General features: G+C 43.8%; 1 protein-coding gene across 2 annotated transcripts; it reads right to left on the bottom strand.

Annotated features, from left to right (window-relative positions):
- Positions 1-72,749: 72,749 nt before the first annotated feature.
- Positions 72,750-143,759, bottom strand: MMRN1 (multimerin 1). Of its 2 annotated transcripts, none has more exons than XM_019488097.2 (8): positions 143,115-143,759; positions 116,106-116,225; positions 111,092-111,198; positions 103,856-103,954; positions 99,647-99,820; positions 92,019-93,998; positions 81,643-81,789; positions 72,750-79,458 (listed from the first exon to the last, which is right to left on the bottom strand). In XM_019488097.2, exons 1-8 carry the CDS (start codon positions 143,654-143,656, stop codon positions 79,037-79,039), a joined length of 3,591 nt encoding a protein of 1,196 aa, XP_019343642.1. In that variant the 5' UTR covers positions 143,657-143,759; the 3' UTR covers positions 72,750-79,036. The 2 variants fall into 2 exon arrangements, with proteins under 2 accessions (XP_019343642.1, XP_014455465.1); XM_014599979.3 differs by having other exon boundaries at positions 99,647-99,817.
- Between the last annotated feature and the right edge of the window lie 420 nt (positions 143,760-144,179).

Genomic DNA, 144,179 nt, shown 5'->3' with positions numbered 1-144,179 from the left:
ACAAAATACTAAGTAGTGAGGACAAGGTAAATAGAGATCATCATTTACTATCTCTCAGAATACAAAACCAGGGGTCAAAAATTAAACTAGTAGATAGTAAGTTTAAAACTGACACAATGCAGTTCTTTTACACACAGCCTGTAATTAAAGTGTGAAACTCATTGCCATCAGATGTGGAAGCTGACAGTTTAGCCAGATTCAGAATGGGACAGGACAGATTCTTGGAGGAAAGGGGCATCAGTAGCTATTGAGCACAGGAGTCAGGGGCACAGCCTCTGAATTAGCATTTCTTAGACTTCAAATGCTGGAGGCTGCAAGTGGGAGAGGAACAGTAGGAAAAACCCTGATCATATATATTTCACTCTCCCTTTGAGCAGCCACTCTCTGCCACTGTGTGACACAGCAAGGCCATATGTCCAGGTTTTCCCGGACACATCCTCTTTTTTGGACCCTTGTACTCCATCCAGGTGGGTTTTTAAAATATGACCAAATGTCTGTATTTTCGCTTTAGCCTCTGCTTTTGCTCAGGGCTGAGGGCAGTGGGGAAACTGATTGGCTGTCAGGAGATTATGTGCTCTCTGCAGGGGCCTGGCAGCTGGTGGAAGGTGGGTGTGTGAGCAAGCTGCTTGGGCAGCAGGGCTGGGACAGGACAGGGGCTGTGGGTCAGAAGTGCAGAGCACTGGCAGCACTGGGCGGCAGGGGGCTGTGGGTTGGGAGCGAGGGCCGCATGGGGGAACAAGGGCCTAAAGGTTGGGAATGAGGAGCGCCAGCCAGGAGGGCTGGGAGGTGGGAAAGGGGCTGCAGGTTGGGAGTGAGGGGCACCACTAGGGCTGGGAGGGGGGCAGGGGGCTGCAGGTCAGGAGTGAGGGGCACTAGCAAGGCAGAGGGGGTAGTAACTGCAGGTCGGGAGTGAGGGGCACCAGCAGCACTAGGCAGGGCTGGCAGGAGGGCAGGGGGCTGTGGGTTGGGAATGAAGGACATGGGGGACGGGATGGGACAGGTGACTGGGGGTTGGGTGTGCAGGGCACTGACAGCACTAGGGGGCTGTGGGTCGGGAGTGAGGGGCACCAGCAAGGGGTGAGGGGCAGGGAGCTGCTGTTTTGGGATTGAGGGGCACCAGCAGGGCTGAGGGGCAGGGCAGGGCAGGGGGCTGTTGATCAGGAATGACGGGCACTGGCAGGACTGGAGGGAGGGTTTGGGAGTGAGGGCCACTGGCAGGGCTGAGGTCAGTGGGTCCGGAGTGAGGGGCAGCAGCAGGGCTGGGGGTGGAGGGACTTGTCAGCGATGGGCAACAGAATGGGCAGGGGCAGGGCACTGGCATATCACTGTGCCCCCACCATCATATTCCCCTGCAGCCCCCCTCCCCCTCCTCCCCCCCCCATGTCAGGTGTCCTCTTTTTTGGACCTGGAAATATGGTAACCCTACATGACAGCATACTTGGCAAGATGGTCCTGTGGCCTGACCCAGTACCTGACACTTCTTAAGTTCTTATGTGTATCACCTCATATTTGCCTGCACTGGACTTCATTCTGCTGTTCCTAGCACAACTTGCCAGTTTATCAAGATCTTTTTGAAACCCACTCTGCTCCTCCAAAGTATTTACAATCCTCCCCAGTTTTCTGACATCTGCAGAATTGACTAGAAAGCTCTCTATTCTAACATCCCAATCATTAGCAAACACTTAAACAGCTTTTGACAGCACAGGAGAGATTCCTATGGGACCCCACTTAAAACCGGCCACCATTTTTACATGGATTTGTCTATAATCACCCTTTGCCTGTGGTTACTGAGCCAATTATATATCCACCTTAAAGCTGTTTTATCTAGCACACATTTCTCTGGCTTACTTATGAGACTGTCATCTAGAAGCATATGAACAACTTTCCTAAAGTCCAAGTATACTAAACCTACACATTCCCTTCACCTACCCAACTAGTTACTTTATCAGAGAAGGAGGCCATGTTGGCTTGGCAAGATTTGTCTTAAACACATCCAGGCTGAGTGCTTCTGATGATACCTTTCCTTGTCCACATGTTTACAAACCAACCACTTCATAGTTTGCTTCAGTAACTTCTCAGATATTGAAATCAAATCATCAGTCTATAATTCCCCAGATCCTTCATGCCCCTTTTTGAAATATGGGCACTATGTTAGCCCTTTTCTTGCCCATCTCCTGTGACACTGTACATATTATTGCCAATGGCTTCAAAATCCCCTGAGCTAGTTTTTTCAGCATCCTGAAATGAATTTTGTCAGGCCCTGTGGATTTAAAATCATTTGAATTAATGAAAAGCTCTCTGACACTCTCTATGGTTATCATAACCCTCAATCTTTCCCTTTCTTTATATTATTTTTGTTAGTGATCTGGTTGCAGTATTTTTTGTTCATTTGTTTGTCTTGTGAAGACTGAAGCAAAGCAGTTATCAAAAAACTCTGCCTTTGTGTCTTCTGTTATTATCATAGCCTGGCTGTTAAGCAGTTGGATGCAGTATTTCCTTGGTTTTTCTTTTGTATTCATCTAGGTATAGGGCCTCTTCCTGTTGTATTCAACTTTCCTCACTAAGTACAATTCCTTTCTTCATTGTCTTTCTTGACTTTTTTTCCCTTCAAGTTCCTGCTATTACTAGGTATGTTCCCTTAGTGACTTGCCCCTAATTTTGAGGCACCAAAGGGGCTCCCTGTGTAGCTAGACAGATCTAACTAACTTCCAAACTGTGTTGGATAATTTATGTATCACAGTGTCTCATTCTCTGAATAAAAACAGGTTGAGGTACAACTCTTCATTCCATGAGGGGTGGGGTAGGTGGAATGGAAAGGTTGTTCTCCAACCAAAAAGCCCCACAAACCAGACCTCCCACAGTTTCTTGGAAATATGTTTGTATTGCAACACAAGTACCTGGAACTCTCTTTGACAACAGTACATCCCAGGAGGAAGGAAGATAGAGTCTGGGACTATGTTAACTATTTTTACAGTATCACCCATGAGCAGAAAAGCAACTGCAATGCCCCAGCCCAAGAACCCTCAAACACATATTAGAACTCCTACTGGCAACATGCAGCTGGCAAGAGTGGAAACTTTTCTCCAGAAATGTCATGGAATATATAAAACCTTAAGAAAGTTGATGGAATAAATGCCCTATCCAGTGTCACTTATAGCCAGTTCTCTCATGTCAGAATACAGAGATAAATGTCCTGGGCACGTCAGCACAAAGACACTCCTGTAATGATATCAGCCCAGCCAGTTACTTTACAGTCTGTACTGTGACATCAATCCAGCTAACTCAAGGTGCTAAATCTCATAGAAACATATGTCTTTATATCTTAAAGTTTACTTATGAACTTCACAGACCTGTTTTATCTTCATTTTATCCCTACTTAGCCTGCAACCTCACACAGACCTCTGCAGCGATGCACTGATTTCTACTTTGCTTGGCCAAATTCCATATTATGTTTAGGGATCAGACTCTGTCTTTGGAATCACAGAATGTGGTATCATCTAAGTAAATATGGTGACAAGAAGAAGGCAGTACTGTGAATTTGCTAATGAGTAGTGTGATTCCTTTTGGTATGAAAATGGAAGTGCTTTGCTTCCTGTAAGGTCCAACCAGTTAAGTGCTAAGGTAAGGGAGAAAGAAGAAGCCCATTAACATTCAGACAATGAATCAAAATGCAGATGAAGAAGAAAGGGGCAGGAACAATGAGAAATTAAACTTCCACTGTTTATTGACAGGTGGTATTGTTCAAATGGTGGCAGGCTCTTTGCATTTTAGGCAGTCATCACTGGGGGGGGGCAGGTGTCACAGAAGGCTTGTTCTGTCATGTCTTTGGAGAAGTGGCAGAAAGGAGAGGTCATGACAGTGCAGGAGAAGACCACTCAGGAGAACCAAAGTCATCATCTCCTCCTTCTCGTCCTCCTCAGGAGATTAATGTCTGCTCCTCCTTCTCTTCCTCCTTCTCCGAGAGTGCCCTCTGTGGTGTCTTCTGTGGCCATAATGGCCTCTTCTTCTTCTTCTTCGATATCTACCCCCTCGATGGCCTCTTCGTCGCCTTCTGTGACGGCTTCTGCTGCGGCTCCTGTTGTGTCTGTATCTTGCCATTTCCTCACGAGGTCTTGATGTCTGTCAGCCTCTCAGCAGCTGGAGCACCTTGGTTGGTTTGGAGCAGCCACCCTGTCTGGTGGGAGATCTGAGACCTGTTGGCAGGTTGGGCCTTTTTATGGACTAGCTGCTGATTGTGACAGACTGGCTTTACCCATATATGGAGGCCAAATAGGTCCCCTATGCAAGAAAACCATTGCCATAGATTGCCATATAAGGAAACTAGCAGATGCTTTGACCAAGTATGGTCCTGGAAGTCCACACTAAGGGACAACAGGCCCATATAAGGGCAAAGTCATACATTTGGACTATATGCATTGTGAGATGGATCCTTCACTTGCAGCTAAGAAATTTTGGCTGCAAGTAAGCTCAGAGTCAGAACCCCCAAATAATGGATGATGCTTTTTAATAAAAGACAATGCCCACAGCACTGGTAAAACTGTTATGAGGGGTTTATTATTGTCATGCACCTGTAGCACTTGGATGATTAGCTCAGTGCTGTCCAGTTAGAAAATTGGCTTATTTCTCAAATCTGAAAGGGAGGAAAATCTTCTCTTTCCTTGAAAGTGTGCGTTCTGATCACAATTGCATAAGCAAGGTAGTAGCATCATTTTCTGAAATAGGGAGTGATATTGCTGGAACTGTATGTTATGAACCACATTTTTTCCCTTTTAAAGGCAAGATCAAAACCAACAACAGAACAAATTAATGCTGGTCTGAAATAGCCCATATTTTAACTCTCCAGCATTAATGAATGTACAAAATGAAGGCAACCTAATATAGGACTTGGGATATCTCTACGTGCATTTTTCTGCAAAGTAGACTAATTAGTCTATAGTAAAGTGATATTTTCTGCAGTAAAGTGTCACTGTCTACACGTACACTGGTACTAGGGCATAGAAAATTAATTAACTCCACTGAAAGGTAGTACTGTCAAGAGCAGTACTGTCTATCAGCAGAGTAAGTAACTGCACTGAAATGCATGTGTAGATGGTGACATGGGTTGGCTGTGGCTCAAAGATACAATAGTACGGGGACTGCCTGCTGCCTAGCCACATGTCTCCACAGATTCTGTACCCTCATACCCCTCCCAACCCCTCTGCCACCCCATGACACCATCTGGAGCCCATGACTGAACCCTTGTGCCCTCTGCCAGACTGGGACTACTCCACCCAAGCTCAAATAGCTGCTGTCCTGGGTGCGTGTACAGATGTTGGATGTGGAAGCATTTTTCTCCAGTGCAAATTGTTCTCGAGTTTATTGCATCACATTAACTGCATGTGTAAATGAACCCACAGAGAAGGAGGAAGTGAGCTGAAGTCAGAATCCCAGTCTTGTGTTTCTCTCTTTTTGGCCCATTTGATTGAGGTACTCTTCCCCTACATGTTGTACCTCTAGGACCTGCTTACATTAGAAATCAATGAAGCAATTTATTAAAGTATTTAGTCATTAACCTTCATATGAACCTCAGACAGGTGGACATAAATCTCCAGGTGTCTTGAAACATTCCTTGCTGATCTGGCAAGTAGATAAGACTTTGGGCAACAGGTATGTATGTCTGCAAGGCCAACATAAAAATCAAACTCCAGGTCACTAGTACATCTAATTCACTTCTAAACTGCTTTGGAGAATTTATGTTTTACATTGTACTCTTCAGTGGACAAAAACTGATGAAGTGAAAATTTCTCAGCCTAGAGGAGAAGGGGTGGGAGGAATGTAGAGTTTGATCTCCAATCAAAAAACCCCCCAAATCCAGCAGATCCCCTGGGATCTTCAGGAAGCAACAATGATGTGCCTGGAGGACCTGAACCCCTGATGTGTCTCTAGATCTCTCTCAGTTCCCTGGGTGCATGATTCCATTGGAACAATAGTACCTGGGACTTCCTTTGATGTAAGTACCTCCATGGGCAGATGCAGGATTTTGAAAAGAGGGGTTTGGTGGTGTGGTCTATCTTCACCTATAACACAACACAGATTTTTCTCCAGTTAAAGAGAAACTAAAAGATTTATTATCATGTTTAGGGCTAAGTGCTATATTATTCAGTTTAAGGTCAATGGAAAAACAAATATAACTTTATTGGAAGGTGTACTAATTTGCGAGCTTATATATTAAGTTTAAAAAACACAACAAATTAGGCAACAATAATCCAAAATATTGATTTATCAGTCTTGTAGTCATTCTGGCTGTCAGTACGCATGCTCAGGGGTGGGGTGTTTTAATTAGAGCAGTTCCCCCAGGCATTTTAAAATGGGATGCTTTATCTAAAGCTCATTCAGTGAGGTTTAGCTAAAGCACCCCCACAACTATTTTAAAATGTGTGGGGGCTTAATGCATGAGACGGTGAGGTGATACTGAAGCATTTTAATTACAAAGCTAACGAGAGAGCACACACATAAGCAGCCTATAGTTAAATGTACATCTCTTACTCAGATTCAAAAAACAAATCTAGATTTCTTAAGCATCTTGACAGTGCATCCAACACTGTCAGTCATATCCACACCTGATGTTCACTTGAGTTAATGTTACCACACCTGAGTTAACATTTTAAACTAGAACTGAAAGGAGTCTGCAAGACTGTGAAATCAAAGAGAGTTATTACCAGGAATAGTTTACAGACAGCAAAATTGCAGAAGAAAGGATGACTTAAATAACGGACCATCAAATCGATTAAAAAAGGGGAGAGGTTCATTAACACCGGTGGAGTAAAGAGGGATTAGAATGAATCAGGTACATTATAATGAGTAATTAACTCAAGTGACTCCCTCAGCACTACCTGAAGAAAAGCTGCTCCCTTTCCAGGGCAGTTGGTTTTAAAGTTTGGGTGGAGCAGGAATCAAAGGGAGATGGAGTCTAGGGCTATGGTAAATGACTTAAGAGTAGTGCTGTAAAATTCATTAGTCCAGCATTAGTGCTGGATGAGTAGTGTGGGGTGAGTGCCAGGCTGGATGAGTCATGCTAGCCCATCTACGGACTGGATCTGAAGCAAGGACCTGCCCAGTGGGCCTGAAGTTTGTTGGCAAGGCTAGTATTGGCAGCATTAATTGCCACAACTCCCAGATGTATGGCAGTCACTGCTCATCCTGCCATCACATTTCTGTCATGCGGGCAGCCCTGCAGAAATGTGGCAGTGAGACTAGCAACAGCTGCTGCAGTTTCAGGAGCTGCAGCAATTAAGGTTGTTGCTCCTTCACCAAATTTTCAACAATGTGGGCCAGAAGACACAGCTCTGTGGGCCAGATCAAGCCCACAGACCATATTTTTGACACCCCTATTTTAGAGTATCCCCCATGAACAGAGAAACGACCGTGTGTGCTTCCACTAATGCACTGCCACACCAACCTTCACATGTATTAGAACACCTAAATACAAACATGCTTTTCAATAGAGGAACTTTTTGTTCTCTCCAGAAAGTTCACAGAATTGATAAAAGGTCAAGAAAAAGTTCATGGAATAAACTTTCTGTCTGTCAAGAACTATTTTCCTCCTCCTGCTTTTGTATAGCATGCAGTGAGATGTTTCCAAAATCTACAGAGAGCATCAAACCAGAAAAACATTCCAGTACTGTACTGTAAACTTTAATGAGAGCCTCTTGCTGTAGCATGTGGCTTGTCAGCTTTTGGATACATTGAATCTAAATTTCTTCTATGCTTCAGTCCAAACAACAGAGATGTCAATTCCAGCTGACATAAACGCCCTTTTGATATGTTGAAAATCAGTGAAACAAGAACTTTCAGAAAAGGTAGAAGAATCAAGATCCTATACATTTCTCTCTATTCAGAATCCCTTTACTGAACCAGAAATCTCTTAGAAACCAGCCTGCCATGGTAGTAGTGCTCAACCCAGGGAACTAAAGTGGGCCATGAACTGCACAAGCCCTGGGCTGGGTTTCAACACACAGGCTGCACATGTGACAACTCTTACGGAAATTTAAGTCTTAAGATCCTATCTGCCTATTGAACTACTGACTTCACAGAGATCTAAAAACCGTTATCAGTGCAGTAGGTTTGAGTGCTTAGGTAAGTATGCCCAGAAGCTTCTGCCTTGAAATCAACCAAGCAAGCTAGATTGGCCCTCCTGAGCCCCTGGCATTAATGCAATTGTTTCTTTTGCATTAGAACCAGCTGAGTCAGTCAGTCACCCACCTCACAGACCTCTCTGTTATGATATCAGCCCTGGTAATTATTTCACAAAGGCCCATACTTAGACATCTCACTGGCTAACTATGGGGGCTGACCTCATAGACACTTTTGTGTGTAGCAGACTTACCTCTTGAGCTCCGGATGAGTCCTGGGCTCGAGATTCTGCAATTCCGATTGGCGGAGCCCGTCCACCAATCAGAAGCAAGCCAGGGAAAGCAAGGCCACGCCCTTTCCCAGAAAGGAGGAGCAAGGAGCAGTTTGGACCTGGTTTGAGACTGTGCCCCGCCAGGTCTGGAGAACTTTGTGGGTGGAGCCCCTGAAGCATATAAAAGGGAAATGTGCTCGGTACACTGGGAAAGAGACACAATGAGGGACAGCGAGGATAGAAGAGCTCTGGAGACAATTTTGGGACTCCACCTGAGCCTGTGAATTCGGGAAGTGACTGGGTAGTCGGTGTGTGGCTCAGCGCACAGAGAGCCAGCCCTGGGAGCAGCTTGAGGCTGCTCGGGCCCCCACAGTGAGTGGGTCATGCACAGAGAGTTGGCCCTGGGAGCAGCTCGAGGCTGCTCAAATTAGCTCTGGCTTTAGGTCGAGTAACCAGAGCCCCTCAGTGTGGCTCTGCATTAAACTAAAAGAGCCCCGGTGCCACGAGCAGGGAAAGGGAAGAACCCCTGGTGGGAGGCCGGGGAAACAGAGCCAGCAAGGGCTTGGCTCCCATGAGAGTACCCTGGGTGTCCAGTGCGGGGCACTGGACCATCAAGAGGAGCCGGAGGCGCTACTGGAGAGAGGCCCTTGCAGGACCAGCCACCAAGGGACGAGCCTTGGCTGCTTCAGAGCAGGAGCATGACTCGCTGGGGAAGTGGGTCTCGCAGGAGAGGTAGGCTTGGGAGAGGAGGGTCTGCAGCCTCTACCCTCCTCCAATGCAGGAGGGGCATGTCCACACCCTGGGGCCCTAAAGGGGAGGGGCTCCAGGGAACACCCCAGGAAGTGTTGAGTGCACTCCTTATTTTGTGATTGATGTTGTTTTGTATTGAAGAGATTAATATAGTTATGGGTACTCATTATGGGAGTTTATATGGGTTTATCTGTCTTTAGCGTCTATATGTATTTATTGCCTATTATCGGAATATACCTGTATTGTTGCCTGTATGTATTTATGGTATTGCTACCTCAACTTACCTGGGTTATTTAAGTTGATCTCTATATGTGTTTATTGTGTTGATGCCTTGACTTACCTGTTCCAATGTGTTCTGCCTGTTTTGTGCAGGGGGGGTTAATTATTGTATACGTTGAGAGTCACCCGGTTTATGCTTTTGTAGTTCCTAGAAGTGGTATTATATGTCGATTGCAGGTTATGATATGCGGTGTCGCATGTTAATTTTACTGTAAATACTATATTTAATGTTCCTTATTTAGATGTATTTATTGTAGCAATAAATTTATATATAGTTAAGCACTTAGTCTCGGTCTGGCTGTGTAGAGAGGAGAGGGAACTGCTGCCAGGTGTCAGGCTCCTCTGTCAGTACCCTGTCTGACCACCATCCCTTCCATTGTAGAACAGGGCACACCCCCTGGGTGTACCCAGGCTACATGTGTTTTCACATGAGCTGAGCAAGACAGAAGTGTTTAGTTACTATCTTCACAAAGCTCTTTCCCCAAATATCATCACAGCTAAGTAAAGCTATGTACCTAGTCACCTCATACAGGCCCTTGTGGTGATCTCACTCAATTGCTTTTACTTCAAAGTGATTTTAATCTTTTTTCCATTCCAAAGGACACTGGCCAATTTCTAAACTAATGCACATTTAGGGATCAGGCTCTGCCCCAGGCATGATACAGTGTGGCATCATCTAAGGACACAGGCACAAGGCAGTGTTGTAATTTGATAAAAGGGAGCTGCTGTCTGCATCTTGCTGTGCTTGTAATTGGGTCCAACCTCTATGTGCTGGGGTAAGGGGTTACACTTGGGTCTCTCTTTATGCGAGGGTTGCATTCCAAAACAACCTTGCATAAAGTGAATTCACATAAAGTGAATCAATTATGACATGTAATTAATAGGGATATGTACCAGCCTCATTCTACTGCCCCGCCTCAAACCATGAAAATGCAAACAGTAATCAAGCAATACAATAACTGCTGCATGGAGAGGCTGCGAGTGCCACACTGCAAGCGGCAGCATGCGCAGGGGGTGCGTTGCTAGGGCAGTGAGGAGAGGGCTTCAGAGGCACCCAGAGGAGGGAAGCAGGGTGGTAGGGAATGCTGGCTGCTCCCCAATCCTGGCTCCACCCTGCTTCCCTTCCCCAGGTGCCTCTCCAGCCCGGCAGGCGTGACCCAGCACGGCTGGGAACAGCAGATCTATGCAGAGAAGGTGCTTGCCCTGTGCTGCAAGCAGTGGCACACACAGCAGGTGCATCACCAAGACAGAGTGGGGTGAGCACCTTCTCTGCACGGCCCCACTGTTCCCTGCTTCCCTGCCCCTGAGTCGGTGCCCATGACCGGGTGCAGCAGGGAGCTTGTAGCCTCTCTGTGCAGCCTTGCTGTTACTAGTTGTGCCCACCGGGCTGGATAGGCACCAGAGGCAGGGAAGCAGGGTGGCAGAGAATGGCAGCTGCTTGTCCTATGCTACCCTGGGGACGCACCTCCTGTGTCTGCTGCTCTTTAAGGGACGCAGCCCCACGCCACAGGAAACAAGTGGCCAGGGCAGTGGGGTGAAGGGCACTGGGACCTGGCAGGGACAGGAGCCGAGCCAGGCTCAGGATCAGGGCCAGAGCCCCCTGCACCCATGCGTCCACCTTTCCCCTTTTAAGTGTGCATGGCAGCGGGGAGCCGGCTGTCCCCTGATGAGCCACTGGAGGCTCCATCCTGCTCCCCACTGCGGCCCTGCAGCTGCATGCTGCAGCCCCAGGCCCCAGGCATCCCCAGATGGATAGCAGCCCCAGCTCTGCCCAGCTCCCTCCCTACAGGGGCCTCAATCCCCACCTTCCTCCCCCACTTACCTGCTGGAGCTGCCCTCAAGACTACTTCGGGACACGTGCATGTAGTGTACATGCACATGGTGCCCCCAGTCTCACTACCGTCCTTCTGCTTCCTCCCAGCTCCCTGCAGGCTGGAACTCTGCCAGCCTGCAGGGAGCTCATTGCTGGCCAACTTCACATTAGAGCAGATTTTTCTTACACAAAGTGAATTTCTGGTATAAATAAGGTCATTGCATATAAGCGAATTCACACAAAATGAATTCACATAAAGAAAGACCCAAGTGTAGTACCAACCTGTCAAAATAACCAGATTACAAATCAAAATGGAGGTAAAATCAAAGAGACAGTAATGACTGCTAGTGACATTTCAAATCTTTAGTGATACTAAAACACTTAAAGAATAAAGCATTGTTCCAATGGTAGCAGGTTTCTTGCATCATGGGGGGTCATCGCTGAGGGTTGTCACAGAAGGCATTAGGTGAGCAACTCAGGGAAAAAATGGAGCTACCTTGTGACAGACCCAACCAGAAATTAGATATACATGATGGCCTGCTTAGGTTTTTTTCTTGCGGGGGGGGGGATGGGTGCTGGTAAAAGCACTTAACAGAACCAACCACATTTCCTGTGTGATCATAAGTGATTCATTTATAGTTTGATTTTCAAAGTGATCTCCATGTCTCAGTTCCCCTTCAATGAAATGGGGATAACGGTATTTTTTTCACTCCACAGGGTTTTTGCAGACACAGATACCGTGGTCATGGCTATAACACAAACACTGATGGACATAGAAAGGTTTAGAAATGTTGATAAATATGAACTAGAAGTGTTGTTGTATTGATGACTTACATCCAGCAGAACTTAAATTATGATACTTAAGGTATAAGCTATTTGGAAGTGTACTTTCTAGTTTCTCTCCTGGTAACCTTCATCTTTCACCAGAAAGCAGGTGAAAAGTTGTTATATGATATAAATGCTTTTTTTTCACAAAGTATTGGGCTAGGATTTGTATTATCTTGATTTGTGAGGTTAACTCAGAGGTGATTTTCCTGTCTTTAATGACTGCAATTAAATGCTCTGACCCTCTGCTCTCTGACAGCTGTTTTCTACTACTCTAGTAGTTCAGATCAGTCATGTGGGGACTGCCCTACTGTGGGGTGATATAAATATTTTCAGATTTTAAAAAAGAGATTAAAACTACATCATCAGAGTTGCTCAGATGCATTAAACAACAAGATATTATCTGACAGAAGAAAGAGGCAATAAATCATAAGTTATATCACAGGAAAGAATATTAGCTTTATAGTGGGGAAATTTTAGTTTGAGGTATGATTTTCTTTGCCAATAAAGCATTTGTAGCCATTGCAACTTAAATTTAAAACATAACTGGTCAAGAAACTCATCCAGTTGTACCGAGGACTACCCTTTCCATTAGATCTTAGACAATAACATATTGCTAATCTAGAGTTAAATTCAAGATCATGTATTAGTCATTTGGGAGATAAAAAAAATCCTTACAAATGTATTGTAGGTGTCAAAAGACAATCCAGTTCAGAGTTAAGACTAAAATTTTGTTATGTTAATACAGTGATAGTATTAATTTAGTGAGAGTCACCATGGATCATGATAGAAGAACTTCCTTCCTAAACCCAGACAATTAGTTGGCTGATGTCCTGTACTATGAAGGCTGACAACCATTATACTTTTTATCCTAATGAGAGTAACTGCTGTTATTATTTATGTAGGCTCCCGTTCAAGACGTCACTTAAACTAATCTGAGAATATTACTGAAGCAAATAGTTGTGTTAGATTTAAAAAGTGATTAGCTCTTTATGGATGTTATACAGGGAAGTATTCAAGTTCAGAAGAGCATTTAAACATAGATAATCCAGAGAACACAGCCTTTCAGATATGAGTCTGTACTACTCTTCCAGGAACATGCCTGATGGCCAGCGAACTTTGGAAATCTGATGAGACCAGTTGGCATAACAGACTTTGGTGGCCAGTTACAGTGAAGATAGACAACACTAGGATCCTAGTCAAACTTGCAGGAGACCAGATATAACCCTGTTTTTTGCCTCCCCTTGTTTCCTTTGTGAAGTACAGCTTGGTCACATCCTCAGACACCTTGACATTTACAGAAATGGTAACTCAGATAATAAGGAATCTGCTATAGCATCATCCCATCACCCTTTCAAAAATGCAAAGAGGTCACCATGAAGATAATATTCAGTGTGTTAATTTTGACATGTAATAAATCTACTGATCTGCCTTGAAAGCCTGATTAAAAGCAAAGGAAAAAAATGCAAATGAAATAATCCGGGAGATAAAAGTTCAAGGCATTTTTGGAGAAAAAGGCTATTTGGTCATCAAAGTCAAGTTTTACCTTCCATGTCTCAGCATTTCCTGGAATCTAGCACCTAGATATATTTGTTTTACAAATTATCTCGGCTTTAATAACTTTGCCCTGTAAGTTTTTCTACAGTTTTCTTATTTTATCCCTGACAAAGTAATTTCTCGTATCTACTCTGATGTTTGTGCCTTCCTTTTTATAATGGCATTATAGTCTCTTTCTGCAACCATCTGTGTGCCAGGCTAAAATAGCATCTAATTGAACAAATTTGTACCAGTATATGTTTGTTTATGCTTTTTCCTATTAATCTCTTGCTTTTTCCTTCTTTTGTGATTTTTTATATATATTTGAAAATATTTTATTTTTTTTCACTCTAGTTTCAAAGTTCATCATTTCAGTTTGAAGCAAATACAGTCCTTACTACAGTGGCTTTTATGTTTTAAGGTAATACAATTTTAACCCCTTCAAGAAAGAATAAAAATTTGAAGGAAATCTTTATCAGCTTATATAATTACTTTAGTCTTTTGCCTGACTGTACAGTTCTATAGTGTTATTTCTTTGTTGGCCTTTCAGCTGCTTTTCTACAGTCTGAATACTCACAGAAAGGCAACCCAATCCACTTTTATAAACTCATCAGCTTTTCCTTTAAAGACAGGCACAAGAAGTCTTATTCTTTTCTGATTTTTGCTCGTTTTATCTTCAAGGGACATTTATTATATGTTCTTTAGAGTCAGAGTTAAAATACAGTGTGTGAATAGACTTCCATTTTTGTAAGTCTCCCTCAGATGACTTTTTATCCAAATCTGAAAAACTGTAAATGGTCAATTAACTGAGGTCGAGGTCAAAGACGTCTCTTCTAATATAATTAAAAACTATACATGGGGCTTCATTGAGCAATACTCTGAGGCAGGGTGAGTGTTATTTAGAGTTGCTTGCTGATTATCTTTTCTTAATCAACGAACACTAACAGATTGGGCTTTTTACTTCCTCTTTATCCACGAAAGTCACAAGAACATGTTTCTAGTTGTGTCATAATTCATGTTAATTTTGCATTTTAGATTATGTGCTAACCTAGAACTGGAAGAATTCAGTGTAATAATAAAGGGAGCATCTACATGTGCAATTAATGCACCTGCATTTTCTGTGCAGAAAATGCAGGCTCATTAATGTGCTCCCAGGTGCACATCTACATGTGTGTCCCCATCATGAGCACATTGTGCCTGACAGGAGAAACCCAGTCCCGGGCTACTTCTGCCCTGCTCTGCCCCCCTGCTGCCCCCTGGGAACTGTCAGGGGCATGGGGGCCAGTCCTGGTCTGTCAGGCAGAGAGACCTGTGCTGGCTGCAGGGACAGCTGTCTCCCCAGCATGTGGGGATCAGGACGGGGCCATATGGGGATCCTAACCCCCCTATGGCTGGGACAAGCCGCCCCTGCAGCTGGCACAGCTCTGCTGGCCAGGTGGGAATCAGGACCCATCCCAATCCCCATGTGCTAGGGAGACATCTTCCCCTACAGCCGGCACAGCTCCCCCCACACTGAGACTTAGCTAGGCAGCAGCAGGAGCATATTGCTCCCAGTCAGTATCTACAAGTGAGCTACAGTGCATTAATGAATGCACCATTTATCTAGTACCTGTATGTGTTGGTACTAGCAAATGGTGCATTTCACTAATTTAATGTGTAGTAAGTCCTGTGTGTGTGTTTTGCCTCTCAGCATATTTCTGCAGTGCCTATCACCATGGCCCTGATCTGAATTGAGGCCTTTAGCACTACTGTAATATAAATAATAATTTGCATTTATATTGATCTGAAGCACTTGGTACCATTACTTAATTAAGTCTATAAGGCAGGTCAAATATTAAAATAGACTTGCTGAAATATTTAAGTACTTTTACTGGCAGATACAGTATCAGTTACTTCCTCATGCCTGGTAGCAATGGGTACTCTGAAAATTAGGGGGCCCCTAATAATATGCATTGATAGGAAATACTGTATTTACTTAAATAAATAACCCTGATTATAAGATGCCCCTCCCAATAATTAGATTATATATATGAAAAAATAAAATACTTTTTTAGGAGTAGACCCTCTGAGGAGGGCAGTGGGTGGGGGTACAGAGATGGGTGTGCGGGCATGTGGGTGTGTGGTACGAACTGTGTAATTGGTTTTTTAGTGTGCTTTGAGCTGCTAAGTGAACCACAGGGGCCACTTGGCAGAGTGTTGGAGGTGGATATATATATATATTGCAAAAAAAAAAATCTTACCTGGAGACTCCTCCCTAGCTTGCTCCTGCAGCCATAAGACTATGGCTGAGGGCAAGCAAAACTCGGGGGCATCTGAACCCCAAGCCTCCAGGCTTGGGCCTGTATATAGGATGCCTGCCAAAGGATATGAAAGCATTTGAAGTCCCGGGAGGGGATGGAGGATATTTGCCGGCAGTAGGGGCCACATATCGTTCTTGAATGGCTCACGGATTTGGAATTGATTTGGCTGATTTGACTTGGAACAAAAAAAATTTCCTTAAAAAAAAAAAATCCCATATTTACCTGGCTACAGGAGCAAGCTAGGGAGGAGTCTCCAATTTCCATGAACAAAGATCTTTCCACTGGAAGCTGGCCAGTGGGAAGCCGACTGTGAGGCTCTTGTAGGGAGTCCTGTCTGCAACTAGACAAAGGTGCAACCCAAGTGAAACACGGGGACATCTGAACCCCAACCCTCTGGGCTTGCGCTTGCATACAGGATGCCTGCCAAAGGATTTGGAAGTATCTGAAGTCCCAGACTGGGGTGGAGGGTAGTTGTCAATAGCAGGGCCACATATGGTTTTTGAATGATTCAAGTGGATCTGATCTGGCTAATTTGACCTGGGACACAAAAAAAATTCTTTAAAAAAATTAAAATGTCATACTTACCTGGCAGGGGAAATACCATGACCAAAATGGTGGCAGAGGAAATACCCTGACCAAGGTAATGCAAGTAAAATAGCACTGTGGAAGGTGCACCCTTGTCTGGTTGTGGATAGGACTTTCTATGAGAGCCTCATAGTTAGTTTCCCACTGACCAGTTTCCAGTGGGAGGATCTTGTCTACACGCTGACTTTATGGAAATGGGAGATTCCTCCCTAGCTTGCCCCTGTGGCCTTAAGGCTAAGGACAAATGAAACTTGGGGGCATCTGAACCCCAAGACTCTGGGCTTGGGCCTGCACATAGTATGCCTGCCAAAAGATTTAGAAATATCTGAAGCCCCAGGCTGAAAAGTTTGGGGTGGAGGATACTTGCTGGTAGTAGGGCCACATATGGTTCTTGAATGATTCATAGGATTTAGAACTGATCTGGATGATTTGGCTAATTTGACCTGGGTCATGAAAAATTTTCCTTAAAAAAACCCCAAACCTCAGCCTTTTGGCTAAGATCAAAAACACCTGCCTGTTTTTTTTAAGGGCCATAAAAAAAGTTCCTATCCTCGTGTAATATAGCAATTTTGGCACCAAGGGGAGGGTTATCGGGCTTGCTTTAGCCTTTCTGGTGCCAGGCTGGTATTGCAGTATAGGAGTACCTCCAGGCCTGGTGCCTGGTCTGTGCTGGGGGAACACCTGCCCTTTTTTTTTTTTTTTTTTTAAAGGGTCAAGAAAAAAGGGTTCTCAGCAGCATGTTTGCTCAATGTCGGCCATATGTTTTATAATCATTCTCAGTGCTGGCTACATTTAATCCACTTCATAGTTGGTTTTCATTGCTGAGCACATGCTGCTTTTTGCAACAGTTTAATGATAGACAATGTTTTTAGTGAGATTCCCTTGTATGCGATTATAAGACAATGGGCTTTCCCCCCCACCTCCCCATGCTAATTGGAGGGAAAACTCTGTCTTGTATTCGAATAAATATGCTATGTGAGCTCATCAGGCATGAAAATAAAGTATTGCATAAAAGATTTATATGCTAAATGATCATTATTATTCATTGGCGTGATGCATAATGTGAAGACTTTGAACACAATGCAGTGCTTCAGCTCCTTGCACAAGACTTAAGCAGAGCATGGTGCCCTGTGCTCAGCAGATGAGTGAATTTCCACCTTTAAATGTGTGGTATGATTTCCCTTATTTTCTCATCACCTTGAGAATGCTTTGAGGTGCACCAAAGCCTTGGCACACCTAGCTGTCTCCTTGATGCATTTGGACAACAAGTGCGCTTGACACAAAAGGAACCAGTCACATGCTAGAATTGCATCAAGGATATGGCAAGGTGTGCCAAAGATATAGTGTCCCTCAGGACAAACTATCCCAGTACAGAGACCCATCCAGTGCTCCTTGTATCTCATAAGACCCATATGAAGGTGTTTCTTTTGGGACAAATAAAGTAAAAGACCTCAAGCAAAGCACCTGCACTGTGGTTTAAGAATTTAAGAGAAGCTATGGATCTCTACTCTCATGCAACTGTGAAATTTGGCAGAGTCAGAAATAAGAAAGTATCTATTCTGAGCCTTATCCACATGCCTCAGTGACAAATATACCTTTTCCCTACAGTTAGCACTATAGAACCAATGTGGTATACATTCTGTTCTCCCTCAAGCACCACTGGCAAAATTATTAGCTCCACTCAGGCCTTAGAATAATTATTCTTGGGTGATGACATAAGAAGCCTTATGGGATCAGTTTGAACTCTTTATCTCAATCATTCTGTAACCCAGGAAGACCCCAGGGTGTACCCGTCATCAATTGGAAGGGATAGATGAGGCTGGCGACAGTGCTGTGAGAGGGACACTGGTGATTTGAGCGCAGGTCCCTCACTTCTCTATAGAGTTAACTCCATGCCAATGTCAACTTTCTGAAAATATTCTTAGCAATATCTTTTAACAACACCAAAGGTATACAGATAAATATTTACAAGACAATAAATCAAAAACCCATTATACCAAACTAACCCAATTCCATAAAATTTTGTACAACATATTCATAATTATAATAACAATTATACAAAATATGAGGCACAGTTTTACATGATATAAGGCACATTTACCCCTGGATCCCAGCTAGCAAGGAGCCCTTCTATGGGTCTAGCTGGGAGGGAAACTTCTACCCAGGGCTTCCCTCTGAGGGGAGGGGGTTGCCTTGTTTCAGGAATGCCTCCCTTGTGGGACCCGGCTCCACCAGCAACTTACAGTTTACCTTGATAGCCGTCGACTGGACCTCAGAGCCCTTCACTCAATCAGAGGCCCTACCAGCGTTGTCTGTGTCACTCCAAGACCTCCCCTCCTGGCCCTGTGCCCCACTTTGGGCATTGAGGGTTCTTCCAGCTCTCATGGGGGGAATCTAGCCACTGCTGGCTGGGTTTACCTAGCCTAGGCCTCCCCTTTTTTGGACCTTGCTCTAGGCTCCGGGGCTCTTTTAGGTCTTTGGCCGGGCCACACTGCAGGGCTCCAGTTATCCGGTTTACACTGGGGCTAACCTGAGCAGCCTCAAGCTGCTCCCTGGGCAGGTTCTCTGTGTGCTGGTCTGCACACTGCTCTGTCCAGCCCTCTGCTGAGGGTGCAGGCTCGAGCTGCCTTGGCACGACTCCCAGAGCCTGAGCCCCGTACACTGGCCTGTACACTGCTGGGGCGAAGAAGGGATCCCATGGAGGCTCTTCCCTCTCTAATGTCCCTTGCCATCTCTGCCCAGTGTGCTGAGCATGCTGTGCTTTTATCTACACTGGAGCCACCCCAGCTGAAGTCTGCCAGACCTGTAAAGCACAGTCTTCAACTAGGTCCAGGGGCTCCTCACCCCTCTTCCTCCAAGCAGTTGCTCCCAGGGTAAAATCTACAGAGGAAATTCAGGCAGGAAATCATCATTGTGAGGTTCCACATGTAAAATACACACCACACAAGAAAAGACAACAAAGCCTGCCTCCAAACCTGGTGGTTCCGGAAGCTGTCTGAATAAAGATCCTGCATCTCTGTACCTGCTCTGTCCTCTCATAATACACTTCCTGGCCTCTCTGTCCAGTCACCCCCATTACAGAAGTTATATAGCTGTGTACCCCTACGATTTGGGGTTATGGGTAATAAAAAAGGAACCTATACATAGTATACCTATACTAGGCTTTATCACTACAACCATAGTGTAACCTTGATAACAACCTAAGTGATGCAATCATTTTTTTTTCTTTTCCTACATTTATGTTTCCCCCTTTCTGACTCTACTTTCTCATTCCTTTTTCTCTAGAAATGTGTTGCATACATCTATGGTTAGGCACCCCAGTTTGAGAAACAGTGAGCTAGAGCTAAAATCATGAGCTGTTAAAAGTTGAGCTGTAACTCTCTAGCTGAAGCTGAAACAGACTCCACCGTCCACTGCAGATCACTCAGAGCACCACCTGTAAGACACGCTCATCAGTTGGTGATGTATGGATCTAGTAACAACCTTTGTTTACTTTTTCTCACTGGGACCGATATTTCAGTAATAAAATACTTTTGATACATAAAACATTTCAACAACAGTTTTGGAAAACAGCTATTCAATTTAAAAATTGCTCAAAAATGTTGATGGGGTAAAAAAAGAAAGCCAGAATAGGGTTCTAAGTCAAAATGAAACCAACCTTAACATTTGAAAATCTTTCATGATTTTTTTTGCTGTCCCATAAACATACAGACAGACATGTCTTCATTCTGATAGGAGGTAAAAAAGCTGATTCTACTTAGCTGAGACTATCAATGAGGGTACTAAAAAAGACATTGGTTTTTGTAATGTGAACAGATCCCGCCACAAGAAGCTGAACTAGTCTGACAACGTCACTTTTATATGGGCCACCACGCATCTATCAGACATAACTTCTTGGAATCAATAGTGACCTGGCCAGGTTTGGAATAGACAACCTAGAGGCAAAAAACCTTTGTGTCCTATTACTAATCTCCAGAGCCCTCCAGCTCCCTCTGAGATGCTGCTTTCTAATGAATACATTCTACATCCTAAATGATAAATGGTTTCAATTAAAAAAAAATCTTTGGGAAAACATTCCTGTTGTTTAGCAAATAAATATATGGTATTACTCATTTATTCTCTCAGGCCATTGGAGTTAACATGTCAGTTCTGTAAATTAAATGTTTCTGTGTGAATTGTGAAAAAAACTGCCTAGGGCCACATAGCCTGGGGAAGCAGGCAGTTCCTTTTCCACTAACAATTAGATGAGAAGTATGGGCTGGTTGGGGCTAGGCGGGGGAGGAGAAATGTAGTCGCATAATATGTGCCTCAGAGAAAATTGCATTGATATTTATAGAATAAAAGCCCTACCTGCTCTTAAGGCTTTATAATTGTTAAAAATGTCATTTATAAAAGACAGTACAGACTGTAAACACCATGCTGTCAAAGGGAATGGGGGTGAGCTTGTAACTGCAAGAGGAAAGCCCCACTGTTTCTCTTACTACTGTGAAGCTGTAAAGGGAAAGGAGGGCAGCTATTGCAAAACTGAGCTTTTAATTGGAAATTTCTCTCCTTTCTTCCTCATCCCAGATTATTTTTCCTACTGTTACCTGCTGCTGCGGATGCAAGTGCATTCTTTCAATCCTGGTTGCTGGCAACAGAAGGAGAGCTAATGTGGAGGTCAGAGTACACATGCTGAGACAATAGTTTTCTTTGTGAGCCTCATGGCCTCCCTGACCATTTTTGTGGCGTGCTTTTCCAAGTTAAGCTTTTTAATCCATCTATTCAGGGCCCAATCCCCAAGTTCTCACTAGGCATGTCTACATGAGACCTTTACTGTGCAGTAGACGAATAGGCTGCACAGTAAATATCTCAATGTGTGCCCCTATTAGGCTGGAGCAAACTCAGCAACAGTGCATGTGTAGATGCTGTCCCAGCTGGCTGCAGTACGAAGGTGCTCCAGTGTGGGAGCTGCCTGCTGGCTAGCCCTGCACTGAAGCTCCCTGGCATCCTAGCCAGCCCCTTCACAGTACATTGAGCCAAGGGGAGCAGCCCTAGGCTGGCAGGTTGACCCTCCCTGGACACTCTGCCAGCTGGGGCTACTCTGACTTGGCTCAACATGCTGCAGTCCTGGGTGCATGTTCAAATGACAATCAACTCTGGATTTTATTGCTCTGGAGTTTATTGCTCCAGGCACACATTCAAATGATGCATCTGGGAGTAATAAACTCCAGAGCAATAAACCCCAGAGTTTATCGCTTTATGTTAATTGCATGTGTACACGTGCCTACTGGGTCCAGACTTCCCACTGATATCAAGCACAAGCTATAGGGACCATAACATCACTAGCCAAGTTTCCCTGCTGTGTTCTGGTCAGCCATGTACTTAGAGATACTTCATGGATGGGCAACACAAATAGTGCTGCGTCCACCTGAGTCCAGAAGTGGGAACACAGGAGAGTAAGGGTAGAGTTTCAGGGTGAAGAAAAGGTAAACAACAACACTTACCAAATACAACAAATACCAAATATTGCCATTGCCTTACTTATACAATGATATAGGATGAAAAAATATCAAATTATAGAAAGGTTTATTATCTAGGAGGGATCTGATTCACAGGTTAACAGCTCAGTGCTTAAAGATACTTGAGTGAGACAAATTGCTGTAAAGAGTTGACAGACCATTAGTGGTCAGCACTCAGCACCAAAGCTGAGGGTTGGAAAGAGGCAATAGTATTCTGCATTTGTGTTGTCTCCCATTTCTCTCCATCCCCCCAGTTCCACAGGCTAAATTTTCAACCCGCTCAGAATGATTAAGAACAGTCTCAGGATTCCTCTAAATTATAGCCTGATGCAGGTGCCCCACTACTATCCCAGAAAGCCCCTAGAAGGCAGCATCAGGTGCAGATGTGCACAGAGGGGATGCAGCAGTGGACATGTGAACTCTCAGCACAGGATTTGCCTGGAGCCCTTGTTTTCCCACAGCTCCACATTTGGCAGGGGAGTGGTACTGTCTCTGCAGTCCCCTCCTTTCCCTTGCTACTGAATTCAATGGGGAGGGGAAGAAGGGGGAAGGTCCAAACAGCAGCACCATTGAAATCCTGGGTTCTAGAGCTGCATGAAAACAAGGACTCTGGGTAGATCCTGCCCTGATCAGAGTGTGAGCTCAAAGCTTATTACTTAAGCAGAGCTCCAGCCGAAACCTGCTCTTTCCAGGTAGTCAGCTCATTGTGCATGCCCAGCACAACCCCTTGTCCTGTTCATGGATCCAGTACTGGGCAGCATTAAACCTTCCCCTGACAGTGCTCACAGTACCCACTCCCTGTTGGAGCCAGTTTTACTGTCCCCATGCTGCTCAGGATTTCTTTGTGCAAGAATTTCTGCACAGCTATCTGGCTTCTTCCCTTTGCACTACTACAAAGCCTCAAGTAGCTAACTGGAGGTCACAGCCTGACTCTGGAGTTTCATTCGTGTTCCATTTTCTCTTTTCCTATTCCTTGTGTAATGATTTACAGCCAAGAAATGTCTTGGCAAAGTGTTTGTAAAATGATATATTTTCAGTGGGTAACAATTCACACCCACTTCGCACAAGTGTAAATGATGACAAGCTGCAAGGCACTGGAGAATTAAGCCAGAAGATGTAGTGGTGGCAACAGGTTGATGGCAGTTGCCAATAGGATGATTCACATAAAAAACCCAGGAGTTTTTAAAACGGTTGTGTTTCATGGAAGTCACATCAGAGCCTTGAAACGTGTTCTATTAATAAGGTTAGTGTGAAATATGAGCTGTTGGTTTTTTGCAAATTGCTGGGAGAGATTTATAGGGCTTGACTTTGCTTGGAAGGTCACCAAGGTCATAAAGACAGCAATTTCCATCTGTCTCTCTTTTCTCAAATTCAAGGATTACTAATTCTAGATTCCTCGTGGCCCTTTAAAAAGCCTTCCAGGATTGCAACGGAAAGATTTTTCTTGCAGGATTTACCTGCCCAGCATCCACCTCCATGGATTGGATGGGCTCTGTATGTGATGGATCTGCTTCAGTTTTTCTGCAAGAATATATGGATATGGAGCATGATTTGATGACTTGGGGAGTGGGGAGGAAGGGAACTGAGAACAGACAGGTGGGATTTAAAGAAGGAGGTAAAATATATGTTTCTAATAGGATCCCTGAGTCCTTACCCAGTTCTATACTTGTGAGTTCATGAAAGCTAAGTTTAAAAGGTCTCTCTCAGTAGCAAGTGATGCCTCAAATAATAATAAAAGAACCCTAAAATTGTTTCCTTGGGCTTTCCACAAGATGAAGTTACATGCAAAATAAAGCACACCAAAGTGCTGATACAATTGTTGTGAAGTTCACAAACAACTGGATAAACCAGCAACAAACTGGCATTGGTATTTCTCTCTGCACTAAGACAAACAAGAAACACATCATAGTCTTTGTTACTGTGAAACAACTCAACTCAGCATTCACATACCTAATTTCAGCCACTAGAGGTGTGCGAAGCTTCGGTTGCCGATTTGTTTAGGAGAAGATTTGGCTGAATTCGGAGACTGAATCACCAAATCTGAATCAAATTGGGAGACAATCCCCCCCCCCCCCCCCCCGAAGCAATTTGGAGCCTCTGAATTGATTCGGAAAAGATTCGGAAAAAGATTCAGAGATTCAGCGATTTGGAAGGCAGTCTTTCAGGGAAACAGAAACTGAAAAGAGGGAGGGGTAGCAGGGTCGGGAAAGACTGACATTTAGAGTTGGCCAGTGACTGTGATCTTTCCTTGAGTCCCCTCCCAATCACAGTGTTCTGGGGGAGGGATGTAGAAACAGCATATAAGCCTGTGTCTGCAGCCTTTCTGTCCCTTTTGTGAGCTGTTTCTGCCTGAGCAACAGCATCTGAAAGGTACTACTGGACTGGCTTGGCTTCCTAGTCAGTCTCCTGCTAGTCTCTCTTCTTGGAAAGGATTGGATACAACTTACTAATTACCCTCGCCTAGAATCCCTCTATTTATCCCTATCCAATCCATTTCTTTCAACTTATTCTTCCTTCCAAACCTCTTGTTTGTTCTTGTTATTTTCCCCCTACACTTTTTAAAAAGAAATCTGTGGTTTGATTAACAGTGTGTGATCCATCCCTGTGTAGGACATACATTATACACACTCACACACATATAGTAAACAAAGAGAAGAAGAGATATTACAGTTGCGCTCACACACACATTTTCCAGCACAGCAAACATTATGAAGTATGCTGGAAAGGCAGGTGCCAGGTCTTCTGGCAGGGAAGGGAGAGGGGCTAGAGGGGTAGGGGGACAGCTATAAGTTCCCTCCCCTGCCAAACATAGACACATCCTCTTTCCTGGCAGTGAGGAGCCTTCTGCTGCCAGTGGGAGCAAGGGGGTGGGAGCAGTACCTTATTCTGCACCACCTCCACTAACACCAGAAATAGCCACCAGCACCCCAATTTCATCTCCCAGCATGAGCGTCCCAGTGTCAGGATCTGAAAGCAGGGAACCAGAGTGCCCAGCAAAAGAAATTCTGGGGAACAAGGGGAATATGAATTTGTGCTCCACACCCCTCAGAGTTCCCCTTGACCCAGGTCGCCTCCAGAAGGCACCTCAGAGGAGGTTGTGGGGGCAGGTGGCTCAGCTTCTGTTGTGCCTCTGCCTGCTGAGGAGGGGGATAAGGCAGAATCCCCACCCTTAACCAAGAAGCAGGGGTGTAGTAGTGTAGTCTGAGATCATTTTGAGGTGGAAGATGATCCCAAGTATGCTATCTGCCAGCACTGCCATAGGCAGATCAGCTGGGGCAAAACACTTCACCACCCACGGAGATGCTGCTGCATCTCAGGAGGTGGTGCCCCTTGCCCTTTTTCTTCCTCAGCCTGGCACCAGTGAGAATGTGCCCAAAGGGAAGTCCCCCTCTCACCCCAAAGTCCTAGTCTCCATTAAGTAGAGGCAGGCCCCCCTGGAGTGGTGGGGGAAAGCTGCAGGCAAAGGGGGGCATGTTGTAAGGGTGAGCAAGGTCACCCAGAGCACTGGGGAGATGCTTGCTCTGGATGGCCAGCCCTTGTCTTTAATTGAGTGGCCACAGTTTAGGCGGCTCATGGTGCTCATAGCCCTATTCTAACAAGTGCCCGCATGCACCACCTTTAGTAGGATGGTGGTGCCCTCCCTGTATGAGGCATACAGGAAGTACTTGAGGGAGGGGATGCACAAGGCAGGTTTGCAGGTAGCTGCAGGACATCTGGAGCAGCTGGGGTGGAGATCATGCCTACCTCTTCCTCACACGGCACTGGTGCTATCAGTCAGGCCATTGGTGGGCTCTCCTTCAAGCAGAGGTGTTGGATGAGTCCCACACGGCAAGGGAAATCATGGTGGCCATGAACTGCATGATGCAGGGGTGGCTAGTTGGGCAGGATGAGCTCACCCGCGGGCTCATGGTCACTGACAATGGGGCCAATATGGTCAAGTCAGTGCATGATGTCAACTTTGTTGGCATCTGCTGTGTGGCACACAAGTTCCAACTTATAGTCAGGGACGCTTTGGAGGGGGACAAGGCTGCTAGTGAGGGTGCTGTCACAACCATCCATCTCATTTCAAAATGCAGGAAGGTGGCAGGCTACTTCCACTGGAGCATCTAAGGGGGCAAGATGCTGTGGGACAAACAGCCAGAGCTGAACATCCCACAACACAAAATCATGCAGAATGTGGAGACTCAGTGGAACTCCACATACCTGATGCTCAAAAGGCTGGTCGAGCAACAGAAGACCATCCATGAGATGGCTTTGTTCAGGGAGATTGGGATCAGTGGCCCCCTTAACAAAGCAGAGTGGGATACCATCTTTGAGATCTTGGTGGTCCTCAAGTCATTCCTCAAGGCCACCAAGACCCTCATCACTGGCGATGCCCTCCTTAGCCAGGTGAACCCTGTAGTCAAGGAGCTTGAGAACAAAATGGAGAAGTTCCAGGGGATCAGTTTTCCTGGCTGGGGCAAGCCACTGTCACCAGAGGTGCAGGCACTGATGAAGTGGTTGAAGGAGGGCATCAAAAAATGGCTGGATCAATTGCGGTCCAGTATGGTCCATGTGCTGGTGGACATGTGCAATCTGAAGGTGAAGGGGAGCATATGCAGCACCAAAACCCTCAATCACTGGACAGAGGTGCTGGTGAACGGAGTCAGGGAGGCAGAAGGGCAGAGGCAAGGGGACATGGAAGAAGGGGATCCATTTTCCTGTGCCATTACTCCCAGAACCAGCACCATCCAGCTTCCTCCAGGCCAGCCACTGCCAACGTGGGCCAAGGGCATGGCTTCAGTGTTGGAGTCCAGACACAGCAGCCCCTAGCCTCAGGCAGGTAGTGCCAAGGCTTCAGTGGCTGCCTATCCTGCCGAGGATGTGAAGCTGCTGGACTGTGATCCCTTGGCTTATTGGGCAACTCACAGCCAGATGTGGCAAGATCTCACCATGGTTGCCCAGGAACACCTGTTCTGTCCATTGACCAGTGTTCCAAGTGAGAAGGTGTTCAGCATTGCTGGGGTTGTTGTGACATCTCAGCATACCTCCTTGGATACTGGTTTGGTGGAGCAGCTGGTGTTCCTGAAGGTGAACCTCCCACTGTTGGGGTTCCCCAAGCTCCACCTGCAGATGGACTGAGTACCACCCTCCTCACTCTGTCTGCACCCATTTCCATTTTTTCTTTTTTTAAAATCATTTAATGCTCTCCTCTCAGAGCTGGAGGTGGCACTCACTGCATCACCAGCCAGCAGGGGAAGAATATCTCCCTGCTGAACTCCCTCCCATGCCAGGATGAACTTGAAGGTATGGTCTGGGGCTATGGAGAAGGAGGAGGCCCCAGGTTCTGAGCATGACCTAAAACTGCACCCTGTCATGGTTGGGAGGCCTGGTGGGACTGCTGGTGGTGCGGCAGCCTCCAAGAAATGCCAGGACCGCAAACCTCCTTGTTGAAAGGCAGGTTGGAAGCACCTTATAACTTCCAGGCACCACACACATGCACAGTCCTGGCTAAGGAAAGCCCAGAACTGTAAGATTCATAGATTCATAGACTCTAGGATTGGAAGGGACCCAGTGGGCCATCTAGTCCGACCCCCTGTCCTTGGCAGGCAAGAAAAGGCTCACAAAACCTGGGATCATGTGGTCCCAGCCAGTTTCCTGTCCAGTCTCCTCTTGAAGACCCCCAAGGATGGGGTGAGCACCACCTCCCTTGGAAGCCCATTCCAGATCCTGGCAGCCCTGACCATGAAGAACATTTTTCTAATGTCCAGTCTAAACCTACTCTCCAGTAGCTCATGGCCATTGTTCCTTGTTGTTCCAGGGGGTGGCCTGGTAAACAGATCATCACCTACTTCATGTTGCTCTCCCCTTATGAATTTGTACACTGCCACAAGGTCCCCTCAGCCTTCTCTTGGAGTGGCTGAAGAGGTTAAGGTCCCTTAGCCTTTCCTTGTAGGGCCTTCCCTGGAGGCCTCCAATCAGATGAGTGGCTTTTCTTTGAACTCTCTCCAAGTTGTCCGCATCCCACTTGAACTGCAGCATCCAGAACTGGACATAGTACTCCAGCTGTGGCCTGACCAGTGCTGTGTAGAGAGGGTGAATCATCTCCCTGGACCTGTTTGTGAAGCACCTATGGATGCATGACAAGGTGCGATTGATTCTGCTGACTAGTTCATCACATTGACAACTCATGTTCATCGTGGAATCAACAGTGACTCCAAGATCTCTTTCTGCCTCAGTGATGCTGAGAAGGTTGCCCCCAGCCTATAGGTATGATGGCAGTTCTTACTCCCTAGATGCAGCACCTTGCACTTGTCCTATTGAATTGCATCCTGTGGCTCTCTGCCCACTTCCCCAGCCTGTCTAGGTCAGTCTGAATCTGGTTCCTCCTTTCCAGGGTGTTAGCTGTACCCCATAATTTTTTGTTGTCCACGAATTTGGACAGGGTGCTTCCCACGCCCTCATTCAGATCGCTGATGAAGATGTTGAAAAGCGCTGGCCCTAGGACTGAGCCCTGAGGGACTCTACTGCACACGTCTTTTTCAGGTTGACACTGACCCATCCACCATCACTCTCTGAGTGCAACCCTTGAGCCAGTTTGCTACCCATTCTACTGTATAATCATCTAAGGCAAATCTCCTCAGTTTATTAATAAGGATGGTATGGGATACCATGTCAAAGGCCTTCTTGAAGTCCAGATAGATAACATCCACCTTGACTCCTGCATCAAAACATTTGGTGGCCTTGTCATAAAAAGAAACTAGGTTAGTCAGGCAGGACCTACCTGCTATAAACCCATGTTGGTTACCCCTCAGCATCACATTAGCCAGCAGGCTCCCACAGATGTGCTCCTTGATAATTTTTCAAGGATTTTCCCAGGGATAGAGGTAAGGCTGACTGGTCTATAGTTCCCCGGATCCTCCTTCCTCCCCTTCTTAAAGATTGGGATGACATTGGCCGTCTTCCAATCCTCCAGGACCTAACCCGAGCACCATGTGCTCATATATCCTTGCTAGTGGTTCAGCTATGACACTCACTAATTCCTTCATTACCTGTGAGTGGAGTCCCTCCAGTTCTGGTGATTTGAACACGTCCAGTCCCTCCAAGTGTCCTTTTACCATGCCAACATTGATCGTTGGTCAGCTGATGTTCCTCTTGTTGATGTCTGTGATGCATATTGAAGGTTCGTCTAGATTCCTATTTAAAAAGACAGAGGCAAAAAATTAATTGAAGAGCTCTGCCTTGTCCCTGCTATCCATCACTAAGTCCCTCTGCCTGTCCTGTAGGGGTCCTATGCTACCCTGAACCCTCTTTTTGCTCCCAACATACCTAAAGAAGGACTTTTTATTGTCCTTAATCCCTGTCGCTAGCCTGAGTTCTAGAGTTGCCTTGGCCTTCCTGACTGACTCCCTGCAGGTGTTGGTTAAGGAAGTGTACTTCTCCTTGCTAGCTACCCCCTGCTTCTACTTCCTGTAAGCTTCTTTTTTTGCCCTTAAGGTATCCTGGATGACCCTGGTTAGCCAAAGGGGCTTCCTGGCCCCTTTGCCCCCTTTCCTCTGCCATGGGATTGTCTTACTCTGAGCTAAAAGACTGGTATCCATGAGGAATGACCACCCATCCTGGACCCCCAAAGCATCTAGGCTCTTGGTTCCTAGTACCCTGCTAAACAATCCCCTGAGCCTATTAAAGTCAGCTTTTTTAAAGTTATCACCTGTGTCCTGCTAGGTATACTGCCCTTCTCTGGATACTGAATTTTATCATTTGGTGATCGCTGTCCCCTAAGTTTCCTTGAATCTGCAGGTCCCCCACCAGGTCCTCCCCTGTGGCCAACACCAAGTCAAGCAAGGCATTACCCCTGGTGGGACTCCTTACCTCCTGTGTTAGGTGGAGGTCCTAAATACAGGTTAAGAACCTGTGTGAGCAGTTAGATCTAAGTGACTGTTCCTCCCAGCATATGTCTAGGAGGTCTAAGTGACTGTTCCTCCCAGCATATGTCTATGTTAAGGTCCCCCATGACTACCACATCTCTAGACTGCACAGCCTCTGACAGCTGCCTGGAAAATTCCCTGTCTACCTCATCCTCCTGGTGTGGAGGCCTGTAGTAGTTCCCCACCACCAGGTCCCTTTCTCCTCAACCACCTTGGATCCTAACCCATAGAGTCTCCGCTTGTCCATGCTCTGATCCCAAATTGATTAGGGAAGATGTGTACTGTTCTTTGACACAGAGCGCAACACCCCCTCCTTTTTTCACTCCTCTATCTCTCCTGTACAATTTATAGCCCTCTATTCCTACCACCCTGTCATGAGTAGAATCCCACCAGGTTTCAGTTAGTCCCACTGGGTCAAAGTTATTGCTCGCAAGCAAGAGTTCTAGATCCTCCTGCTTGTTTCCCATGCTCCTGGCATTTGTATATATACACTTAATTCCCCTAGTGGCTGCCTCTGGAATGCCCTTATACTGTTGTCTAATAGGTTCTTTGATTCTTACCTGGCCTGATCTTGTGGGTATCTCATGGTTCAGTGTTCCGTGGATCCCTCTGTCCTTGTCCTCCCTTTCTTTGGGAGGCCTGAGGCTTACTGGTTGCAGTGGAGTTGTGAGGCTGCAGGTGAGCTTAGCTGCCTGGGATGCCATCTGTGAGGCATGGGCCACAGTGTAGGGGAGGTATGGAGCTATGGAATGGATTTCACCCCCAGACATCAGGGGCCTAGATGGGCAGCCTCCCACCTGGGTAACATCTGAATTGGTTTTCCATCAAGGCGTGGTGGGTGGTTGGCCCAGAAACAGGTGGGTGGGCCGAGATCTCACCTGCCATCCGCTGTTAAAGGTCCCCTGTTAAAGGCTGCCACCCCTGCTGGTTTCATCCTGCTCTGCCTTTGCACACACAAGTTAGAGAAGGGTCTTTGGGTCAATCGGATATCTTGTATTAGACCAACTGAATAGTTGGAGAAATATATCTTAGCAAGCTTTTGGATTTAAAACCCTTTGTCAGGCTGAGGAAGCATCTGCAGTTCATGTGTGTGCTCTTCCTGGGTTGAAGGAATAGTAAACAAGCCAGAGGCTGGCATGCAATGTAGGAAAGAAACATTTTCACTGATTGGCTTTCTTGCCTGCATTGCATGCCAGTCTCTGGTTTGTTTACTATTCCTTCCATCCAGGAAGACCACACACATACTAACTGCAGATGTTTCCTCAGCCTGATGAGGGGTTTTAAAACCCAAAAGCTTGCTAAGATACATTTCTCCAACTATTTAGTTGGTCTAATAAAAGACAACAGAGGTACTTTTGACTGGTCTGTGCTGGGGCCAGGACCCAAAGTGGGGGGTCAAAGGGCCAGGGGCCCACTGCAAAGAGTGCCCAGAGCAAGAGGCTTGGGATTCCAACTGGCCTGAAGGCGGGGCCAGGGCCTAAGGGGGAGCCAAAGGTACCAGAGAGGGGACCACAGGTGGAGGGGGTGAAGGATGCAATCTGTGAGGCGTGGGCTACAGTGTAGGGATGGTACAGATCTATGGAATGGATGTCACCCCTGGACATCACGGGCCTAAATGGGCAGCCTCTTGCCTGGGTAACATCTAAATCAGTTTTCCCTCAAGGCGTTGCGTGAAAAGAGGGGTGGGCGGTTGGCCCACAAACAGGTGGGTGGACCAAGATCTAACTGGCACCGGGAAGGCCCCTTGCTACAGGCTACCATCCTTGCTGTTTTCATCCCACTGTGCCTTAATACACACATACAAAGTCACATATGTCATGAGTTTTGCTTTCAGAAGCTTGAGGTGCAGCTTCCCAGAAACCTCTGCACCAGTCTCCTTGAAACCCGGCAGGCTTCATAGCCTCAGAAGGGGCTACCATGCCTGGGTTTTTTTGTCCCGCTGTGCCTTAACACACACACAAAGTCAAACATGTCATGAGTTTTGCTTTGAGCAGTTTGAGGTGTGGTTTCCCCAAAATCCCTGTACCTGTCTCCTTGAAACTTGGCAGGCCTCATGCCCTCAGAAGGGGCTACCATCCCTGCTGTCTTCATTCAAATCTGCTTTAACACACACAACATGACTTTTGGTTTCAGCAATTTGAGGTACAGTTGCCCAGAAATCCCTGGATCTATCTCCTTGAAACTTAGCAGGCTTCATGACCATCTCTGCTGCTTTCATCCAAATCTGCCAAAAAAAGACAAAATGATAGGTATTTCAGTGATTCCCCATTATAATCTATGGCCGAATCACTGACTCTCTCAAAATCAGCACTTAATCTTCCAAAGCTGATTCGGCCAAATCGATTTGGGACAGTGGTCTGAATCTCTGAATCGAGCCACTGTCCTCCCAGTTGGCCAAATCCAAATCTGAATTGAATACTTCTCTAGTCACACAGGCCTATCATCCATCCTATTCTGTATAGGATGGCAGAAATAACAGGAATGAATTTAATTTACTTTTTTCTGGCCATTAATGAATTTGAAGGTAGATACCAGTGATAAGATAATCCTAAATTCTCTTGAGTACATGAGGCCTGTAAGCAGGCTACCTAGCCTGCTGGCTTCTACATGCAGATTTTGCTCCCTGATGAGCTCCTTTAGTAAGTCCTTCCAGGTAAGAAACAGTCTTTAAACAAGAAACAAGCAAACAAAGCCAGCAACAAGCAAATCCTTCTTTCCTCTCTGAAGGGGTGTGTCTACACGTACATTACATTTGGGAACAGTTTACTTGCAAGTAAACTACTTGTGAGTAAAAGCTCCCAGGCAGGTGTCCACACATGCAGGGAAGCAGGAGTAGATTTGCTGCTAATGGCAGCAAACTGCCCCTGCTTCCTGGGGCTCTGCAATGTGCCTCTGCTGTCACCAGGGAGAGCTCTAGGGAGCACCAGGCCAGGAAACAGCTGTCCCCTGGTTGGGGCTAGAACAGTGCTCCCTGCCCCCAGTGGGCTGCCTGATGCTGGGGTGGGGACAATGTGCCCCTACCCCAGCAGAAGGGAGCTCCTGGCCCCAGCTCCTTGATCTGGGGCTGGGGACTAGGAAAGAGCTGGAGTGGGGGGACAGGTCACAGCCCCCTGCCCCAATCCACTGGTGGGGCAGCTAGCAGCAAGACCTCGGCTGGGCAGTTAATCACCTCCCAGCCAGGGCATGATCTCCTCCCAGATCATGGCAGGGGGCTGGGACCTGCCTCATCCCTGTGGCCCTTTTCAAGCCCCATGCCTTGATTGCCTGATTGGAGCACAGAGCTGGGACCTGCCTCTGACCAGGACAGTTCCCAGTTGGAGAGCCTGTTTCCTCCTCAGGTCCATGATCACAAAGCTGGGTGGGAAACAGGTTGGGGAACATTTGGATGAGCAGGAACAGGATCCCAAGCCCCTGCCATCAGGGAGCTCCTACCACCAGCCATATGGTCATGGACCTGGTGCTGGGAGATCTTTACCGCCCAGCCCAAGTTCCACAGTCATGGGGGTTGGGCTGGGAGATAATGATCTCCCAGCCCCCCACTCATGATGGCCGAGTGGGGGCTGGGAGCTGGCACTGGGAGATAAGATCCCCCAGTCCCCTACTTGTGATGGCAGAGTGGGGGCTGGGAGATAGGTATCTCCCAGCTCCCACTCTCCAATTGCATTCTTGGAGTGGGGGGCTTGGAGCTTCATGCTGTTGGGGTAGGGGGATATAGTCCCCACCAGGGCAGAAGATTGCTCCTTTCCCCTTGGAACTGCCTGCTGCCAGGGTGGAGTCTGCCACCAGACCCTGGCTGGGGACTATGTCCCTCTGCCCTGATAGCAGGGAGCTCTACAGCCCCTTCTCTGAGATTACTCCACATCTGAACATGACTGTAGAGCTCAGTTCATGAGTGCTGGCCCCGCAGTCACAGACCTGGTGTTGGGAGCTCCCTGGGCTAGGGAGTCTGTTTGCTGCCCAGCTTCATGATCAGATCTGGGTGGGAAACAGGCTCCCCAACTTGCTCCCCACCCAGATCTTCACTCAGCTGAGCAGAGAACAAGCTCCCCAGCCTGTTCCCCACCCAACTCTGTGCTTGTGGAGCTGAGTGGGGAACAGGTTCCACAGCCTCTGCCCCACATGCACGGTGTGGGTTGGGAACTGTCCTGGTCAGGGATAGGTCCCAGCCCTGTGCCCCAATCGGGTGATCAAGGTATGGGGCTTGGAAAGAGCTGCAGGGGTGGGGTAGATCCCAGCCTCCTACCCCAAACTGCTGGTGGGGCAGTTAGAAGGCAAAGTAGGTAGTAGCTGCCCTACCAGAGAATTGGGGCAAGAGGCCTTTCTTCTGCAGCTCTATCCAAGTCTCCTGTTCCTGATTGGGGAGCCAGGGCCAGGAGCTCCTGCTGCCGGGGCAGGGGGCATTGTCCCTGCCCCAGCAGCAGGCAGCCCTTGGGGGCAGGGTGTAATGTTCCAGCCCCAGCCAGGAGACAGCAGTCTCCTTGCTCAATGCTCCCTGCCAGCCCCTGGGCTAGTACCAAGGGGGAGCCCAGAGCTCTCCCAGGTGGTGTCAAGGTCCCATTGCAGCTGCCATTAGCAACAAATCTTTTCCTGCTTCCCTGCATATGTAGATAGCTGCCTGGGAGCTTTTACTCATGAGTAGCTTACTCATGAATAAACTGATCCTGGATCAAATGCATGTGTAGACATACCCTCTGTGTGTAAAGCTATTCTACATAGAAATTGTTTCCTTTTCTCTTGCTTACTCTTCTGGGAGCAGTTTAAAACTCCTAGTGGAACACTTCCTGCCTATCTAAATGCCTGGTAGCTGGGGTCTTTCAACCAGGGCTGACTGCTTCCTTTTGAAGGGACAGATTGACCTGTTCCAGGACAAAAGAGGGTTGACTTTCTTTACCAAGTGAAAAGGACTGAAGCTAAGGTTAGCAGTGTACTGGTGTTTACACTGTTTTTCTTGTTGTGAGGGTTTTGATTTAACATACTTTTCTTTCGTATTGCATCAGACACTGCAACCTTTGTTCAGATTTATATCAAGTCCTGTTCCCTTGGATTGCAGTTCACTGAACTATGCTAAAAGCAACTATCATTGGGCACTTGTACACATGATGGAGGTTTAGTCCTCATGGTTTTATTCTATGCCCCCTAAATTGAATTGGTGGGTTTTTATTTGAAACCCACCATTTCAATTTTCTGTAATGTTACACTGAGGGGCCTGATCCTCACTTTTTTTTTTTTTTTTGGATTTGTAGCCTGTGTGCCGCCAGGGGGCAAGGTCCCAATGGGCTGAGCAGTCCCTGAGCTGCAGGGGGCCTTGGTCCTTCCTTACACGGCAGTAGCACCCTCCATGTCTGCTGAGTGGACTGCTAGCAGGCTGGGTGCTACCCCAGCTCAGAGGCAGCACTTGGCCCAATTCAACTGTTCCCTGAGCCTACCCAGGAAGCAGCACCCAGTGGGCTTCCAGCAGGCATGCTTGGGGAATAGTTAGATTGGGCTAGGTGCTGGGGCAGTGCCCGGCTCTCTAACAGCCCACCTGGGCAGCCCCAGGGGGAACTGCCACTGCAGAAGGAAGGATTGGGGGCCCCCATGGCTCAGGGGTTGCTTAGCCCACTTTCAATTCACACCCCCAGCCATGGGAGAGGTGGGCAGGCTCCGTGGCAGAATGCCACCTCTGTCTCTCCCCAAAAACTCTGCTATGTGACAATTTGGTTAACATGGTCCCTGCAGAGGGCAGACATCCCATCTCTTTAGGTAACCTGAGTTGGATACATTCCTGAGGGAGGGGGGAAACCTGCTCCCTCTGCCTATGTGACTGGCATCACATACGTGGGTGGGGGGCTTAGGCTCCCTATTGTTCTAAGCAATGCCAGTCTACCCAGCAACCAGTGATGCATTTCAAATTGGTTGGCTAGCAGCCAACAGGTGCTGGCCTCCATTGGACCAGGTAAATGGTATCATAAGGTCTATATAAGTTAAGGACTGCCCAGGAGGAGGGGCTTTAGCCATGATGAAAACTTAGAGAGAAGCTGGACCATCTGAAACTTGTTCTGCCTTGAAACTCATGATCAATGAACTGCCTGTCTTCAGAGGGAATCTCCACCTGCCTCTGGATGATACTCGTGAGTAAGCTACCTGAGATCTAACTAGATATATAGCTTGCAGTAACTCAGATGAGTGATCAAAGGCTACCCAGCCATGCCAGTTTGCTCTATGGGATTTCTCTGATATTGTTGTACCTGGTAACCTATTCCAAACCTATTCCTTGTAACCAATAAAGTTCTCCTTATTGGGACTTATTGGGAGTGGGTCTAGTTTATGCCTTGGGGTCCCCTTGGTTTGGCTGACTAAGGGAGACCACTATTTGTGTTTCAGAGTGAGGGAAGCACCCCAAGTTCTTGGAGTGGGTCAAGTACCCTCAAGGGCTACTAGGCCTGTGTTTCCCAGGGGGCAGAGAGCCAGGATCAGCCCAGGCCCTGGGTGGTGGTAGCATTACCCCCAGGCTAACGGGTGTGTTCCAGGAAGGGGATTGGCCAGACATGAGGCACCCTCAGGAAGGCACTCAGAGACTGGAAGGTGGTCGGGCACAGTGAGGTGGGTGACTCAGCACAGGAGCATCCCCTACTGGCCTGTCACATGCTCCACTGAGAAAAAAGGTATCAGGCTCCTCATTGCTTCTGTCTTCAGCAGGCAACTGCTGAAAGCAGAAGTGGCAAGGGGCCCCATCCTTTTTTTTTTTGTTGTAGAACCTGCCCACTGCCTCTTTCATGGCTGGGGGCAAACTGCCAGCTGGAACACACCAGCTGGAGAGCTGGCTGTACTATAAAGAAATCTTATTGAGCGTACAGGAACAAACCATCCCAATGTGCAGAAAGACTAGCAAGTACAGCAGAAGACTGGCTTGGCTTAGCAGGGAACTCTTCAGTAAACTAAATCACAAAAAAGAAGCTTGTAAGAAGTGGAATCTTGGACAAATAACTAGGGAAGAATATAAGAGCATTGCTCGTGTATGCAAGGATGAAGTCAGGAAGGCCAAAGTGCAATTGAAGTTGCAGCTAGTAAGGGATGTGAAGGGTAGCAAGAAGGGTTCAAGAGGAGGATCAGGGAAAGTGGTGCTTGTCATGCTTGGGGAATAGTTAGATTGGGCTAGGTGGTGGGGCAGTGCCTGGCTCTCTAGCAGCCCACCTGGGCAGCCCCAGGGGGACTGCCACTGCAGAGGTCACTAGGTTGCCTCCCCCATTCACTAGGTTGCCTCCTTTACTGAATGCGGGAGGCAACCTAGTGACAGAGGATGCAGAAAAGGCTGGAGTGCTCAATGCCTTCTTTGCCTCAGTCTTCACAGGCAAGGTCAGCTTCCAGACTACTGCATCGGGAAACTGGGGGAAGTGGGCTTCTTTAGTCTAGAGAAGAGAAGTCTGAGGGGGGATTTAATAGCAGCCTTCAATTACCTGAAGGATAGTTTGAAATAGGATGGAGTTAGACTGTTCTCAGTGGTGGCAGATGACAGAACAAGAAGCAACAATCTGAAGTTGCAGCAAGGGAAGTTTAAGTTAGATAGTAGGGAGAATTTTCTTACTAGGAATGTAGTAAAACACTGAAATAGGTTAACCAGAGATGGGGTAGAAGCTCTATCCTTGGATGTTTTCAAAACCTGGCTAGACAAAGCTTTGGCTGGTATGACCTAGTTGGGGCTGGTCCTGCTCTGAGCTGGGGTTGGACTAGTTTATCCCCGAGGTCCCTTCCACCCCTAACTTTCTATGATTCTATGATCATTGCAAACCAAACTACATCTGGATGTAGTTTAGTTTGCAGTGATGCAAACTCATCTAAAACCCTCCAAACTGGCACATGTGTAATGGTGATTCCACACAAATGACATTTTTGTCACATGAATATCATTACAACCATCACAGGCAGAAGTGTTCATCATGATCAGCAGAGAAATAAGTTTAAATGAAATTACTTAGGGCCTTTCCTAAAAGCTAGGGGCACCTACTTAGGCCATTTAGAAGTTCAGTTGTCTAAACTTGCTATATTCTCAAGAGTATTTTGCCCACAAGCTCTGGTACCTAGGTGCATCTGCAACCCACACAGTGTTATACTTACTTGTTTTTATCAATATATTAGTGCCATGCTCAAGCATCTGACAGAAACAAGACATCTTTAGAGTTTTTCAGATGAAAAAAAAATGAATGCCAGCAATAAAATGGGAACTCAGAGGTAAACACATTCGTTTTCATTTGGAAGTGACTTTAGTTAGTGATCTGAACATTAATTCAGAGGCCTTTAGGTGGAAGAAACACCTATGCATCACAGCAACAGAAATATAGTACAACTAGCACCAGACATTGCAGTACCATTTCACCTAACAGTATTGACAGATGTGAAAATCTGAAGGTAAACTAAGGATTTTCTTGATATGTGAACTGTTCAATTTATACCTGGGTACATTTCTTACAAGAACACTAGCTTCATCTACAGACACTTGTGGGTTCTTTCATACTGTTGGCTACAAAACCCAGCATGAATTAACCATGTTAACCTCTTAGGCCAATTTTTGACTGGTGTTAAATTTGTTATAGTTTATAACCTAAGTATTTATAAAGAGAATAGTCATAACTCTAAATATTGAATTTAAGTGTGGACAAATACTTCACACTGTAGACTGGCCATTGGAGACATCTGTGCTAATGAGCTACAGTCATCTATGCTCAAGATTTGTTTGATTTAAAGTTAATTAGCATGTTCAAGGTGTAGCAGTGCAAAACCATCATCTTTGTGCTCAACCCTTCTGTTCTCGGCCATATTCTGGGACTTGCATATGAACTTTCAGGATTTAAATAAGTTTATTGTGCATTTTTCTCCTGTTAGCATCCAAGAGCCAATTCAGCTGGAGAGCAAAGAAGGATTCTTCTCATCATCAGAAGCAATGCTAATTAAGTTCTTGCTGAGAACCTTTATCTAGTACATCTCTACACATCAATTGCACCTTAACGACACCTATAATAAGCCTCCCTTGGGTCAGGATTATTGGCAATGACTGATGATTTATTTGGTTTGTAAAGTCCTTGAGGATGGCATAGTGTATTTTCCTGTGTCTCTGTCAGTGCTTAATAAATAATAATGATTAACAGTAATTAGCAAGAATCATTATATCTGAACCAGAAAGAACACAGCTAGGCTTCATATTCCAGGCTGAGTTTGGTATGTTAGCAGTGAGTTAAATATATTTTTGCAAGTAAATTGAATGGACTTTGGTACTCCCTCTTCCAAGTGCAGGCACACTTTTGTACTGATTTGGGGGTGTAGGATCATTCAAAGACCCACTGAGCAAGCTGTAGGAGGATTCCCACTGTCTCTGGAAATTCTTGAATGGTGAACAACTTCTGCAGTGGCTTTTACACTTCCCCTGTCTTCACAATGGGTCCACACATAGTAGACATAGGTGGAGAAAGTTTAGGTGACCAGAACTTTTTTGGTAGTGTAGATACTAGGGCGGTGAGAAGCTTCAGTAGCCGATTCAATTCGGAGGAGATATGCCCTGATTCAGGGGCCGAATCTCCGAATGCAAATTGAATTGGGAGACCCATTAAAAGGTCTGAATCAAATCAGAAGCCTCCAAATAGATTCAGAAGCCTCTGAATCAATTCAGAGATTCGGGTGGCCCCCCTCGATGCTGCAGGTGGCTGGACCTGGGCTCCGTGCCAGTAAGTAGGGGACTGGAGGAGGGGGAAGGGACCATGGGGGGGGCCTCTGCCCAACCCCATCCCCCACTGGCTTCCCCAGCCCCTTGAGCATCCCCCTCAGCCCTTCTCCCTGCTCCCCCAGCCCCCACCACCCATGGCTGCCCCACCTGGCCCCAGCATCCCAGCACTTTAAAAAAAAAAAAAGCCCTGCACTCACCAGCTGCAGCAGCAGTGATCAGGGCCTCTGGGGGCTCGTGGCAGAGTTCCCCCACACAGCACAGGGCAGTGGGGATCAGGTCCCCTGCCTGGCACCTGTGTGGCAGCTGTTGCATTGTGTGGGTGCAGAATCGCTTTGCAGGGCACTGAGGGGTTCTGCACGCTGTCCAGGAACAGGGGCCACTCAGGCTCAGTGCTGCCATGTTCCAGGTGACTGCTGGAGTGGCCTCAGCTCCAGGACAGTGCGCAGTGCTCTGCTGAGCTGGGCTGCACCTGTGTGATGTGACAGCTGCATGGGTGGGCTCTGCCACAAGCCCCCAGAGGCCCCAATTGCTGCTGTTACAGCTGGTGAGTTCAGGGTTTTGTTTTTGTTTTTTAAAGCTCTGCACTCACCAGCTGCAGCAGTGGTGATCGGTGCCTCTGGGGGCTCGCGGCAGAGCCCCCCCATGCAGTGCAGGGCAGTAGGGGGAGTGGGGATCGCCCCCTCCACCTGGCACTTGCGCGGCAGCTGTCACATCCATATATATATTATTCTAATATTATAAAAGCCTTAGTCTGCCCACGTGTCTGTTTGTAACACTTTATTCGCACTCAGAATGGCTGACTGAATCAGCCAATCAGAGTGTTCCGCAAGTGTTCAACAGGAGACAGAGTGTTCGACTGAGTGCTGCCATGATGGCAAAGCGGCAATGAGGGCTGTTTGGAGCGTGGCCTCGGCTCCCCCACCCCACTCCCTACAACTGATGCTGAGGACCAGACAGAGTTTGGGGGAGGCAAGGCCAGCAACGCCAACCTCCCCTGCCTTACTCCCTTCAACCAACAATGAGGATGAGAAGTGGCAGGGGTGAGAATGGGAGGAGTGAACCCATTTGCCCGCTGTAACAGGGGACCCTAGCCCTGTTACCAGAAGGCACGTCCACCCTTTTAAGGCCAGAACTTTCTGGGCACAGAATGCTGGGAAAAAAGGGGTTAAATGCTGAGCCTGGCCAGCTAGTCAGCTGACCGGAAGGGGCAGGACTATAAAAACCCAGGGCAGAGCGGCAGTTGGGAGGGAGCTGCTGAAGGGGAAGGAGTGCCTCAGAGAGCGCCATGGAGGAATGGTCCAAAGGTGGGAAGAGGGGAGCCATGGAGGCCCTGGAGAGATGGCAGCCCCATCACAGGAAGGACGTGAGCCAATGGTGGGGAGCCGAAGCACAGACCCTGTGAATATAAGCTGACATGCTGCTTTTCTTTATCACATTAGTTGGTAGCAGTTATTACCCATGGATGGGACTGTTTATTTTTTTTTCTTTTTGATTAATGAATACCAGCGGTATGGGTGAGGCTATTAGGGGAAGGAGGAGGCCTCATTTTGCAGACCCACTATGGAGTGAGGACCCCAGCGCCAGCAAGGGCGTGGCTTTTGGGGGGGGGCACAGACCCTGGCACCTGAAGGCATGATCTTAAAAAGGTCAGGGAGGTCTGGTGCACCTGTGGTACAGTTTTATTTTTGATATTTTTTTGGATTGGGAGGCTGCAAGCTCAGGGTTATCCCTTGGGTTTGAGCTTGCAACCCCTTAGCTGTGAGGCTGGCATCCAGGCCTCTGGGCCAGGCTCCAGACTGAAGCAGAAAAGGGGCCAGGAGCCTCAAGACACTGGAAAAAGCTAAAGCCTTGGAGTCAAGCCCTGTTTAGTGAGTTTAGATGGAGAGGCCTATCTAGAGAAAAACAGGGGTCAGGTCCGCGTAGATGAAAGGCCCCAACATACCCAAAACAATAGGCAGTCTCCCACTCGCAAGAACATCATCATGATAATTTCCATCAAGACGTGGCAGATAGTATAGGGTGGGACATAAGAACCCTAAGAAGGCTCCAAGGGCACCCCACATAAGGTGCGGATTACCAGGAAGATGGCTCTGGGGAGGGCCACCTGTTACACCCTCTTCCCCTGAATGGATGAGAAGTGGGGGCAAGGCCGAATGCAGGACTCTGTCCCTGCCCACCCTGATGACATGATGACAGTGCCCCCCACTGTTGCTAGGCCCTGTCAACAGCTGGGAGGGGAGACAGGTGGACATGGGCCAGGCAGACCCAGAGCACAGGGGTGGGGTGGGGTGGGGGGGAGTGGTGCTGGACTCAGAGCACAGGGATCAGGGGGAATGGGCTCAGACCGGAAGGGGAGGTAGGGTGGGAACGGGCCTAGACTTGGTGGGGGTGGAGACAGGGGAGCAGGGCCAGCCCTGAAATGCAGCGGGGAGGTGGGGTCCAGACATGGGCCTCTTCCCACACACCCATCATTCTTGGTGGGCAATTGGCTAGTATCTATATAAGGATTGTATATGTATGCGTATATATAAAAATACTTGTGGATTATCATGTTCTATATCCCCACACCTTTAATACTTTTTGCTTCAGGGGTCATTTCAAATTAGACAACTGCATTGGAAAAAACAAAAAATTATGCACAGTTCTATTTGGAAATACCTGGGTGACATTCAGAACAAGAATAGATATAATCCAACTTCTACACTGTTGAATTTTAGGCACACTAGAAGTAGTGGTATAGTCTAAATATCTAACTGCTAGCTAACAGAACAAGAAGCATTGTAGAAGTTACTGGGTGCTGATTTTTTTCTAGATTTATTTATTGTTTACAACTGAATATGTGAAAAAAAGAACCTACAATAAGCTGATATTTCAGAAATTTTGACTTTCTTTTTTTTTTAAGTCAGAGTAAGAATGAGCCTTCTAGTTATGCTGCTACTTCTGGTCAAACATATAGTACTTCTCCATCTGGAACGCCACTAAGTACTGCCACTGGAGCTACCTCTGACCCCCTGAAGACATACAAACACTTTGTGAAAATTACCTTATGTCTGCTCAAACATCTATTGCTGATTGCCCACCATGGCGCCACTCCCCTTCTCTTTAGCCTTACTGACAGGGTAAAAAGAGAGAACTCCTATCTCCAGACTTCTCATTATGATCCACAGTGTGGTGCCCTTAAATAGCACCCTCTTTGTATAAGTCTAATTGGCCAGTATATAGTAGTTTCTATTGGTTCCATTTAGTGAATGCACAGCACACTGTATGTGCATGCATATAATTTATCATGTCAACGTCATTTTCTCTTATACAGTATTGTTCTTGCTTTTCTTCTTCTCCCAACAAATTATTATTCTATGTGAATTTCCTTTGTAATTAAGTGGTTTGGTTGCTGTTCCAAGCTCTCTAAAATGACAAAAGGAAAACTAAAATAGCTGCCTCCTGAAATTGGTTTACATTCAGCAGGGTTGCCTACCATTTGCTTAGACCAGCAGATGTCAGCCTAAATTGAAAAATGGAAAAGAAAATACTGTATCATAATGCTAGTGTCTCATATGCCAGATGGGAGTTTTATATAACGTGGCAGGAGCAGTTAGCCAGCAGCGGTTAAAATTCAGTGTTGGAACTAGCATGGTGACACTGCATGCACTGATAGCATTTTTTGATTATAGAACTTAATTGTATTATAGATCAATGATAGTTTAATTTATGAGGATTGATTTTGTTAATTCAAGCAGTTCAAAAGGCACTGTTAAAGCTTCAGTCCATTTAACTATGTCTGACTTGAATCTTGCTCACACTATCAGAAGATAAATGACTACATATCATTAATACCTTTCTATTTTTCTTGTGTTTGTCTATTTATTTCAACATCTGTCACTTAGTGTGAATTTAATTTAAATGAGAAGTGTTAGCTGCACAGGACACAATTTTGGGATCCAGATACCTAACCTCCAGTACAAAACATGATGTGTATGCATATGTGTGCATATGTGTATGCATATGTGTGCGCACATGCACACGTGCGTGCATGTGTGCACACAGCTCCCCCACCCCCTGCCATCCTAACGTTACTGTACAATAACAGTTTGACAACTAAAGCTTCATAATAAATGCTTTATTGCGGTCATGTTGGAATGTTCAGAAGAGAGAGTTTGCTCTGAAAGCATGTATGTGCGTTCGTGTGTGAAGGATGGGAGGCAAGGAAGGACAAGAGTGGGAGTCTGACAGTTCTGAAGCAATGATAGGGAACCCCACCTTATCATTGTAATGGCTAAATATCTTGTGTGTTTATCTTAGTCCAGTAAAGGTAACCACAATGTCAATGTTGCCTCATGATTTTATCAAAAGTCTCAATATTGGGCATTTTTCTTAAAGCTCCAGTTTCTATAGTCATATTTTATGTGAATATATTAACTATAAATATATATATATTTAATTTCCTGGGGGGGGTTTCTATATACATTTTTATATAAATAATTTTCTGGGTTGTTTTTTTTTTTTTTTTTGAATCTCATGATTTATAAGCCAGTTGTAGGAACGTTTGAGACCCAACAGGTGATTTTTAAAGTTTATGACAAACAAAATGGTAGTGCTAAACATAAAACCAAATTCCATGACAAAGTAACACACTGCGTAGAAGCCCTTACCTGGTTTTAAACGGGTTTTGGGGTTTTTTCCAAAGGAAATCCTTTGTAGGTTCTCCTTAATATAGAATCAGTTCTAGGATCTTCTTGCCCAGTTTAATAGATGGGCCCTGTAGCAATTTGTGTGCGAGTCACCCCAGCACTCTCTTTGATATACAGGGTCCAACCCTGCAGTGGCCTGTGACCTTTATAATGAGCATCAGTAAGCCTGTACCACTACGGTGAGGCAAGTCAGTGGCTGGGAGGATTTCCTCTCTCCTTTAATCTTTAAAACTCTATTTACTGTGAAGGTGGAGGAAGGGGGCTTATGTAGAGCCATCTCAAGTATACACCCTTAGAGGGTAGATATGTATTCCACAGGAGCCTAATGGAATTGGAAAAACATTACTGCATGAATGTAACTACTGTGTGAACTGTGCAGGCTGTTTGAAAAGCAAATAAATCATGGTCATCATCATCATCCAGTAAACAAGTGTCATATCACTGGAGATTAGAAAATATAAAGCTTTCCTCATATGTACTTTGTTCCAACAGCACAGGCAGTGAGAACAAAATTAAATGCGCTGCAATTAACTTTGGTCTTGTGATTTGGAGGAGGGGAAGAAGTGGGGAGCCAGATCTTTGGCTGGTTTCAGAGCAGTTTACATAAAGTCAGTTGAGCTATGCTGATTTAGACCAGCTGAGGAGTGGCCTCATTGTTTCTTTTATTAAGAGGTGACTGCAAAGAAGGTGTCTTTGTAGTTATGCCATTATGTAGCAACCAGACTGTCGCCGCCGAGAACCGCGGCGCAGGGTTCGGGGCTTTAGGAGCCCTAGTCCGTGGGCAGGTACTTGTGACGCCTGGAGCGGAATCAGGCACTCAAGCGTATTGATTTAACAAATAGATTGCTTTACTTACACTGCTCGTACAGTGCAGGTCAGAAGCTTGCTTCAGTTACAGTTGCAGTCGGGCAGAAATTACAGCTTTGGTCGATCTGCAAATGTGTCGGGGTGTTCGGGGTGTTCGGGCCGGCAGTCGTCTTACGTCTCGGGTGGGGGTGTGCGAGGCCCCCTTGGGTCGGTGACGGGGAGTCCTTAGTGGTTGATCAGGCCGCTAAGTTCGCTCTGAAACACACGTGGAGTTTGCTAGGCTCCACAGTGTACTCAGAGTTCTCCACGAGGTGTGTGTGGAGTTCTCCAGCTTGGGCGGAAACTGCTCAAGCCTCTTATACGGCTAGCAAGCCAATCGCTAGTCGCCACATGTGAATAATTTAGAACTGGCCAATTGCGGGACTCAGATTATAATACAAATGGCGGGAACTCTTTGCAACGAGCACTTCTCCTCTGCAGCAGAGAAATGCACCCTGCAAGGAAAGCTACAAATTTGGCGGGAATTCTCCTTTGCACCGGGGTTCTCCTCTGCAGCAGAAAACTCCACTGTGCAAAGAAGCTGCAATTTGGCGGGAACTTTTTCTAGGTACAGACTATGCCTTCTGTATCAAAGTATAGAATACTCCACTGTACTATAGGCATATGAACAATGGGTTCTGACAGAGACCTAAAATGGTAAAACATTCTGTATCAATTAGTAAAACAACACCCCCCCCCCAAAAAAAGCAACAACCCTGAAACCCCCAGAACAAAACAAGACACAGCAGCATAAAACTTCAGCCCATGAGCTTCATTCAAAAAGTAATCCTGCGGTTTTTGTCTTTCACTTTCTGACCTCCGTATGCCTATAGCCATCGTGTGTGTGTGTGTGTGCGTGCGTGCGTGCGTGCGTGCGTGCATGCATGCGTGTATTCAGGCAAGCACATACATACACATGCATGCATGTATATAGCTGTTAAAATTTACATCTCCCCCAGATTGCTAGAGGAAGGTGATTTTGGTCCCAGAGATCTCACTGGCTACCAGATAGTGTAGACCTTCTAGTTTCATCCCAAACCTCCAAATTCTTCTGATTAAGTTGTGTTCTCACTCTTGGCCCCCTCATTATACCTTTACTTCTCTTGCAGCTCCAGGTGCTCCTCCTCCCTCTGTAGCAGAAAGCCCCTTTTCCTTTTGCCTGCAGTTGCAAGCAAACTTCTCCCCTCCTTGGATATGTTTTTCCTCTTCTACCTTTTCTTCCTTCCTTTTTCTTTCACTTTAAGATAAGGAATTGTCTTTTGAAATTTGTATGTGTGCATTTTGTATCTCCCCTTGTATTTTGGTATTTTTATCTATTTGTGTGCCATGGCATTACTTTTGTAGCTTATATTTTATACTCCTCACCTTTCAACTTTCAACTAAATGTGTTTAGTTTCATAAGTAGGTTATACATTGTAACAATGTTAACAAGGGCAGGAATCAAACTGCCCTTCCCTGTATCAGGCTGGCCCCTGAAAGAGCGAGTGAATTAGTGATTGAATGTGTAACACAGTAGCAGGCAGCAATTAACACCTAAGGAAACTGCAGATCAACCAACGGAAGAACTCAACAGAAGACAATGTAACCCGGGAAATCTCTAAACGTCACTGATCAAGGGCTAGAAGCCCTGGCCTGAGTTAATCAACGCCGCGGACCAACTTTGGGGCTGAATATCTCCAGATCGACCGCTCCCAGAGCCCTATTCAAAATTCATCAACAGACTCCCAAACCTGCATGTACATGCGGACGACCCCTGGGGCTGACAGATGCCATCCAGTAGCCACTAAGGGGGGAAGTCCCACGAGGGTCAACGACCCCTGGATTGGGCAACCCTGAAAACTGGGGAGTCACCAAAGTCTGCCAGGGACAGATAAAAAGCAGTGAAAAGTGACCCTCAGTGGCACCCTCTTGATCTCCAACTTGACCAGCACCCGACCTGTCCAGCCAGAAGAACCAGCCGGCGACCCCCTTCTGGAAGATAACACCACGCTGAAAGAACCCACAAAGACAGACTCCAGCGCCTGTGGGATAGGTATACCTGACTCTTGTAGCTTGCTAGTGTGTGTGTGTGTGTGTGTGGAAGGACCAGCCCCAAGGTTTATGATTTAACTCAGTACAGTGTTTCAATCCACCTAATAAACCAAAATTTTAAGGATCCCGAGTTGGACATTTGTAGCCAGCACCCCTACCCAGACCTGAGGGGCAGCCACAAGAGAATCATCACTTTCCATTCCCAGTTCTAGAGGTGCTTTAGTTTCTCTCCATTCCTGGGGCTGCAGGGAAAAGAGACAAGCAAAGGAAAGGCTGACTTGTGCCAAAGAAGAGAACAAAGGTACCCTGAACTGTCAAACTCTCAGCACTGCCAACTCTCACGATTTTTGGCTTTGTTCTTAAAGTCTACACTTCAGGAATATGAAAAACTTAGCTCTTTCTTTTACATATATATATGTTTGTTAATGACTTGTGTGTGTATATATATATATATATATATATATATATATGAGAAATTTTCATGTTCCTGAAGTGTAAACTTTAAGAGCAATACCAAAAATCATGAGAGTTGGCAATATTGAACTCTTGTTGCTTCCTCCTCTCTTCTTAAGAGCACTATACCAGCTGTTCTATCCTCCCATACCCATACACAAAAAGTCCTCTCATCTCCTTAGTGAAGAGTGCTAGTGCTCTACAACAACCTGATTGGCTTTTTTTTCTTTTTCTCAGGAATGGGGAAAAGCAGCCAGTTAGAGGAGGCTTTCCCCAAGCCAGGTTGAAATTTCCATTCCAAGTGGATATTCCTATGTTATCCTAAAACTGACTCCAGCAAGGGACAAAAGCATATAACTTATTATGGAATCAAGAGAACTGGCAACACATGGATTATGCTCCAGAATAGAGCAGACTGGTTTGATCACTTAATTCTGGTAATTTTTCATTCCCTCTAAGGAATTGCACCATCTTTGGTTTACAGACTTCTCTGAAGCTCTTGGTTTTTTAGAACAGCATTTCTGGACCTCTGATTTTCAGGGGTGGATCCAAAGGGAACACAGTGGTTTGGACACAACCCCCTTTTCAATGGATGCTACCACAGGAGCAGCAGCTGGGGACTTTTTAAAGCTCCTGAATTGGGTAAGAATTGTTCCCCACTCTCCCTCCCTCTCCATGAACAGCACCTCCCCTTCCCTTCCCTCCCTCTGCCTTTCCTTATCATGCTGCTCCTTCTGGCTGGCCCAGAGACAGGGGTAGGGGTCAGGGAAGGTTGAGATCTGCCCATATCTCCAGCTGGGCAATATGGTGAGCTGGGATCAGCCAGGGACAGCCACAGTGGTTGGTGGGTTCTGCCCACTGTGAACCTGCCCACTGCTGCACTGTTGCTGTCCAGCCAAGCCTGGCTTCTCTCACAACTGATCTGGAGTGGGACAGGAGCGATTCTCAAGCTTCTCTCCCCTTCCTGGTCAGCTGGGGACAGCAGGGACAGTGGCAGCAACAGGCTGTGGAAGCAGGAATGGGAGTGGAGATGACATGACACTCTGCATGGAGGGGAGGGAGCAGGAAGATCCTTACCCTACTGGGCTAGGAACAAACATTACACATAAACCAGTTAAAGTGATCAGAAACTGGTTGAAACCTGTAACAGAACAGATGTTCAGTGCACATAAACCAGTTTGAAAATGATTGAAACCAGTTTGAGATAAACCTGGTTGAATGTAGTATCAGAGTTAATTGATTTGGATCAAACTGGCTTATGCAACATCTGTCCCAGACCCCTTGCTCTGGTTTAAGGTAAACTAGTGTCCCCCAGCATGCTCTCTGGGCTGGACGGGGCTCTCTGCTCCACAGCAGAGCTCGCCCTTCCCCTCTGCTCCCGAGCTGGAGCTCTGGCAGAGACTGCAGGTACAGCAGGGTCTGCTGGCTTCCCCCTGCCCTACTCCCCCTCGCTGCTGTCTGCTCAAGCAGGAATCCCCACTTCCTCCTTCCCATCTTCCATGGCACAGACCCCAGTCTCATGGACCCTAGGCATGTGGTATGCTAGCTAATGCTGAGACGTGTCTGTGTGTCCAGAACCAGAACAGTGGCCGCTTAGGGATTTTTGGAGCTAATCAACAGGTCAGCTGGTAAGCTGTTTAAGAAAAGTTAGAACTAATGAAGAGAGGCTATTGTTTTGCTGATGGGGTGATAAACACTGTTATCAACCCCCTGCTGGCTTGCTTGCCTGTCAGTTTGCTCTAAACAGTATAAAGAAGCAGGGAGGGAGATTGAAAAGCTCAATATCATTAACAGATGCATGCACTGCACACCTGAGAGTGCTAATAGGAGTCTGGGGTCTAGCAACACTCCCACCCCTTGAGCAGCCAGTGGGGAAAAATCTAGGATGGTGCAGGCAGACCTCCCTAATCAGAGATCCTGCCAGGGCCTGACCACACCCCCCCTCAGCTCAGGTCCCTGTGGAAGGGAAGGGAGGGCTGCTCTAGCCCCTCCCCCCTGGCTTCTAGCCTGAGCCAGTGCAGGTATGTACCTGAATTTCTTCAGTCCAGAGAGAATGTCTTTCTGGTCACAAACCAGTTCAGCCTAGCCGAGTTAAACTAATCAATTCAGGCTCAGGCTGTTTGAATGTCTGTCCCTAGCCTTGAGGTTCATCAAAAGAAGTCCCCAGCTGCTGCTCCTGCGGCATGGTCTGCCTGCCCCAGTGCGGGGTGGGGAAGCTTGGAGTTGGGGCTGCAGTCACACCTTCAGTGTTTGTCACTGCTTCTGCACCCTCTTTTACAAAATCCCGGATCTGTCCCAGACTATTCTCTCTCTTTGCTTTAAACCTGAGTTGAAGCAAGATATTTTCTCCTCCCCACCTTGACTAAGCCTGAAATTCTCTCTCCCATTGATCTTCTGTATTATTTAAGGCATGGTGGGATAGGATCTGTAGAAAAGTCACCGTTTAATAGAAATTTATACGCATTTTTGTAGAAAAGGGAATTGTGGCTTTTAAATAAACAATATGGTAAGAAATTATGCTCCCATTCTCCTCCAAAATCCTCCACTTACACATAGTAAAACCTCTCTACAAATTTACTCACCTTATGTTCATGTACCTTGCTTATTCATATAAAATGTCCCGCTGAATTTAGTGGAATACCTCTATGAAAAAAGTTACCTTTGCACATCAGTATTTCCAGGATGAGGTCCTTAGCATGTCAGTAGCATTATTAAAATCATGGCAATAATATGCACTCATTATTTCAGTATTTTGCACTACTTTAGTTGATGTTCCTTCATTTAATCAGGAAGCCTCTGAACAAACATCATAGTTTAACTGGTTGGGTTACAGCACCTCACCTTTGGACACCGCAGAGGGACTGGGCTGGATACAAGTCAGAATAACCAAGAATAGGGAATACCTACCATGTTTTCACAGAGAAGAGAAATGAAGTGGTGACACGTATAGTATTTTGATAAAAATAAGAGCCAAGGGAGTTATTTTTCAGGTTTTGGTTGGTCCAGTTATTAGACATCAGCCTACAATTTGACGGACAAAAATCCAACTTCCTGCTCTGCCACATACTTCCCTTGTGACCTTGGGGAAATCCTGTACCCTTTTTGTGGCCTATACCATGTCCAGGCAGAAATGTACAGTGCTCCATCCTCAGGAATGCTGTATTGCTCTGGTAGCACCATAGCTGAGTCCATGCAGAACTGCAGACCAGCTAAGTATCACTGTCACTCAGCAGTTGCAATTAGTCCATACAGACATGGCCATACTGCTTCTAGTTTAGCAAGAAGCCTGCCTGGACCAGTGCAGCATGCTGAAGATGCTGGTCTGGAACATATAGACATGACCTCAGTTTCTCATCGCTAAAATGGGGCTAATGGAACTGGATTGTTGTCACCTCACTGGGGTGTTGTCAGAATGCATCTGTTCAAGGTGTGAGGCAATCAGATGCAAATGTAATAGGAGCTAAGGGAGTACTTGAAAGAGATTAACTTGCCTGTGGGCAGGTCTATGTGAGATGCTACGTCACCATAGCAAGGAGTTACCACACCGTAGCTCATTGCTATGGTGACATAATGTCAGCGGGCACTAACCGTGACACTGCTGCTATCGTGAAGTAGGGTTGGAAACAAATATTTTCTAAATACAGTAGTTTGTTTCTTCCATTATTTTTCCTTGTTCTAATTAGCTAACTGATGGTTTCCTTCCCCATTGTTTCCAGAGACATGAATGCATTGTGAACTAGACCCCTAAGTAAGCCACAGTCTTCTGGAAGGTAGCTGACCTTTGTAAATGCAAGCTAATGAATCTTAATTTGTACTTGTTTTTCTTTGTGTCTCCTGTTTTTTTCCTTAACCCTGCTACATTCTGCATTGTCCTTCCTTGTCTTGTCTGGCTCAGCACTGTCTGCTAAATATTGCTTTTCCTATTTTGCTTCCTGTTCTCCAGTTTTACATGTTTAATTCTGTTGGCTTTGCCATGCTTAGCTCACAATACACAGTCACTTTCCTTTTTGTTGCTGTTTTCCCCCTCACACTTCTGTCCTCCTCTCTGTCTCCTGTTAGATTGGTCTTTCCATTGCTATTTTCATGAGCATCTCTCACCCAGAGCTTTTAATTTTTTGCTTTCTAAAGCTTTGTGTCTAGAATCTAGTCTTTCTCCTCCTCACATTTTCAGGTTTACATTCCTAGGCTCTCATCGTGCTGTGCAGCCGCCTGTTACAAAACAAAGCACAGGCATCTCTAGGGAATGGCCTGTCATATTCGTCTGTTTGGCGATCAGTTACGATGGCTGGCAGGTGGTGTGTAACTGATCACTGCATGAACAGAAATGTATTAGACTGATAGCAATGTTACAACAATCTATGAGGCAGAGATTCTGCAAGAGATAGAAGCTGAAAGTCTGAGATGGAAAACTGCATGGCCACTGGAGAAACACACAAGCAAACTCTGTGGTAATGTAATTTTACTCACCAGAATATCAGCCTGTTTATCTTCGGAGTATTATATTTAAGTCAAGTTGCTTGTTTTAATTATAGTCACACAATCCACCTTTAAATAGCATTAGTACGAGGGGGAAAAAAAATCTCATAATGCCAAACAAAACAAACAAAAACATTTTCCAATGAAAATGTCACCATTTTCAAAAAGAAAATGGTAACTTAAAAATGACAAGAGTTCAGATTCTTTTAAGTCAAGCATTTGGCTTAATAATGTTCACATTAAATCATCTACATCATGTGACAGCCTGGCGGAGTTAGGGAACACGAGGCATGTAAATAGCCCTGAGTTAGTTGCGCTAAAACTGTGATCTGATAGCAAAATGACACCTCCATTGAAATCAATGAGTTTACTTGACTAAAAGAAACAGCAAAATATGGTGCACAGTCTTCTTTTGTCACTCTCACAAAGACAAATGGTTCAAAATAAGGTCCTACTTTGGAAAAAAAGAAATGCCAAAGAGAAAAGAAATGTATCCAGATTGTAGCTGGTCTAGAGGCAAAAGGAATCAGGACTTGTGTAGAGATGATATCTTTTATTAGACCAACTAGATTTTTGTGTTTAAAAAAAAAATGCATTAATTCAAATATTTTTCATCTGTCTATTTTTTATTTAAAAAAAAAATGGGGGGAAAAACCCCACTCTTATGAAGTCTCAGATTAAGCTACAAAATATCTTTGCCAAAGGGTACTATAGAGCCAGATTCTCCATTGTTGTAGATTAGCATGCTTCTACTGAAGTTAGTTTTCACCAATGAAAAATGTAGACTGAGATATTTCTCTGTGATCCCATGCACTTGCCATGCAGGTCTGTCTGTGGTCTGATCCTGTGGAATACCACTTGCCTTGGAATTGAGTACCCTAAGCTTCCTTTGAAATCAGTTGGTTAGATTCAGCTTTCAAGTATGTGGTGCAAGCCTGGGTGTGTTTAGATGAATGTAAGGAAAAGCATAGTTTGGCCTGATGAAAACTGAGTACAGACACTGCCTCATGGAAGGAGCACAGCATTAATGGCAGAAGAGGAAGAGGTGGGAATCCCAGATATAGCCTTGGGCAGAAAAATCCATGCTTTATAAACATATCACTTAACTTCTTGAGCCATCAAAAGGCATAAACCTGTTAGATTCTGCCTGTGGCAATATATTCATGGGCTGGACCCACTGCTGGCATGCATCAGCTCAGTGATGCTTTTGATATGTAACTAAAGCTTATAACCAAGAATGGCTTTAGGACTAGACAGGAAACATTACTGTATAAAGGAAATGCTGAGCCCCATTCAAGCTAGAGGGAGAGAGAGATGCTCCTTAAATTAACTTCAGAAGTTTTTCAGACAACCCAGACTAAAATGTCACTTAATCAAATTTGAAACCGTTTCCCTGGGAGGTTGATAAATAATCCTGTGTATCGTCAACATTACGATGACGGTTAAATTATGCATTGGACAGCTTATTCCTGAGACAGAGCTGTAGATTCTGAAGAGCATTGCTTTAAACAGCTGAGCATCATGGGATTTCACAGTATACTTGAAGTGATTTGGAAGAAAAAAAGGAACTTACCAAGAAGAAACTGCGTGTTATGTACCAAAAAAGAAATAGAATCACTTGCAGGCAATATTGAGGCTGGTAGAGAGGTGAAATCCTGTGATCAAGTCTGTCCTGTTCAATAGACAGGTCCAGCAATGTCAGGGCTGGCAGCATGCTGTTATCAGCATACAAGAGCAGATGATTGGTGCTGCAGCTCTGTAAAGGGCAGCCATCACGCTGTGGGAAGATCAAAACCCAGAAAGAAATTTCTCATTAAGACTGTTAGTTGGGAGGTAGCTTCATAACAGTTATTGTCAGCACTTTTTAAAAACAATCTTGGTTTGAAAAGTAGCAAATTGGATGGTAGTAGAAAATTGCTCCAAGTCATCAGCCTTCCCCATCCCGGACTTCTCACTCTTTTTTTCTCTCAATGCTTAAGAAATAAGTTATCCAGTTCATAAATGGAAGCAAGCAAAGGGCTACAAACAATGTTGTTGTGCTATGGTAATGCGCCAACTAATCCACTGCTTTACACTTCACAAGGGCTGTGTGGGCATTCACCGATACTGACAACATGGCTAAAATATTGTTATTCATACTTTATAGGTGGGGAAATTGAGGCTTTGGGTCAGGGGTCCATTGTTGTTCATGATTCCATGACTTTCTTTACATGGGTCTTGTTACACCTTACATTGTAAACCAAACACATGTTAATCAGCTTAGTGTTGTTTGGCTTAGTGGAGCAGTCAGACCTCAAGGTGAAAAACCATCTCTGACTGTTCTTCACCTGCACAGCTGTGACTTGCCATTAGAGGCTTGGTGAGATGGACCACCAAGGACTAGGAGTAGGGTTACCATATTTCCAGTTCCAAAAAAGAGGACACTGGCTTGGAGGACACCTCACTCCCAACCCACAGCCCCCTCTCCCTGCCAGTGCCCTTCACTCCCAACCTGCAGCCCTCCATCCCTGCTACTGCCTCTCACTCCTAACCCTCAGGCTCCTGGCCCTGCTAGCGGCCCTTACTCCTGACCCATGGTCCCTTGCTCCCCCCCCCCCCCCCCCCGGCAATGCTCGTGCCCCTCAGTCCCAACCTGCAGTCCCCTGTCTCTGCTGCTGCCCCTCACTCCTAAATTGCAGACCCCTGGAGCTTCCAGTGCCCCTCACTTCCTACACACAGTTCTCTGCTCCCCACCCCGAGGAAGCTGGTGCCTCTCGGTACCAACCCACAGTCCCCTGGTGCTGACAGTGCCCCATGTTCCCAGCCTACAGGCCCCTCCAACTCTGCCGGTGCCCCTCACTCATGACCCACACCCCCCTGTTCTCCACAGCCCTGCTGGAATGGGTCTCCAACTGCCCCTGTCCTATTGGGCCAAAACTCAGTGGCTCTGGCTCATGTGGGTGGCAGTGGAGTGAGTCTGGCCCTGGTGCGGGCTAGAGGGAGGAGGAGGGGATGCCTGTAGCACCCCCAGGCCCAGGGTAGGGCTTTTGTGCCATACCAGGTGGCCTAGCTATGATCCTCCAAGCAGCACCTTCTGGGTGCCCCATCCCTGCGAGCGCAGGCACCAGCCCCTGGTGCCACTAGCTCACCTGCACAGCTCCCTGCTGTCCCTGAAGGCCCCTCCTCCCCCACTGGAGGGGCAGGCACCTCACCTCTGCCCCTGTGCCCTGCTGCAGCCCTCATGCCTAGATATGACCCCCAGGGCTGTTAGACAGCCACTCCCCATCATACACCCATTCCCTCCAGCCCCCACCCTGACAGTCCCCATGCCCTGGCCCTCCAACCTTTGCTCCCACTAACTTACCTGCATCTAGATGCCGATGCTGCTCCCACCTCCCTGCTCAGTTGCATGCTGACCACAGATGCATGTGTTGACTGTGCCTCCAATCACCCTCCACTCACTCCCACCAGTGGAGCAGAGCAAAATCCTGGACATTGGATCATATTAGAAAAACCCCACCTGGATGGAGATCAGAGGACCCAAAAAGAGAACATGTCTGGGAAAACCTGGACATATGGTAACCCTAACTAGGAGCTGGGGGCAGGACTGTCTTACTGCTCCTGCTGGGAAGAGAAAGTGCCAAATCTCTGCAGTGCCCAGTGGCCATGGTGTCTCCTACTGCTGCCTGGACTCACTCACTGCTTGAGTTCCGAGGAGCCCAAACTTTTTTTTATTTCACAGCTCCCCCCCCCCCCCCCTCCCTGCACTGCCCCTGCCTGGGCTGCTGGCTGGCTGAGTACTGCATGAGCTCTGAAAAGGATGGCACTCCTCAGAGCTCAGGCAGTACCCAGCCAGTAGCAGTAGGGGAAGGGTGGGGGAGTGACCTGCTGGCCAGGCACAGCCTGAACTCCAAGGAGCCTGATCATTTTTTTAACCAAAGCTCGCCCCAACCCTGTGCTCCTGCTGGTGGGAGCAATGAGCCAGGCTGGGCAGCGGCAGGAGTCACCATGGCTGGGGCTGTGGCCCTCATTCTGCTCAATGTCCTTGGGGAGCAAGGTGCTGTGCCCAGTCCTGCTGCACCCTGGCATCCCTGCTCAGCCTGGGTCAGGAGAGGTCACTGCATCCTGGGATGCTAGAGGACTTAAACTTAGGCAGAATAGCTGTAGGGAGTGGCCACACCTAAATGGATCAATAGCAGGGGAGGGCAAAATATGGCCCACGGGCCAGATCCGGCCCACCAGGCACTTTCCTCCGGCCCACGGAGCCCCTTCAAAAGTCAAAACCCAGGTAATGGTGGCTGCCTACCTAAAAGTCTCCAGTGGCAGCTGGAATCATGAACCATTGGCTGTAGGCACCTCAGGCTGTTTACTTGGGTTCTGGTTGCAAGGCAACCAACCCTGACCTCAGCCTGACCCGGCTGGCCTCACCCTGACCCTGGCTTAGGCCATGTTTTCAGCTTGACAGGGACAGAGGGGGCTGGGCCAGATCCTGTGGTGCCAGTGAAGAGAAGGAGTGCCTGGGTCAACTTCTGCTTTACTACACAGGACTGGAAAGGATCCTGCCCTGCAGGTAAACCCAGGAAAGCAGCTGCTGGGCAGGCTTTTCCCATGTCATGCCACTGGGGCTGGGCCAGGCTGGGCTGGCACTAGGGAGGGGAAGCAGCAACAGCTGGGCCAGTGTTGGCCCCATGCTGCTTGGGATGGAACAGGACAGGCTCAGTTGGGCTGGCACCGGGGAGGGAAAAGCCGTACCTGAGCTGCCTGCAGCTTGGGATGTGATGGCTCTTTCAGCACTGGAGGGGGCTGACAGACTAGGCTGGCTTCTGCTGTGGGGCACCAGCCCCTGTCTTGCAGGTAGCAACCCTTGCTAGGAGGGGATGGGCCTGGCCCTGAGGCCCTGACCTTGTATCTGGGATCCAGGTGCTGCCAGGCTGGCCCTGGCTGGCTCCTTGCCCCACTTGCAGGTCCAGGCTTGCATCTGGTAACTGCTTGCTGAAGCCAGAACAGGACAGGTGGGGCTTGCTCCTTGCTGTACTGTGCAGGACTAGGCCTTGTAGTCAGGAACTGCTTGCCATTGGAGCCATGGGCACCCTGGGGGCTGGGCCCTGGTAGGTACATAGGCCCAGTGTTCCTATTGCAGTTACGGGCATACCTATCAAGGTCCCCCAATCACCTGGATGGCTATTATAACAAGGACATCTATGTGACTGGTAAGGGCAGAGGCCAGTCGCAATGGCAGTGCCCCAAGACATGTTATGGTTAAGTGACAAACTTAGAAAAATATAAATGGATTTTTAAAATGATATTTACATCCCTAATCTTACCACTCCTGTAACAGGGAACCCTAACCCTGTTATTAGGAGGCAGGACGGCCTGGTGCTGTTATGGGATGGAGTATTCCCTGGTAGGGCTTGAATGATGTTTTAGACGGGCTTGGATTTAGCTTGGATTTATGTAATAGCCCAGGGGCTTGTGTTTTGTGTTTGCTGTTTAAAACTGGTGGCTTGGGTGAGGCTATAAGGGGATGGACAAGGCCTCATAGGGGATCCACAGTAGTGTGGGGACCCCAGCGCCAGAGAGGGTGCAGCATTTGGGGGTACACTGACCCCGAGCGCCAGGGAGGGGGCAGTGTGAGACAAGGCAGTCGAAAGCCTGAGCACCAGTGAGGCGCAGAGTGAGACAGGGCTGCGGAAAGCCCGAGCGCCAGTAAAAGTGCAGTTGAGACAGGGCCATGGAGGGCCTAGGGAGGACAAGGGGGCCAGATTATAACAAGGCCCAGACCAAACAACGTCAGTATCATCTACAAGGCTTGGGTTGCAGTGTAGGGGAGGAAAGGAGCCGCAGATAGTGTCCCCTGGCATCGGGGCAGTAAATGGGCAACCTCCCGCTTAATTAACATTAATTAATTAAGATCAAGGTGTGGCAGGAGAGAAGGTGGGTGGTTGGCCCATAACATGTGGGCAGGGTCACCAGTAGATGGACCCCAAAGAGGCATTCCTGTTACAATTCCACAGAAGAATTATTTGGATATGAGCACATCAAAGAAGAGGAAGGTAGATGCTGAATGCTGAATATTCAACAAGGAATGGACTTCTAAATATTTTTTTACCAAAGTAGGTGGAAAAGCTGTGTGCTTAATTTGCAAAGTAAGTGTGGCTGTATTCAAAGAATACAATTTGAATCAGCATGTGTCTAAATATGAAAAATTGTTAAACCAAGCAAAAGCAAAGAAGCAGAGGAGATGCTTGCTGCAATGCAGAAAGAGCAAAGTTTTTTTTCACAAAAGCATTGACAGTGCAGGATGGAAATATGAGACCAAGTTATGAGGTTACACACCTAATCACCAAGAGGAGCAAACCATTCTCTGATGAAGAGTGTGTAAAGGAATGTGTACTCAAGTTTGCTGCAAATTTGTGCCCAGACAAGAAAAAGCAGTTTGAGAATATTAGCTTGTCAAGGCACACTATTGTGAGATGTATTGAACATATCTCTGAGAACCTGCACCAGCAGTTGAAAAGCAAGATAAATGATTTCTCATACTATGCATTGGCACTTGATGACAGTTGTGATGTCAAAGACAGCCTAATTGTTGATTTTCATTCGAGAAATCACTGAAAACTTTGAGCTCTCAGAAGAGTTGGCATCTATGCAGTCAATGAAATACACAACAACTGGAAAAGATTTATTGGACGCAGTAAATCAATGCATGTCAAAATTAGGAATGGACTGTAAAAAATTGGTGTGTGTGACCACTGATGGAAGCCCAAACTTGACAGGCAAACATGTTGGATTGCTCAAAAGAATTCAAGATCAAGTCAAAGAAACAAATCCAGAACAGAAAATTATTTTTTTACACTGTATTATAAATCAAGAGGCCCTCTGTAAAAATGTTCTAAAACTAAGCAGTATTGCGGACACAATGACAAAAGTGGTCAACTACATTCGAGTAAGAGGATTAAATCACAGGTGATTTGTAACTCTGCTTGAGGAGTCTGAATCCGAGCACACAGATGTTCCGTATCATACCAATGTAAGATGGCTTAGTTTGGGTAATGTTTTGAAAAGAGTGTGGGAACCGAGAGCTGAGATTAAAAAATGAACCAATATGAAAAGAAAAGATTTAGATTTCCCACAGCTGAATGATGCAGATTGGCTCTCTGATTTTGCATTTGCCATTAATATCACGGGCTACATGAATGATCTGAATTCATGACTGCAAGGGAAGGGTCTTTTTGCTCCAGAATTGCATTCCGGTGTCAAGTCATTTATGATGCAGTTAATGCTTTTCTCCCATCAGACAGAAAACAAAGATTTCAGCCATTTTCCTACACTGCAGCAGGTTACTGTTTCTGATCAAAACCTAAAAAAATACATGTCATTAATAGTGGAGTTGCATGCTGAATTTTCTCGCCAATTCGAAGATTTTCAAATGATAGAAAAAGACTTGTCTTTGGTCTCCTCACCTTTCACGTTTACTGTTGACAGCCCTCCATGTGACCTGCAACTTGAGTTTATTGACTTGCAGTGTGATGCACTGCTTGCAGAGCAATTCGAATCAGTGCAACTTCCTAGCATTTATGCCTCTCTCTCAATAAACAGAAGTTTCCAGAGATCAAGGCTCATGCCCAGAAGATGTTTGTGCTGTTTGGATCAGTGTATGTATGTGAGAAGACATTTTTTGTAATGCAAATCAACAAATCAAACCTTAGATCTTTAATTAGCAATGATCACCTTGCAGAGGTGGTCTGTATTACAGCCACAGAGATGACGCCTGATTTTGATTTTCTGGTTAACGCACATCAGAGGCTTCATTCTTCACACTGAGTTCCTTTGTTTGTCTTTAAGTTAATCATTTAAGTTATTTATATTATGATTGTATATTTGTCATGTTGTTTCAGGAGCATTAAGTTAAGTTAATCACTACTCAAATTATTTTTTAAAATAAAACTAAAATCTGCTATAGTAGATGTTTGATTTTTAGTATATGATACTTTATCTATACTTTGTTAAAATGATTTGTTCTGAAAGATTTTATGTGTGCAGTCCTTGACTCAACTGGTTTGGCTTCATTCTGGGGGAGGTCTGATGCCCCTGAAACCCCACTGATGGGGCAGGATGTTAGAGGGTTCACAACCCCTTGCTGCCTGGCAAGCTGTGTCTGTGCCTCGTGGCCTAGAGGGCAGAACTCTTGGGGCCCCAGGAGCAGGCCATGCACTGTGAGAGTGGGCCCAGTTGTTGGGCAGTGTTTCCTAGTCAGGGCGTAGACCTTCTGATGTCAGGGATCATGTGATGAAGGTAGGGGATTCTGGGACAGATGTGGCAAGTGGTGCAAAGTTTGGTGTTGGGTTTGTGGGTCTTATGAAACAGGCCATGTAACAGGGTGTAACTTCCAGTTCCAAGGACACCTCCACAAAAGGAGTACTTCCAGGGGCAAGGGGAAGGATTTATGATGGCAAAGGTCAGGGGGTAGGAGGCAGGACTTCTGGTCCCAAGATAGTGACCAGGAGGCAAGGAAACTGTCAAGGGGCGGGGCTACCCATGTGGCCCTCAACAGCTCACCAAAACTCATCAAGCGGGCCTCCGCCCAAAATAATCGCCTGCCCTGATCTAGAGTAAAATTAGGTAGATTAGAGATAATCCTGCCCTGGAGTGGCATAACTTTAAAACAAATAATGAGTGCTTTAATACACTTAAAGGTATTAAGAGCTCTAGAGGCTGCCTAAATTTGCCATGTAACAAGGCCCATAGGACTTCCAAATGAAATGGTGTAATCAGTAGAGAAGCCCAAAGATGAAGGGATAGCAAAACTATTATTGATTTCACTGAGCCCAGGATTTGACCAGTAATTCTGAATCTGTTGAAAACATGATGATTCCCTGAATATTTTAATGTAAAGACATCCCGACCACCATCTATGTAGAGAGTCCCTTTGTAATCTTAGTTCTTTCTTCTGACATGCCTTTGCCAAACATTTGCTTTAAATATATTTACATGAAGTAATGCTTTCAAAATCACTAAGGAAAAATATCTTTGATATAAAATATTATACTCATTCTGTCTCATTCTCTTGTGTATGGAAGATGTGAATAAATATAAAAATGAATATGAACAGCTATAAGTACCAGCTGGTATGTACTGCTATAAAACCCCAATTCTGATTTTTTTAAAGTAGACTACATATATTGTCATCATAATGAATGAACAGAATAAAACATTCTACTTTCTGTTGAATCTTTTTTGAACATTGTTGTTGATGAAAAAGTGGCATTTTAACCTTTTCCCTGATATTTCAAGTGAAAAAAAATCACCAACATAGAAGACCTCCTCTTCATATTAAATGATCTTTTAAAAAAAATTGCTTATTTTCATAAAAGTTATCCTCAGAATTCTTAATTTGCAAAACCAGTTTATTGTAACTGAATATCTTTGAAATTGTTACTGAAATATGCGAGACCCTTTTATTGAGCCTATAAAATGCTGACACCCATTTGGATGAAAGTCGGTAACATTTTTTAATTAAATTAAGTGTTACACTCTGTGAAATAAAACATGATTAACATTTTACATTCTTTTTCATATTTCTAATAAATACATTTTTACTCCTGGGTACCAGAAACCACAATCAGGGAAATTCTAATACAGCCCCAATCCCGCAGACAGATATGCAAATAATAGAGCTTTTAACTAGAGTAAATTTAAACATGTGCAGGATTGTGGTAGTAGCTTTCACGCTGTCCCCTGGAGACTTCTAAAAGAGAGTTCATATGTCTTGGATTCTGAACCAGGGTCAATAGGCTCTGACTTGTTTTTGACAGTGAGTGCTTGCAGTTGTAAACCTGCCCCCCACCCCTGCCCAAAATGGTGCTTTACTTCAAACTTGACGTGTTCCTGCACCAAGATCCTCTCATGTCCAGAAGCAGGAGTACATAACTTCAATCCGGTTCTTCATCATCTGTATAGATCAGGTGCTTTTGTGGGGCTTTTTTGGCACTTTTATCTAATAGCTGATTGAATCAGCTTTAGCTCAAAGTGCCAAAAAGCCCTGCTGAATGAAGCTCCCCATCTTTACAGATGCTGCAGAGGTGGGTTGAAGTAATGCTCTGCTACTGCTTCTGTTAAAGTGTAATTTGGGTGGCTTGTGGGTGCTGAGCACCTCGTAATTTTTTTTGGTGGGTGCTTGAGTTCTTGACACCCACGGAGTTGGTGCCTATGCCGGGGACCCTTGCACTGAGCATGCTTGGTGAGCAGTGGATATTTTCAGAAATAGAGGCAATCAGCAATGGTGTAACTAGGGCGGGTGTCTGGGCAGTTGCCCCAGGCATTGACTTGGGAGGGGGTGGAAAAAACTGGCTGCCATGGCCACTGCACAATCACATTGGTAGAGGTGGCAACTGGAAGTCTCCACTGCCCCTGTGTTTAGCGGCTACCTCCGGGCACCTAGCCATGCTGTTACCTCTAGAAGCCAGACAATACTCGGCATCATTTTTCTTGTGTTCCCTTCAATATTTTCTCTCACAAGTTTCATAAATCTTAATAGACTTCATTTTTTGACTATTTTTTCTTAGACTGATTACAAGACATTGTTGCCCTTTCATATAGTTAATTAAAGCTCTAAGCCCAGCTTTTATATATCAATTTACTTTTCATTCATCTTGTCTTAATTAAATAGGTCTTTTTCTGATCACCCCACAAAGAGATTTATTACTTAACTCTCAGTAGCACTAATAAAAATTACCTCTGTAAATCTATTGCATAGCAGTAAGCAACTGCATTGCTGCTTTCAAAAATGTCTGATTTGGGTTTGTTTAATTTAAAAATCTCTGCATTGTTTTCTTGTCAATGATAATCCAGACAGTAGATAATACAGACATCTCCTCAGTGTTGTGAGTCTAGATTTGGAGTGATTGACAAATGATACACGTGTGATTTTCACTGTCCATGCTGGATTGTTACTTATCCTGCATATTTAATGTTTATGTGTAATGTATTTAAACTAATTTCTACTTTCAACTTTATCTATTTTAGGATCCTTCTGGCATTTGTTACCTCATGGTGTCACCATGTAGCTTCCTGTCACTTCCATTCTGATCATTCCTGCACAGTCCTGTCATATTTGTAAGAGGTCACCAAAATATTTTTTACACCTAATATTTTCCTACCCAAAGAAAAAAATCACAGTCTTTGCTCTATCACCTCTCTCAGGAACAATAAATAGAAGAGTCATTTAAGAAAAAGCCACCACTGACAAAGTGGCCGGGAGGGGGGAGGAGAAACAAACACAAAAAACACAAAATAAAAAACAAAGCAAAAAAAACAAACAAACAACCCCCCACAAAAAATATAGATTTGCTATAAACTCATTTTACATAAGTGGAAGTGCAGAACTGTGTTAAATCAGTCCCATTATGAACTGCTTTTATTTGAAGTAGAATATACATTGTATATGAAATGACAGTTCACCTTTCTCCACCCACTTGTATTTGTCTTCAGTTCTAGGGGTACCACAGGCTATTAGTAGTTTTAAAGTCAGACTGTTGGACTAGGAAGGCTGATCTACTGAATAAATCCTGGAATGCCACATGCTGCAGTTGTATCAGCCTATGCTTACTAGGAAAAGCAGGTTGGATCTTAGAGAAACACTATGGCTAGGGGCAGAAGTTACACATAAATTAGTTTAAGTGATCAGGAACTGGTTTAAACCTGTAACAGAACAGAAGCTCAGTGCATGTAAACCCATTTCAAAATGATTGAAACTGGTTTATGATAAACCTGGTAGAATGTAGTATCAGATTGAACTGATTTGGGTCAAACTGGGTTATGAAATTTATGTCCCAGACCTCTTCCTGGTTCAAGTTACATCACAGTCCCCCAGCATCCTAGCATGCTTTCCAGCCCTGGGATGAGCTGTGCTGTCTGTTCCAGAGAGCAGGGCTGGCCTTGGCCCTCTGTTTCCTAGCTGGAGCAGTGATGGCTGGCTGACAAAGGGGTGGGAAGGACGGTGCAAACCTGGCTGGGAATGCAGTCCAGTCTAGGGGGAGGGGGGAAAAAACACTGCACTCCCCAGGCAAACCCCAGCTGGTGTCTGGGGTTGGGGAGGGGGGTTAAATGCCCCTTCTGCCTCTCAAACTTAGTGCTGGCTGCAGCTGTGGACTACAAATCCCAGAGGCACCTGGAAGCAGGAAGAGGAAGTGATGAGCTACCCTGCAGCATCCTGCAGTTGTAATCCTGGACTTCAAATCCTAGCACCCTCAGGGGCAGCAGAAAGAGGAAGTGAGCACACAAGCAGGGAGCTGTGTTCTAGCATCCCCCAGGTTCTGGCCTGAGCCACTGCAGGCATGTGCCTGCATTTCCTTAATCAAAAGTATATGTCTGTCACTTCCATTTTGATTTAATCTGTGCAGTTTAGACTAACCTGCAAAGCCTGAATCAATTCAGCCTTGGGCTTTTTTAACTGTACTTAGCCTATGAGGGCATTTATACATATGTTCCAGGAGGCAGGGTGGGGGAGGGGGGATGAGATTTAGAGAGTGACTCCGAAAGCTGCTCTAATTAAAGTACCCAGAGCATAACATGCATCAGCATCCCCATGCTAAAAAATGGTGGTCAGGGCACTTTAACTAAAGCTTGCCAAACAAGCTTTAGTTAAAGTGCCCCCACTGCCATTTTTCAGCACGGGGATGCTGATACATGTGACTGGAGTCTGCTGCAAAGTAGCAATTATTGCACTCCAGCAGACTTGATTAATTGAGTCTGCTGGAGTGCAAATCCTAGCAGTCCAGATTAATTTGCAGTTCAGATTAATCAAGTCTGATCTGACACACTGTGACAGGGGGTAGATCTTGAAGCCGGGTCTCATGCCGGCCTGCTCACCTGTAAATGGAGCAGCCCACCCAGTCTCACCTGTGATGACTTTGCTGTTCTCAAAATGGGTGGTAAGATGCAGGAGACTGCCTATTACATGCCCCAATGCCAGGGCGCTATCTGCAGCTCCAAGCCTTCCCTATACTGCAGCCCATGCCTCACAGATAGCATCCATGGTGTTGTTATGCTCCCAGACTAGAGCTAGGCCAAGCATAGCCTTCACTGTCAGGCCTCTTTCATACTGCCTTCCTCTCACTAGGGCCTCTTGTAATCCACCCTGTCTCACAGGGTCCCTCTCGCATTGAGAACTTTTTCTGCCCTGCTCCCTCTTGGAGCTGCTCCCATACACCATAGGCTTTATCCAGATCATGCCTTGGGTGACAGATGTATGGTCTCTTGGCCCTCTCCCATGACCCTCACCTGGGTAGTATCCAGTAAAGTTCCTGACCTGGGCCTAGCTTGCCTTGGCTCCTCCTGGGGCAGTTTTACATAAATGTGGTGGTGAGGCTTCCCTACAGGCTCCCGAAGGGGAGAGGGTAATCCCCATAGGCCCCAAACTCCAGAAAGAGCCTCCTGTGGGGAAAACTTACCTCCCGCCGGGCAGCCAGAGCAGGATATGGGACTGCAGCCACGGCCATGGCTGCAGGTGCGCGAGCCGACATTACATTGGCTGTTTAATCAACTATTTCCCGGGCAGGGAACAGCTGGACCAATCGCAGCGGCTATGCCGGCCACCATGGGAAAGTTTAAAAGCCCCACCAGAACCCGGGCAGAGGAGGAGCCAGAGAAAGAGCGCACTGGTGTGCAGCACGCCAGATGTGCAGAGGCTCCTGCACGGGGGAGGAGCAGCACAGCCGGTGCAGCACCAGCAGGCATTTGAGCTCCCTGTAGGAGGCTGGGGGAAACGAGGCAGCGCCACATCTCTCTCCTCCCCAGGAGTCTATTTCTTTTGAAAAAAAAAAAAAAAAGGAAAACTAAGAGAGAGAGAGAAGAGGTGTAAGAACAAAGTGCCCTACTCAGAGGCACTGCAGTAGTGTGACATTATGCCTAGATAGCATGACAGCCTCGAGGGAGGGAAGGCTATGCATTGAGGCAGGAGGGACAAATACCACCTGAGGCCTCTTGGATGCGCCATTCCTCTCAAAGCAAGCTGTGGTCAAGACCTCAAGGCCGAACCACCATTGTGCTGACGCCCATCCGGTTGGCGAGTGGATGTGGTGTAGGGGAGGTGGAGCCCCATGGAACATCACGCCAAAATCGTGAGTACTGCTATTTCCTGGGGAAGCCCTCCCAGGAAGATCATCTCCATTGAACCCTCTCTCTTTATAGAATAACATCAAGTCATGGCAGGTGAGTTGAGGGGAGGGGCTACACACCCGGCAGGCAGCGCAACACACAAGGCTTCTTTTATCACAATAAAACACTGGGCCCCCGGCCCCACGTGCTGGGCTCCCAGCCCTCTGTTCCCCCAGTCCACACTTCTCTCGACTTGCTCTCCAGAGGGTTGGCTCATGTGCTGCCCTTCAGGCTGTCCCACAGCCCTACTCAATCCTCTTCTAGGTGCTTACTACCACCCCCTCTCTGGGGCTACACATCTGCACTCTCCTTCAGGGCTCTGGGGTTTCCCTCCCCTGTGGAGGCTCAGGTGGCCACAGCCATGCCTGGCCCTACTTGAATCTTACACCCTCTTTGGGCTCAGGTGGCTGTAGCCATGCCTGGCCCTTTGTACCCACAGTGTTGTGGGGCTAGGGGTTAAGGCACCCTGACCGAATTGGCTAGAGGGTCGCACCCAAAGAGTCGTGGTAGATGGGTCGGTCTCAACCTGGAAGGGTGTGGGCAGTGGGGTCCCACAGGGCTCGGTCCTTGGACCGATACTCTTTAATGTCTTCATCAGCGACTTGGATGAGGGAGTGAAATGTACTCTGTCCAAGTTTGCAGATGACCCAAAGCTATGGGGAGAAGTGGACACGCCAGAGGGCAGCTGCAGGCAGACCTGGATAGGTTGGACAAGTGGGCAGAAAACAACAGGATGCAGTTCAGCAAGGAGAAATGCAAAGTGCTGCACCTAGGGAGGAAAAATGTCCAGCACACCTACAGCCTAGGGAATGACCTGCTGGGTGGCACAGAGGTGGAAAGGGACCTTGGAGTCCTAGTGGACTCCAAGATGAACATGAGCCGGCAGTGTGACGAAGCCATCAGAAAAGCCAAAGGCACTTTATCGTGCATCAGCAGATGCATGACGAATAGGTCCAAGGAGGTGATACTTCCCCTCTATAGGGCGCTGGTCAGACCGCAGTTGGAGTACTGCGTGCAATTCTGGGCGCCACACTTCAAAAAGGATGCGGATAACCTGGAGAGGGTCCAGAGAAGGGCAACTCGTATGGTCAAGGGCCTGCAGACCAAGCCCTACGAGGAGACACTAGAGAACCTGGACCTTTTCAGCCTCCGCAAGAGAAGGTTGAGAGGTGACCTTATGGCTGCCTATAAGTTCATCACGGGGGCACAGAAAGGAATTGGTGAGTATTTATTCACCAAGGCGCCCCCGGGGGTTACAAGAAACAATGGCCACAAGCTAGCAGAGAGCAGATTTAGATTGGACATTAGGAAGAACTTCTTCACAGTGCGAGTGGCCAAGGTCTGGAATGGGCTCCCAAGGGAGGTGGTGCTCTCCCCTACCCTGGGGGTCTTCAAGAGGAGGTTAGATGAGTATCTAGCTGGGGTCATCTAGACCCAGCACTCTTTCCTGCTTATGCAGGGGGTCGGACTCGATGATCTATTGAGGTCCCTTCCGACCCTAACATCTATGAATCTATGAATCTATGACCCACCTTTCACCAAGGTGGTAACTGGCCTGGCATTTCCTGGGGACTCCTATGCCGCTAGGAGCCCCACCAGGCTTCCCAGCTCTGGCAGGGTGCAGTTTTAGGACATGCCCAGGACCAAGAGCTTTTTAGCCATCTCCACAAGCTCTTGTCCTTACCTCCTGGTTGTTTCTGTTGCAGCTCAGCTAGACAAAGTCTCTGCCTTCCCTACCAGCAGCAAACTGCTGTATTTATATAGGCAGCCAGTGTTCTAAAATGCCTGCTGCAATCAAGCACCTGCTGGCTGCTTGACTCAGCCCTTAAAGTGGCAGGCAGTACAAGTGCTCTGCCGCACATGATGTAATTACAGTGCCTTGGAGCAGTCTTGATGCACATATCTAGGTATGATTTTCTATATAAAAGTGGGAACTCCCCCTTGTTTCTTGTGCCAGTTTCTGGGGCTGCAAGGTTGGCACACAAGCTTTCATTTAGCCATTTCCCTCTTCAAATGAGGCAGCATTGGCAGCAGGGAAGACCTAATGAAAATTGACCAGCACCCACCCCTCCCATCTAGCTTGCCACCCCTCCTGCCCCCCTGGAGAGGTTGCAGAAAGTGACATGCCCTTAATTCACCGAAGCCTGTTTCAAGTTTCTCCAGCATTTTGTATATACAGCAGTGTGTAAGTGTTAACAAATGGCAATATTGTTCAGTTTTTTGGGTTATATAGTGATACTAGGACTGTTTACCATACACATTTTGGCACAGATCATGTAAGGTACTGAGCACAAGTTCAGGCTAAAGTGAATGGTGTCTTCACAAGACTGAGTCCACCAAGACCATACTGCTGCCTTCTATGAATGTGAGTCATTCATGGTACTTTCTTTGGCAGACAGGAGTCATAAGCAACTTCCCCACATGTATGTTTTTTTCCCTTCATGATAAAAAGCAATAAGTAGTACAGTGATGGGTTGCTAAAGTCATTTTTTTTCCCTTGCAAGACAATTTGCAGAAGGGTCAGATTGTTCAGATAGAGCCAAGGATAATTCTGTCTCTAAACACATCTATCATTTTAGTCAGGATTTTTTTTTAATTGCTATCTCTCCTGGCTTTGAAGCCAGATAACAAGACAGGATGCTCTAACAGATGTTTAGTGTTAGATATATGTGATTTCATCTGAGCCAGTTGAGTTCTCACCATCCTCACCATTTGTTTCTATGTTGTGCTTTCTAATATAAGAATACTCAAGAACAATATAACCTTCCTCTACAAAGAAGTTTTTCCTAATCATTTCACTTAGCTATATTAAATCTGTGAACATAGATTCCTATACTTTTTTTCTAAGCAGCCACCACAACACTCTCAGGACTGGGAACTGAAGTTAGAATCAACATAGATCACAGTAGAATTATAGAAGCTTCATTTACCAGGCAAACGTTTGTATTTTCTTCCTGAAATATTTAAAAGTTGACAAACTATTGAAAAGCAGAAGGCAGAGATAGGGTGCTTCCTTAGAGACTAACTCAGGGATGAGCAATTATTTTGGCTGGAGGGTCACTTAATGAGTTTTGGTAAGTTGCTGAGGGCTGCAAAGGTAGCCCCACCCCTTGACAGGTACCCCTCCCCCTAGGTGCCATTTTGGGATCAGAATTCCTACCCCTAGCCCCTGACCTTTGCCACCAGACGTGCCTCCCCTTGCCCCCAGAAGTACTCCCTTTGGGGGTGGGGGGTTGCCATCTTGGAACTGGAAAAAAAAAATCATATATTAGAAGTCAAACATCTACTATAACGAATGTTAATTTTATTTAAAAAATATTGTTGTCCTGATTTACATGTGTTGTGTAGTGTATATAGAGGTGACTGCTAAAAATAAAGTATTACTCTTGTATATTGTGGGGGGAAGGGGTGTGGTGGGGAGTGTATGGCATGTGGTTTTGGGTGTGAAGGGTATGTCTATGGTGGGTATGGTGTATTTGTATACCGTATGTGTATGGCAGTACTCCAGGCAGAGGTGAGCAGGTTGAGGGGGATCAGGGAAATTGAGGAGGAGATTGATGGGTACTTCCTTTCTCTGCAGAGCCAGGCACCAGGCAGAGGAGCGGACTGCAGAGCCCCGAAGCTGATATGGAAGGATGGACAACAGTCACCTCCAGGGCCAGGCCGCTCGCTGCAGAAATGGATCCAGTGGTGCAGTTGGGGAAGAGATATGAAGCCCTGGCTGCACTGGAGGAGAGTGCGGTGGAGGAGACAGCATCAGAAGAGCCCCAGTTGATCCCCAAGCAAGCTGAGGGCCAGACAAGCTACCAGAGGAAGAGGAGATGGGTCATCGTAGTGGGTGACTCCCTACTGAGAGGAGCAGAGGGAAACATCTGCTGCCCAGATCCCATGGCGCATGAGGTGTGTTGCCTGCCAGGGGCCAAGATCCAGGATGTCATGGCAAGGATTCCTGACCTGATCCAGCCCTTTGACCACTATCCCATGGTCCTCATCCATGTGGGAACCAATGACACGGCCAGGAGTAGTCCTGACTGTGTCATGGGTGACTACAGGGCTCTGGGGGCCAGGCTTAGGGAGACGGGGGCACAGGTGGTCTTCTCGTCCATCCTCCCAGTCAGAGGTCACAGTAGGCATCACAGCGCCTGCATCAGAGAGGTCAACCTACGGCTCAGGAGTTGGTGCCATAGTGCAGGATTTGGCTTCCTGGACCACGACACACACTTCCTGGCAAGGGACTTCCTGGGGCGCGATGGACTTCACCTCTCAGTGAAAGGTAAAAGTCTTTTCTCCAACAGGTTGGCTGATCTCCTACATGAGGCTTTAAACTAGCTCAGGCGGGGGATGGGGAGGCAGAAGAAGGAGAACATCAGGAACCTGCAATCCATGGGACGTCCAGCAGTACAGCACAGGTAAGCAATAAGCAGACAAGCAATAAGGGGCCCATTGGGCATCAGAGCCAAGGGGCAACAAAGGCGCCAGTTGCAGGGCTCAAGTGCCTATACACTAATGCTAGGAGCACAGGGAACAAGCAGGATGAACTAGCACTCCTGCTTACAGAAAGCACTTATGACTTAGTGGGGTTAACAGAAACCTGGTGGGACTCTACCCACGCCTGGGCAGTACACATTGAGGGCTATAAGCTGTACAGAAAGGATAGAGTGGGGAGGAGAAGGGGAGGGGTAGTGCTCTATGTCAAGGAGCATTATACATCGACCCTTATCAAAATGGAATTGGAGGAGGAGAAAGTAGAAGGATTATGGATTAGGATACATGGAAGTCAAGGGGAAAGGGATTTGGTGGTAGGGGTCTGCTACAGACCCCCACACCAAGGGGAAGAACTAGATTTGGAACTCCTGAGGCAGCTCTAGCTTTTGGCCCCTTTCCCCCCGCATCGGGATTGTCTCTCTCTGTGCAAAAGGATCGCTTCCTTAAGGCACAGCCACCCTTCCTGGGCTCCCATCTCGTCAAATCTCTTACTCTGCAGTGCATCATTGACTAAATGCCTGAGCTTGCTGAAGTCAGCCTTCCTAAAGTCTAGCACTTCCACCCTACTAGCTACCTTTCCCACTCTACACCTTATGGTGAATTCTATTATTTGGTGGTCACTGTCCCCCAGGTGACCACTGATCTGTAGGTCTCCTACCATGTCACCCCCCTTTACCAATACCAGGTCCAGTAAGGCATTCCCCCTAGTGGGACCATGTACTTCCTGTGTCAGGTGGAGGTCCTGTACACAGGATAGGAACCTGTGTGAACGATGGGAATTTGCTGTCTGTGTCTCCCAGCAGATGTCAGGGTAGTTTAGATCCCCCATGACTACCGCTTCCCTAGGCTTTATAGTCTCTGAGAGCTCATGTGCAGCTCTTGGGACTCATGTGCCATCGGAGGGAAGCCCCATGTGATGGAATCAATGGCCTGGCCCCACTCCCTGCCACCATATGCAGCTCCTGGGACTCCACTGGGAAGCAGGGAGCGGGGAGGCCAGCCAGCTCCATCATGTGGTGCTTCCCACTGGTGCTGTGTAAGTCCCAGGAGTTGCATGTGAGCTGTGGGGAGCCCCATGCTATGGAATTTGGCCAACCAAAGCTCCATGCTTCCACCACCCCACTGGCTGCTGCACTCCTGCCTAGCTTCAGCTTACCCCCTGCCCACTGCCACATCCCTACCAGGTGTCTGGAGCAAGTGGTGCAGCAGGGACATGAAGAAGAGCCGCTGGTGGCTGGGGAACCTGAGCAGGTCCCCCTGTGGCTGCAGCAGTGGCAGCACCAGCCCCACCTGGAAGATGTGAGTATTGGCTGGGGCTGGGGCTGGGGCTGGGGCTGGGGCTGGGGCTGGGGCCATCCCACGCATGAGGGTGGAAGTGAAGCACATGGGCTGGGTGGGGTGTAATTAATTGGTGGGTGCCCACTGGCTGGAAGAAATCACTTGGTGGACTGGATCCAGCCCTCAGGTCTTATTTTGCCTGCCCCTGGATTAACTGGTTCAGAGAGGCATGAGCTTTTGGATGAAGTAGGCTGTTGCCTATGAAAACTCATGCCTCTCTGAGCCAATTACTTTCTAGTACCTGTACACAAGCTGGGAGGCTGCTCTGACATGCTGTAATTACAGCATGTTGGAGTAAACTCAATCATGGTAATTACCACACTCAACTCAATTAAGTGTGGTAATTACTGCACTCTGGCCAGCTTCCACGTCATGTGTATCAATGTCTCCATGCTTCAAAATGGCGGCAGGGGTGCTTTAACTAAAGCTCATTTGACTAGCTTTAGATAAAGTGCCCCTGCCATTATTTTGATGGGTGGGGATGCTGATACACAAGATGCCTCAGGCACTTTAATTAGAGCACTCTAATTACAGTGCTCCCCCTACCCCTGGAGCACATGTAAAAACTGCCACTCTGCCCTGCCTTTTGCCTGACTTCAGACTAACATGACTAAGTACCTTTCTAAACCATTGGAGGGCAAATTTTCATGATTCACAAAGGCAAAATGGTGTTTAGATCATACATTATTGCTAATGTTCAAGAATGAGAACAAGTCTGCATACTGAAAAGAAAAACAAGACTTTATTGCATACATGACACATACAATGGTGTTGAAGTCACAGCAGTCATTGTTGAATTTTACTGATACAGTAGATTAATGTGATTCAGGAAATATAATGGCCTATTTCAAGACAAATCAAGACAACTCTCTTTTGCTACCTCTTTTTCAGATATCTGGGATGATAACGACTCACCTGGCTCAATGCTATGGCCTGTACTTTGTAATAATAGGCTGAAAGAATGAATAAATGTGAGGCTGATCGGTTAAAAATTAGATTGAATAATCTGGAATTTAGTATCCCCATGGAGGCATATCTGATTCCCATAAAGGATTATTCACATCCTGGATGTTACTAGATTGACTGTATTGATGCCGTTATGATATGCTCAGTAAGGTCAGTAAATGACTCATGAGTAAAACCCATCAATGAGAGTTTGATTTTATATTATAATTTATCTGGGTGATGTCTTTGTCTTTATCTGTCTTCTACAATGCCAGCATCACTATCAGGTCTTAATAACAGCATACTGCTTGCAAATGCATATTCTTGCTAGACCTATGTTGTATCTACAATTTATTGGGAACTAGTGTAAAATGATCTTTGAGTAGCATATAGTTCTTCTCATGTAATTGAATTTTTAGTTCTTAATAAGAATTACCTTCAAAAATAACTCAAAGCACATAGGTCCAGAGCATCAAAGGAATTTAGGCACAGGACTTCCATTGATTTCCAAGAGAGTTAGAGGCACAGAATCCTTTGAAAATCCCACTCAATGCCTCACTGTACCTGTATGTGCCTAAGCCCTTTTTAAAATTCTGCCCTTATTTACTGTTACTTCAAATGTAATAATTCTTTTCCATGGGAGGGGAAAAAAGAGCAATAGGAAAAGAGATAAGTAGAAGGAAGCTAATAACTCTTCTATCTATATCTCAGCATCAGCACACCATGTACTTACTACTGCTAGAGGCTTGTACAATGGGGTGCGGTGGAAAGACTAGGGCGGTAATAGTTATTCAACTAGAAAAGGGGCTGTATGCTTTGCTAAAAAAAAAAAAATAACCCTTGGCATGCTGATCTCAGCATGAATGTTAAGTATAGGAAGGGCTGGGGAATGTATTCAGTGATAACTAGATTGGTATAGGTGAGATAATAATAATACAAAGCTCCAGAGTAAATTGGATGGGCTTGTCAAAGCCAAACTAGATAAAATGTTGCCATGGTTATTGGCAAATAAATTACCCAAATAAAGAGAATTCTGTTCACTATACTGTACAAAGGCTGGGAATAGACTTTGTGATCCTTTATAAGGGCTTTGGGTAGATACAAGCATTCAGACTTGCAGCCCAGAGACTGTATCATGGCAGAATTCAAGTTAAAGAATTAAAAGGCAGATGAAAGGATGGCAAAATGCTGTTGGAGCCACTGTTGGGGAAGATTCCTAAAAGGGTCTCATGAGAATGGAGATTGATTGATAGATCGCTGTCTTTTCTGCATAATGGGTAGTCTGACTGATTTTATTGATCCTCAGTTATGTTCAATATTGTATGCTTCATTAGTTCAGATAACTGATATACTTAGTCACATGCCCATTAATGAGATTTGAAGGCCAAGACAGATATATATGTATATGTGTGTGTGGTGTGCGTGTGCACACGCACATGTGTATATAATAAAGATAGACAGACACACACAAGCTGCCAGTTTTTAACACTACATACAGTCAAATCCATATTGTTTTGTGTATTTGAGGCAAGACACCATTGTGGATTAATGCACAGTATATACTTGCAAGGAGATGCAGCTTGGTATGCATTTACTATTTATTGAAACAAGATGTTTTTTCCCTTTTATTGGTGCCACAGGAATAAGCATTAAACATACTGTGTATCAATAAGATGATTTGCTATTATTGTTTCTCAAAGGCCTAGAATTCCTGGTTTGAAAGAAATTAATTAGTTTTTGTAATAGGAAATATAATAATAATAAAACCTTTTAAAAAAAAGTGATGACCTCTCAAGAATCAGGCTGTTGGGAGAATATAATTAGTGCCTATGAAAATGGAGACCCAGCCTGAAGGATTTAAAGGCAAGGGCAGCAAGGGTAAAGAAAGTCACATTAAAAAGAGATGCAGTCTCTGGTGGGTCATTTGAATTTCATCTGCAGGGTAATTTCCACGCCATTTAGCCATATCCACAGCAGGAATAAAGAGGACTAAACATGTTATTAAAATGACAAAAGTCATACACAGGGGGATTTGGGCATGTGGGCAGTGCGTTTGATAAAATTCAAAGATACGGTAGGATGAGTTAGTGACAAATCAGGGATTTCAAGTGTTTACAGAGAGACATGGTATGTCAGGGGAGAAAGGGTCAGGAGTGTACTCATTCAGGGTTCATAGTGTGTTGAGGATTAGTCTCATAAGCAGAAGAAAGGATTACCAAAAAAAAAAAAAAAAAGATCTATTAGCAAGGTTTGCAATTGTTCCCCAAGGTGGTAGGGAACAATTGGGCAAATAGTTCAAAGAACAGTAGGGTATTTTTGCGACAATATATGTATTAAGAGACCCATTATTAAACAATTAGTGGATTTAGCGCTACAGGAAATAAGTTTCTATTGAAGGTGTTTATTTTCTCTTTGAATTTCTGAAGTTTAAATACAGACTTTTCAAAACAAAGCATGGACCTCATTTTTGTAACCCAATGACTGATGTGAGCAAAGAAATGATAAGGAGCTTTCTTTCAGATCATGGGATTCATAAGAAAAACAAAATGTAGTGGGTTAACCTGGACCGAGGTAGGTTTGATACATTTCCTTGTTTTGCATAGGCTTGCCATTCCTCAGCAGGGATTAATTCAAGCTTAGAGCAGATGGTAATATCAATCCCTTCAGGTTTCCATCAATTGAGAACAGGCTTAATATTCAGCTGATGCTCTACAGGATTCCCCTCTAGCAAATACTGCTATGGGATGTGCTGAGTCAGCTCATCCCAGCACCACCTCAGCCAAGTTTATGCATAGTGCAGTTTATGATTTTGTTTTCCACATAGTGCAGCTTTAACTTTCTAAGGGTGGGCTTGTATGCAAGGGTGGCTGGTATTTTGGGAAGCAGGGCTAGTTCAGCATGTTATATGTGGCTGTGCATAAAGCACAGTGCTACATATGTCTAGCATGGTACTAAATGCTTGGCACCCTCTTCAGGAAGAAGTTTTTATGTGGAGGTGGAGGGAACTTGCCAGGATTAGCTTCCATCGGGGAAAATACAGACGTTATTATATAAATTTGGCCCAACCTGTTCATTCCTGATCAATGCAGAAGGGCAAAGGCTTGCTACAGCTTTTTGCTTCCATAGAAAACCATTGACTTTGCTTTGAGAACCATGAACTGGGTCAGCATTCATACTCTATGGATTCCTGAAAAGCTGTTCTGAGTAGAGTGCCTGTCTTCAAAGCCCTCTTTTCAGGTGACAGGACTCTAACCTAATTTTTCTAACATCTGTGCATTCTTTCTTCTTCTTGGTTTATGTTTGGGTGCATCAACTGACAAATATTCAGAATAAAACTGAAGTCTAGCACTGAAAAATGTATTTAAACTAACTTGATATTAGAAGTGTAATCCCTCCTGCCTTGCCCCTTGAATAGTCATTTATGTTCAAAAAGAGTGAGTGCCAAGTGGGTGTAAAAGTCTACCAAAACAGGTTTCCCCAGTCATTTAAATCAGTGTTAGCATTTTACATCATCTCTGTGCACGGTACCGTTGTACATGACTGTGCATGAAGTATTAGGCCTGCAATTTTAAAGACAAAAATAGAGTCAGGTTGATACCATTTGAAGAAAATGTATTCTATATGGCTATATGCACAAGCTCAGTGGGGGTCAAGCTTTTGGCCAGTAAGCCCTGCCTTCTCCTGCAGTGCAACTCCAGTTTCCTTCTGCCTGATCTGTTGCTAAGCTCCCTCCTTCCTGCAATTGGTTGCTCTGCTGTCTCCTGCACATGCTGTAGATTTGCCACCCCTGCTTATCATATGGGTTGAAAATGCTGTTTTCTTGGATTAGGCCAATTTGGAATGACCCCTACAGAAGGGAGCCCATTTTACCTGGCATTCATGGTTACTGAATATGAATAATGTAAAGACACAAACAAAATAATATATTCACTGGCAGATTTATAGGACATGTCAGCACTGCCTCCCTTCCTAAAACTGACCAAATAAGCCCTACCGACTTGCTTCCACTCAGATGCATCTCTGGCTGGATATCAGGAGAGTAGACTGCTTGGAGCAGTCTTGAGTACATGCTCTAGCTGTGATCAGGCTTTCTTTCAGAAGAGTTTAGAGTGGTGTTTGGTTGGTACCACTTATGATTGTTCCAAGCTGTATGCTTTACTAGTGTCATGAGCAGAAGTAGAAGCAGTCTTGTTTTGTTGGTGGTAGATCCAGGTTTGGGAAGAAAGCCTTACAGGCATGGCCATAGAGTCTAAGGCCAAAAGGGATCATTAGAAAAAGCTCATTTGACCTCCTGGATAACACAGGCAAATGAATCTTACCCACTAATTTCTTCTTTGAACAACAGCATATCATCTAACAAGATAACTAGTCTTGATTTATGTGTTTCAGATGATGGAGAATCCATCAGATACATATACAAGTTATTTTAATGATCAGTTACCGTTAATGTTTTAAAAGTAAGGGCCTTATTTCTAGGGCCCTACCTAAACTGTGGTGAGATAAAGGGATTTTCATAAGCTGCTTGCTTTGCATGGAGCCAATTTTGCAACCTTTTCATGGAGAGCCCCACCCCCTCACCCCCCTTTCCCCACTGATTGGCTGAGAGGCCAATAGCTCATCTTCAGACTGCAGCATTGCTTTGGCATTGCATCTGGCTTCTTAAAAGGTGATGTCAAAACTCTTTTGCTTTCCTAACTGGCACCTTGACTGAGTCTACATCACTAGCTCAGCCTCTCAATAATTCTCTCTCAAACCACATGCTCTATGTCTGCAAGGATTCCCATGCTTCCTTTGTATTCTGGTAACCTTTTTTCTTTTCTGCCAATTCTACACAAAATTGCGGGAAATGCCATTTTCACGGTGATTGTGGAAACTGCCTATTTTTGTGGTTTATGTGAAGATCATGAAACTGCAAATTAAGTCCCTACTTATTTCCAGTCAGAATTTGTCTAGTTTCCCTTTTTAAGCACCGGAGCTTGTCATTTTTTCCCCTGAAAGATTAAAGAACTGTCTACTATGATACCTTTTACATATAAGATGCTTTACAAAATTATGAAGTGAATATAAAATTAATATACCAAGATATTTGACAAATAATATAACACCAGAAGGAAAAGTGACATAATTTGCATTTGATACAATAAGCTATAAAACTATCGCAAGTTCTATGGTGTTGGTTCTAGCCGTGTTCATCTAAGAACATAGGCGGACAAGGTTCTTCAGGTAAATGTGACATCTTTTATTATTTAGTTGGTCTAATAAAAGATGTCACATTTGCCCAAAGAACTTTGTCTTCCAAGTTCTAAGAAACCTATGCAATGCCTCTGCAGTGAATTTGGGTCACAGAAAAAATCAGGACAATTTAATGCACTGTTTGGAGATAGGGCATTTATACATGTGCTTTGGGAAGGGAGGGAGGGCACTTCAACTAGAGTGGCTGCAAAAGCTGCTCTAATTAAAGTGCCCAGAGCATCTCGTGTATCAGTATCCCTGAGCTGAAAAATGGCAGCAGGGGTGCATTAACTAAAGCTCATCGAACAAGCTTTAATTAAAGTGCCCCTGCCGCCATTTTTCAGTGCGGGGATACTAATACATGAGACACTGGAGTCTGCTGGAGCGCAGTTATTATCATGCTTCAGCAGACTCAGTTAAAGTCTGCTCTGATGCACTGTAATTACGAAGTGTTGGAGCAGCCTTGCTGCACATGTATAGGCACCCATGGTGAAAGACTCTCCACTCCTTTGTGTAAGCACACATATCTGTGTAACACAAGCACAGAACCAGATCAGACCAGTGTTCTTTACATTGGCTCACAGAGGATGATAATTCTACACTTTGCAACCACTGCACACTCATTTTGTTGAGGTGAACATGTCTATACAGTGGTAAGGTTGTGGAGAAACAGGTCTTAGGATTCATGACATTCTGTGTGTCCTGCAGGATGTTAGTGGCTTTTTTTCAGAAACACGTGTTAGGAAATGAATGTATCCAGCAAGACAGGAAAAATTTTAAGGTACTACTGTGCTTGCTACTAGCTGTTAAGACAGTTGGCATTTATGACTGACTTATGTACGATATAACAAGTAACCAGTAAATGTAGTAACAGGTGGATACTTGGCTGGGATGGATCCAGTTGCCAGTCTGAGCCAGACTTCTTGACCATAATTTAACTCCAGTAAAGCACCTCCTGTAATTACTCTATCAATGTACTTGTTACCATTAACGTTTTCAGACTGGAAAGCAAGTTTGTCTATTCCATCAACTACCAAATAGCCAGAGAAACGTGGACTGAATGACTCTATGTTATACCCAAAAACATAAACCCCAAGATACGGAACATGAAACTTTCCAGTTGTTGGGCTAAAGGAAGCTCCATAGTTGACATCCAGATTATTAAATCTGATGGGGCCTGGAGTTGTCATCCCATAGGTGTGAGATGCAAAGAAAGCCACCATCGGTGCATACCTATAAGAACCTTTTGAAAAATCTGCAAAGGAATAAAAACAAATGAGTTACATTTCTTGTTTTTTCCCTCCACGTCCACAAGCTGCCTTGTAGACTAAAGTCAATGTGAATTGTATGTTAGTTTCAAATAGGAACTGAAAATGACATAGTATAGAAACTTTTCCTAAGGCTTTTTGTCAAGTAGCTTGAGCAGCTAAAAAAGAAGCAAAATGAGTTCCTATGCACTGTAGAAAAAGAAAATTTTTACACAATTAGTGCCAAGCATACCTATGAAAGCCGCATTTCAGGATCATAGAATCAGAAGATTAGGATTGGAAGCGACCTCAGAAGATTATCTAGTCCACCCCCTGCTCAAAGCAAGACCATCCCCAACTAGATCCTCCCAGCCAAGGCTTTGTATAGCTGGGTCTAAAAAAACCTCCAGGGATGGAGATTACACCACCTCTCTGGGTAGCCTGTTCCAGTGTTTAACTACCCTCCTAGTGAGAAAGTTTTTCCTAATATCTAACCTAAACTCCCCTTGCTTCAACTTGAGACCACTGCTTCTTGTTCTGTCATCTGTCACCACTGAGAACACTCTAGCTCCATCCTCTTTGGAATGACTCTTCAGGTAGTTAAAAGCTACTATTAAATCCTTGCTCAGTCTTCTCTTTTCCAGACACAATAAGCCCAGTTCCCTCAGCTTTTCCCCATAAGTCATGTGCCCCAGCCCCCTAACTATTTTCATTGCCCTCCGCTGGACCCTCTCCAATTTTTCCACACCCTTTTTGTAGTGAGGGCCCCAAAACTGGACACAGTACTCAGATGTGGCCTCCCCAGTGCTGAATAGAGGGGAATAATCACTTCCCTCGATCTGCTGGCAGCAAGGGAACTTTATTCTTGACTGTTGAGCATTATTATTAAGAAATGCTTTTACTTTTCCTCTTTCTCTCTGTTTCCGACCCCAGGGTCTCTTTCTCTGTGTCACAAATCTGTCCAGAGATGGTGTATGTGATTTGAAGCCAGGAATGTTGCTAGATAAATATGGAAGTGGTTTAGTACTCTTGATAATAAATGCAAAAATCAAAATGTGTTTTTTCCATTCCAGATGAGCATACACACTAATACCCCTGCTAGTGTAAAAAAATATTTTACTCATTATTCATACATAGTTATGAACAAGAAGCAGCCAACAGCTGATAAAAGCCGCATTAAAATCACATTTCATATGGCCCAGATGATTTATTTATTTGCCTGGCTGAAGAAGCATAGTTCTGCTTTCCCTTGTACCAGTGGCACTTATGTGTCCCTAGGGGGCAGATCCTTGATTGGTCTAAATCAAGATAAATCCTCTGACTAGATTCACAAGGCTGTGGATCCGACCATAGACTTTATGGAAGTCTTCTATAGGGTACTGCTACTGGGCACCTTCCAATGGTTTTGTTCTAGCATGCTGACTCATCTGCCATGCCTTGATGGGAGAAAACAATTAATTTACCAAAAAAGGGAAACTACTGATTCACATACAACAATAGATTGGCCTTCACTGCAGGGCTCCACCACCCTCATATCCTGTCCATATCCAACCAGCAGATGTCTGAAAATTCTTGACCTTCTGGCGACATTGACCTCTTCACCCAGCTTGTGACTCCAGTGGGTTTGTTCTGTCGCTGACTCACTCTGTCAACTCTATCCAATAAACAGTCCTGTTCAGTATCATTGAATTGCCCATGGTGGGGACTCGATAAGCCTCTAAGAAAATGGTCCCTGGTCCCTCTGTTACAAAGTCATTGGTATTTAAGATGCAGTCCAAGAAATGCTGGAGTTGTCATTCCTAGTGATGGGCTTTCACTTGCTAGTAGCAAAATTTCATGACATTTCCTTCAAATACTTTTATAACATTTCTTCCACAGCTGCCTTCCTGCTCAATCTACCAGGGAGTTATCTGGTTTTTATAGATAGGCTGATTACCCAGCTCATTTTCAACCTATGATGTTGGCCATATTAAAATAGTGGATTATGAATCTAAGTAGGGATGCACAGGACTTTGCTAGTTGAGCTAAAGGAGTAACATTTTTAGTAGCAGTACTAAATATATTTTCTTTCAACCAGTTGCTAGCAGAGGACACAAAACATTTCATCAGTCAATTATGTCAGCAAATGATTAGAGCTCAGTGGAAAATGATCACATCTACCTGCTTACGGCGTCACTAAATATTATACTTACCAATGGCCAGAGTATTGTCATCCACCAGCTTTGTGCTGCAGTTGACTCCTCCAAAGGGGTGACGACAAGCACAAACAAACTTTTGTTTATCATTGATGCAGGTTCCTCCATTTTGGCAGGGGGAGCTAGCACAGGCCAAATACTGACCTGTTTGAAAGGGTAGAAAAATAATTTGTGTTGATACAGTCAATACAAACCTGCCCACATGAAATCATTCCTCTGCTGAGTTTTGTACTTAGAGCCAACCTCTGAAAGGGTTCAGCTTCCTCAGAACTTTTCCATCCTGTACTCTGCCTCTTCTAGCTCCATGTTGACACACACACACAAGAGTTCCAGAGGCATTAAGCCACTTTTATCTCCATATTCCTTCTGGAGCTTAGATAGATAAGGAGGAAGATATTATTACCCTATTGTTTACAGGGCCCATTGTTGTCTAGCATATTTGCACCTAGGGTACAGCAAAAAGCCTTTCTTCCTTCCTTGATTCATTCTCTGTATAGGAAGACATATCAAAAGAGCAGGTTCATTGCTCAGTATTCTTATTGGGAGCAGACACTTCATGCTGTGTCCACTAACAGTGTTTCTCATAGGCTAGGGTAGAACTAACCCTACTTGAATCACAAAATATGGAATATTTAGCTACTTGAGGTGCACAATTATTTAAATTTAAAATAATAAGATGGCTCTCCAAGGCTCTAAGCATACATTAATTACTTCTGCAATATAGCAAGAGGCTTTAAAATAATCATTTTCAGAGAATCCTTTCTTCCTTTTCATTGTGATAGCCAGCACATACCAAAAACCTATAGAACAAATGTCTTTTGTGATGTACTCAGGTCACCAAATAAGGACCATTTTGGACAGGACAGGATTCTAGTTACTATGGTTTGGTGCTCTCACAAGGAATGCCATGCCTGGATTCTCCTTCTCTTCCATTGTGTGCTCAGGTACCTCCAGAGTTGTAGCAATATTACATGAGGAGAGAATCTATCAGATCAGTGTATCAGAACTTGGGTTATCCTGTTTTGCTCATTCAAAATGTTGCCCCAATTATTTTGAATATGCAGACATGCCCAATTTTGCCTGAAAATTTAGAAAGGCACTTGTGAACATGCTGAAGATGAAGAGCTCCCAAGGCTCTTCCAGTTGTATACATTCTTCTCAGGATGGGAACTTGCAAATTTTTAATTCTCACATAGAATTATGAAATGTATTTTTCCTTGCTGTGATCTTCAGGGCATTTACCTCAGCTATACTAATACAACAGATTCAGGTCTTAAGACCAGAGCCCAGCAGTTGAAATTATGTATAATCTTGTGAAAAGGCAGCAAGTTGGACAGCCTTGATGAGTGTAAATAATAGGATAACAAATCTAAGAGCTAGGTGGGAGTTGAAAGGGCCTTTCATAGAAGTGCTGATTACCCGGGGGAAATGTTGTATCGCCTCTTTTCATAGATACCTCACTAGCACTCATAGAGTTATCTTTAATCTCAAGAACAGGCATTTCAGGTGCTACTGCATTCAGTCACATTATTTCCATGATGAATTTGAGTTCACTGAGCAGAATGTTAAAGCTTTTCGTGCAATGCCCCTTGAGTTTAAACTGATGAAGCTTATGGGTTGGAACACCACAAAATTTCTTGTGTGCCTTATGTCCTTTTTTTTCCTTCCACAAGTATCATTCATCACAATAATGCCTGAAATACAGCAATGCAAGAGCACAGTGGCCAAATGCCACAACACAGCCAGAGATGAAGCACTTGTTCTTCCCCACCCTCCCCACCCCCAGTATTTTCTTTACTTTAGATTTAATTGAACGTACATTTGGCTCTTACTTCAGACCCTCACAACTGTTTAGGTACTCAGCTATTAACTGTTTGCTGTATGGAAGGATGGGGGAGTGGCTAATTCTGCATAGTCTAAAAATATCAATTGCTCCAGATAAACTAGCTAGTGTGGTTGGCACACTGAATGCATTGACAGGTCCGTGAATTGGCCTCTGTTTATGTGTATTTCGGCACACCCAAATGGAAACAAACCATATCTATGAAGCTGACAGGAAAAGAGTCTAATGAAAGAACCTATGGTGGGGGTGAGATGGTTATGTAAGGGCCTACAATGGGAGAATTTTACACTAGGTAGGAACACTTTGACAATGAGCTGGTATAAACTGGCCAATACCTCTACTGAGTCCACTGGAGCTGGGCCAGTTTCCACTGTAGTGAGTTCTTGGCCCTCCTCTTCTTGAAAAGGACTAGGACAAGGAACATAGGACATTCAGTTAAGATGAGGGAAGTCCAGGGAGAAGACCATCCTCTAGCTGTCTGCTGAAGCATGTGTGTCTGCACCTGTTTTCTCTGTGTTCCCAGAATGCTTGTAGCTCACCTAGCCAATTCACCTTGTATTTTCTTTCTTTTTGCTGCTACCCAATATCAGTAGACTTCCATGCTACATATACCTTCTGAATGTAGTAAAGATATGAACAGACTTTGGCTAGGAAAATATCCCCAAGTATAGTATCTAATCTCTTTATTTAAGACTTCACAAGTCATTAAGGCAGATAAGTGGAAGAGGCAGACTTTGTAAGGATAGTTAAATTAAATGTTTAAGGGGCAGAAATAACAGCAGAGGATAAGATAAATGAGGTTACTAGTTACATGTGATACAGTGGGATTGAAGACAGATGCAATGGTAAGGCAGAGTTCTGCTACTCTTATTGAGGGCAGGCAGCCAAAGTCTCTCTTTAGGGAATAGTTTGCCGATTGCTGTACAAACAAATCTTTAAACAAGTAATGAAACTCTGTCGGTATCTGTTGGGGTGGTGTTTAGAAGCAAATCAAATATTTAGCAATTTGATGGAACAACTTATTGCAGCTGGTCTGATAATGAAGAGGAATGACTACAGTTATTTAATTTGGGATTGGCATGAGAGGGAGTGACTTACAAGTAGTTTTTCAGTCCTTGGTTATCAGTAGTGGACTACCTGTCTGTGACCAATAAAACATGGGAAGGGAAGAGTTTGGAAGCATTTGAAGCCCAACTGGTTGCTGATAGCCACCATGGCTTTCATTCCACAAGACTGTCACAGTGAATCACCTTTAAGTCCACCTGTCTGTTTGAGGCCCTGAAGGGTACTGGAAAAAGTAAAGGCTTTTGTGATCTGGGTAACATGAGCTTGGTGTCTAAGTCCAGTGTATAGGTCTATAGCACAAAAAAAGATTCCCCTGAAAGCAAACCATACATGAGGACCAAAGCCAGAATGGGCATAGATGCTGAATTATCTTTTAGCCTCAACATAAGTTTGCTTGCCAGATCAGGGATAGGGCACATGGATAATGCAGGGTGTAAGCAGCTTGTGCAGCAGTTCTATTTGAGCTACTTTTTTGTTAAACAGAGTGTCAGTGTCAGTGGGGGCATCTACCCATACACTTTACTGCAAAGATGACTAATTAACTCTGCAGTAAAGTGTCACAATCTACACATGTGCCTGCATTAGGGCATAGTAAATTAGTTAACTCCATTGAAGGATAGTACCATTTGGGATAAGTACTATCCTATGGTACAGTAATTTACACCACCTCAATGCATGCGTAGATGGTGATGAGGGCTTCTTGCTGGCTAGCTCCGCACTGTAGCACCTTCATGTCCCAGACAGCCTCTCTGCCACTTGGTACTGTGACCAGGAGGCTGGGGCTGACCCCCCCGGGCCTGCTGCTAGCTTGGGGCTACTTCACCCTGGCTCTAACTGCCACGGTCTCAGGTGCACGTGTATCTGTTGCATCTGGGAACCGCTGACTCTGGCACTTTTAGTGTTTCATGCTAACTGCATGTGTAGATGCACCCCGTGTGTAGTACTTTCATGCAATGGCTTTTATGAGCACTAAATTAAAAACAACAGAAGAACCCTCTTTCATCTGTCTGTTACTGTAGTAGATTAAATATGCAAAACTGAAACAATGAGGAGTCAAATTGAATTAGAATAACAATCAAGCTCTCACAATTAAAATGCAACATGCAAAACATTCAAATGGGCTTATTTTACTGCAGGCTTGAATGATAAAGCAATAGCGGAAGCTTGCATCTCTGATGGTGAGAATGAAAATTTACATGTAACATGAAAATGTAAGTAAAAAAAAAGAAAAAAATCTCTATTTCCCAACAGGCAGATGGTAGACTTTATAAAACGACTCTTCATTTTAAGCCTGCCATCCTCAGTGAAACAAGTCGGTGGTTTGTAGTAAAATTAAAAGATAGAATATAGCTGATTGAAAGACAATATTCAGTCTGTATTGTTGTTATCCATTATTTAACAGTAGCACGTGCAATGCTTTGGGGAGTTTGGGCCAGAAACAGGAAGACAGGAAATAAAGTGGAAGCGTTATTGAAAGCTCAATAGATTTTAACATCTTGGGTGCTTGATTCTCTGATGACCTGTGAACAGTTAACTTTAGTCATGTCCAGGTGAGTGTACTGAGATGGAAGGAATGGAAATAAGATACAGAACATGAGAACAAAAAAGATAACATGTATGTTTATCTCTCCGTCTCACTTCTATCTTCTTGCTATCTGCTTTCTCCTTTCAGCCTGACAGCCCACTGAAGTCAGCTACTTGGAGACATTTTTCAATTTTGCTTTGCATTCTTTATTCATTCCTAATTCCCATTATAGTCACCAAAAGACAAAATGTAATGGATTGATTCTGCACTCCTCCTATACCTAAAAAAACCTTCAGTAATTGCAATATTGGGTCCTTGATATCAGCCTCTCTATAACATTAAAAAAAGGTGCATGAAGTTTTGTTAATCCTAACTAACATGCACACCTAGTGCAAACTCATGTAGAATAGTAGTAGGAATAGGTCCACTGATAGCAACAGACCTAATCAACTGAATACAGACTGGAGGCTAAATCCTGACCCCATTAAAGTCAATAACAAAATTCCCACTCATTTAAACAGAGCTAAATCTTGATCACATTAAAGCCAATTGGGACTTTTGCTATTTACAATTGTGCATATGTCACAGAGTCATGTTCTTTGATCTGTTGCAAACCTAAACAGAAAAACAAATATCTACATGTATAATTAGCTACTTGCATCTCAGTGGTAACTCTTATGGGGCTAATACACGTTGCTATAAGCTTCCCTAAAACATAGATAGGAAGAGCCTTCTTGGAAGAAAAATATCCATCGTAGATAGAGAACAGATATATAAGAAGGATAATGGTTGTGTGTTTTTTGTTTCTACAAATGCAATGAACAAGTGGCATTGCTAAAGGTGTATCTAGAGTGCATTCAAAAGGTTCATCACTTAAGAAAATCTTACATATGTCTTATTTTCAAACCCTATAGAGATCTTACCTGCAAAAAATCCAGGGTTTTGCTATACTCTGCACAATCCTTGCTTTCTATAAGGAGTGACAGCACAACTAATATTATATAGAAAGCTATTTGTTAAAATTCAGAGTCAAATAAATCATACATAGGAATGACATTTATTCATTAATGCTAAAAAATAAGCTCTTGAAACAGCTGGCAGGTTCCTGTGCTCCAGGCAGGTGGTACTAGTGGCAGTTTCCAACAAAGTGGAAGATCCAATAGGGATCAGAGTAAAATCAGATTTTTTTTCTCATTTATTTTTAATTAGGATTGAGGCTTTTGAATTTTCACCCATTCCATCTTGCAATGACAGAGACCATTGGAAAACAGAGATAGCTGAGAATAAGTTGCTGTATTAAACATAAATTATTGGAATGGCTTGTTTATAACTTGGGTTTTGCAAAGTGCAAAACCTTTTAAGGCATTTTTAAGCATTCCTTTTTAGGCATTCTTGCAAGTCAAAAAAATATTTAATTATTTGCCTCTGTGAAAAGACAACTGTAGGCATGATACTGCAATGGTGGGTTAAGGGGACTTCAGATTACATGCTCTGCTGAATGTGGATTGGTTTAAGAACATCCTTAAATATTTTTCCGGAATAGGAGCCTTAATGAGTGTCTAACTCAGTAAAGCTGGAGCTCTCAAAAACGAACACAAAAACATCTCAGATGCAGTAAATTTGCAGTTCACTTTCTAAGTTAAATGGGTATCCAGGTATAATATTTTTGCTCTGGTCTGTTCTAGACATGGGTATATGAAAATTGTAAATTTGATCACCAGTGCGGAAGGAACCAACACGTTTCTGTATGCAATACAGGTCCTAAATGAATTTAGCAAATATCCTGGGAGAAGTTGGAACAGGAAGCGATGAAAGTTCAATTTATGAAAGTGATCAAGTCCCAGATTCTCAAAATATGTAAGCAATAAAATCCCATTTAGGTACCTAACTAACAATGCAGTGGGGGTGGGAAGGGGCATACAGCAGGTAAAAGTGGAGAGGTACCTGGGGAGTCAGATGTCAGGCAGGTTGTAGTGTGTCAGAATTCCAATGTCTATATTGAGTTCATCAATTTCTGTACCTAGGAGATTGGTGAAGTGCATCCCCATAGGCTCGTCTGTGAAAAGTGGTTTGTAAATTCAAACAAGCACTGAACCTCGCTAACCTCATCACCAGAAGCCAACTTTCTAGCCCAAAACACACCAAATGGATCCAGACCATACCGTGACAAAACATGCAAAACCTGCCAACAATATCTCCAGTATGGAGATATCTTCACAATACATATCTCCATCAAGTGCCCTGATGGAAAATACATGCCTGCATGTTTGGTGACAGCAGCTTGCCCCAGCCAGGAACATTGATCCCCTAGAACTTCTCCATTTGGTTCTGAAGTTCGCTCGCTACAGGGAGCACCTGGCTAAGGAGGGCATTGTCAGCATTGAGGCTCTCGGTGGCCTCGAGGAAGGGCTTGAGGACCACCAAGATCTGGAAGATATTATCCCACTTAGTTCTGTTATGGGGGCTGCTGATCCCAATTTCCCCGAGCAAGGCCATCTCATGGATAGCCTTCTGTTACTCCACCAGCCTCTCGAGCATCAGGTGTGTGGAGTTTCACCAAGTCTCAATATTCTGAATGATTTTGTGCTGCAGGATGTTCAGCTCTGCTTGTTTGACCCACAGCATCTTCCTTCATGGTCTGGTGGAAGTAGCCTGTCACCTTCCTGCACTTGGAAATGAGCTTGCTGGTGGTGCTGGTGCCACTGTCCTGCTAAAGGTGGTGCATGCAGGTACTTGGCATGATGGGGCCATGAGCGCCATGAGCCACCTGAACTCTGGCCACTCAACTAAGGAAAAGGGCTGGCCATCCACAGCAAGCATCTACCCAGTGCTCTTGTTGATCTCACTCACCTTTACAATGTGCCCCCCTTTCTGTCTGCCATTCCAGGGTGGCCTGCCTCTGGAGGGGGATGGGGGACTTCTTTAAGGGCACGCTTCCACTAGTTCCAGGCTGAGGAGGAGCTAGGGCAAGGGGATAGTGCCTGTGGAGAAGCATCAGCATCCTCTGTTTTGTTCCTTTGCCCCAGATGGTTTTGGCTCACCAGTGCAGGCAGATAGCATATGTGGGATCATCTGCCAGCTCAAAATGATCCCAGACCACACTACCCGCTCGCTTCTAGGGTGCAGATGCATGTGCAGATGCTGCCTTTCCCTTCCTCAGTAGGCAGAGGCACAGCAACAGGAGGAGAGGACTCAGCTGAGCCACTGGCCTCCACAACCTCTACCTCAACCTCCTCCAAAGTGCCTTCTGGGGAAGGAGACTTGGCTCTAGGGGAAACTTGAGGGGTGTGGAGCACAAACTCAGATGATTTCCCCTCCTTCACCAGAATTTCCCTTGGTATGGCACACAGCCCTATTTTCTTCCATATCGATATCAGCCTCCACAGTGTTAAGAATATCGTTCCTGGCCAGTGCACCAATATGTAACCTCCCGTGCTTGTCCTTTGATGACTGGTGGGACTTTTTGCTTGGAGAGGGTGTATTTGTTCTCTGGTGCATAGACAGTTTGCTGGTTCAGGCGTCTGTGTGGGTGCTATACGTTCTCTCCTGCCACATCTTTGGTGTTATAGAAAATACAGAGGCTGATCTTCCATGCCCTCATACAGCCTTCACACAGACACCATGGGTCCTGTGTCTCAGGGCTCCGCCTCCTCCACACCCCACCTAGTTCATCCCAGATGATAATACCGGTAAAGAATGTCCAAACCAAATTTCAGCAGTCTCTGTCCAGCATTGTGGCAACCCGTTACCAAAATCCTCCATGCTGGTATATCTCCTCCACTCAGAAGCTAAAAGTCCATGACAAAACACTATCTGTGCACTGAGGCTAGGGAGAGTTCACTCTACTTCCCCTCTGCTCAGCTCCTATACTCACAGCTCTGCTGTTCTGTCTGCAGGTCATCCTGATCCACCTCTGGCCGTTGCTGGGGCAATCCCTCTGGCGTGTGGCTGTCACGGTGCTGCCTCAGTCACTTCTGGTCCCCCGGCACTTCAGGTTCAGCACAGTTTAAGGCTCTGCCACTGTGCTCTGCCTGTCCCAATAGGCCCGGTGGGTCCTTATCACCCAGGCTCGACCTGGGGCTGGCGTCCCCAGACATGTCTAATGTGCTTCCAGGTCGCCGTTGGGGAGCCTCAGCCTGGCTGCAGCCATGGCTGACTGAGCTCCACTGCCGCAGTGTCCCTATCTGTAGTGAATAATTTTGGAGTATGCTGTTGTACATAGGTATTTCCCCAAATTGGATTAATGATTGTTACAGTTAGCATCTGTTTACAGCTGATGTTAAGCTACTATGTTATATCATTTATATATTTGTAAATGACATGTTGCTTGACATAAGTTATATTTTATGCTGTAGAATCTACATATTTAATGAGTCATTAATTGGTTTATCGACAAGTGTAGCCAGTTTGCTTAGTCAATGGCTAGTTCTTGCATCTTAGGTTAAGAAGCCTTGTTGAAAGGTAGTGAGAGGTGTTAACCTCAAATAAGGTGGTTACATTCCAAAAGAAAAAGCCCTTAGTAGGGAAAAACCATTAGCCAGACCAAGCACCCAGGAAGAAGGGACTATATCATTCAGAGATCCAAATTTTTCACTTTCTTGAAGACAGTGAAAGAATAACTAAGGAAATATGATTAGAGGTTCATCTGTCTACAAGATCAACCTTATGCAAGGATATGTATATTACTGTCCTCCTTGGATACAGTATTCAAGGAAGACAGATTTCTATCTAGAAACAAAATTGAATGCAAAGAATATAAATATTTCTGTCCTTGAATAGAATGGGATAGATAAGGGAGGATTGAGAGTTGGGAGATTTAATCAGGAAGCCCTGAGAGGAATGTTTTGTTCAGGACATCAAGTCAGACAAGACTCACCAAGTCTGTGAAAAGAGAAAGGCCACAAGCTAGGCAAACTGGTGTAATTGTGTAGATAGCAGTGAGTGTATTTAAGAAGTGAGCTGGACTCTGAGAATACCAAGAGAACATTGCAGTTAGAGAGTATTAATAACTGATTTCTGATTTTATTTCCTGGTATCTTTGTCTCCAAACCTTACTGATTCTTTCTCTACTTTGTTACATGTCCTTCTGTCTTACGTAATAAAGCTTTTGAGATGCTGACAATTACAGGTGTACCGTTTCTACAGAGACAGCAGATCCTCAGTATTTTGCAAATCAGGGGTGAAATCCCATAAAGCTTCCTCTACTAAATCTACTAGGTCTGATCAGGGGCTGGGGAAAATGAAATTTGCTGGGGGTGAGGAGTTACTTCAAAGGTAAAATCTAGTCTGCTTCCTGAAGGCATATATGAGAACAGTGAGGAGAGGCTTGGGGATCTGGGATCACCCCAACATTGTTTATCACAGTATCTAAAATGGGATACATGTGCATTCACTCATAAAAGAACAACACTTCAGCCTAACTTTACCACAAAGTCTCTTTCTAGAGGAGTAACACATTTTAAATCACAAGTCTGCCTAAAGCAGCAGTTCTCAACTTTTTTAGACTTAAGGCACCCCTTAGAAAATGCCAGCTCTTAGTTTTCACTCACTTTTTGTTTGCAGAAAAGCAATAGAGCATTTTTGTTTTAAATAACTCAGAAAGATTGTGACATGTCAAGGTGTATTTAACACTATGGATTCCTATTTCAAAAATCTGGGTTAACCTTGTGAAACAATGTTTGCACACCTAACTGCTAACATTGTATGGCACCCTTGAAATGATCTCAAGGCACCCCAGGGTGTCCTGGCTCCTTGGTTGAGAATTACTAGTCCAGAGTGATCTTCTGTATTATTTTGTTTATTTTTATCCATTTTCAGTCTTCATTTCTACTGCCACCTTCATTGAAACTATAGATTAATTTGAATCATCATATCAATTTCATTAGCCTTACTTGTACTGTAATAATGATCCCAACAATTAATATCTTTAAAATTTATTACCTGGATCTATTGTATTGTCTGTGTTTCTCTGACTTCGGCCTGCCAGGCTTGTGGTAACATTTGCTGTCACTTTTTTTCCTGTAGCTGGTTTCTTTGCAACCTGTTTCATCTGCTTTTGAAGTCTGGTAATATTGCTCATTGCATCAGCCATATATTTGTCTACATACCGAGTTAAATTGGTTAGGATAGTCACTGCTTTTATTTCAAGTACAGATTCTGTGAGCTCTTTCAAGCCTTTCTGCAGCAATGGGATATCTGGCTGAGCAAGTTTAATTAATTGGGGTACGCTGGAATTCACCTTTTGGATGTTGACAGAGGCATCCTTACATAGTGCCCAAGCATCATATGCAGTCTTATTTAAGAGGGGGATGGCATTTGAAAAACGAATAGACTTGGCTTCCAGCACTTTGATCCTAGAGCTCAGTGACAGAAGCTGAAGAGAGACCATTTGGTCTCTCTCTGTTGCTGCAACTTGTGTTTTTTTCAGTGAAAGACAATTGCTTGTCAAAATCTTAGTCATTTTTGATTCCACACTCTGTAGGCGAACTCCGTGGTCTTTGGATTCTTCCATTGAGTGAACCAGCTTTTCTTCCAGGAGACTGATATCTCGGTGGTGCTCATCCACTTTTAATGATGTTCTGTTTAAAATTTGGTAAACTTTTCTGATGTCAGCCATGATTCCCTTCTCCAATTCTTTGTATGGAAGATCTGAAAGGGTTTCAGTTTCTTCTGAAGCATATTGATACCTCCCCTTGTCACTGAACAGTATTTGAAGGGACTCATTAAACTTCAGGAACTGAGGAATGAATGATAAAATGCTATCCAACTTCTCAGCATTGCTACAACAGAACTCAGTTTCTTTTTTTAGAGCACTTAGTGAGTCCTTCAGTACATAGTTATCCTGAACGGTGTCAACAGCATTATTTATAATTATCATGGTGTTATTTAAGCCATCTTCTATTTCCATAAAGCATTCGTTAATACGTCTCTCAAAGACTTCTTCATGGATTTGAGCTTCACTTTTAAGTGCCACCTGGCTTTTGGTAAGTTCTTTGATGACAGAGCTCAAATTATTAACAACTGTTGTTAGGTTTTCTAACTTCCTACTAACTGTTTCTGTTTCAATTTGCTGTTCATACTCTGCTGTCAAGCTGAATGGTGCTCCCTGCTCAATCAAGGGTTGGAGGATCTCCATATCATAACACAAATCATTAATCTGCTCATTCATTTTATCCATCTTGTTGTCCAGTGGAAGGATTATGTCAGAGAGGGTTTTGTTTAAAACATGCACATTCTCTTCTGCACCCTTCATCTTTGTTTGAAAATCCTTCCTGCACTTTGACAAAATGTCTTCACCTGCTTGATGAGCAGCCTCTCTCTGGATCTCTAATGTAACAGTGAGATTGCTGATCTTGCTATCTTGGACTCTGAAGTTGTCATATAGCTGCAATACCATAAGGTCCTGTTTCTTCACTTTCTCATGAAGAATGGACATATAGTTTGCAATTGAATCGTTCATTGCTGTATCTACAGAAGGGATATTTTGATCTAATTCTGATTCACCCAATAACAGTTGCTCATGTACCTCTTTCAGCTGAGTAAGAGTCTTATTCAGAGATTCATAGTAAATGATGCTTCTTGACTGCTCATGCTTCAAGTCACCCTCTAAGGATTTTTGCTTCACTTGTAGGTCTTTGATGGGCTTGTTACAAACAAGGACAATTTCCTCTTCCATCTGCACTATTTGGTTCTTCAGTTCCAGGATTTCAGTCTTTATTGGCTGACTTTCTTTCAAGACAATTTTTTGGTGGCTGTCATTCAGATGTTTGACTAGTTCTTTTGTGCTCTCCTGGTCCTCTGATAAACTAGACATAGTCTTGAAAATTTGTGCCACAGTCTCTTGCACTTCACTTTGGAAGACTTTAAACTGCTCTCTGACAATATCTTTGACCAGTTCACTAATACTTGTAGATTTGAAACCTTAAAGAAGAAGGAAAAAAAGTAAGTAATCAAGACATGTTTTAATTACATCCAGCATTCTTTCATTCCATGACCACCTAGAAGATGTTGTGTGAAACTGAATGTCATAATAGCTTGTTTGCAGGCATCTGCCTAACAATAGATAGTATAGAGGTGATCTCAGTCCTGCCCCCATTGATTTCAGTTGAGTTTGATAGGTGCAATGTCACACCCTTAACATTAATTTGGTAGCTAACAGGAAGTCAAGCCTGACAGATGCCTGTTACTTCTACAGGCAGGTAGTGGGTATAGTAACTTTGACCTAATTTTTTTACATCAAAATAGATAAATAGCAATGTAGGACTGAGAGAGTAAAGGAATTTCTTAATTTGGTAGTTCCATATTCAGCAAGAGAGACACTTTTGAGTTTGTGCACCTTGGTCTCTGAGAAAGACTTATCTTTTCTCTCAGCCACCACTTTTGGAAGGGTAGGGGGGAAAAGAGCTGCTTTACCCTAGCTATGTTGGCTCAAAAGAGGGAGAAATAAAGAAAATAAATAAAAACCTTCCTGTCAGGTATGGCAAGTGTGGAGATGAAAAAGTATTGCATGAGAGAAAGGGAGTCAATACTCAGAGGATGAGTCTTTTAACTCTTGATACAGGTATGTCACATAAGAAACATAGGCAGGCTAGGTAGCACTGAAAAGGCAGTCATTTTACAGCTTTCACCTTTATCTTTTCATTAAGATACCTTTTGTACTTTTAACAGACTTCCCAGAAGTATCAAGACAGGCTACATTGGAATTAAACTAGGAATAAATTTGGCCTGAAGAATAACATGAAGACAAGATTGACAGATGGCTATTACTTCTCCAAGCAAGGAGTGGGTATAATAATACTGACCTAAATTTTGCATTAAAATGTAGATAAGTAGTTCTGCTGGGCTGAAAGGAATTTCTTAAGCTTGTTCTGAAATATAAGTCGCTAAATCTACCAAGTCAAATAAAAAGAAACTATTATGGCTTACAAAATACATATATGAGATCCTAGGAACACTGCAGCCTGCTTGCAATACAGTGGTTAAATTCTGTTACTTTTACTGTTGGTCGACAATCATAGCCAATTCTCTGCTTAGAACACTTAAGGTAATGGCAAGAGATTTCTCTGTTAGTTTCCTCTGTCTTCATCCTGGGCCATTAACCTCCCATTTCCCTGCTATTGTCAGGATGTTATTGCTTCATCTCTAAAATAGCATAGCAAATTCTGAAATCTTAGTTGAAAATACATATTCAGCAAGTGACAGTAAAATCCAGGAAGCAAGCCAATAACAGCCAACTGTTTGCACATGCCTCTGAAACTTCTGAAAATTATTTGGGCAGCAGGGGTTCAACAAGGATTCAAAATGAAAATTGTTTCATTCAGCAAGTCTCTCTGCATGTCATGCTTTTTTTTTTTTTTAATTTGAATTGTGTGTGTGATTCCAGCTGAAAAAAGAGCCAGCCAAATTGGTAATAGGAGCTTTTCAGGAAGTAAAAATGGGCCCTGCCCTACATTGTATCTGCCAAAATGGACAGAAAACACCTTTGGTGCTTTAAGGAGAAAGCTCTCAATAGTTGAGCCACTGACTTTTTCAAGTTAAGAGATATAAGAGAGAGGAGATGCAATACATTTAAGAGCCTAGAAATATACCATTGAAGAAATGGATTGATTTTTTTTCGGGAAATGCACTTGCTTATGTATCATGTACACAGCTATCAGGTGATTTTTACACATGGAATAAAAGAGCAGAAAGATAAAACTGAGTGGCTCCTTTCTCTTCCTTTTTAAAACACACAAATCTCTCTCAACCAGAAAACTGGACATTTATGTACTACATTGTTGGTAAAGCCCTAGACACAGCTCTGCTCTATCAGCAAAGTTAGGGAAGATCCTGAGGATCCCTTGGTTTCTGAAGTGAAAACTGAAGTTGTCATTTAAGAAAAAAATCCTTTACATGGATAGAAAGTATGTTCCTTATGTCCTCTCCCATGTTATTCCTGGTGCTCTGTTTTTTAAAGTGTTCTGTAATGCTAAGAGGAGCAAGGGAGTGAAGAAGAGTATAATGGACAAGAGCATATTGTCAGCTCTCTTTAGCTAAGTAGTGTGATCTTTAGTTAATAATGGAAAGGCCACTTGAAAATTTGGTGGTTCTGGAAGAGGTGCTCAGTAGGGGCTAAATTGTGCCCTTATCTAACAGGAACCAGAGCTGTAAATCTTGTTTCTATACCCTCCCCTCCAGAAATTTGTATCTAGTATGGAGCAGAGACCTTGCTCTTCAGATGTTCTTCCCATGAACAAGTGGGTGGCGACTAGTGAAATGGATGACCCTTTCTACATACCCCAAGGTATGTAGAAAAAATATTTAAAGTTGTGTCTATGGCCAAATCGAGTTGAGACAGTGATCCGAATCAATGACTTGAATCACTGTCTCCTGAATCAGGCCAAATCTGAATCAAATACAGTCCACTTTGCACACCCCTTGTGCCTATGCCCCTTCCCCCCACCAAGGTCTACTACTTTTGGGTGATGCACCTTATTCAGCCTCCTCTGCCCACATGCAGCTCAGTGACATGTTTGAATTTATCTGTTGGTTTTTTTTGTAAAAACAAGGTCCCAGATGCTTGTGGTCTTTTAAAGATCTCAGGCATTTTAATGTGATTATAGGATTTAGTCCAAATTTACTGGCCAACTAGGCAATTACACTTTGCCTGCATAAATTCCCAATGCAATTTAAACAATTACTTGAAGAATAGTGTATGTTTTAAAGTATATGTACAAAGGAGTAGAGTTAAAGTTACCTGTCAAACTGGCTTTTCCAAGCCATTAACACAATAATCTTACTTTAGTTTGACAGAATATGAACTATAATAAATGAAAGAAAGATGTAAAAGGACATAGGAGAAAATAAGTTAAAAGAAACAGAGATGAGAGCAAGAAAATAGTAGGAGGGAGAGAACAGCAAACTTAGGCAGAAAATAATGGGAAATATTCAGAGAGAATAATTTAGGCACTATGTCAGCAGGAGTGCATGGCAATGGAGAGAACCTACTGATTATGGAAAAGATCAACCTTGAAGATGGGTCTCACCATTCAAATTCAAAGGGTACAGATACTTTGGTGAGTAGTACAACATTCCAGAAGTAGAAGGAGAAAGGCTTTTCTCACATGCAAACACAACACAAGGACTTTGGCTTACATGGCGGTGTTTATCTATAGAACAGATCTCAGCTTCAGTACATCTGGATTACAAAATGCCATGGCTACTGGAAATGTTGCTGTGATAGGGAGGGATGGCAAAAAGTATGGAGAGCACAAAAGGGGAGCAACAGATCTGAATGGAAAGAATTCTGTTTGGAAAAATTCTGAGCACTGCAAAATCTTTGGGCTAAGTTGTCCTGACACACCTCAGGGCACAGCATCAGCATGGGAACCATGTGGGCCATGTACCATATGTATCTGCCCTATTCTGCAGGTGGGGATCTGGGAACATAGCTTTTCTTTCAACTCCCTCCACTTTAGAGTGCTGGTTATGACCAGGGAAGATAGCAATCCCTGTGTTCCACAGAGGGTAGAGTGTACTTGTTCCCTGCCTTTGGGTAGCTAGGCCAATGGGAAAATGGGCTTCTTGTTCCCTACCTCCACCATGCACCTATGTAAGGATCAGGCCCAACCTGGCTTAGAGGTTCATAATTAGACTTAAAGATTACCAAAATAAATAAAAAAGGGAAGTAGTAATGGGAGGATTCATGCAAAAGCAATAAAGGTGAAAAACACAACATTGTATATAACTGCAGTTCTTATAATGTGAATGTGTAATATGGGTAAGAAGGATACCAAAATGAGAGAGTATGGGGAGGGGTGGGGGAGGGAGTGGGAAGGGGAAAAGCAAAGGCAAAGGATTTCAGCAAAACGTCTTCTAATAATGTAGAAATGATGGATCAAACTGAGAGGTATAAAGAGATGGATGGAAAGGATGCAAAAGGGAAATGGAAAATGTTCAAAGAGAAATTAAATGTATACCCAAGGGTCAACTATGCCATGCAGCTATAAACATAGAGGTGAAAGCAGGCCACTCTAAATGTGGGAGATGCAATAAAAATATGATTGGGGTAGAGGGAAGCTGTACAGTATGTGGCATGTGCAAGAGATATAAAAGGATTAAAAATGGGATTTATGTTGGGTGTAAATCAGAGAGGCAAAGAAATGTTATTCTTTTAGGACTGTACAGCCAGCTCCCTAAAATTATTCTTAGCTAGTGGAAAAGTACTTAGATTCTAAAAGGAAATAATACTTTAGGGCAAATCCTGGGAAAGGAGCAAAATGTTGCCAGTCTTTTAAGATGGAATCTTGAACCCTGATTTTTCTAGGTGTCTGAGAAGTAACTGGTCCATACCGACTACCATAAGTGGATCTAGGATTTTGCAAAATGGGATGAAGCTGGTGTGGTGCATCACCACATATAACACAACATACATTTTTCTCCAGGTTAAAAGGAACTCAAAGCTTTACTAATATGCTAAGGGCCTAGGGTTATATTATTCAATTAAAGATAAAAGCAAAAATAAATATAACTTTATTGGAATGTGTATTTATTTACTTTAGCATATATTATGAGTAAAAACACAACAAATTAGGTAAAAAATTAATCAAGTTGTTTCTTTAGTCCTGTTGTCATTAGAATAAATGTGCATCTCTTTTAGATTCATAAAGATCAATCTTGCCTTCTTGAACATCTTTACAATGTATTTAATGCTTCACCACCAATTATTTCTACACGTGAGTTAATTTTCACCTGCCACCTCCAAATCTGCCCCTGTTGACTGCATAAGCAAAAAATGAGTGGATATAGAATGTCACTGTACATCCCTGTAAATTGGGTTTGACCAATTAGATCTGCACCATATATTGACCATGTTGCTCTCCCAGTATAGTAATACTAAGAGATAATTCCTTACTTGACTTTATGTGTTGGTTCACATCAATTTTACATTTATATATAGAGGTATTATGCTAAGTTAGAAAAGAATCTGATTTTACTGCAAACATTGATCATAGTTTTAGGAAACAAAGAAGGTAACTAGCATATGTTGCCTTTTGTTTTCTCTGTTTGCAATGGATGCTTTTACTCCTTGCATCATGAAGAATTTTTCTTTTCTGTGGGTGAAGTCCTGGATCAATTGAATTTTTTTTCACGAGTTGTGCCATTGCCATTCAGTGGCCTTGAATGCTCACTTTTTCTCTCTAACCTATGTGAAATGTATATTACAGACAGATTACTCAGACTTCTCAGTAAAAAAACCCAAATACTTTGTCCCAGCAGTAGACAAAATAAACTAAGCGCACAGATACGCATAATTGCCAGCGGCTGAATGTGAACTCAAATGCCTTAATAGTAACTTGGTTTAAAGTTACCATGTACAGTATACAGTGCATTGTAACTGCTTTCTTGTTACTATTAACAGGACTAAAAGAAAGGCTTTAAAAAAAATTATACTGTGAAACAAAGCTAAGAAAGGGTTTTCTCTACAAATGTGGAATAATAGAATAGGACAGTCTAAGAACGTTTTTAATAGTATTTTTTTTCTGGCACCTTTAACTGGGTGAGTGATTGCATTAATTTATTTCTTTTACCTCTTAGAAAAGATTGGAAGTCTCTGCCCTTATCTTCATTGATTTTGCCTTCCAGAGAGGAAAGCATCTTGCTCACATCACTCATGGCAGCAGAAATGTTGTCAACCTTCTTCTGCAGGAAAGTCAGTTTCATCTCCTGGCTGCTAATCTGCTCATTCATTTTTTGTGTAACTGCTTGGTGGGAGAATAGAACAAAAAAAAGAGAGAGTATTTTATTAAATCACTGGTGAAAGGGAAAGTATAATTGACTTGAGAAACATTAGCTGAAAGTGGAGTGAAAAGTTTCTGAGTTATTAGCCATGAGTGAATCATCTTGATTTTTGTCATGTATCATGTATTAGTGACATTCAGCAGCACAGCAGTAACTAATTACTGAAGCATCTGTATCCATTATAAAGTATTTATAATTCTAGAAGAGTACTTTGAATAGTTAACATATTTTAATCAGCATAATGCCAGTCTTCCTCCATCTAGCACCCTGTGGGGGGATTCAGTTAGCTTTCTCTCATTTAGTCTTTGTCCTTAATAGCATTACAAAGACATATCTCTTTACTTATGCTTCACCAAATAATGAACCCATTTATTTTCAATGGCCTTGGTTTGTAGAACTAGATCAATTTTTGAATGTTGAGGTAAAAAAATAGCCTTTTTAACACAGTGTCCAGATGCTACAGGAACAAGCATTAAAGTGATAGGGAGGCAAATTGACATTTAGTAGGTGATACAATAATGATATTTCTAAAGCTAGTTCACAAGAACAAGTCATTCAGTTTGAGACATTTGGTTATGTAAATGCCAGTCTACATTGTCCCTCATTCTGAGGTTGGTCTGTTTAGGTGAAAGGATGCCTGGCTGAGTGTTTCTAAATCATCCAGTAAAGAACTAAAGATCTTTTAAACTGAGACTCCATATAAATTCAAGTGTCTGCTTGTATTTAGCAGATTGCATAAGTAAGGCTTAAAGCTGAACTTTTAAAATTAACCTAAGAGAATTGTGCCCAGATTCCAATGAGTTGGTTGCCTACCTCCTTGATGCTCCTTTGAAAATTCAACCTAAATGACTAGACCGCTACCCAGTGGATGCATCTACAGGTGTGCTTTAATGAATCATGTAAAAAAACCCGTGCAATTATGTTAATGCACAATAAAATAGGCTACTGTGCATTAAGTGTCATTTAAAAAAACATGTGCTTTCAGTACCATGCATTAGAGCAGCCTAATGCGCATTTATTCAGCTCTCACATTGTAGGTACTAAATTTAATGTACATTAGGAAAGGTACATTAATGCATATGTAGACACGCCCTGTATGGACCAACCCATATTATGCCTTAATAGTCTACTTAGTAGTCTACTTTGCAATAGCTTCTTTAGTAATACATGCAAATATATATTAGTGGAGATGTACAGTATTAGTATTGATCTTGTGTCACTTTTCATTATGGCAGCAAAGCACTCTGGGGTATTGAAGAATGGTGCTTTGGCTTTTCTGAGATGAGCATGTGTACAGATATATGCTTTTGCAGGAGAAACTCTCCCAAGAGCAATTTAACTCTGGTTGTTCCCAGGTTATTTTTCTCCCAGACCAGCCATTTTTGCTCTGGGATAAAAATCATGGACATCTATACACTCATGATGACTCTTCCAGGAGAAATTGAATGCCTGTACATGGCCTCAGTTATAGTAGTGCAAACTCCAGTTGAAGACAGCAAAACTGGATAAGTACAGCTGAGGACATATTCTTTAGACAGTGGGGTTGTGCTGTAGTAACTGAGAACAGAATCTGCCTTGTAAGTATTTTGGTAGCTATTGATGGAGTACAAGACAGGATGGTTAAACTGTCTGGGCCTAGAGTGTGTTTACAGGGCTTACAGCCAGAACAGATACCTTTTGGCCATGACTGGAGCAAATTTGATCTAAAAATCAAGAAGAGACAATATTACATGGAACTGGAAGATGCCCATTTTAGCGTTACTGTTCAGAATATGTCCCACAAGCAGCTAGAAGTTTGAACTAAAGAAGAGAAAACATGGATTTTTTTCATTTCCTAATTTACTTTTTGATATATTAGCTGTGCTTAGTTCCTTGTATATCTCACATATCCTGCTCTGCTGAAATCTCTGGTCCCCCAGTGGACTGGCATTGAGATGTTTTTTTTCTTCAGTCTCCCTTTTGGTGGTACAAGAGCCTTCTCCTCTATAGCTTTCCTTTGAAGCACCCTTTTAGCGTTGCCACATGCAACATCTTTCCTCTCCTGTCAACTCCTTTTTGCCAATTATTATTTAATGGCAGATACACACACACACACACACACACACACACACACACATACATACATGCATACTCTCACTTTCTCTTGACGGATTTGCACCTCAGGCAGGATTCTGACATTCTTTTCTTCCTACATGTAAGGATCTCCCCATAGAAGAGCAGTATATTGAAAAATATAGTGTACTGAGAGGGGAATATCGCATATAATATTATTTGAGTTTATAAAGTGTTTAGGGACATAGGGTTGAATGCAGCAGGGGCTGCATAAATGGTGGCATATGTAACAGGGTACTTGTTGCATACAGCTTGTGTAACTCATATAACATGGAATTTGAAAAAAAGAAATGCATCTAACAAGATCCTGCTTCATCTTACCATTTCTTTCACCTCCTGTTGATTTTTTTCCTTCTTCTTTTCTGACTTTTTAGAATATGAAGTATGTTTGCATGGCAAATTATACCAGGCTTCACAACAGGCAGAGAACTACCTTAATAAGGCTATACTGCTGCCGGTATTTGAACCAGTTTATTCATAACCAGCTTTGGTATCTTTACGTAGCACTACATTGTGCTTTGAGGGCTGTAAGATACAGCACATTAGACTTGTTAGTGTATTGCTAACACTGCCATTTAGAGAGAAGCAAATAATTTGCCACAGATGAATTGTCTGACAAATGTAGTTTCATTTTGTGGTAGTGAATATACTGCAAGCAGAATACAATTTCTTTAGATATATTCATTGTTCATAAACAACATATTTATTTTGTGATTTTTTTAAAAACATTATTGTGTGTTGATGACTATTAGTTCTCCACATGTATTGATATTTGAGCTGCGTTAGTTAATTGGACTGGTCTGATAAGTCACATGTAATTGTTCCTGTTCCTAGTACATTGCATGTACAGGTGTTCCTGTCATGAATAAAATTTGGTTTCTCTGAATATTTGTGCAGACAACTATGAAATTCATTTTCCGGAACATTTGCGCCAGTAAACTTCAAACCACACAAATGGTAATGGAAAATGAATACAAGAAGAAAATGAGCATTCATTCATCAATTCAAAAGAATAAAGGCTGGGGTAGGTTTTCTACCACTCACCTATGTCATATTTCAGGTCACTTCTCAATTTAACTTACTGTTTGAATACAACTATAAGATTATTATTGTTTCTTGTCAGTCCTGGCTAGATTCTATACACACATATTGAGAAAACTTTCCTCATCTGCAAATCCTTATTATGTAACTCAAAGGGCATAAGTAGACATTGCCAAATTAAGTGTACTGGGATGTGTCCCAGCATAGCTGATCTGCTTCATTAGACAAAACATATGTCATCTGCTGTCCTGCTTGTTGATCATGTGGGACAATCCACATGATGTGTTCCCCACTTAGAGAGATGCATCCTTGGGAATCTCCAGGGCATGTTTTTTAACAGATGAAAGGTGGTATTCTCTGCTTATAGAGATATGCCCTGGAGATGCCTGAGGGCAAACCTCTGTAAGAGGGGAAAGCCGGGCCTGAACAAGATAGTCCAGCAGTCAGCAGCCTTTGCTGGGCATGTGCTGGAATGACTCAGCTCAAGTCAGATAGATGGGTGAGTGGGTGCTAGGATCCAGCTGCCACTGCTTCTCTGCACCACTGCACAGGGGGAAGTGCCTGCTGCCATTGAACACTGCTGATGCCTCACTCTGTGGGCTGGATCCAGTGGCTTCATGGGCTATAGTTGCTATCCTGTCTTTTGCCTAACTTCATCCTCTAATTCTTCAAGTTCATTCTCTCCTTTGACCACTCTTGGAGTACTACTACATGAAAGAAGATTACAGGAAGCTTTAATGCTTCATCCCAGAGCTTTCAGCACCTAAGGATTTCCTTTGTAGTGATCTTAATAAATAATGTTGACAATGATTGTGTGAGGGATGATAGTAATTGCAGCTGCTGACCTGGGTCATTCAGGTTCTGCTGGTTTCCTGGTATTTCCCCATTGATAGCTTGGTTGCTCTCAGCCTGGTTGCTATGTATAATCAATTGATGTTGTTGGGCTATAAGAGAGGAAAAAGAAATGGAGTGAGTGAAACATTCAACCTGAGTAATTTATCCAATACTCAGCAATACTGCCCTGGCTTTTCATTTCCCCTGTACAATCTCTACCTCAGCCTAATCGTCTGTAGTGATTTCTGAGTTAGCTGCTTAGCACATTCGTAACACAATGTAGCTCCATATTGGCGACAATAGCGAATGGCTTTCATTCTGACCAGAGAAGATTATAAATGACTCCTTGAGGTAACAATTGATTGCGATCTGCAGATGCTGGTGCTAATATAGGAAAGGTTAGCCTTGCTTTATAATTAGGAACACACACAAATTTCCTGGATTAAATGTAAAGTGCTTTAAGACAGACATAAAGCAAAACGATCACTGTCCAGGATGGAATTTCTAGTCAAAAACAGAAAGAGCCTCCCCAAAATATCTAATAGCCCAGTGACACACCCGCTTTGGATACTAGAAACCTAGGTTTAAGTTCCTCCTTTGTTTGAGTCTAGAGATTCTAACATGGTTTCCAACATCCAAGGTAAATATCTTGACCCACTGTTGCTGTTGTTGTTGATTTTTTGTAAATGAGAAATCCCAAAGGGCTTGGTTTCATTCTGATGGGACTATTTTTAAAAAGCATTCCAAGACTGAAAAACTGTCACCTCTGATGGCACCTTTGATGGCAAAAAGCCATCCAAAGTTTGGAATCCAGATCCACTGTCTATTAGCAGGGTGTGACCTTACACATTGATGTAGCACTCTTCAGTTGACAATTAGCCTTGAACTAGAATTTATGGTGGACAATTGATAGGTTGATATATGGAGATGTTCTATTTTAAATAAACAGAGGAAGTAACAACCATGTGTTGCACAGCAGCACATCAGACCAAATTATGCTTTTGGAACTATCGTGGCTGGTTAAAAAATGGAAATATCTGTTTGCAATTTCATTAGCTACTGTTATCTTTCTTTGCCCACCAGAGCTGACAGGAGTTAAATACTTGCATTCATCCCAAATCATTACACTGGATTTATCAGATGGTGACGTTGTGATAAAATACATGACAGTGGAGTCAGTTAATTGCCTGTGATAAAGGCCCAGCTGATCAATGCCCTTTTATTCTTTCATTTACCAAACTTTCTGTCTCCCCAGATATATTCACCCCCACTATTCCTGCTGCAGACAACAGGTTTTTCATGCAATCTTATCTTTCATCCTCCCTGTTAAATCAAATAATTTGTTCCCTGCTTCAGACATCTTGAAGGATTCCTGATTCCTTACAGCTTTCTAGTTAGGCCTCTATTGTAGCTGAAGGGCCTGAGTCATAAGCTGGGAACAAAAAGGCTGGCAGTTCAAGTCTGGGTATGTGTAAGTGATCTTGGGAAGAGCATCTTCACAGACAGGCTTGGTAACCTAGTGAGGAGGGCTTTAAACTAGGCTTGCTGAGGGATAGAGACCAAAGCCCTAAGGTAAATGAGAAACCTGGAGGCAGAGAAAGCAAGAAAGGGGAAATAGTGGAAGTGCTCTGATACTTCCTGAGGAAATCAGTGCAATAAGCTAGTCACCTCAGCTGCCTGTATCAAATGCACAGAGCTTGGGAAACAAATAGGAAGAACTGGAAGTCCTTTCACAGTCACAGAACTATGATGTGATTGTTATGCGCCCTTGTTGCAAAGAAGGCTAATGGCATAGTGGGCTGTATTGGTAGGAGTGTTGCCAGTAGGTCAAGGGAAGTGATTATTCCCCTCTATTCAGCACTGGTGAGGCAACATATGGAGTACTGTGTCCAGTTTTGGCACAGTAAGGATATGGACAAATTGGAGAAAGTCCAGCGGAGCGCAACAAAAAGGGTGAGGGGGCTTGGGGACATGACTTATGAAGACAGGCTGAGGGAACGGGGCTTATTTAGTCTAAACAAGAGGAGACTGAGGGGAGATTTAATAGCAGCCTTCAACTACCTGAAGGGTGGTTCAAAAGAGGATGGAGCTAGACTGTCCTCAGTGGTGGCAGATGACAGAACAAGGAGCAATGCTCTGACGTTGCAGCAAGGGGAGTTTGGGTTAGATATTGGGAAAAACCTTTTCACTAGGAGGGTAGTAAAACACTGGAACAGGTTACCCAGAGAGGTGAAGCTCCATCCTTGGAGGTTTTCAAGACCTGGCTAGACAAAGCCTTGGCTGGGATGATCTAGTTGGGGATGATATTGCTTTGACCGGGGGGGTGGATTAGATGACCTCCTAAGGTCTCTTCCAGCCATAATTCTCTATGTTTTTTATGTTTTCTATGTCCTTTTTACAGTTTGGGGAATCAGCTCTGTCCCTTCAAGGTTATTTCACTAATGTTTTAAAGGGTCAAATTCATTTAATACTTCTGACCCTAGGAATTTCCAGATTGGATCAGGCCAGTTACTCCACTAGTCCAGTATCTACCTATTAGCCACTAAACCTGTTTCATCTTGTTCTGAAAGAACTATCTTGAGGGATAAGAGGGTACTTAAGTCTCTCACTTATTTAGTCATTGGTCTCTTTGCTGACAGCACCAATAAGGATGCCATATTTTGGTGGTTGGGTAGACATTTGATTGAAACTACTATTAGTATTTCCCAGAGGAAATCTAATAGCCACTCTATGGGATAACCTCTTGTTTTCTTTTTTATTCCATGTTAGCGGCGAAACAACAAGGTATTCAAAGCTAGAACTCAGTCACTCTTGCTTTTAATATTGTGCAAACAAATTTTGCAGGTCAAAATGAAGTCAATACTGCAAAGATGGCATCTAAAGCTGCCTCAGGGAATCAAGTTGTCCTGGAATCCGTATTTAGGCATGTTACATAAAACAAAAGCCTGTCATTTAAAAGTGCTGAGCAATCAGTGCTTTCTACAAACTCCTGGGGGACCTATTGAATGCTCAGCACTTTTTAATACAGGGTAACTTACTTCGCAGTCGAACAGTCGGTGTCTGTCTTTGAACGTATTGGCCCAGATGTATAATGCATTGTTCCATGTATTTTTAAATACATAAAGCATGAAATTGTTTTCAGAAAGTACTAAAAATATGGAAATTGGTCTTTTCCTCTGAATACATTTTTGATGAAGCAGGAGCAGCTGAAGGGGAATCACTGTTGGGAAGCTCCATAGTTTCATTAAATGAATCTTCCCCTTCCTCCTCCTAATCCTTCTGACAATTTTGTGTTTAAATCAGCATTGCTGCCCTTTGTGTTTTTTTTCCAGGGTTCTGTAGCCTCCCTGCTTCTGTTCAGAACATTTTAGAGCCATCTGCTGGAAAACCGATATTACTGCAGAGTTAAGAGTAAACAGCAGTTACCATCCTATGAGCAAAACTGAGGATACCTTGGGCATAGCTATACTGCCTCCAGACCACACTAGGAAGGGCTACAGTGAAGCTCACTACAACCACTTCATGTTTGCAGTCCCTGGAAATAGGTGCAATCTACAGTTGCCTGAGAGAAGAGAGTGTATGCCAGTAAACTCACAGGGGTACATGTTGGCATACTCCTAGCATTGCTCTGAGGTGGCTGCATTGTGAGCATTTCTTGCATCAGTATTGCAGAATGATCTGTGCCTTACTCTGGTGCCTCACTTCGATGCAGTCTGGACACAGACTATACATGAAGTGAAATGGTTCGGAGGGACTCAGTTGAGTTCAGACACATGCAGCCAGCCTTTTACTGCAACACTCCATTTGAAAGCAACATTTACGAGGATGTTATTTTTCCTTTCCAGGCATAGTCTGTGGAGACTGTAAATAGCAACCATTTGTATGGAGGCTTTCCAGAATTGGACTTGTGAAGTTTTGTAAATAGAAGAGAATAAAATTCAAAATTTTAGTCTCACAGGAAGTTCAAATATTTGAACAATGTTTTCATCCTGAGTTGGGAAAAAAAGTTGAAATGTAGAAATTCTCCATGGAATGAAATCTTTCATAGGATTTCAATTCAGAAAGGGTAAAACCTTTCATTTAGCCAACATTGAACAAAAGGAAATACTTCATTCTTCCTGAATCAAAATATTTCATTTTTGTTTATGTCATTTAGAGTCAGATCACCATTAAACTGCATACTCCAATAATGCCACATTGGCTCCTGAGAGTTTTAATTCAGCAAACCAATAGCCCCATTATTCCCTTTCAGCCAGACTCCCTGGTCAAATTATATCCCCCCATTCATCTGTATCCATGTGATGTCCAGGATGCACTGCCTTACTTGGTCAGGGAAGAGACAGTGTTGCATCATGGGATAGAAAACAGGAAGTTGTGATGTGGACATCTGACTCTCTTTGCTGGTTATTTTACCATACCTGACACAGTTACCTATACACCCATCTCCAAATAAGACTACCACTCAGTTTATGCTCGATGACAAGTGCCAAAGGGCACATCTCCATGAGACACTTACTGCACAGTTGACTAATTAACTATGCAGTAAATGTCTCAACATCTACACATGTGCCCCTATTAGGGCACACAGAATTAATAAACGCTGTGGCAAGGTAGTGCTTGTATTTTACAAGCTCTACCCTGCTGCAGAGTTTATTAGTAAAATACAAACACTACCCTGCTGCAGAGTTTTTTCATGCACAGCAGCTCATGTGTAGACGCTGCTCTGGCTGGCTGGGGCACAGAGTGTTTCAGTGCAGGAAAAGCCAGGAGGCTGCCCCTGAGCTGAAGCCCCCTTGTGCCTCAGCCAGCCACTCTGCAGCATGTGAAGCCTGGTTGGTGAGCCCAGGAGCAAAAAACTCTGGGGCAAGAAGTGCTGGAGATTATTCATGCACATTAATTGCATGTGTAGATGTGTCCAGATAGTAATACATTTAGCTCACTATGGCTAGGGACAGATATCACACACAAACCAGTGTAAGTGGTTGGAAACTGGTCTAATCTTGTAAAAGAACTGAAGTTCACTGCACACAGACTGGTTTCAAAATGGCCCAAACCAGTTTAAGATAGACCTGGATGGATGTAGTATCAGATGTATATAATTTGAGTTGAACCCATCTACCAAACTTCTGTCCCAGATCCCTTCCTGACACAAGTTACATCTCAGTCCCCCGGCAACCCAGAATGCATTTCAGCCTGCCGCTAACCCCTGCCTTGCAAATCAGGCAGGCTAGCCTTTGCCACAGTTGTCTGCTCCAGCTGAGCCCCTGTCCCTGGCTGTCACAGAGCTGAGGCAGTCTCCCCAACCCAGCTGGTGGCAGCAGACAGGTGGACAGGAGCGGGGACAGACCCCTGCTCTGGCCCTGGCTCCCACCAGCTGGGGTCTGCATGGGCTTTCCCTTTGTCTGGAGCATGGCTCTGCTGCTGCAGCCCCACCCCATTGCCAGCCCCCCTCCCTCCCTCCCTCCCTCCCTCCCCACCTCTTAGCTCTGGCAGAGAGTGGACTGGGTCTGCAAGGGTCTGCACAGCATGGGCAGGGGGGGAAGGGGAAAGGCCCTAAGGTGGACAAACATGCACATGGACAAGTTTTAGAGAGGCTACCCAGAGGACTCCGCATCTTGTGAGGAGGACCATAGAACAGTGCCTTACAGGAGCTTTCTCCGCAGCTAGGGAGAGACATTGTCCCCCTGCTCTTTCAGATTCATTGGCAAACACCTCCACATGGGATGTGGGTAACAGTGGCAACAGTTTGCTAGTGGTCCACTCTCTTTGGAGAAAGGATTCTGAGGCATAGAAGGGAAATGCTTTGTGCTTACACCCTGCCTTTCATCCATGGCTCTGGAAGTGTTCTACAAGCATCACTTCATTCATCTCAATATTCTCCATTTTTATCTGGATAAAACTAGGTATAGAAAGATTTAGTGTTTTTCAAAGGTCTGCAACAGGATAGTGGAAGATCTAGGAACAGAACCCAGAACTGATTCCAAATCACTTGCTGTACCTTCCCAGAAAACACTCATAGCCATTTTATTATACAAATGAACAATGAATAGGACTCTAGACTTTTTTCCTCCTCAACTTTCCTATGTTCCCTTAATGTTGCATCAGTTACTTCAGTTACACTTTGTCTCTTTTTTATGCCTATATTTTATCTACTGTCATTAGCTTTTATATATATTTTTTAAAAATGCAAACCCAGGTAACATATCAAATCCAAGCTTGGGATATACATTTTGGTGACTGATCAGGCCACATTTGACCCTGACTCATTTACCAGTAATAGAAATGAGACTTCCATGCCTGCTGGCGTTCTAGCTCTTCAGTATTAAGAGTTTCCTCTTCTGGATGTGAATAGCAGCGATTTCTCTACATTCCTCTCCATCAATTTTTAATCACAGTCTCTACTCTTCCAGTGTTGATTGAATTCTCTATCACAGCTAATGGCTTTTCTTGCAATATTCATTCATTTAAAATATGTATGCTGATGCCATATCTTATTTTTCAAGGGCAGCTTGTTTAAGACCAGGGGCAAATTAATAGCAGTTATACAGATGTTAAACTACAGTGCTTTGCCATATGTTTGATCACTAGGGCAATGGTAAAACTCTGCATTCTCTATCTAAAAAGGGCATAGTTATATACAGAACATGCATATACCCTGTGTGGCTTTTTATGAAAGTCAGTCATGTTCAATCTTGTTACCACTGAAGTTGATGATAAAATTTCCCTTGATTTGAGGAAGAAACAGGATTGGGCATCTTATTTTATCTTTTTCCCAGCTATCTGCCTTTGACTAGAAAAGGGGTGACCCTGCTATATGTATTCAGGAGAAGACCTTGATATAATATTCCCATGATGACAATATTGCTTGCCTAACCCCCCTCTCCCATTAAAAGGTCAGGCAATCAGGGGCAGTGAAGCATTTAATACAGACTCCAGATTATTGCTAAATAGAATCATAATTAAGATTTCATAAGCAGTTTTCTTTAAATAGGGTGGAGGAGAGAAGAGGTCACTTTATTTATTTATTCAATTATTTTTCAAAATTACGTGACAGGGGCAGCAAAAACAATAAAGCAATTTCTGCAAATGTTTACCCCAGTCTGCACTTTCCCTGATTATAATAAACTTCAGATCCTATTCTAGCCGAATAAACTTGACTGATAATCATCTGAGCCATTTACTCTTGAATCAGATTGTCTGCTTATCTTTCCAAACTGAATTTTTTCATATCTGTACAAATTGCATACCTTTGGGCTGACAGTTTTGTCCACTGTATCCAGGGCAGCACTTCCATTCCAACGATGTCACAATTTTATGTTTGATTCTGTAAACCTGATAGGTTGTTGTCTGTGATCTGCTGAGCAAGAAGATTTAAAAAATCAACCATTCTGAGTCTGTCTCAGATCACTGGATATGATCCTGGAAGATAAATCTGTGATAAACCCATTATGATGAACAATAACATAGCTCAATATTCTTTATAACTCCATGAGGGTGAAAATAAAAACAAACAAACAAACAAACACTTTTATATTTTAAAATTAACTGTAGATTTGGGTGCTGCAGTTTTTGAGTACTCAGCTTGAGACACCTTAAATGGGTCTGATTTTCATGAGATGGGTACTCATTTTTCGAAAGATTCGGGTTGCTTTAAGATCTATGAAACTGGGAACTTAATCCAGAATTCAAAATCTCTAGTTATTCTGGCAGATTTTAGCCATGATGTATACAATACTGTGTGCAATGAAACAAATGATTAAGATGAAATCCCAGACCTGTTGTAATCTATGCTAAACTCCCAGGATTTTATTTCAAGTCTTTTTTCTCTTTTTGTTCATGCAAACCACTTACTGATCAAAGCCAGAGTATAAACTCTTGCCTATTGAGAACAGGGTTTCACAGGCAAAATGAGAGCATTTTTTTGCGTATTTAAATATCTCCTATAAAAAGTCACCACACTGATGCAATTATACTACAACAAAACAGCTCATCTTTGCTTTCTCACTGGCTGTACACACAAAAGCTGGTTGCTGGTATGCACAAGGACACACTGTAAATTGTGTAAGGATTTATTCTGAAGTAAGAAAGATTATGCCTAGTCCTAAAAGATGGACATAGTCAGGAATAAGCAACCATATAAACTTATGGTGTTTGAAAGGCTAGTTCTGGTTCCAAAATATTCATTTCCAGCTATTCTTTCCGGGCCCCAGGGCCCCATTTACATTTCTAGTACCTTAGATGCACACATGGATGCTTCTCAGAGACCACCTTGCAACTTGGCTTCTAGCTATTTTTTGTTTCCACCATCCCTAAAACTATTTATTTTTCCCCCACAAAAGGAAGCTAAGAGGATGGGGAGCAGATAGTGTCCACTCTGAAATTACTGGGATTCTGTTTTCCTATCCAACATTGAAACATTCGTGTTTTCAGAACATTTTTCTCTGTTTAGCAACTCAGAGTTGATTTTCTAGTAGAGATTGCATAATATTTGAGTAAGGACATGAGCTCAGCTCCCTCAAGGCACTGACTAAGATGGAAAACCTTATGGATTAGCAGAAGAAAGTTCTAGAGGGCACTTGGCGAAGAGGAGAGGAAGTTGGGAAAAGGAAACCTACAAGCCAATCTTAGAGTCAGTTGAAGATACATGTAACTATGTAATTATGATGCCTTGGTTTGTATCTTTGCTAAGAATTGTCCTTGGTATATGGGAAGATAGAGCCAATCTCCAGTCCTCTTTTACCATGCTAAAAAAAAACAAAATAAAGGGATTAAAAGCTCCTGTAGCAAAGAATGATAAACAACCCTACTGATCACTATTGTTGGCACTGGATTTGGACCCAGCCCCTATGCCTTTGTTCCATGCGAGCACAACCCTCAGACTGACCACACCACCTGCCAGTTAATAATAGATGAGTTTATTGATACAGAGTAAGAACAAAAAAGCAACAATACAAACAACAAGCAATTCTATATCTACCAATCCTAGGTCTGTCATCAGTCACAGTACATCTGACCAGGATGCAGGCTCCACTGAGGCTGTCTGTCTTAGGTGTCAGCAGTCTGGAGGTGGGAAGCTGAGGCCCACAGCCCCACTCTGGTAGGGTGCATGAGACGGGCTGCTGGTATGCCCTTGGTCCATGGTGGCCTCGGGGACCCTTCCCAGGGAATGGGGACGGGGGTGGGGATAGGGACTCCTCTCAGGGTGGAAAAGGAGGAAGAATGGGGAGGGACGGAAAGGAAGAGAAGGAGGGACAGCAAGGTGGGACAGGAGGGACCAGGAGGAAGAGAGAGAGGGACAGGGAGGAAGAGAAGGAGGAATGAGAAGGAGCAGGGAGGGACCCTTTGTTACTCTCAAGTCTCTGCTTCTGTATTCTCCTCCCCCCGTGATGACTCCTGATGAATCTTCATACATGGCTATCTCTGGTTGGCCATCTCTTTGTGGTCGCATGTCCACATAGTCTTCTGGGCCTTCTAATTTGGTCTGTTCCCCCAAAACTGGGGCTCAGCCCCCCCTGCTGCTCTGGGGCCTTGTAGCTGGTGTCACTTATTTCGTGTTTTGGGACAGTATGGTACATACTTCCTTGATTCCCAGGCTGTTTTCTAGACTATGTGTCCTTGTTGTGTTAGACAACCTGTATGCTTTGAAGGCTGTGATCTTGTGTTATGGTACGCCTCCCTCAGTTCTCTGGCTGTGTCCATCTGTTGACCTTGTCATGCTAGACAGCCTGACTGTTTCCAGGGCTATGAGACACATTGTGTGTGAAACCCAGACTCTTAGAAATCCAATTAACCCCTGCTGCCCAACTTGACCCCTTATAATGCATATATCTATACTTATAAGCTAATTCCCCAAAAACAGACTTTTAAATACTATTTTTAAGCTAACAACTGTACAAGATAATATTAAGTTATGAAGTCCAGGAACTGTGAAGGTAATTTTGCTGTAAGAATTCTTCAACCCTTTGTACAGAAGCATGACCCCTATATAAATCATTGCAAGACAAAGTTTGTGAATAAATCCAACTAGTTTGTGTCAGAATGGTTAGGTACAGACATTCAAAAAGCCTGAGGCAGAATTGATCTAAGATATGTGGTTTCCTGTAAATGGCACAGGCTAGATCAGTAGTGAACAGAACACACATTCACTTTTTGGTGGGAGCGGTACAAATCTTACACTGGGTTCTGCAATGTTTAAACCAATCTGTGTGTGCTGAAATACTGTTCTGTTACAGGTATAGGCTGGTTTTGTGTGCTGAACTGTTCTGTTACATGTATAGACCAGTGTAGTGGACTCTATGATGCGGGAGCTACAGCCCAATGGCTAAGAGACTGAGTGATTAGGACACTGCCTCCAGAGTTCTGGCCAGCTGACTGTAATAATTAACTAGCTCAGTGGGAGTTAGTAGGCTTCCACAGAGAGAGACTACAAAAATTGTCACTTATGTCTGCACCCAGAGAGGGAGCTGAACATGAGAGTGACAGGGAGACTGTGGAACAGAAGAGTAAGCCTGAGCCTGGATATTCTTCCTGCATCAGAGGGGAGCATGTGTGCAAGAATGGAGGACTGGTGCTGAGGAGGAGAGAGAGCAGGTGGGTCAGCTGATAGGTAAGCCCTGAGTACCTTCTCAGGAGCGCCTCTCCCCAAGCTTATAGGCTAGGGACAGGTATTCAAAAAGCCTGAGCCTGAATTGATTCAATCCTTGCAGGTTAGTTTAACCTGGCTAGGCAAATCAGTTTTGTAATCAGACAGACAACCCAGAAATGCAGGCATATGCCTGCAGTGGCTCAGGCTAGAAGCTGGGTGATGTTACAGCAGCCCTACCTTCCCTTTCACAGTACTAAGCTTAGGCCAGGCATGGCCAGGCTCCAGCGGGATGGTCCAATTAGCCCAGCAGGGAATTCATAACAGTGTTTATCACCCCCAAACTCGGTGTTTATCCCCCCATTAAGAAAAAAACAGAGGGACATTACCAGCTACCTGTTGATTCTGCCTGTTGATTCAGCACGCACCATAGCCAACATGTGATCTGCTAGCTAATACACAGACACCTCCTCAGCAAGGCAGAGGGGAATGGGGAATTCCTGCTTAGCAGGGAGTGGTGAGGGCATGGGGGAAGCATCCCTCAGTCTCTGGAGCTGCAGCCAGGGAGCAGAGGGGAGGGGCCAGCCCTGCTGTGGAACAGACAGTCCCACCCAGACCAGAGAGCATGCCAGGATGCTGGGGTGTCTGGTTTATCTTAAATCAGCAAGGGGTCTGGGACAGATGTTGCATAAACTGGTTTAAGCCAAATCAGTTAAATCTGATACTACATTCAACCAGGTTTATCTCAAACCTGTTTTAGCCATTTTCCAACTGGTTTGTGTGCACTGAACATCTGTTCTGTTACAGGTTTAAACCAGTTTTTGATCACTTTAACTGGCTTATGTATAATGTCTGTCCCTAGCCATAGAGACATGTGAGTTTAAGCAAAGATTGTGTGCTGTCAGAGGGAAACTGACTGAGAAATTAGATAACTATGGGGTATATTTGCTTGCACTGCTAAGTGTATATGTGGGTCCCTGTCCAGAGGTAGTTTGTCCAGGGAAATAGGGACAACAAATAGCTGAGTGGAACTTCAAACAAACTGCAATAGACTGTGTGAGTGAAGTGATTTCCCTGAACCAGCTACAACTGATTTACAGTCACTTACACTGGTAAAAGTATAATACCTAGCCAAAATGTTCTCCCTGTGAACTCTAAAATGCAATTTAGTTTTACTCTGAAATTTTGGCCCACTTTCACAAGAGATATAATATTGTATTGTATCTCTCATTATTCCCTCCAACCTGCTGAGCTCAGACTGTAGGAGTAAAGGCTTGTCTTTACAGACAATAAGGATTAAGCTGGATTTAAAGCAGAATATTTATTCCTGATCAACATCCTATTTTGGAATGAACAGTTATAGATGTGGTCCCTCCCTAGGCTCCAGATCCCAAGTAGATGGAAATGTAGTGAGCCTAGGCACCTAATTCTGAGTTCTGAATTCTGCTTTAGGGGATAGAAGTTTTAAAGCAAGGTGTCTCTGTGCCTGACCTGTGGGTTGTTCATATTTTCTTGGCTCTGGCCGTTAGGTCTATAACTAGGGCAGAGTGAACAGATGAAGTTTGAATATCCATCTCTTGTTCATATTGACAATGTTTTTGAAGTCATGCTTTTATTAATTATCTAAATGTTTCTATTTAAAGCTCATGCAAATCCTGTTTTCTTATAGCATTGCCCACCTGACACCACAGCCTCCAGTTATCCAGGTACATGGCTTCCCTCTGCCTGATGAAAAGGTTTCCAGGTTGTCTATTACCACAGTAGGTAAGAGTCTGGTATGGACATATGCACACCAGTTCCTGTATAAAAAAAGAGGGAGCAAAATCAGTTTACACATTTAATCAAAACTGTTACATAAAAAAGCCTATTTCAAAATAGGACAGAAACACAATTCTCCATGATTCTCTAATTAAGCTGCAGGACCAGGATACATAAGGTCTGGGTTCAGTTCTAGGACCTGTCACAAACTTCCTGTGTTACCTGTGACCAATCATTTAATCTTTGTGCCTTGGGGTTCCTCACTGGCAAAATGGGAATGATGATCATTTTCTCAATCTCTTCTTACACGCGCATGTATTATCAACCCAGCTCCATAACTAGCATCTTAGAATGGTCTGGAAAAAGTAGAAACCATAAACACAATATAACAGTACTCATTTAAATCTACAGTAGTAGCATTTACCTCAGAGAAATCCCTTTTGCAATTAAACCCATGCAAATGGAACCAATGGTGCTAGCCACGAAGAAGAATAAGACAAGCAAGCCCAACTGGCTTTGTTTATACAGGTCCTGATGTTTCATCCTAATTAGGTTGAATAGTATTTTATGTGCAGTTCCAATGAAATGAGTGAGGCAACCCATGGAGCAATGATCTATTGACTAAAGGTAATGGAATGAGGCCCTCTGTCTTTTTGTTACATGCACCACATTATGCAGCACCAGGACACAGACACATTGCTTAATTATTGAAGAATGTACTCTATAAGGGAGTTTTTTGTGTCATTTCTTTGATCTTATTCCCCTCACTTACTGCATGCTTCCTTGGGAGTTTACATTAAGATAACATTTCTTTTTAATTGGGATGTAAAAACTCTATGCCTTTGAATGAAGGTCTATTTATATTCTTTTCCTAGGTCTGGGACTTGTATCTTTTTTTCCCTTTACATGCCAGTTTTCAAATTGCAAAAATAAATATTGGACAAGGATAAATGCAGCCCTCACTTGTCAATGTAAAGTGTAAATGCATCTCCTTTTTACCAGGTGCAGATCAGGAAGAACTGTAGGGAAATCTATGGGATTATTTTCATGTATAACTGTTGTAAGCAGAAGTAGAACCAAGTATAGCAGTGAGGTCATAAAATCACTTAAAGCCACACTGTGGTTGTGTAGCATATAAACTTCCCCCAATGGAGCAGGAAAAAAGGGAATAAATCAGAAATTCATTGATAGGAACTCAAAATATTAATGATGCTTTCAGTAAAGCCCTGCTACATGTTTACACAGGGAAGGGGGAAAAGCTCATGAAACCTCTCAGCACATCCATGCAACAGTAGGGAGAGAGCAACTCCAGACATTCTATTGCTAGTGATTGCCATGAGTGAGGTCTGGCTAGTTAATGCTCCTGAAGGTATTCTACAATGGGCACACCTACACCTGTAATTAAGGCATATAAATGAACCTGGAGCTTATTGCTCTGAAGTTTACTACTCCCAGGCACTGTGTCTTCACACATACCCGGGACTGCAGCACATCCAGCCTGGTAGAAGCAGCTCTGGCTGGCAGAGGGTCTGGAGGGGCCAGCCTACTCTTCCCTGGCTCAACATACTGTGGAAGGGCTGACTGGGGCACAGGGGAGCTTCAGTGCAGGGCTAGCTGGCAGGCAGCCAGCCTGGGGCTATTCCTCCCCAGCTCAACATTCTGTGGAGGGGCTGACAGGGGCACAGGGGAGCTTCAGTGCGGGGCTAGCTGGCAGGCAGCTCCTGCACTGAAGCACCCTTGTGCCCCAGCCAGCTGGCACAGTGTTTCTGCAGAGTAAATAAAGTCTGCAGCAGGATAGTATTTGTATTTATTGTAAACTCTGCAGCAGGATAGTACTTGTATTTACAAGTTAATACAAGTACTATCCTGCTGCAGAGTTAATTAGTTTACTCCGTCCTAATAGGGGCACACGTGTAGACACACAATGTTTACTGCACATCTGTTTAGTATACTGTACATTAAATGTCTTGTGTAGATGCACTCAGTACTAAGGAAACAGTGGACCTGTCTACATATGCACTTTAAGGTGCATTAGCCTATTTTAATGTGCATAAAGCATCACAAGAAAACCGTGTTCTTAGTTTATGTGCATGCAACAGGGGCCAAGCTGAGCTCTGCACTTACTGGATCAAGGGCAGCCGGCACAGTCCTCATACACCAGATCCCTGGCTCAGGCTGTGGAGAAGCAGTGAGCCTGTGCACCCAGGATGTGTTCTGCTGCACTGCTGGAGAGACTGTCAGAGTGCAGTCAACACCCCCACAGGCTCCACTCCCAGAACAGGGTCAGAACCCCATCCTCACATGGGCACGGGCTGCATCCTGGCAAGAAGGCAGGTGGCCAGCACAGGAGGCATCACCTAGGGTCTGGAGGTTACAGGTATAGGAGATAATAGGCCCATCTAGGGCTATCAGCATCTGTCAGCAGTGGCAGAGCATGTGGAAATGAGCAGGGGTCTGGATTGGCTCAGACCAACCCCGAACCCCTTACATAAGGATGCACCAACCTCAGGATGTGGGAACACAAGCACAGGCAAGGCTGGCTCAACACGTTCCCCACCAAAGGAAGAAGACCTAGGGTTGAGAATCTGGATCAGCATGGCTCTCCAGAAGGACTCCTGACCAGCATTCTACCATACGAAGTCAGATACCTTTAGGGGCTACTCCAGGGTTCATGACACCCCTGGCCCCACCTTACAAAAAGGGCTTCGACCAGGACAGACCAGCCCACTTTGACTGAACTTGTGCACAGAACAAACTCTGAAGAGCTTGGGCTGCCTGAGGGAAGGTGGCCAAGATACATTGCTGGGCCAAGGAAAGGCCTGAAGCAGGCTTGGACATTGCTGTTTGAGCTAGATTAGTTTATTCATTTCCTTATGCAGGCCATGCACCTCTGACCCAGAATTGCAGCAGGGCTCAGACGAGAGACTCTGACTCTTGGAAATACAGTTGTCTTTCCATTATGGATTCATTGCCTTGAACAATGAGGCCAACACCCAATACGGTTAGGTGTCCACATCAAGCATCAACAGGAATACCCAAGTGGAAAGGGGTGGGGTGTAGGGGAGAAGAAGCCCTACAGAAGATCTGAGGATGTTGTGACTCATACCAATCTCAACCATCTCCCTTCCGAATCAGATACCACCTCCTGGTACTTTTCTCCAAGTCATGGTGGGTGAGATTTAAGAATAAGAGAGTGAAATGTCCCCTGAGTGTGCGGCACATGGGCTCCATCCCAGTGTAGCTGCTTGGCTCGGGTCCCTCTACAGTGCATTAAAATAGACTAATGCACATTTTTCTAGTATCTCACAATGGAGGTACTATATTTAATGTACATTACTTGAAGTGCATTAATGAATGTGTAGACACACCCCATGTGCTCTTTCATGTGCATGTATAGGCTGCTGGCTCTTCTATGCATCTGGTATAGCTAGGAATATGTGCTATTGCATTGCCTATTACTCCTTTGTGGAATAGTGATCATCAATGTGCACATCTCCAGCTTCTGAATTATTACATCTCTAAGCCCTTGCTACCACTGAGGCTCAGGTAAAGATTTTATGTGGATATAAATTAGATCAGAAACTGCCCTTTGTCTTTGATGTACAGCACAAAGATGAACTAAGCCTCTCAGTATATCTGTGGAATAAGTGAGCATTATATCGTTCTACAGATGTAGAAAATAAGGCTGAACAAATTTAGGAAAACCATAAAGAAGTGCAGCTTCAGCTGATGCAGTGGTTTGTGCTAAATTTACATTTTCCATAAAAGTGACTTAGGATGTTGGGTGCCTAACCCTTTACATCTAAGGCCTGATTTGTAAATCTGTTGCACGCCTTCAGTTCCAAATGTAGCTGATAGAGAGCACAAGAAACATCAGACCTCTCTGTTTCTAAAATTAGTTATCTGGGAACTGAGGCCCCTGAAATTAGAGGCATTTTTTAAAAAATGACTTGCCTAGAAATACAGTGAGCCTGTGGTGAGGTTAGAATGTGAAAGCCCCTGGGGCTGACGACTGTGCTTTAAATGTTAGGTTATATGCCTCCCTAAAGAAAGAGATGAAATAAGATAAATGTGGCAGCATTGTCAATATGCTGCATGGGGTTTGAGGCCAATTTTTGTTAATTAGATGCTTTTTTACACTTGAACAAATATTCAGAGTAAAAAGTAAAAATAAACAAAAGCACTCATAAGCAGCAATTTCAAAATACATTATAGTCCTGAAAGAGAGCGAGTCTAGTTTGTAAAAATGTAACCTACTTTTTAAGATTCATAATGCAAATCCACTTATGATCATAATTGTTGAGAGTGGCTACTTTCAAAGAAAAGGTTACTAGAGGTTCAATTTATAGACATATTTTAATGGGGGGGGGGGGATTAAACTCACCCCAGAACGTGAGTTGTTGTTTTTTTTTAAATTCCCTCTGAATTAAAAATTTTGATCTTTATAAAAATGTAACTGTACCTCAATAGATTATTTCAGTTTGAAGTGTCAGTGGAATGTCTGAAGTTGTGGTTCTCTTATGGCCCAGCATCTTTGATCAGCCTAAATTGGAGGAAATATCCATAGCAAAAGAGCCCCTGGTGTGACTCATAATTAGGTTTGTGCTGCCAATGAAATAAGCTCATTAAGAGATGTTAAAAATGTAAATATAATTTTAAAGCCAAATTGTCTGAAAAATGTAGATTTAAGAATAGAAAGTAAAGTGTGGTGGAGGGGTAACGCAAAGGCAGTTTAAAGCAAAGGCAGCCACTTAGCTGCTTTGCATAAAAGGGAACTTAAATCTAAAAATCCTCCTTGCCTTTCTTGGAATAATTTATTCCCCATTGGAAATACAGATTCCTAACATTTGGATTTTGGTAAGATCTGCAGAAACATGTTTCTATTAGGCTGCTTTGATTGATACTGGATTGTGATATGCCACATTTTCTCACATACAACATGTCCTAGAATAAGATAATCACTTTGTTTTTGAAAGGCAGAATGAAGGAAAACAGATATTTTCTTGTAATAAGTAACTGAATAACAGGAGCTGGGGAACCAAACTTGCTTATTGTTCAGCTCCCTATGGACCAGGTGTGGAGTTACTTTTGCTTTTGCCCAGCAGAAGCTTAAGCAGAAGAAACTATTGTTATCCTATTTCTTTGCTTATAATGTGTACCCCAATTTCTAGCAGCTTTTTTTAAAAAAATGGTGTGTGTTCTATGTGAGAAAATATGAGGGGGTGTGTGTGTTTATTGTTTCACTGGAAACACACACACACACACACACACACACACACACACACACACACACACACACACACACACGGGCTAGTTACAGATATTCAAAAATCCGGAGGTGGAAGTGATCTAAGTTTCATGCTTTAAGCACCCTAGTTTAGTTTGAGAGTGAACAGAGCATATGTTCACCCACATGTTTACCTGTGTGTTGGAATCACTTCTTGGGTAGGCCTTATTCATGATATTGTTTGGTCATAAAGCCAGCTTTGCTCCACAACATTTGAGTTCTGTCTCAGGTGCAGTTTAGTCTGCTCTGAGAATCAGGGCTACAGTAGTTAGTTATTAGGGATTAAAAGGACACTTTGTCTCAATAGTGGGTAACAGAGAGCATCAGGGTCTCTGTTACTTAAAGAGAAAAAGCAGCCCAGCCACTGAGATCTGCAGGCAGGCAGGAGTCAGCAGCTGCAGATCATCGGGGCACCTGGCTAATGGATAATTAGCCAACATCTGCAAGAGGTCAGATGACCAGATGCAGGCAGGACCAGGGGAGCATATGAGCTCAGGGCTGGGGCTAGCAGAGCAGTCTGTCTCTGGCTGCTACCAGGGAAAGAGCTCGTGTCTAGGATGCGGGGTTAGTGTGGGTTTATACTCTTACGGGGTGGAAGGTTGCTTCATGTTGGTGTTCACTTTATAGCCCAGGGGCTTGCATTTAGGTTATGTTAACTGGTGGTTTGCGGATGAAGCTATAGGGGTGGTAGAGGCCTCATTAGTGTCCAGGGGGGAACTTGGCTGCCTTGAGTCCTGCCAGGAGCAGGCTCAGGGCTTGAATGTTTAGTGAGCGTAGAGTGGCACCTGGAAGGGGTGCAGCCAAAGAGGGGCCCAGGGGCTCAGCATACAGGAGCCAGGGACTCAGTGCCTAGAACGGACAAGGGAAGCTAGTGTCTCAAATCCAGGTCCTACTCAGTGGGCCTAGGCTAGAAGGCCTAGATACACTTTAAGTCCCAACAGAGGGAATATGCCTAGCACCCGTGAGGCATGGGGACTGGTAAAGGGGTGGTTCAGAGCCATGCAATTAGCCCATGAGGCTTTAGGTGCCCAGCTGGGCACAGTGGAGTATAGAGGCCCAGCCAGGGGCCTGAGAGTATAGAGGTCCATCCAGGGGCCTGGGGCTAATATGACTGGGGCCTAGCAATGGTCTTTGGGTAGCCTCCCTCTTATATTGATTTATAATCCATCAAGGTGTGGCAAGTGAGATAGGGGGAGTGCCCTAGGGGTGGAGTAGGGTATGGCTGCAGAGCCACCAGGAGGTATCATGGCCACCCCTGGGACCCTGACTAGCTGCATATTGACTAAGGGAATGTCCAGTCACTGAAGTAGATGTTGCTTGTATGGAATTCTGTATTTAACCACCTGAATATTCACTCAGCTTTTCAGTGGCTTTTACAAGCTTTTTTGGGTTGCATGCTGCCACACCTATATAATAGTATCTAAACCAGCTAGTTTCAGACTAGCTTTGGCATATCTGTGAGCTGTATCCAGTTGAGGCCAAAGGCCCTGCTGCAACTTCATATGATTCTGAATCTCAGATCTACCCAAGCATTTATTGGACCAAAGAGGAACTAATTGGTCCCTCATCTCAGTTGTGGGAGACTGAGGTACAAGTCTGTACTTACATACGTATTTAATTTGTTTTTACAAAGTAAAACAGCTCCAATTGGAAGGACTGGAACAGACCCACCTTTGAATACTCGGTCATAAAGACTATTATCTGGGATGCTAGAAAATGAGAGTCAAATCCTTGATCTAAATCAAGGATGTGAATCCAGCGTATCCCTTATCCTGACTGCCCCAGTAACATGCATGTCTTCCTTCATTCCAAGGGCCTCTTGTACAGGAAACATTTTTCATAGTTGTGCTCACATCATGTCTCTGGTCTTGGGTCCTGCTGGTGAGATAGTTTGAGGCTATCAGTTTTATGTTTACAAGTAGCTCATTAGCTATAGTACTTTGCATGCCTCTATCAGTAAAAGCGTTAGTACTTATAGAGTTAGGTGCACCAAATAGTAAATTTGGGGAAGTTAGTTTAGGCAATGAATTATCTCTAAAGATGTAGTCCTACTACAACTTGCTCAAAGTCATACAGAAAGTCTGTGGTGAAACAGGGACTTGAATCTAAGTCTTTCAAATCTTATTATAGTGGCAGACCTCCTTTCTTTCAATTTTACCCACCACTGTGCCATTTCCTGTGAGCAATGAATCCTCCCTCTAAACGTCCCTGAAATTAATCCCTGTGCAGACTGCACCAGTTCAGTATGAGCCTAGTTCTTGCGCCAGTTCTCTGCCCATGCACGAATTTTGCCTTTTTTTCTGATTCACTAAGGCATGACATACTCCACACACCAACTCTTCCATGTGGTACCCAAAGTCAATATTAAATGTCTTAACCTTCCAATTCCTTCTCTTGGTTTCCTTCTGTTGGGCTTCCCTGTCTTGCTTCCCTGTTCGTTACAAGGGTGGTGGAAAAGAAACAGGAATAAAAAAAATGGTTTTAAAAAATTCATAAAATTGTCAAAGTTTCAAAACATAAGGCATGCTCACCAGTTCTATAGTTATTCAGAAAATAAATGGAGGGATTAATTATTAAATTAATTTTTAACCAATTCTAATTCCAAGCAAGGGTTCTTTTTTTGCATATTGCCAGGACATCACAAATATCCAGAAACAATCCATTGTCCTCAATAGGCAAAATTTGTTTCTTAATGTGTTAGACAAATTGCTCAAAAGTTTACCTCTTTTTCAGCTGACTGAGCTGTGTCTAAGCTGTGTGCTATGAGCTCATGATATTATGGTGTGTTGCCTGAGTTATGAGTAGTGTTTTTTTGAACTTCAATGGGATCCAATCCTTGGAAAAATACTGTTTGTTTCTGTGTAATACAAACAAGTAGCATTTATAATCTTGTGCTGGGGCTGCATTGTTAGCCAATACAAACTGTCTAGTATCTCTGCATACATTGGTAACTTGTTTTTGCCTTTGATAACCAGCAAACAGTTATCCTAATTGACTGTCTGGGTTTCTAAAGCTTGAATGGAATATATATAATGAAGCAAGCAACAGCTGGTTACAAGCTGGATTTCAGCTACAGAAATGTTCACTGAAAGTAAAATGTCCATTATGCTTTCTGGAAGTCTGTATTTAAGTCTCATTGGAAGTCAATGGGATTTAAGCACATGATCAAATGCTTTGCGGGACTAAAAGTTTAACAATAATACTCATTCTTTCTGTAATAGGGTTGTATGTGGAACAAGTGTCAAATTCTCTCCAGTGTAGAACACCCTGCCAAAGCCCAGTAAAAGGATAATAAGCTGAGCTCAGGGTTCAGCTATGAAGGACTGGTCTTGTTTGTTTTAAAGTGTATGGGTTTTTTCTTAAGTACTAAAATTATCTTTATCTTAGTTGCTAAATTACCTTCAATTGCTCTTAGTATCTACTGAGTCAGCATAGTTCATTCCTATTACCACTAAAAGGCAGCAGGTGGCAGTCTTTCCCAACATACATAGCTGAATGTGGTAACCGGCATTTCACTGACTATATTCACCCTGTTAAATATATCTGAACCATTTCCCTGGGCCTGTACAACACAACTTTTTCCCCCACTATAAATATACCTAGACTTGTTGATTTTGCTTAGAAAATTTCACATTATAATAACATTTTCTTTAAAAAATATTGTAATAACATCTCTTCCCTAATATTTTATGGAGTTACTTTTTAAGTTAAAGGGCCTCTGTAAACCTAACTTTGTGGTCACAGTCCCAGATACCCTATGTGTAGATCACAGCTCTACTGGCAGCAATAGAGATGCCCTAGTTTACACTAACTGAGGATTTTGCCCTTTATGTGTGTTTAGTGAAGTAGAATGTCTTGGCTATATTTTGTGACTATATATGATTTCCCAGTAGCCATCAGGTCAGTCCTAAGCACATCATTTAGCACACTGAATGTCCTTGCACAGGTACAATCAGGGCAGGATGCAAATGACACTGCCAAGCCTGAGTATAGCATGTAGAAATATAACTGACCTGTACTTAACCAAAAATTGCTCTACTTTATTTCAATACTTGCAAGAAAAAGGGGCCTGTGTAGTCACTGAAGGAGTTTATTAATTCCTGTCACGGCGGGGTCCTTCAGGAGGGCCGTGATCTCCTCAAGGCCCTCTCTCCACGCTAATTCGGCCCAAGGGCACCCTCCATTCTCATCCGCCACGTCTTTGCTCTTAAGGTAAATGTAATAGGGAGGCTGCCTTGTGTCTCCTCGGGCACGTAAACTCCTGGACCCCTCGTAGGTCTCCCTATACGATGGGTGCTACTCAAGCACCCTAGCCTTGTGGGCTATGCGTGGCTCCTACCACCCCTAATACCACGCCCCAAGCCTCGCTGATGTACCTGACGTTGGTGTGTCCTTCTCTATATAGTCTGCCCCCTCTCTGGGGTCTTCTCTCACAAGGCGCTCCCCTCTTCGGGGCTCGCCGTGCCCTCCTTGGGCTTCCTAAAATGCTGCCCCCCTTCTCTGGGGCCTTTTCTACCACTGCCCCTCTTCTCTGGGGCCTCTTCTAAAAGTGTTGTCCCGCTCAGGGACCCTTGTCCACTTTGGAACTCTCACCTCGAGCCTCCGGTCTTTCAGGCCCACCGCGCTGCTTCCCCTCTTGCAGGGCGCAGTGCTGCTATCCCCTTTCCTTGGGGACCACCGCAGCACCCTGTCCTTCTTTTGGGGCGATGTGCTGCTAACCCTTTCTGTCTGGGTCCACCGGAGCACCCTGCCCCTGTCCTGGGTTTTTCCCTGCAGCGCTAGCCGATTACCGGGCTCGCTATGCCCGTCCTGGGGTTCTCAATCTGGCCCCTCTCGGGCCTCTCACATATTGCCCCTCTCGGGCTCCTCACATATTGCCCCTCTCGGGCTCCTTGTGCCCACCTTGGGGTTCCTAGTAGTGCCGCCCCCTCTTTGGGGCTCACTGTGCCCACGCTGGGCTCCCTAATAAAATCATCCCTCTCTCTGGGACCTGTTGTGCCCACACTGGGCTTCTCCACAATGTGCTCCCCCCTTCCTGGGGCTCGCCACGCCCACGCTCGGGCTTCCTAGCAGTGCCCCCTCCTGGGGCTTGTTGTGCTCACGCTGGGCCTTCTCAAAACGCCCCTCTCTGGGGCTGGGGTCTATGCACCCCTCACACAACCCGGGGTCTCAGTTCCCCGCCCGCAACCCAATGGTTGCACTCAATTGTGCCTCCACTGGCGCGCAAGCTGCGCCTTCACTGGCGCTAGGGCACCCCGCCCCTGTGGGGTCCCTGTGAGGTCTCCTCCAACCCCTACAGCCTCACCCAAGCCTCCAGTTGTAATATCACAATGTCAAAGCAAAACCACAAGCCCCTAGGCTGTAACCCAAACGCAAGCTCAAGCCGTCTGGCTGTAACTCAAACCCGAAGCCCTATGGCCATAACAACATTGCTCCATATGACAATGGTACTTGCTACTAGGCTCCTTTCCACATCCTCACTCCCAGAGCTCCTGCCTCCCAGGCTGCTGGCAGAGAACTGCCAGCCTGGCCTTGACTCTTAGCTTTATAGGAGCCAGGCCCTGCCCCCTACAGGCAGCTGATTCTTATTAGTCGCCCTGGCAACCCGCAGCTGTATTCATTATGGCTGCTGGGGCTTTTCCCCAGCAGCTTTCCCCTCTCTAGGAGTGGAGCAGCGAGGTGCGCCGTGACAATTCCCTTTTTTTTAATAAAAAAAGACTAGCTTGGCGAAATTGCTGTGAAAAATTTACCAGCCCACTGACAAACTGAGCTTGTATATTACAGGCTAGCTCCAAAGACCCAGGAAGTTGCTGGGAGTAGTTCTTTTGACTTTGTAATCTTCTGTGTCTTTCTCCAGTACATCTTGTATGGGGATTCCTCTCTAGCCTCGCAGTTATTCTTAGGGATGAACAGCTTGATTATGGGAATGAACTTTGGGTTGGTTTGCCAAGGGGCCTCGCCTGCCATGTCTTTGATGGTGATTGCTTCCAGATTGGGAGGACGATGTTTTGGTCCCGTCTCCCCTTAGCGTTCTCCCTTGGTCATTCCTGCTGCTCCACCTTTGTGGGGCTCTAACCTCCCCTACACCCTACCTAACGCCAACCTTGATGTCGTCACCTGCGTTGTTGAGGCTGATGTCCTGTGCCGTCTTTGATGCTCAGGTTCCCGGAATATGATAGCTGCCGGGTGTGAAAGATGTTGTTATCCCAAGCACTTCCCCCAACCTTCCTCCTTCCCAATTATGTGTTGTCTGGGTTCAGTACCAGTCCATCCCCCATTGCGTCACCTCTGCTCTGGGTTGGGTACTTGCCTTCTGTCCGACTTGCCTGTGTCCCGACTCCGCCAAGTTCTGCCGGGCTCCAGTCTCTGCTGTCGGGTTCCTCGGTCCACATCAGCTCTGTGGACCACTTCTCATAGATTCATAGATTCATAGATTGTAGAGTTGGAAGGGACCACAATGGATCATCGTGTCCGACCCCCTGCCCCTGGCAGGAAAGAGGACTGAGGTCAGATGACCCCAGCCAGGTGACTATCTAGCCTCCTCTTGAAAACCTCCAAGCTAGGTAATAGCACCACCTCTCTTGGAAGCTCATTCCAGATCCTGGCCACCCTTACTGTGAAAAATTTCTTCCTAATATCTAACCTAAATCCACTCTCAACTAGTTTACACCCATTATTCCTAGTCACTCCCTGGGGCACCTTAGCAAACAGCGCTTCTCCTATTCCCCTTTGACCTCCCCTAATAAATTTATAGGTGGCCACAAGATCTCCCCTCAGCCGTCTCTTGTGAAGGCTGAAGAGATTCAGTTCTCTCAACCTCCCCCCGTAGGGTCTATCATGAAGGCCACTAATCATGTGAGTGGCCCTCCTCTGGACCCTCTCGAGATTCCCCGCGTCCTTCTTGAAGTGTGGTGCCCAAAACTGGACACAGTACTCCAACTATGGCCTGACCAGTGCCGCATGGAGGGGGAGGATCACCTCCTTTGATCTATTAGTCATGCACCTGCTAATGCAGGACAAGGTGCGATTGGCCTTGTTGATGGCCTCGTTACACTGCCAGCTCATGTTCATCTTGGAGTCAATTATAACTCCAAGATCCCTCTCCACCTCTGAGCTGCTAAGAAGGGCCCCTTCTGGCTCTGTGTAGTCATGGAGACCCCTTCTTGGGGTATCCACCATGTCCCCTCGCTGAGACTGTTTACGTTCTCTGGCCCCTCCAGGCTGGTTGGGGACCCAACTTCTGGTCCCTCCCACCTGTATTCCATCAGGCTTTTTATCCTGGATCTGGAGGTCTGGCTGCCCAATCAGTCCTGGCATGCTGCTATAAAGCATGCCCACACTGATGGGGCTGCTGATCCTGGCTCTCTTGGGCTCGGCCATTTTTTTTCCTTTTTGAATTTTCTCGCAGTGGCTCCACCTGCTGCAGTTTCACTTTTGCCACTTTGATCTCTCTGTGCAGCATCCCACCACCTCCGTTCCATCTCGGGTAAGTCTTTTCCACAGACTCCAATAAGGTTTGGATAAGTTCCCTTATACTACAATGATTGATGCTAATGAAAAGTGAAATCTAATTTACTCTACCATCAAAAAACAATTATTTCCAAAAGGGAACTGAGGTAGTGAAGATTTTCAAGACTGTAATAAGCCCTTCCATATTGTGTTTCCACTGTCAAAATCCTTTCAGCTACACTGCGTAACTTGTAGCATATCTTTGTTCACGTGCTTCTGTATGCTTGTAAATACAGATAATGCTTCTGAACAATTCCTGCCAAGTGTTCCGAAATCTATGCAAAATGCCAAACAATAACACCCAAAAATCCAAAGATTTTGTTCTACTCTTTTTCCATTGTCACAGAGAAGGGATTTATTTTTATCGGATAGTAAATTGGATTACTTAGCTTTTACCAGAAGTGATACTGAATCAGCACAGCTGAACATTGAATCATGGCTATTTGGATTAATGGGGGCTGAAGAAACACAAAAGAGACTAGATCTGGAGCTTTTGTTAAAGGCAACAGAGGGCTTTGCAGTCATGATTAACTCAGACTGTCTCCAGTGCATGTGTTTCATGGAACAATTTAGGATATACAAGGGTTGGTGCCATAGGGCATTTTTACACATGTTCCAGGGTGGGGGAGGGAGGTGTTTAATTAGAGCAGCTCTCTGGAGGCACTCTAATTAAAACGCCCACAGTGTCTCGTGTATTCAGCGTCCTGCATTTCAAAATGGCAGCGGAGGTGCTTTAACTAAAGTTTGATCAATGAGCTTAAAAGCGTCCATTTGAATCTCCTTTGATGTGTTTTAATCAGAACGTGTCAGAGCATGTGTATAGGCATCCATAGTTTTCACTAGTGTAAATGGGGTGCAGGGTAATCATAAAACTTTACCAAGTCAGAACTGTACATCAGAACTGCTTTGCACTGGAAATATAGGATTCTGCAAGGTGCAGGACCATGGAGAATCAGGTGCAGAATGCATGAAAGTAAAATGTAAGAATAAAGGTATTAGACCCTGTGCTCTCACCAAAGTAATATGGTGAGACTATATTCCAACTATGTAAATACTTTTGACTGCTTCAAAAGGACAGGGAATTTTTTGATTTCTTTTTCAGGTTTTGATTCAGAAAACCACAGAAGCAGAGATTTCATTTTAAACATGAACTTTCTGACTGACTTCAAGTTAAGTAGGCAATTATGGATTTATCCACATGATCTGACTGTCTCCACTACTGACTAATGCTTACCCATTTTCCTTGCAATTCACATTGAAAGCTTTAGATGGAGAGTGTTAAGTGATATTATTATAAGTAAGCTAAGCTGAAAGCAAAAGCAGATTGATAAATTTTTCCTACTGTATTCCATTTTACTTCAGTTCGTTAAGCCTCTTGAAAAGTACTATCTAGAGTGCTATGTGCATATCTACATAGCCAGCTACCAGATACTCATGCAGATAGATCAATTGAACTAATTCTCCAATAACATGTACTTCTAAATGGATACAGTTGAACCTTGAAGGCTAAGTACAGTAAGTCAGAAAGCCTGAGGCTGAATCTATTAATTCTTTGCTGGTTAGTCTAAGCTGCATACATTGAAGCAAGTGAACAGACATTTACTTTTGATTCTGGAAATGCAGCCACATGCCTGCATTGGCCCAGGCCAGAATATGAGTGGCACTACAGCACACCTCCTGGCTCAGGTAAAGCAGACAGCTTGGGTCAAGGCTAGCTCACTCACCCTGTGGGGAGGGGAGGGTTGCAGGGGAGGTGCATAGCATTTTGGGATGCTGGGTGACTGTGAGTTAATTTGAGTCTGGAGGGGATCTGGGACAGAAGTTCAATAAACCAATTTCACCTAAATCAGTTAAGTCTGATATTATATTTATCCTTTGCCTTTACCTTAAACCAGTTTCAGCCATTTGAAAGCAGTTTATGTGTACTGGCCTTCTGTTGTGTTACAGATCTGAACCAGTTTATGGTCACTTATACTGGTTTATGTGTAACATCTGTTCCTAGCCAAAATGAATCAAGTTGAATTAGTTTTAAAGGGCCCACAGATTGGTTTGCAGTACTTTGCCAAACTCATTTTAAAAGTGATTTTTATCCAACTGGGGCAAGCATTAATACCGAGAAGACATGAGAGAAGAATTCTGTCTCTATTATACCCAGTCTGCCCAGGCATAAATGTTAAAGAAAATGCAAGCTGATAGGAACTCTTGTGAGAGTAATAGTGAATTTACTATGTTTCCTTTTTAAACCTCATAATGATAATTTTCCCAACCAAAGAGGCTATTTCCAGGGAGAGTTGTTAGGTTGATTTAAGCCTTGATTTTGGGTTGCATGGAAACAAGACATTGAAAAGCCTATGAAATGAAGAATGTTCCCTAAAGCAATAAAGAATTGTTTTCAGTTTGGCATTAAGGATCCCAAGTTTTCTGCTGAGAGAGGATGCTAATTTGCATTATACAAATATGTAGAATGAACGTTTTTTTTCATGTTACTTTGTGAAAACCCAACATGCAAGCACCACAGTTTCTTCTTAATGGGTGCATGTACACTGGATGTTTACTGTGTAGTAGACTAATAAGCTCTGCAGTAAATGTCTTGTGTCTATACATGTGGCCTTACTGGGCCACAGGGAATTAATAAACTCTGCAGCAGGATCATACTTGTAAAAACAAGTACAACCTTGCTGCAGACTTGTAAAAACAAGTACAATCCTGCTGCAAAATTTTTTATTCCTCAGCACCAAAGTTGTAGATGCTCATGTGGCTAGCTGGGTCATGAGGGTGCTTCAGTGCAGGGGCTGCCTGCTGGCTAGCCTGACACTGGAGCACCCTTGTGCCACAGCCAGCCCCTATGCAGTACACTGAGCAGGGTTGGAGCAGCCCTGGGCTGGCAGGGGGACCCAGGGGGTCCCCCTGCCAGCTGCTCCAACCTGACTTGGCTCAGTGTAACTTGGTCCTGGGTGAATATTCAAATCGTGCACCTGGGAGCAATAAATTCTGGTGCGATATGCACTGGAATGTATTGCTGCATGCTAATAGCATGTGTGGACATATCCAATGATTCCCAATGGCTATCTTTATCTATTCCTCACCTGTTTAATATCTATGGACATCATGGAATCTCCAACATCTGTACTCCTCCAGCCTATTTTCCAGAAGATATGCTATAGTTTAAACAGAGGGTATGGGCTGAAGGCAGAAATTATTTGGTAAAGTCTTATGCTGACAGGGGTTAAGCAAGAAGTCAGAACAGATGCTCATAATGGTTTCTTTTGGTTTATGAATCCCAGCTAAAAAGTAAGATTAGGTTATATTAGCTAGAAAAAAGGTCTAAAGCAACTGTGAAATTGATTATCCATCCTGAATTTGAAGCGTAAAAAGCAAACAGTATAAGAAAAATACATTTATTTTCCACAGATATTTTTTTTCAGCTCAGGTTATCTAGTATGTAATGGTGGCTGCATCTACATGTGCACTTTACTGTGGAGTAGACTAATTAATTAGCTGTGGGGTAAAGCATCACTGTCTACACATGTGATGATACTATTAGGCCATAGTAAACTAATTAACACCACTGTAAGACATTACTGTTGGGGACAGTACTATCTCATGGCAGAGTAATAAACTGTGATTAAACGCAGGTATAGACACTGACCATCGGTATAAATTGCACCTGGTTACAGGATCATTGAAAATGATAGCTGGATGCAGCCTGAGGTCATATAATCCAAGCAGTCATATCTCTACCTACACCATCCCAGACAAAGTCTTGTCCAACTTGCTGTTAAACATTTCAACTAACAGAAATTCCACAACTTTCTGTATGATCTTTTCTGGTGCTGAATCACCTACAGACACAGAAAACTCTTCCTAATACCCAACCTACATCTCATTCATGGTAATTTAAACCCATGACTTCTTATCCTGCTCCCTGTGGGAACAGAGAACAGTTGATTGCCATCTTCTTTAAGACAGCCCTTTCTTGTATTTGAAGTGGTGTCAAATTTCCCTGTCTTCTCTTCTCTAGACTTAGTAATTTTAGTTCTTTCAACCTCTTCTATATGTCATGTTTTCTAAATCTTGAATAATTATTGTTCTCTACTTAACTTAATCTAGTTTGTCCATATCTTTCTCATAGTGTGGTGAACCAGTACTGGACACAGTACTCCAGCTGAGGCCTACTGAAGAGTGGAAAAATCACTTCCTGTAACTTGCATATGACACAATAGGGAAAAATAAAATAGTACTATTTGTTTTTTAGCAGGATTCAAGGCCCTGACATTTTGTCCTGCATACTCCAAAACACATGTTCTACTGTCATCACCCATTTCCTTTGTCACAGATTCCATGTACAAATCTTGGACTGTGAACAGAGCAGTCCCTTTTTCCTATCCAAATTTTGATTTAATATTATGATGAGTTAAATCTTCTTCTGTCAGATGCTTCAGTGTTAATACACCATTTCCACTTTTCTCTTGCAGTAATTTATAGGGATCACCTAGTTGGCTGAGACAAAGAAAAAACTATCTTGTGACATTGTGTGTTACCTTACTTTCTGCACCCAAGTGATAGCGAGTGAAACCTAAATTTTCACACCCCAGTCAAAATAATCCCAGTTTCCTACAGAAGGAGTTTAAGTTTTCAAAATCAGTTCCATTAGCATGGTTTGAATACATTTAGTTGAGAATCCAAGCCAACACCTGTTTGTTTGTTTTTTGTTTTTTTTAAAAAACCTCCTAGTTACAGTTATTCATAATGTTCTACCTCTGGAGTATTATCTACCATACTCTAATCAGCCCTGAGTATGATGTCCTATATGCTAACATCCTTCTGGTGGATTGCCATTTTATATTATAGAATCATAGAAAATTAGTGTTGGAAGGAAGTCATCTAGTTATGGAGTCCAACCCCCTGCTCAAAGCAGGTCTATCCCCAACTAGAACATCCCAGGCAAGGCTTTATCTAGCCTGGTCTTAAAAATCTCAAGGATGGAGAGTCCAGAGCTTCTCTGGGTAACCTGTTCCAGTGTTTTAATACCCTCCTAGTGAGCAAGTATTTTTATAATATCTAACCTAAACTTCCCTTGCTGCAACTTGAGGCCATTGCTCCTTGTTCTGGCATCTGCCACCACTGAGAACAGTCTAGCTCCATCATCTTTTGAACCCCCCGCCCCTTCAGGTAGTTGAAGGCAACTACTAAATCCCCTCTCAGTCTTCTTTTCTCTAGACTAAATAAACCCAGTTCCCTCAGCCTCTTCTCATAAGTCATGTGTTCCAGCCCCCTAACCATTTTCATTTCCCTCTGCTGGAATCTGTCCAACTTGTCCACATCCTTTCCATAGTCGGGGCGCCAAAACTGGACACAGTACTCTACATATGGCCTCACCAGTGCTGAATAAAGGGGAATAATCACTTCCCCTGACCTACTGGCAAGACCCCTACTAATGCAGCCCAGTATGCTGTTAGCCGTCTTGGCAATAAAGGCACACTGTTGGCTCATATTCAGTTTATTGTCCACTGTAACCCCCAGGTCTCTTTCTGCAGATCTTGTGCCTAGCCAGTCCATAAACAAAGATGAACCTTTGTATTTAGTTAAACTCTGAGTTTATATTGCCTTACTTTTCACCTTGAGACTGGTTCTGCTACTTACCTATTCTTGCTGCCTAGAACCTCACTCTCTCCCTGATTGCTTTTAGTAAGATTTACAGATTAACAGCCTGGTCCAAACCCTGTTGAAATTGATGCAAGTTATTTCATGTCCTTGAGTGGCTTGGAATCAGGTCCTGTGGCATTATGTCCTGGGAGTACAGGTGGCAGAATCTGCCTCTCAGCAATGTCAGTACAGAAATTGTTCTTAAGCCACTTTTGTTCTCTAATAAGCAACAAGAAAAAAACCTTCTGAGAACATATGGAGGTACCTTGCTGCTGTTCTTTTTCTTGCCACATTTATTCTAGGAATTATGTGTTAATTTTCTACAGTGTTAATTAAATTCATATCTATGAGAGTCCATATTCTCTGTGCAAATTTAAGCAAATGTTGATTTAAAATACTGCAAGGACCTAAATGTCCAGCCTAGGTGAATTATTTGAAATTGAATCCTAACATTAACTGGCTACGTTGTTAGTACAATCTTAATTTGTGTAATGGGAAAGAATGACATTAATGTGAAAAAAACCTTTTCTGTTTTCAATCATTGCAACTCACATGGTAAGTGAAACAAAGCATAAGAGCACAGATAAACATCTAGAATACTAAAGTAATTAGTATAATGAAGAGAGTGGGAGTAGTTATTACTGCCATAAAATATTGCAGACTTGAGACGGCAAAATCATCAGCACTTAGAGTAATGCCCCAGATGAAGCTGATCAAAGAAGCATCCAAATTTGGCCTTTAAATGAAGAGGCAAAGAGAAGAGGTAATGAATGTTTTCCTTGCATCTGTTCCCAAATGGCACTTGGAAATGGGTTTGGGTTACTCTAGCACTGAATTTCCCATTCAGTTCAAACCAGACCTGGCTTTTATAATACCTAGTAATCTTCACCCCAAAGCTGCAACTTAGAAAACCTGCCCTTTAGATTTTGCTGTTTTTTTCTGAACCACTTTTTGTTTTCAGACATTAACCTTTTCAGAATTGCAGGGGCATCTTACATAAAGCTTTCTTTTTTCCTTTCTTCCATAGTGCCTGGGGAGAAGGTAGTGGGAAGGGAAGGGGAAATGCAAGTGATGGGTTTTAGTTTATTGTGGTACCTGTAAAACCTCTGTAAGAATCCAGACAACCTATCAGAATTATGTATACTGTCTTCAAAAATACCCCATTCACAACTGTAGATATTTGGAATGTAAATAGTAAAACTGACCCTAAATAATGTTTCTGTCCACTATATCCATAGGTCAGTACTACTGCTAATTCCATAACATAGTGTCACTGATGTCCTAAGCGAACATTTTCTTAAAACATACATCCTTTTCTAAAAACTCTTTACCCTTTTTTACTTCTGTATTCAGCAGGTCATACAATTTTTATTGAGACATAGACAGGGTGTGGCAGTGTCCCTGGCTGACCAAGGCACAGGGGAAGCCCCGGAGGTCCTCCTGCCCCACTCCAGTCATATACTGCAGCTGTACAGGGTACCAGGCTCAGCAGGGGACAGCAGCAGCAGCAGGCACGTTTCCACTTCCTGCACCTGCTCCCTGCCACCTCTCTGTCCTGTGTCCCCTGCTGGCCAGGAGCAAGTGCTTGAAAAAGCCTGCCTGCCACTGTCCCCAGCTGAGGTAGGCACAGGGGGACTGGAACAGGGGGTTTCACCCCTATTACTAGGGAGAGCCTGCGGGATAGATCTGCAGGGCTAAGTCCCTTTAAAATGAGGATCTTTCAAGCCAGAAGCAGTGAAGAAACATAGCTGGGGTCAAACTACAGACTCACCACTCCTGGAGACTGCACACTGGCAAGGAGGATCTCCTGGGTTAGCTTCACCAGACATAGAACCTGGTACCCAAGTTCCCGTGGGGAGGAAGGCAAGGTCTGGTAGTAGAACCAGGATGGGGACTACCCTTGAGTGAGAGATGGGAGACATGAGATGCCCTGGGGCATGCAAGGAATGGACCTGAAGACAGGTGGATCTTAGTAGGGTAAGCCACATAGTTTTTTTTTCCTTTGTTACCTTTTTGTGTCGGGAGGATGTTTTATGTTTGGGACTTTATTCATGGCCCAGAGTGGCATGACAATTTGTTAAAATCTCTGATGACAACTTGTGGAATGGATGTGACTATAAGGGGAGATATGGAGGCCGCACAGCAGAATACTGAAACATGGGACTCTGCAGTAGTTGATACTAAGTGGGTTGTGAGTGCTTGCATTAAGGCCTGGGATCTTCTAAGGCAGTGAAAGTAGAGAATCCACAGACCTTGCTCAGAGTCCATTAGCTTGCAGAGCTGAGAGCTCTGGGTTTGAGATCCAGAACGGACAAAACTAGGATTGTTTGCTAAGGCAAGGAGAGACCTTATAGCCTGAAAAGCTGGGGGCCTGGACCAAACCACCGATAGTAGTAATATCGGTAAGGACAAGGCCCCTAGATTTAAATCCATACCACTCCACTCCTTGAGATGAGGCAAGCTCTCCAGGTTATTTAACACTAAGGCAGGGCATGCAAGTAAAAGGGGGAGTTTGAGGCCCCCCTGGATTGAAACCCTCTGGGTCACCTGCCTGTCATGCCCTGTAACAGGGAATCCCAGACTTGTTCCTGTCCTGCTCCAGCTGGGGGCTATAGGAAACAGCTGGATCTGCCCATAAACACAGACCTTTCTGTAGTGGCATATCCAAGTCGCATGTAACAGCAATGGTGGGGCATTTTATCTGTTACACACAGGATATAAAATGGCAAATACTAATACCCTGCTTAATAATTTGCTTGGGTCTTTAGTAAACCATGTATGCTGAGCTCATGTGCTCACTATATACAGAAAAAATTAAGTAGTATTAGACTTGGGATACTAAGGTAGGTTCAAAAATATTTTCATTCTTACACTGTTGGAAGGGAGCAGAACATTATGGAAGGACTTATGTGGTAGGAAGGAATGGTAAGGACAACTAACTTTTCAAGTATCTTCAGATATTTAGTTACTTGAGAAACTCAGCCTTGCATGACAGGGCCTCCCACGCAGGCCATAATAAAAGAGCTACCACCAACCACCACCACCACCAACCACCAACAACAGGCAATATGGAAGAGAGGCTTAAAATAGCACATGGACTTGTAAAAACTTCAGTCACCCACTCCAGACCTATCCTCTCTTTTGAATGCTAGATTCACCAGTGCCTTCTAAACACTTTGTCTGACTTCTGAGTTGCAAAGAAGCCATAAACCTGGCCTAACTAATCAGTTGAACTGGGTTTACAGCTGCTTTGTGTTGCTGAATCAGCCAGAGTACTATTTAATTTGTGCACTATATGTATCTTTAGGTTCATAATGTCAGAAACAATATACTAGTATACATTTAGAATTTCAGAGCTCTGGTTATTTCTGTGCAATGTTCCTGCAGCACTCACATCTGATGTGACAATTTAACAAATCTATCATTAAACCTTTTTGTGCTTAATGAGTATAATGAGTAATTAATAAGAGTTCTTGAGATGGAATGGTGGGATTTTGAACTCTTTGTGATTGTTAGACTAGCTTCAGACTGGCTCTACGCTTCCTAGTAAATAAAATCGTTACACCATAACTTGCAATGAAAAACTGCAGTAGTTTGCCCTTTGTTGTAAATTAATACTTTGGATCAAATCGGACTCAGTTGTATAGTTCCAAAACAAGGCTTAATTTAATTTTAATTGTATCTTACTTACATTCTTTATGGCATCTTGGCATTTGAATGTTGAATAGATACCACCCATTAGATTGCTGTGAATTTTAAGGGTTTTTTTCTTTGTCTTTCTCACTCCATTTTTTTAAATTGACATCAGTAAGATATTGTTGTAATTGTCAATAGGAAATTATTGATATTACTAAATTATATCTCTATTCTTTCTTTGAGGCAAACGGTCAAACAATTACAATCCTTTGTACTTCTAATGCACCTTTCAATTTAGGAACATAGCCCAGATCCTCAGCCCATCATCCTGTTAGTAGAGCCAAAATGGGCCCAGTGCAGGGGGTGGGGAAAGAAGAGGAAAATCTGTTCAGTGGCAGGCTCTGCCTCCAAAAAAATCAAAGGAATTACTCAGAATTTCCAATAATGTTACTAAGAATTTGAACTCGGACAATCACATAAATCACCCAGCAAGTCATCTTGGGTTGGGAAACCAGCTTTGATTCGGGTTATCCTGCTCCTGTTGTTCCCACAATCAATATGAATCTAATGTAAAGCCAAATCAGTGAAGTGCCCTATTAGTATTCCTTACCAAATTACAAGGAGAGGCTTAGACTGAAACTCCTTGGACCTTTTCAGGACTTAAGGTCAGGCACCAACTCTTTTGGTCAGGCCCACTTCTAACTATCCAACACTTCTAACTCAGTCCCACAAACACTTACAGTGTGGTTCTTCTCCCTGTGATTTGAAGGACTAAACTTTATTCCCTCCCCCTGGAAATGAAATCCAAATGGTTGCTGGTCTTTGGTAAGGTGACCAGAGTTCTCTAACTACGTTCAGAGAAGAATATGAAGATCTTTTTTAATGAATATATTCAAGTTCCTCTTTAAAACTCATTTCTTTTGCAAGACTAACATTTGGGAAATGACCCAAACTGAATGATTCATTAATTAATTTTTCCTTTGGGGTTCCCAGTGTGACCCAACCTCACACAGAAGGAATATAGGCCTTCATGTTTCAGAATTTATGCCAAGGTCATCAGTGGGTGCTAGGAAGAAACTTCTTTTTGGAGCAGGTTATCCCATAATATTCCACTACAGTGGGCATTATGCCAGAATACTGCTGGAGTTGATGGACCTCTACTCTGATCCAGTAGGGCAGTTGCTATGTTGCATGTTTCTTTCTACTACAGTTTAAGTACTTGGGGTTAAGAGCTGTCTTAGGTTAATGTCTTGTAGTAATGAGCACATTTGCTCCCTGTTTAAGCAGCGATAGCCTATATCTTCATAAATACTCAGTAGGGATAGCTAAAAATACAGTAGTTCCAATTTGTGAACAATGTAGACAAAATTTGTATTCCTTTAAGAACAAAACTATTTTTTGATACAGGCTTTTTTTGATACAGGTATTTTTTGTTAGGCTCCTACAGCCTAACAGGCCATTGACTATATTAACACGGTGTCTCTCTCCCCATCATTCCTTCCTTCCAACCAGAAATTCTATCTTGAACCTGAGATACTTCACCAGTGAAAGTTTTGTTGAAACCACTATATTTCTGCAAAACATCTTTGAATTCATGAAAAAGTTGTCAAACGTGAGCTCTCATGTTTATCACATATCTATAATCACAGTATGATATATATTTAAAGTAGGTAACTAGTTTTAAATTCTGTTTCTATTCTGTGTTATCCCTTCTGTGTTATCATGCTGAGTTCTTTTTCTGTTTTTTTTTCCATATTTTTGTTTTGATTGTCTGTATAGTACTCTAAGTGGTTTGATGGTAAAAACACACTTTAGGTAAAATGAATACTAATAACTGATGTAATTAGTACCAGAAGGGATGCATTTCTCATGAACATTTTTCAAATGTAATTCTATTTTTCAGCAAGCCTGAATGTTTATGTAATGTATATACACAGTACAACTTCTATTACCCAAATGGCATATGGGGAAATGCATAAATTCAGATAACTAAGAATAAGTATAATGGAGGGAATTTTCATTGTAATTAAAAAAGTAGGGTACAAAACCTTGTTTCAGAGGATGGTTATTAGAACAATTAAAGTTGCACTATATATACAGACTGTACTGTTCAGCAGATGTGCCAGCTTGACAGGACTGGAAACATGTTTTTCTCCACAGAATTACAAAATTAGTATGTTTTTATTTTTCATAACATATCCAATAGATTTCCCTATTATTTCTTTTGTTATATTTCCCCTTTCTGCCTCTTCCTATTGTGCATTGTGTACAAAGCCTTTTCACATCAGTGTTCCTGCACATGTGGTAGCACAATGGGTTGTTGCAAAAAATAATTCTGTCAAATGGTTTCTGCAAGGTTACTGGAAAATTCACTTTGAAAAAGTGAACATACCAAAAAATGAATATGTCCATTCAAAATAAAATAAAGGGAAAGTCATATGTATAATATCATCAAAGACAATGCACCTTAAAACTATTAAAATTGCATTTGATATATTTGTGCTGTGCTCACATTATACCGTGAGAGACAGATCCATCAAGCTTTCTGTATCGATATAAAGTTTTAGACTGCATCATTCTATTGTGTTTAACATCACAGTGGTAAAAAAGATATACTTGATTATGTTTACATATTTATGGTTTAGAGATTAAAATCTTCACTTAAATCTTATAGTGCTTTGCAACAGTAGATATTGAAGTACTTTACAGAAAAGATCAGTATCATTAATTACAGGAACAATTGTTTTCAACAAATAATACATTTGCAGAAAACTAGAATTGTTGGAGATCAGAACTACTAGCTAATTCAGATCAACTTTGGGTAATCATTGCTGTCAAAAATAGGGGGAAAGTTTAAAAATGTTTCACTTTTGAAATATCAAAATATTTCCTTCCTATATTTACTAACAACATTTTTTAAAGTTTCCTTTTCAGAATTACATCATTTACACATTGATGTAAATTAGAAAAGAGAAGATATTTAAAAATAGTTAAATAACTCGAAAATGAAAGAAAATGTTTCATTTCTTTTTCCTTTCAACTAAGCTTTAAAAATGTTATGCTTCAGTTTCACCAGACCAAGTTTTTTTCCCCCCTGATATATTTTTCTTTACACTAAACTGAAAATCTGTTATTCATTCAGCCTAAGACTATATTTATAGATGGGGAAACCAAGGCACAAGGCAGTAAATTGACTTGCCAAATCAATTATAATAATTGATAATCTACTAGTAGATCTGGGAATAGAATATAGGTCTCCTAAAATTACTGTAAAAATACACATACATACTTTTGAAACTAGACCCAAATACAGACTAGGAGTGTAAAGAATCCTGAGAGACAAAATACTAACCTTCTATCTAACCAACCAGACAATCTAGTCCGAACTGTAAATGTTGATTTATCTCATCAGAGTGAGAAGCCATGTAGTCTGGTGTGAGAAACAGGGTGTGAAGTTGGCATTCTGACCCTTAGTAGGGTCTATACTACTGCCCAATGACTGTAATCACTTGGAACAGTATCTAATCTTGGCTTTGCCACTGACTTACTACATGGATCACTACACATATCCTCAATGGGACCACTCACAAAATACAGTACAATTTAAGTACAATACAATTTAAGATATGTGTAATTTAAGATATGTGTATTTTATCTCTCTGAGTCACAGCCAAGCTTGTATAGGTGCAAATTGACTGAGCTCTCTTACCCCAAGGTTAAGTTTTAACTCTTTTATCCATTATGCTGTCTGCAATGCTTGCCTCACTACTGCAATGTAGTGACGATTAATTTCACTATAATACTGAACAGGTGGCTTTGCCAGAGCTGGCTATCATTTTTGACAAGTTTAGGAATGCTTGGAGGTTCCAGTACCTAGTCAATTGTTACAGAACTGACTACATAATCAATATGGGAAATCCTATAGACTTCAACATTAGCATATATTAAAGCTTTTACCTGCCTCCTCATAAAAACAGTGATGAAATTATATGACCTCTTACCAGTAAGGAGATCCAATTTCACTGGAGTTAACCCAACCAGAAAAAGTGTGGGTAGGTGTGTGTTATAACAGATTATATTCACTTCTGGAGAAGCATTGCATTATAGGTTTCTAAGGAAACACTCGCTTACTGAAGTACTAGTATTTCTTCCTTTATTTTTTATGAGATATCATGTTCACATAGGTCCCTATGTACAGTGACATCAGTGGAAATGTTTTCACTGACTTCAAAGAGCTTCAGACATGTACAGAGCGATGTAGTTTTATACTATGGAGAAATGTACAGGAGTTTGCAAATGACTTCAAAGAGCTTCAGACATGTACAGAGCGATGTAGTTTTATACTATGGAGAAATGTACAGGAGTTTGCAAATTCTCCTTTGCTTGAATTAAAAACAAATCTAAATTTTCTACGTCAACAAGTACATGCATTCTGTAGAAAATGGAATCTCTTTTATATAACCATTGAGTCTTAGATATTACTGAAAAACAGGAATATCTTGCACTCATTTCTTTTTTCTGTAGAGTTATCTGATCCATATCTGCTACAGTTTAAGCATCACACTGCCTCTTTAAGGTAGGTAAGTATTATTACCTCATTTAAAGCTGAAGAAATTGAGGCACAAAGAGTAGGCTACAAAACTAGCCAGTTTCAGGTCTACAGCTCCAAAGATTATTCATTAAACTTAGCAAGTATAACAGCCACTCATGTGTAAACTGCTGTACTATGATTCAAGTCTGAGCCCTACTGAAATCAGTGACTTGTCATTGATGTCAGTGGGATCAGGATGTAGCTCAAAGCCTCTATAAGCAGACTGTAAGGTGAAAGAATAGAATATGTAGCTTTCCTTACTTTCCACGAGTAGTTTCAAAGCTGGATTTGTGGACACTGGCATTCTGCTTAGTGCTGGTGCTGTCAGTGCTATAGAATGACTGCCTGGGAGATCTGTTTGCTGTTGCAGTTTGGCTTTTGGTGACCACTTGCTGGGGAGGTACCTTTTTAGGTATGCTCTGTGGCAGTGTCCTTGTGCTGCTAGATTGGGTTCTTGGCTTAGCACTAGCATGATCACTAGCACTATTCCTGCTGGGCTGGGTTGTTGGAGCGGAGGATTTCTTTGCCTGGGTCCTTGGCAATGTTTTCAATCCTGGAACCTCTTCTGTGGGTGCAGAGGTAAGCTTTTCAAGATGATCCTGTGATGCACTCACTGCAGATGCTTGGATCTCAGATGGGGTAAATGTTGGTGGTGTTATCTGGTTTCTGAAGCTGTGCATTGCAGAAAGTAAAATAAAGTCCGAGTGGCTTGCTTGGCTTTCACCATCCCCAGCTGGGGTACTAACCACCAGACTGCCAAACTGTAAATGTGACAGAAGCAATAAGATGGTTATCTTCTTCATGCTGTTTGTTAGTAAGAACCACAAGATCTTTTACATGTATCCCTTGTGCAAGGATCCAGTATCTTTCCTTACTCACTGCTTTCACAGTGATCCTATGTAGAAAGAGCTCTGCTGCTTTTATTTTTGGAGGAAAGGAAACAGGTTTTAGTCTTTCAAAATGGACAAAGGAAGCTTCATTTCCTGTTTCTGTGGATTCCTCTACAACCTGTGACCCCCCTGGAGTGTTGAAGCCTGGAAAGCCTTACGGGAAGGAAGAAAGGATGCTCTGCTGAAGCTACAGAATGAAGATTAATGACATAAAACAAATGTGGGAAAATATTGTCAGTGAAGTCAGTCTAAGGGGGGAAAAAATCAAAACTATTAAGTAATTTTCCTTTTACGTGTATGTACATAGAGAACATAAGTGATTTGTCAACTGTGCCACTTGGCTGTTCATGTATGTGAATTTGTTACTGAGAAAAGGACTTGGATATCCTGATACCTTCCTTGAGGTTCAAGATATGTTGTGCTTCTTGTTCTGATT

Source organism: Alligator mississippiensis, chromosome 2, assembly GCF_030867095.1.
Source record: "Alligator mississippiensis isolate rAllMis1 chromosome 2, rAllMis1, whole genome shotgun sequence".
Taxonomy (NCBI): Eukaryota; Metazoa; Chordata; order Crocodylia; family Alligatoridae; genus Alligator; species Alligator mississippiensis.
This window is presented reverse-complemented; position numbering and strand designations above follow the sequence as displayed.

What these genes read in the sequence shown, in the direction of transcription:
- MMRN1 (XM_019488097.2), bottom strand. Translation starts at nt 143,656, where the DNA reads ATGAAGAAGATAACCATCTTATTGCTTCTGTCACATTTACAGTTTGGC. An exon ending in TTTGAAACTACTCGTGGAAA is followed by an intron (nt 116,226 to 143,114) that starts GTAAGGAAAGCT and finishes TTTTTTATACAG; the next exon opens with GAACTGGTGTGCATATGTCC. An exon ending in ACTGGAGGCTGTGGTGTCAG is followed by an intron (nt 111,199 to 116,105) that starts GTGGGCAATGCT and finishes CTTGCTCAGCAG; the next exon opens with ATCACAGACAACAACCTATC.